The sequence below is a fragment of the Pholcus phalangioides genome, unplaced genomic scaffold (genome assembly GCF_987345545.1).
Source record: "Pholcus phalangioides strain wild (caught in Gottingen) unplaced genomic scaffold, Ppha-v1.0 ptg000010l_1, whole genome shotgun sequence".
NCBI classification, from domain to species: Eukaryota; Metazoa; Arthropoda; class Arachnida; order Araneae; family Pholcidae; genus Pholcus; species Pholcus phalangioides.
This window is the reverse complement of record NW_028301603.1, coordinates 43748725-43892903: the sequence shown is the minus strand read 5'-3', so window position 1 is coordinate 43892903 and position 144179 is coordinate 43748725. Positions and strand designations below refer to the sequence as shown.

Genomic DNA, 144179 nt, shown 5'->3' with positions numbered 1-144179 from the left:
ATCAGACACAGCACTAGATAAGCACTCCCGACTGTTACGTATACACACTTCCGGCACAACTTAGAAAGGTAGTAAATTGCTCACGGCGATAGACCTGAGTTGTGTTCGGTTTGAAAGTACAGGCGTACGCAGAATTTTCTCACACAAGGGGGGGGGGTTCAATTTTTTTTCTTCTAAAGGGGGGGGGTTACGTTTTTCTTGCAAAATAACACTATAATCTCGGCTTGAGGGGGGGTTAGAACCCCAAACCCTTAGAGCTTAATTATATTGACATTATTCCGACCCATGTAGCGCCCGTCGTGGTGGGCGCATTTCATTGAAACATGGCATATACGTTATTTATACCATGGAAAAAAAAGATAACTGTGATGAAATAGCGCCACTTTTTCACATGGTGGTCAAAAATCTAACTATTTTTATTGAATTTTTCTTTCCCCGTGGTCCATATATTCTATACGCAAGTTTCATCAAAATATCTCCATCACAATGGGCGCTACATACGTCCGAGTTGTGTCAGTTTATTTCTAATCACCCTGTACAGTTACTGCAAATTAATCATAAATAGTTATGACTAATTTTGAGAAAATATTGAGAATTTTTAAAAAAAAGTGCTTCTTTTCGAAGAAATTTCCTAACAGTAAAGTGTTATTCCATGAATTGTCCGGGAGATGCGTCAGTCAATTTTCTTCTAGATGAACTCCCCCTGACGGTGAAGTGTGTGGGAGTCGATGCATTTTCCTGACAGTGAAGTGTAGATCAATGAATTTTCCTGCCGGTGAACCGTGAGTCGATGAATTTTCCTGGTGGTAAAGTGTAAGTCGCTAAATTTTATTGACGGTAGAGTCAGGCCCGTAGTTTAGGGGGGGGGGGGTGTTGCCCCCCCCCCCAAATGACGGGCTTTTGAAAATACACTAAAAATTGTATATATACATTTATATATATAATATTATATATCGAACCCCACAGTGGTGGTCGGCTGAAGTTGGTTTTCTGCGGTTCCCAACTTCAAGGCGCAAATGTGAGCCGATCTCCCCGTTAAAAGTCTCGCCACAGAGAGCAACAGTCCTACAACAATAAATCATTCAATCATAACACTTCACTCATAGTTAGAAAAACTGGTGGCAAATGGCAGCACTACACATAACAAGCATTACAGAGAAACAAAAAAAACTTCACGTCAGGTTTCACTACACGTACACGCACATTCCCTCATGTACCGATTCGTTGGGGGGTTCCGCGGGGGGGTGTGTGGGCGGGGTGCATGTGTGGTGTAGCAGTAGTAGGTAGGGCCTCCAAAAAATGGCTCGGGGATCCATGATGTTCTTAAGTCAGCCACCTCGTTGGGCAGTTTGCCTGTTGTGGCGTTGTATTTGTATATATATACAAATATATATACATACATTGAGTACATGTGCTTTGCCCCCCCCCCCCGGAAAAAGTTGAAATGACGGGCTTGGGTAGAGTGGGAGTCGACTTTTGACGTAAGGTGTGGGCCGATGAATTCGTTCATCGATGAAGTGCGAGTGGATGAATTTTCTCTTTGATGACTTTCCCTGTCGGCGAAGTGAGACTAGATGAACTTTCCCCTGACAGTAATCAGAATATCACTTAAATTCGTAAATTTTACGGACGGTGGTGTGAGAGTCGATGAAGTTTTCCAACGATCAAGTGAGGTCGATGAATTTTCATTAAGATAAATTTCCCTGACGATAGAGTGCCAGTCGATAAATTTCCCCCTCACGATGAAGTCGGTGCCGTCTTAACGCATGGGCCCACCCGGCCACGACACGGGGGCCTCACAAAAATGAGATCTGGTTGAAATTTTAGAAAAAATGCCAGGTAGAGCCTCAGAAAAATCACTTGGCCCGGGAGCCCATGATGCTGTTAAGTCGGCCCAAGGTGAGTCGATGAATTTTCTTTCCAATGAATTTCTCTACCGGTGAATTGTGAGTCGAGTGGATGAATTGCCCGAACGTTGATGCGCGAGTAGATGAATTTCGCCCTGATCAATTCATATCTATGCATTTTTTGTAAACCATGAAATGACCATGTAGAAGTTTATTAAATTGAACTTAAAAACCTAAACACTATAAAAAGGTTTGAACCCTAATGAAATAATTAATAGCCATAGATAATCGATAAAGCTTTGTCTCAGAATCCATCTATTGTCTTCTTGCCGTGTCACCTCTCGGGTAGTAATTTCAAGATTCCTTCAATTTGCCAAACGGTGAAAGGCGATGGACCGAGGCTCTGTGAGCAGTTCTATCTCTCAACATCTGTACCGAGAGATGGCCGAAGTTATTCCATACGTTAATCGTCGAAGTTTTTCACGAGCAAGATTAGAAAAGATCCCGGAACCCAGCAAAGCATGAAACTGTGGAATTGCCGGCATCGTAAATTCGTACATTTGCTGGGCATTGTTGATATCTATAATGGGCGAAATCACAATAGTGAATTTGAGAACATCGTCTGGACCCAGTTACCCACTTCCAAAAACGACCCCAAATGTTCATCCTTCCAGAAGAGCTGCATCTTTGTTTCAAAATCATGATTATTCATGTTGAGCACAAGCTTAAAAATGCATTTATACGTGAAAAGGGATTAACAAAATCATTTTTAAAAAAAGACTGAATTAGTGCTGTCGGCGTAATTAAGTAGGTTAGAGAAACACCGAAAATATACCAGTACATTGGGGCTTGCGTAATAGTGTTATGTAAATTTTAAAAACGGAGATAGTCATCATACACCGCTTGAGCACCCTATCGGAACCCTATTTATCACTGATGATAGCGTGACTTTAATTAATTATTTCCTTTTTCGGAGGACTTCGTGCTCAAGGGAAAAATGGATTGTGAAATGATTTCAGAGCTTTTGGAAGTAATAATTTCACAATTTTTAGAAATAAGTTTCAGAATTTTTTGGAAATAATTTCGGAATTTTTGAAAGAAATAATTAATAGGTGTACTGATAAAAAAAAATTCCACAATTTCTATAAAGAAATAATTTCAGATTTTTTGAAAGGAATTATTTCAGAATTGTGTAAAGGAATAATTTTTTTCAGAATTAGTAAAAAAAATTATTTCCAGAATGGAAGGAAGAAATAATTTCAGAATTTTTAGAAGTAATTTCGGAATTTCTGAAAGAAATACTTAATAGATGTACTGATAAAAAAATTCCACACAATTTCTGGAAAGAAATAATTTCAGATTTTTTGAAAGGAATTATTTCAGAATTGTTTAAAGGAATAATTTCAGAATTAGTGAAAAACATTATTTCCAGAATTATTGAAAGAAATAATTTCAGAATTGTTTAAAGGAATAATTTCAGAATTATTGAAAACATTATTTCCAGAATAGAAGGAAGAAATAATTTCAGAATTTTTAGAAGTAATTTCAGAATTTTTGAAAGAAATAATTAATAGGTGTACCGATAGAAAAAATTCCACAATTTCTGGAAAGAAATAATTTCAGATTTTTCGATAGGAACTATTGAAAGAAACAATTTCAGAATTGTTTAAAGGAATAATTTCAGAATTAGAGAAAAAAATTACTTCCAGAATGGAAGGAAGAACTAATTTCAGAACATTTAGAAGAAATAATTTCAGAACATTTAGAAGAAATAATTTCAGAACATTTAAAAGAAATAATTTCAAAACATTTAGAAGAAATAATTTCAGATTTATTGAGAGAATTTTCAGAAAGAAATAATTTAAAAATTTTTGAAGGAAAGAATTTCCGAGTCATTGAAAGAAACAATTTCAGAACTGTGCCTTCAGTCACTCAAGTGATCTAGAACTGCGCCACAATGATCTGTAAATATGCCGCGAATCACTTAGGTGATCCGGAGCTATAGCATGGATCACTAAAGTGATCTAGAACTGTGCAACGGGTCACGTAAGTGATCTGGAAATGTGCTGAGGGCCACTTAAGTGATTTGGAAATGTGCAACTTAGTTCATTTCTGCAAATTTCGGTTTGAGGTTGCGGGCCATATCAGATGACTCAAGGGACCACATTTAGCCCAATGGTCTAATTGAGCATGTATGCAGTACGCTAATTGAACTTAAGTTACAGCTAGTTTTAGAATTCGCTTTTACGATATTGCCCTTAATTCAGTAAGATGAAACCACGAATTTTATTCATGCCAAATATCACAATTTTTCACTTGATATCACCAATTATCGCTGAATACTGCCGATTTATGGCCGATAGTTCAGCCAAATTATACGAGGAACAGTAAAAAAAAATGAATGATTCTATTACTCACAAACTCTATCAGTTACAATGCGTTCTATATATGGTTTGATTTAATCCTCATTTCTCGCTTAAACCAGCAATTTTTATTTCACCCAGGGTGACCATATGACCCGTATTTTCTGGGACATTCCCGTATTATGAAATAAATCTGAAAATACAATGCTTCCCATAACTTAAGAGAAAATCACAAAAATGGGGATGAGCGATAATGTGGATTTTTACGGAAATTTGTACAACGCATTGTGAGGTGTAGACAGACCTCAAAACAAAGTTCGTATCGCTTTCAATCAAATTTCGTACTTCAGAGAATCATATTTTTCTTGATGAAATATGACCACACTAACAATCGCGAAAAATAATAATCACATTTTCGTATTTAATAGCATCTAGTTTTGTTTTTCATGTTTAAAATGCGTTGGGAAATCTCCACCGCAGTTGTGGCGACACCTGGGTTTCAACGACGAAATTTCTCGGAATCTTCGATGTCGTTATAATCCAGCTTGTGACTGTGCTTCCACCGCAAAAGTCACGTGACTAATCTGAAATTTCGTAAGTGATTTGTTATCTTCGATTTTTATCATATATGGGATTTTCCCCCGAGGAAATTCGGTCCATTGCGGAAATCTCTTTTAGGAAGGAGTCTCATTTCTTACTTGCTTTCTATGTTTGTGCATAAAAATGATGAAGTTGTACAAGATTACGTAATAATAAGGAAAAAAAATCTCTCGTACAAGATTTTGGGATCCAAAATACTATGTAAAACCGAGCGATAAATTTCTTTTTCCCGTCATTATTTGTTCCACTCACGGAATTTCGCATTTGCAATTAAACCGCATTTGACGACGAACGGGTTTCCTCGTCACGAAGGTCACGTGACAAAACGGGACGAGGAAAAATAAAGCCAATTTTCTAAAGATACACCAACAAAATTTATTTTATAGTCCGAGCCTTATTTACTTTTTTATTTGGAATAATTTTGCAGTGAATAAAAGAATGGAGCCAAAGATCGAATAAAATTTGAATGTCAAACTGGAAAAGTCATTCTGACCATATTTCATGGAAGAAAATACGGGAAATTCTGGTTTTCAGTATGTAAAAAAAACTATTTCTTTGTCCTTGGATAAAAGTTATTTCTGCGCTTGCTTGGCCTGAATAATCATGAAAATGACTATTATCTCAAACTTTGTGGTCAATAGATTGGTAGTTGTGAATTAGTCATTCACCATTGGCTGACTGGAATATAAAGTATGACAAAAAAAAACCTTTTCGCAACTGTAAATAGCTTTTAGAATATAAGTCCCGTATCTAGAGGTTTAATAGGAAACAAAATTTTAAAATTAAAAAATTATGAAAAACCTTTCCCATCTCTGTAATTCTCACATACACTTCATATTCATGTTTCAGCTATCAAAAGTAACTTCCATGATATTTACGATGTGTTTGTTCTCCCTTATATACAGAGTGATTATAATTGAAGTTATTTCGTGTGTACTCCGAGTAGTTTTTCTCAAAAGCTACTTTTCCGAATACAGCCAAAATTTTATTTGACTTGATTGGAAATTACATTGAAACTTTTTTTACGTTACAAGGAAAACAGCAGTACTATACAGGGTGATTCAGAAAAGATGGGGGGAAAAACTTTAAGAGGTGATAGTACACACCAATACAAACAATTGTCATCAAAAAATGCATGGTCTAATATGAAACGCGAACGCGTTAGCGCGTTTCGAAACGGCTGCTCCGCTAACGTTAAAACGGCATTCCTGTTGAAATTTATCGGGAGGAAAAAACACCACGCATGTGCCTGGGGAAAAAGAAGAAACCGCGTGCAAATCTTCGTGCCAGTAAATAAAAGGCGCCGACGCCAGCCCTGTGAAGTTATTCCAGAGTGCAACCGTTCTAACAGTTGTAACGTACGGGATAATGGCGCACTTTAATAACACTGAAAAAGCGAGCATACATTTCATTTACGGAGCTGCAAACGGAAGTACCACGGAGGCAGCACGAATGTACGGTGAGCGTTTTCCCCACAGGCGGCTGCTCAATCCGAAAACATTTGCGCGCTTGCATCGGTAGCCGTATGGATCATTTCTTGCTTCCCGGTTTGATGCAGGTCCGCGCCTTTTATTCACTGTTACGCAGATTTGCATATGATTTCTTCTTCCCCAGGTTACATTTGCATGCATGGTGTTCTTTTTCTATCGATAAATTTCAACAGGAATACCATTTTAACGTTTGCGGAGCGACCGTTTCGAAACGCACTAGTGCGTTTGCGTTTCATGTTAGACCATGCATTCTTTGATGATAATTGTTTGTATTAGTGTGTACTATCACCTCTTAAAGTTTTTCCCCCATCTTTTCTGAATCACCCTGTATATATATATACAAGTTGTGTATGTATATATATATTTGTTGAAGGAAGAAACCGGACATAGCCTGCTTCCCACATTTTAAGGAGTATATATATGTGTTACCACCAAGTTTTTCCCCATCTTTTCTGAATCACCCTGTATAGTATTCAAGAGCAAGAGTCATCTGGTGTTCAATTGTAACTATACAATAGCAGCATAAGACATAGTAATTTAAGCTATTGTTTCATTTTTAGAAACATCCATAAATTCTTTTATATTTCCAAAACTGCAAATATCATCATTAAAGAAAGTTATTTTGATAGTTGACTGTATTTTACATGAAATTTATATGAAAATTTTGAAATTTCTTTTTAGTTCTTCAGGATGAATTACAGGTATTACATTCTGCAGCCTCGTGCTCCCACGTAAGAGGTTTTATCGTTGATACACTAATAAGGAGGTTGCTGGGAATACATAGTATACATATTACGAAATACTCTACATTCTCTTGCTCCTGAAGAAAGTAGTGAATTGAGGGCCTGGGCTGGAGAATTTACGGAGGTCTCTAGGCCCACAGAGAAATGAATGCTTCGCCGGCAGGGAGGTAAGCACTCATTTTGTCGCTCCCCCCTAGTTGCGGCCCTGCCCCAGTCGATATTGGAATGGGGAGCACTCCCCCGTTTATTCTTGCCAAAAAATTGACACAATCTGTCGTTGAGCGTTTGGATAATAAACGTCGTGTAAATGCAAAAGTCGTAAGGTTTGCTTCGAATCGTACTTCCCCCATCAACGGACACTCCCTGTTAGCGGACAAAAAGTTTTGGCCCCCATGCTTGTCCGTTATCGAGAGAATGTACTATAAAACCTCTTTTGCGGACACCGACGGGGGAAAAAAAATTTGTCCGTAAAAGAGGAGTGACCGTTAATCAGGGGGTTTGAAACGCATATTTTTAGTATAGAACGGGAAATTATTATTTGGCCGTAAAAGAGGTGTGACCGCATCTGAGAGGTGTCTGTTAAAAGAGGGGTTTTACTATATTTAATTTTTTTTCCAGCGAGATGCATTTTTATGGCAACATTACAACAAAATGGAAAGAATTTTCTTTTTATTACTTCAGTACAATCAAACAAGCTAAACTTTATGATTTTTTAAACGTTCGATATATAACGAGCTTCCAATATAACGTCCGTTTTCCGTGCAACGGAGGGGGGGGGTCGTTATAAGGAGCGTCGATTGTATTGTATTAATTTGAGTGCAGAAAAACAAAGAAATGAAACCGATGTCAGAGTAATAGCTGAAAAGGTCAAGTGGAAAAAGTAATTACGGCTTCAAAATGTTCAGAATTGCAAAAAAATAGAAAACATGCCAATTAATGGCATTAAAATTAAATTTAAAATTGCCAGATGTTATTACTATTCATTCATGCTTTTCATGGGTGTGTGTGTGTTTTCAATGTGAATTAAAAATGAATTTTTAAAAAAAAATAAGCACGAGTTTTTGGAAGAAAAATTGTTTACAGCTAAATTCCCCATGCGGTTGACGGAACCGTGCTTCTGAACACGTCCAGACTACGTAGCCCAAGGGTGCTCAACCTTTAAAAGAGTGCGGGCCACATTTGGCCCGTAAGCCATGAAATGAGCATGTATGACGTAGTTGAAACTTGCTCGTTGGAGCAAATGTTTTCTTTCATTTCGACGGGGAGCAAGAAACCGCTATTGTTGTTGCTCGCAACATCCTGAAAAATTTCCGCAACAAGCCAGCAACAAATCTTGAGCTGTTGCGAAACATTCGTCTAGTCTGGACGTGGCTTAATGGTTAATGTTTGGAGGCTCTAATCCACCAATCAGAGAACATTATTAAACATCACCAAGAATATCAATGTGACGATTTTTCCTTTCACTCTTCTCAAACGCACGGGACCGACAAACATGGGCTCGACTATACCGTAGCCCTGGAATTACGTTATGGCACTTCAGAATGCTGGTGCCCTGGCATCATGTAGGGTGCCGTAAGATACTTAACATTCTAATGCAGTTTCCCAAACTTTTTGTTCCATCTCGCCCCCTTCAAAAATTTTTCCTTCTCATCGCCCCCCAACTCAAGCCTACCCGTAGGATCCTATACTAAATCCAAAGTGTGGCAGAAGTGGGAAAGCCCCCCCCCCCCCTCCAGGAGACGATATTGCCCACTTTGGGAAACAGTCATTCCCGAGTATGCCACGAATACGATTAATTCATGAATCCCTGCTCTGATAAGACTCAGAGAAGCTTTCTGACCTTGAAGCCTCTTTCACCGTAGATTCATCAGCCCTTGCACAAACCATACATTTCATTCACTTTCTACACAAACAACCATGGTCACGTGCAAAAATTACAAGAGGCTTTCGAGCACAAATAACCCGTATATAGACCCCATCAACAACGAAAAACATTCAGCCTTATACTCGTCCGGGCTGTATACAGCCAGGTTTGTTCCAGATCTGTTCTAGTTGTGGTTAGTATACTACTGCATGACCCTGCCTAAATCGCTGTATTACAAAACTGTCCCTCACGGGATAGTACACAAAAGAGAACATTTCCCTTATGAACGGAGGAAATGAGACAACTAAATAGAAACTTGTTTGTGGGGCGGGGGGGGGGGGAAGCCTATTTTATCTTTAAAACAGCGCCTGTTTTGTGTTCATTTTCTATTTGGACTTCCTTTTTTAATTAGTTTGCGAACGATACGAATTCAACGACGTCCCTTTCGCAGACCATTTCCGCGTAACTTACATATTTTGCCAACCGTGAAAAAATCATTTTCTTTCCCAAATGTTGTACCTCATATGAAGGAATGGCCATGCGAATGGATGGAGAGGAAACAAAAAAAAAATTAAATCGGTTACACAACTGACCAAAAAAAAAAAAATGTATACAGTATACTGTATCAGTGGAAAACAGAAATGGCGAACTCATAAAACCGGCGGACCATGCGCGCTTCTTCGTCCAATCCCCGCAGTCAAACGAAGCGGTTATTCGCATTATTTTTAGAGCAACAACCACAGGGCCGTGACCGAAAAAAAAAAATTGAAAGAAAAAAGTAAATCTTCCTCTTATTTCGAGACAACGACCTCATTTAAACGAGATTTATTTAAAATAGTGAAGGGGAATAGTAGTAGTAATAATAAAATTCGATTTCGTTTGACGTTTATTAAAAGCGAATACTGAGATTGACGTTTGTATTGGGAACAATCGGCCTTATTTTTTGCATCGTAATTGGGGGTGATGACCATAATCTCGTATTTCCCGGCCGTCCCGACTTTTCCGGTGTTTGTCCCGGTTTTTTCTCGTTTTTTAGTTTTCCTTAATTTTCATCAAAAACGTTGAAAAAACACGGGTAATTTTCATAACTCAGCAACTTCAGTTGTCGAGAAAGTTGACATTTTTATTTGCAGGGACGGGCTCGAGTATTTTGAGGCCCTCTAAAACGAGGATTCCCAATGAGGCTTTTTGGATCACATATCTCACTCTTTCTTTGAGACACATACATATTGTATCCAGGGTAACCAATATGGCGACTTCTGGCGCAACATGAGAGAAATAAAATCTAGATTAAAAAAAAGGAAAAAAAAATTTTTTTTTTTTTTTTGATGGGCGCTAGATATTTTAAAAATTTTCTTGAAGTTATCGATCTGCTTGTTTTTGCCTCAAAAAATGCTTAATCAAAGCTGTGGAATATTTCTAATGCACTTTACTGACCCATATTTAATTTTAAAACATCCTAAACTATATGGATTTATGCAGTTGGATACTAAAAGACAATACAGACATTTTCATTTTCAAGCTTGAGAAGATATAAATAAAAAGTTGCAATCAATGTTATTGCATGGATATCCCACTCAAAAGTCCGCCTGGCTAAAATTACTTTACATCTAATTTTCTGGTCTCCTTATATATGTATATATCTCTAAGCAAATTCAATATTTCGAAAACCGAGAATTCAATTTAATTTATAAAATTATTGATGTGGTGGGAAAAACCCTACTAAATTTCTGCATTTCTACAGTAAAATTACCAATTTTAACATTGATTTTTATTTTTTCACCTGGTGGGCGAAAGTTTTTAATTTCATAAATCTCTCTCCCGTGGTCTCAATAACATATCAAAAATTTGGCTATATTTGGATCAGTTTCAAGGAAAAACTACTCAGAGTACAGGAACTTCAATTATAATCACCCTGTATATGTGATAGGCCTCAGATTTTGGTGCAAAAACTTGATAATATACGGCAGAAAATCATTAAAATTTTGTAATGATACAATCAATAAATTTTTAGAAATCATGCTTCAAACCGGTAAAATGTCAAAAATAGTTATTTGTATAAGGCGTTCAAAGTTTTTGTTCTCACCGATAACTTGATGTGACAACCCAACACTGAAGTGGGTGTCACTTCAGTTCTAAGCACCATATAAGCAAAACAAGGCCTATTTTGGAATCAAGAAATGGGTCTTTCATTAAAAAATTAAATCAATGTTTTCTTCCAAAATCACATTTTTGAACAAAATCAGATACATTAAACAGTCAAGGAGAGAAAATTTGGAATTTCGCAAACAGACTTGATACAATAACAAAAAAGTATCATTTATTATCTAGAAGATCAAAAATATAATCAACTGAGAATCCATAGATACGTGTCATGCAATCGAAATAATTATCAGATACTCAACACCCAATATCAATCAATTAAAACAAAATAATCATTCAATAACATAAAGATATGTAAATTGACATGTAAGGATTCCACTAGTCGCAAACAAGCAATGCCACATTACTGCATAGATTCAATAACGTAATACTGATTATTACACTATAATGAAGTGGACAAATAAATTTGGAAAATTATGCAAAGATCACGTGGAAAGATAATTCAACAATTCAAAATAATTTTTCTTTAGTAACTTATATAATGAAGTTTTTGCGCCAGGGTGTCCTTCAACCTGTGCCAGTTTGCAGACTTATTCTTTTTTTTTTTTTAATAATTTTAATTTTTCAAACAAGTTATTAATTGACGAAGAAACAGAAATTTAATAGAAGTTAATGCACCCATTCATCTACCAGGAAACAATGATTCCGCTACATACTTATGTAAATATTATTTCTTGAATTTTTTTTTAAATTTTTAATAACGTGATCCTCACGTATTCCCAAGGGATCAGCATAATCTGTCCAGGGAATTTGTTAGTGTTTGTAGACATCCATGCCTGAACCAAAATTTTAATCCAGGCCTGCACAGTGAGAGGTTAGCTCCCTAACCACTCGACTGCCAGGCGGCAATTTCAGAAATATATCTATATTATTTTTTCTCATCTGGCTGCAACACCAGCCCCACAGGTGTAAAAAAAGTTGAAGAACACTGTTTTGCACAAATGTTGGAAGCTTACAACTGAAGATATGCCATTCAGCTTTCTCAACAATAAATACACATGAAAACAGAATTTGTTTTGTTTTTTTAATTTCATAATGCAAATGTGTTTGAACATGTTTCACTGTCAACAGTTTTTTTTAATCATGTCCAAAACACAAATGGTAAATGCAACAGACTTTATTTCTCGAGATAGAAAAACGATAAACAAAAAATGGCACCATTAAATAATGAGTTTTTGAACGTTTTACCGAATAAAGGTCTTTTGCCAGAATCTGTTGGACAGATGAAAGTCAAATTAAATGCCATTCATTCAATTTAAGGCTACAATAAAACTACGCTAATTCTAAAGATACATATCTGAGCTTGCAGTGAATGAATTGGACACCAGAACTCTGCCGCTGAACTTATTAGTTGCCGAGATCTCTTCCAGGCCAGCTTGGTGGCAGAGTCTGGAATAAATATCAACCTCTACAGTTATTAATACATGTTTCCTCAAACTAGACATCACAAAATACATATTCCAATAATAAACGCCTGATAAATATGAAATCCAAAAAAAAAATCAAAACACTCCAAAAATCAAACTAAGAAAATTCTATATATTCATAACAAATTCTTCCTTAATAAAAAAAAAGCAAGAAAATAACCACTACAAATTCATATGGCTTTGTTCGATGAGAAATCGGAATGAGAAAATAATGAAATTATGCTCATGGAGGGAATTTATTAACATACAAGTACGTGACCAACTGGAGGTTAATTGCCACTCTAAGAGTGGCTTTCAATGCCTTGATGATGGCACAAATTACATCAGCTTAATACAACATAGGAAACAATTTATTTAACATACCAATACTCGGTTTTATGAGAAAGCTCAAATCTAGATGAATAAATGTTTGTAGATCTCTCTGAAACAACTTTTAATGCCCGCTAAATAAGCCTATAATGATTAGTACCATATTTTCCTGCGTGTAATCCACTGTGGCACATAATCTGCATGCAAAACTTGAAGAACTAAAAAAAACCCATGTCTAATCCGCAGGATTTTAAAAAATAAAAACTTACCTGGTGTTTCAATAATCAATCTATTGATATGCTAATTAATAAAACTTATTTATGAAACAATAGCATTATTTACAAACAAAACATAATTTACAGTTCAATCAAAAACCTCAAAATTCAGACTCATCAAGCTGATAGCATCTTCTGCAAATTGTCCGCAATGGTAGATAATCCACATTTTTTAATGTTTAACCACTTTTTTTAACAGATAATCAACAGATTATACAGAGGAAAATACAGTAATTGGCATCTTCTTGACTTTAACCTAGTGTAGCTCAGGAAAATGCTCGATGCCTGCCCCCTTACCTTTTAAGATGTCTTGGCCCAAAGTAAGCAGCAAACTGTTAATTTTTTAGTTGTGATAAACATCAGACAATGCAAATATGCAGTCTCTTTAAGAGTCTTTATCATGTACTACTCATATTGCAAGAACTGTTGTTCAGCAATTAGTGTTGACTCTCAAGTAGGGTTACCAGACATCCTCTTTTTTGATGTCATTTCAAGCATCCTCTAACGTTTTGGAAAATTTACCCTTTCCTTTTTTTTTTTTTGCAGGTTTCTAGAATTTTTTTTTTTCCTCTGGGGAAAATTTTTTCCACATTGAAACATATTTCTTTTCATTGACGTGGAAATTCACTTTTTTTTTTTGTTTCCACAGGTACACATGCTTTGACCGATTGCCGTTGAAATTTCCTGAATAACAGAATCCAAGTTCTTTCCAAGCAGGGCAGATGCTATTCTAACCAAGCGCCCAGCTTGCTCCAGAATAATATGAAAAAGCCAGTCTGAAAAACAACCCTGAAAAAAACCCATGACATCTATTTAAGAATACCTTTGTTTACTCACCAACAACTAAAGCCTTATTCTGAAGTAGGGAGAGAGGGTAGTGCCATCTTAATGCATGTGACCACCAGCGCATGGCTCAAGAGTTTTAAGTGTAAAAAAAGCTCATGAAAATGAAATCTGGTCAAATTTTTGACAGTGAGTATGTAAATTGGGTAGCAGGTATTTTTGGATAGGTGGGGTGGCCTAGAAAAATCACTTTGCCCGGGAAGGGGGAGGGGTAGTCAGATGATGTTAAGACACCTTTGAGGGAGCGAAATGTTACTTCTTCCATTCAGAAATATAGAAACAGTATTCTATAAAGTTGTTTCTTATTAAAGATTTTTTTTTTGTCACTAGAGTGGCGCCATCTGTTGTAAAAGGTAGGAAAAATGATGTCACTGAGCGGGTGCAGGCATCCTCCTTTTTCAGTTTCCGAATCTGGTAACCCTACTCTCTCAAGGCATCACTGCATGGAAACTAGAATATCAGTATACAAACCTAAATAGACCCTTTTCAAAGAATAGAATGATGACACATGGAGGAATATTTAACATTGATTATAAAAAAATATTTTGCTTTTCATAAACAATGATAAATTCAGAATCAGATACAGAGTATTTCAAATAAAAGGCAAGACTCGACGCTCGAAGCACAATAACAATCATAACTCTGATTACAAATAAAAAGGGAAAAAAATATGATTCTCACAAAACAAAAAAATATCTCACAAAAATTTTCCACACTCGCTCTAATTTTATAACATAAATCATGAAATGGATGCTCATTTCCAGAATGAGTAAATGAAATAACCATCCTGTCAAGACTAATTAATGATATCTCTTGCTATTCTATTGGAAAATCAGCATCGTATCCATTACAAAAATATCAAATAAATCTTCTCTTACCGACCGTTTTTCTCTCTATAATTGATACAATTTGCTTAATCTATCTGTACAATATCTCTGTAAAAATTGATGAAGACAGTCTCTATCACATTCGACAACATCTTGAACCAAACTATAAATTACAGATAGAATATGAATGCATCCTTTTCGAAGTCATGGGATGAGAGGGGGTGAAAAACAACTGGCCACTATAGACGGAACAACTGCAAAAAAATTCAAATTTTTTTTAACAAACATGACACAATATTTAACAAGCCGACATGTAAAAAATATACTAAAAAAATCAAGCACCACAAAATTTTGCATAATATCTGGCCTTTAATTGGCCCATCGAGGCTCAATCACACTGGGCTAGTTCACTGGCTACTTGCTCTTACTAAAGTCATTTGGTACAAGGCTGGGTTTTGACATGACAAGAGTCAAAAACTAGTTTAAACCATCAAAACCTAAATGAATGCATTTGGATGATGTTTTGAACAGGATAGATATAACATAATAGGTAAGTTCCTCATCATGATAACATGATGAGAAACTTACTTTTTTTTCATATTAGTTTTATTTTAAACCCTAACTTATTACAATAATTAAGACAAAATAATTATAATTTGGAATTTTTTGACATACAAAGAGTCTAGAACAGCTACTATATAATTTTATGGTTTATTATATCAAAACTACTGATTATCTGTGTTCAATTTACTAAGCGAAATACAGGGCTCCCACTCGAAAAAGTAGGAAAACGCAGGACCAAAAAGTAAGATGGGGGAGGGTAACCCCCTTAGACAACATAATCATAGCATAATGGAAAAAATCTCTAAAAATTTTCAAATAATTTAAAAAAAAAATTAATTTTGAATTAACTTTTTTTCTTTCATAGCACTATTTCAGTTTCCTATAAGATTGACTCAAGCCAAAGCAAAATGATAAATGACTTGGTTACAAACCAATTTTTGGCCAAAACAGTGCACTAGCAACCACAGATAATTCTTTACTGTCTCTCCTCATATATATTACATTCTTTTTTGGAGTCTTCTAAAGTGCAGAGCTTGTCAACTCTCTTCGACAATGCACAGCAAATTTTGAAGACATACTTTTTTTTAAGAATGACGCTCCTTCGAGACCAATTTCAAAAGCACAGTGCAAAATGTGTAGATTACAAGATCCGATGTAAATAAGGCAAGATGAACCAGAGTGCAGGGTTGGTAAAAAACCGGTTTTTTTGAAAAAAACTAAAAAACCGGGTTTTTTTGGTTTAAACCAGGTTTTTTGGTTTAAACCGGTTTTTTTGTTTTAAATAGTATTAACATTAAAAACAAGAAAATTTCTGAAAAATCATTCAAACTTCTAATAATTAACTAAAATAAAATGTTTATTAATGTAATTAACACTATTCCCATGCTAATTAATCAATAAATATTTATTATATTTTAACAAAAACCACCTTTTCAAATTTAATTATTTTTTGCTTAACTCAATGGATTACTGTGTGTTTGAAAATTCTTTTAATGTTATTACTAATCATATAATATATATATAAAGGTTTTTCTCCAGTTACTTTCAGTATACTTAATTATGAAGCTATTTTGCAAAAAGTAATAAAAATTAGGTGAATATAATGTATTTAATGAAGCATAAATAATGCAGATTAATCAGCAATGATTTACGATATACAGGGTGATTATAACTAAGGTTCTGATTTCAAAACACTGTAAAAAAAGAACAATTGTCAGAATGACTTGAAAATTGACATGAATATTCCTGAAAAAATTTAATTTTATTTGATAAAGGGGAAAAAATACTTAAAAATTTAAAATTAATGACATCATCCAACATGTGGGAAATTTGCTCGCAGAATGGAAACGATAGGCAGTCATAGCAGAATGATACCTTAATTATAGCATTTCACGATTTCATAATTCATGGAAACATCACAAAAAACGAAGTAATTGATCAAATAACTACAACTTACTTAAGAAATGTTAAATCTGTTGTCCACCGCGTGTTCTGGCTATGAGGTTGAAAGCACAAAAATTCTTGTTCAACAACAGAATCGAAGTATGCCATGGTCATAATGTGGATGTGCTTGCAATTCAGCTTTATTAAACCAAACGTGCCCCCCCCCCCCGTTAATATTCCTGAGGAACTTCTAACATATAGGGAATATGCTGGAGATTGCAATTCACCAAAGTTTGCAATCTGACCACTGTTTATAACATTTTGAGGTACCCCCACAGCCAAAAGTTGCAAGGGTTAAGGTGCATCCTGTCAAAATGGGTCTTCAGCAGCCGCTTTGCTGGTATTGCAATGTGCATCTTGATAGAAGTTCTATCCACACACTGATGCTGTGGAAGTGCCGAAATGATGTGGTTGCACAAAATAGATTATACTTCTGGCCAAGTACAGCATCATCTACTTGCACATTTTGCACTTTTTTCTTTTGCGAAAGAAACTTCCATTGCTTCAGGAGTATCCATGCAAATTTTCAAGTCATTCTGATCCGTACTTATTGTATAGTTTTGGAGAATCAAAACTTAAATTATAATCACCCTGTATATAGCTGATTATTTTTCATAAATCTGTTACTACTATAGGGTAGAACCTTGATTAACTGGGCTTAACAGTGTGTGTGTGGAAGTATAAAAAAAAACAACTATTGAATATTAAGACTGGGAGATATACAGTAGGAGATGTGCTACTCCTTATGGGAAAGAAAATGAAAATGTAAGTGAGGTAGTGTAACTACTAGTACACTAGTCTTTGTCCTTTAAGGGCAGCTGGTGTCTTTATTGGATTATAGGACCACCTGCCCCTAGCATGATGGTGTCACTACTGTAGCTGCTTCTTTGTGAAGGGAAAAAGAAACCCTGTGAGATGACACACACCACTACATTTAGATGTGTGATGCAATCCTTATTCATGAATTTGCTAAAGATAGAGCATCAGAATGTAGCCAAAGGTTGGAAAATGTTGTAAGAATGAGAAATTTTGGCTTTTATATATAACTTTAAATAACTAAGATACTTCATATGAAAAATATATATATATATTCTGGCCACTTTTTGAAAAAAACCACTTATAAAATCTTATGTCATTTAAAGATATACCATCAGAATGTACAACAAGGATATAAAATGTGGTAAAAATGAAACATTTTGGCTAATAATGAACCAATATGATATTTTTCAAGGAAAAAAATTATATTTAGGCAACTTTTATTTGATTTTTTGAAAAAAACCACTTGGTTAAAACCAACGTGGTTTAAACCAAACAACCCTGCCAGATAGTTTTACTGCGTTGTTCATCATTTTTTAAATTTTACTGTTTTGTTCACATTTTACTGTTCAATGCCAGTGTAATCATTTTTGACAAATGAATCACTTCTACACTGCTCAAAACAATTAGGGGAGCAAGCAAAAAAGTGAAGAAAACTGTGCGAGACAGCCACGTATTGGCATACAATGGATAGTACACGCGTATCAATGCGCAATACAGAAAAAAGACGTAAAAAAATTTGGAATTAAGCTTTAATTCTTTGAAAATATGGAAAAAACATGAAAAGATGATTTAGGGCAACAATTTGGTTACATGTAAACGATAAAAAAAAGTACTTTTTTGACATGATGCATGAGTTTTAATAGGGCGTGTGGTCTCCTCGAACAGCTAAGACTGCTGCACACCTGTTTGCCATGGATGCGATGAGGTTATCGATCAGACTTTGGGGAATACTGTTCCACTCTTCAAGAAGTGCAATCTGCAAGTCTCGAACAGTAACAGGCGGCCTTGGTCGCACAGCAATGCGTCATCCGAGCATGTCCCAAACATGTTCGATTGGATTCAGGTCAGGAGAGCACGCTGGCCATTCCATACGCTGTATTGTTTCAGCTTCAAGCATGTTCTCCACCAGACGAGCTCTATGCGGTCGGGTATTATCATCCTGGAAAACAAAGGAATCTCCAATGACTCCATTAAGTAATGTAAGGGATGACATGAAGTCGCAGTATCTCGTCTGCATACCTTCGGGCCGTCAAAGTCCCATTCCGAATGATATGCAGGTCCGTACGTCCGCCTATGCTGATTCGACCCCATACCATCGAACCAGCTCGTCTGTATTGTGACCTTTCACGAACGAATGCAGGGTTATTTCGAGTGCCCCTGTCCCTCCATACCAGAACACGTCGGGTGTCACACTCCAGACTGAATCGAGACTCGTCTGTAAACAGCACTTGGCTCCAATCATGTTGCTCCCAATCTCGATGTTCAGCAGCCCATCTTCTTCGGGCCGCATGGTGGCATGGGGTCAACGGAATGCAGACCATTGGCCTACGTGCATAGAGCCCTCCCTCATGAAGCCGATTACGTACTGTTTGGCTGGACACCCTTCGTCCTGTTACCAAGAGCAACCGTCTTTGAAGCTGCGTAGCATTCTCTGTTCTGTTTCGACGGACTGTTAACCGTATATACCGGTCATCAATTGCTGTAGTGGCGCATGGCCGACCTTGCCCTGGTCGACGTCTAACATTTCCTGTTTCTTGGAATGGATTCCACAGCCTTGCAACACCACTTCTGGTAACTCCAACAGCGTCGGCGACACTACGTTGTGTTTGCCCGGATTCCAGTCTGCCTATAACACGCCACGCCATGGATTCCGGTAAATCACGTTGTTGAGACATCCTCAAGTCACCTTGTCTCAAAAAAAAAATACTGCGCAATCGAATTTCACAGTTACGGCAGTAAAACAGCCGTTTCTGCAACATCCCGATTTCTGCCCTTATCTCCTTTTTGTGGTTTTTGACGTCATGAACTTTGATTTGCATATGAAGTTTTCTTCTTCTGTTTCCTGCTAGGCTTTAAATTATGGATGATTCATTTTATGTTACTTATCGGTATACATCTTTGCGTAATTTTGTTAAAACCATGTGCTCCCCTAATTGTTTTGAGCAGTATATTTCTAGCTCTTTGCTGAGCACATTGCAAATATCGTTTATGCCTCTTCATGCCTTAAAAATACAGAAGACAACTGAATGCTATTGGGTAGCAGCAAAATCACCAAACCTAGAATAGGCCTATGTATCCAACTGCTTTGAAATGCAAACTGTTGTTTCACCTATTTTCACTATAATTTTGAATGATGAATGTTAGTTACTGACCAAGACCATGAAGTAATAAATACAAAATTATTTTTCCATCCAGACAGAAGTTTTTAATGACTAACCTACTTGTTGAACCCTCAAACTAAGCAAATGAAAAATTAATCAACCAAATGGTCCACATACGCCCCCCCCCCCCCAAAATAACCTTAAAAATTATACAATTTCTGCTTTAGCAAAATCATTAATTGCATTCTCCAACATTTGTAATATTTGACAATATATCAATGATTTCCTGCTCAACAATTAAAATCAATTACGCAAATTTTGTTGATAGGATTTGGTAAAAAAGTAGGAAAATTAGGACAAAAACTAGAAAGTAGGACAATTTACCAAAAAGTAGGAAAAGTAGGACGAGTGGGAGCCCTGGAAATACAACTGCTTATTCAAAATATGTGTGACAGGAGATCTCAAGGTTACATTTTTGACCTCACAAACTAACTCGGTAATAAAAAAGTCAAAAACTTATTGTCAACATTGTCAAAGTTTTTCATATTTTGAATTATAATATTACACCGAGCATAAAATATCTTTATTATGATATTTTCTGATCTGCCTAAAATTTTATTCCATATTAGAAATTCTCCTGCAGCATCTGTTAATGCACTAATTAAACTCACTTATTCTAACTTAAAAATTTCTTAGCTTCCTTTTTTTCTTAAATTTTCTTCTTTTGGTTGTATAAATCTAGAAGAGCATTTTCAATCAGAGAAAAGTTGGCAGGATTTCATATCCAAAGCATTGTTTTGTACGTTTAGATACAGCTTCAATTGAAAAACCATAGCATTGTAAATGCTAGTAAATATACAACATATTGTAGTGAAACTTAGTCATTCTTACTTTTGCGCTAAAAATAAGGTGTAGGAGTTTCTTAAGCATCATATATGAGCCATCACTGCTAAATTAAAGGACTTTACAGCATCCTACAATTCACTACTTTGATTGCCAGATTTATTCTAGCGTTATGCACCAAATAAGGGTATAGTTTTAAGTATAAGTAATTATCTAGATCAGTAATTCCCAAAGTGGGTGTTAATGCCCCCGGGGAGATGGAATTTTCCAGGGGGACAGTAGAAGCTACAGGTTTAACATAGGATCCTATGGGTTAGATTGCATTGGGGGATGATGGGAGAAAAGAATTTCTGAAGAAGGGGCCGATGGAACAAAAAAAGGTTGGGAAACTATGATCTAGATCAGTTTTCCAAACTGTTCCATTGCCCCCTTCATCAGAAATTTCTTTCTCTCACTGCCCCCCAACTCAAGTGTGAACCCATAGGATCCTATGTTAAGTACATAGCTTCAATCGTCCCCTCGATCATTCCATCTCCACAGGAGGCGATATTGCCCATTTTGGGAAACACTGATCTAGATGATTTAATAATAATAGAAATCAACATTACATATGTAGTGTAAAAGAACTTTCTAAATACCTATTGTTATGAACAACTTGTCACAACCGGGATCTAAATGAGTATCATGAAGCAATCCATCGTAATAAGAGTCAAGATTATGAACTCAAAATAATTTACTTTTAATGTAATAAAATTTACTAAAATTTACAGATTGAGATTTAACAAAATGAAATTTATCACCAAACATCATGTTGAACTATGATCTGTAAATTCACACATCCAATCTATGGAAAGTACTGTCTGGTCCTTGCTCCAGACGTCCTATCTGAGCACTCTGAAACAAGTCAAAACTCTTCCTTTACATCCATACATAAAAAAGTGCCACTCGTAGATTCAGGAACGTATCAACATTAGAACTAATCCATAGTTTGGAAGCACTGACTCCACAAGCGGAGTCGGAATTCGTCTAGAAGATCAACTGAGATGGCATAATCAGGAAAAAGAAAGCAAATTGACTATCTCATCATTATGTTATATAGTAGCAGCTATAGAAGAGGCGACCAATCAGCACCAATCTAGTCAGATTCACATATCTTGCAAATTGCTTTTCTTCATTTTGGAAGGATGATGTGGCAACAGTAATGGCAATGCCATGTTGATTTAGTGTAAGCAATCAGATGGGCATTTCCAGAAGACGATAAAACATTTTCATACCAATGGGAATTTACCTTGATCGAAACAGTGTTATATGTGTTCACTGGTTATGTATGTAAGGCTAAAGCAGTTCTACCTTAACAATATGGGCAGACAAAAAAAAGAATGTTTAATAGAAATCGATGGTCAAAGCTGAAGATGGCGTATATTGTATTATTTCGATACCAATGCAGGTTTTCTCATACCAAGCACAATTAAGTGTGAATTTGCTTAGACAGTACAAGAAAATGTGTGGACATATCAAAAGAAACATTCTATTGTGGAAATTTTTATCCTTGACCATGAATTTTATGCATCACGACACTGAATTGATAAGTCTCCAGCATAGATCTGGATTCGACCTCAACCATGAATTCCATTGTCGCTGTTGTCAAACGATAATACAAGATATCAGCATGATAAAACTTGCCTACTCTTATGTCGCCCAGTTTTCTGTCTGGGCACCTCATACATGATTCTTAAGTTGAAATTCAAAGCCTTCTCATTCGAATCTCATTAAAAGCGCATAAAAGGAAGGCAAACACTCACAAACTATGGCTGAAGTTCTTTTTCATCAGGGAACTCCAAAATGTCACCGCTGTTGAAGTTCCACAGCTTTGGCTAAAAGGCAATGGATATCTACCGCTGGAAAATTCTGAAACAAATAAAAGAGTGAAAGGTAAGACTTAATTGGATGGGTTGAAGTTACAGTAGTGTAAGTCAATAATCCTCATTTTGAGAAAAAGATTTAATACAATTGTTGTCATAGGTTCCCATGTTAAAATTTTTTGATTTCACAATTTAGAGGCAAACTATTAAAGCTGTGACTTAGTTCACATTTTTTCTTTCAAAAGTTTAATATTTTTTTTCTTGCAAAAGTTCTAGATTGCATTTCTGGACTTGGTGAAAATTGTTGAAAATGTGACACACCACTGTAACTTTAACCCATCTAATTACAAAGGGAGGTCACAAAATTTTTATTACTTGAACTGAGCTACGTTTATTTTCATCAGGTTTTTGAACACTTGTAATTGAGTAACAAAGAATCAACTACAGTGGATCGAGCTTGTAATATGCCCACTTAGAACGTTTTCCTGCTTAGCACAACTCATTTTCTTGTGTAGTCCCACATCTCTTACTAACACATAACAAGATTTCTTGTTTAAAGCTTTTTTCTGCTTACAACATTTTTCCATGATATATTTTTTTTATGAAAAACATAAGCGGAATCCACTATAATTTGATTTCACATAGATATTGATTGAAATAAAAGTTATCGCTAACCTGTAGGAGCTTTACATTTGCACAAAAATCTCCAGTCAATAATTTATCAGACAACCACCTGGAAAAAAAACCAATTAGAAACTTTAAAAGAAAATTTAATAATGTTCAACATACATATATTTTAGACACACAAACATTGTATACAAAAAAAAGTCTGAAAATTCCAACAAAAGATCATATTATTGGTTACCAGTGAAATCGCTGAAAGAATAAAAATCCAAATAACACTGTTCAGCATGTTATTTTGAAATTCGAATGAATACGAGACAAACTTGTATTGGTGGAAAATATAAACACAAATCTATAACTATTCTATAGCTATATCTATTCATATTGCACCAGAATTGCGACTGACAAAGACAAGGGACAGACAGCCAAAGGAAGTGTACTGATTGGCCTCCTCCCTCTCTGGAAAGAGAGTAAAAAATCAAGACAGTATACCCAAATGGTTGTAGAAATCATTTGGCAAATAATATTCTAATTATCCTCAAATTCACAGTAAAAAAAATCAAGTCTGCCATATTTATCCCAACAAAGGGCAAAAAACATCCTATGAGAAAATAAAATATTTAAAATATCCTAATTAGAATTGTAAAATTTTTAACATCATAAGTTTGCAAATCATAAATTGGTTTAGAAATGCTCACACTTTCTTGGGGTATTGTGAAAGGACCTTAGCAATATTTAGCGATAATTCCAATAACTTGGAAATGTATAAAATCAGTATGAATAAATTAAAATTACAACATCGTTGAATCAGTTGCCATAACTGCAAACTCAGGAAAGTCAAGAACCAGATGTGGCCCATTCTCTGGCCTGCAAGGGATATAAGCCATTTACTCTGTTGAGTTGGGCCATGCTGGGGAGTGTCAAAGGTGTCTGACAGAGGAGACTCTCAAGGGCACCCCACTCTAGCACCCTCCAACCCTCATGCTTATTATTTCTTGCCCCAGACATGTCATTTGGGGGTCGGTGGCTGGCAGAAAAAGTAGAAACATCTTAACAACTTCCCCTCCCCCAGCTCAAGCCAGGTTCACCAGGTTTGGTGCTCTTGCAACCCTCCCCGATGACTGGGACAAAACTCTGGAAAGTGAGAATTAAGGAGATTTTTACAGAATTATAAAAATTTTATGCGAAAACCTGCACAGAGATACAGTCGGTGCTCGTTATAATGACCCCACCTTACAGCGACCATTCCATTATAGCAACTAATAGGATAAATCTCAGTTTTCATACGATAACTTTCTTATACGTTTTTAATTTCAATTACTAGGGCTCGGATTTCTATGTCTTTGCATTTTTTTTTTTGGCATACTTTGCTATTTTTACAATTTTAAAGCATATTTTGCATATTTCATAATTTTCGATAAAAGGTAAATTTTTTTCCTCACTAGTGTGGACTAGTGTCGTTAAAAAACGACACTTGGGTGTGACTGTAAATAGATTGATCATCTGAATCGGTGTCTGTGATTCTGTTATGGTAACTCCTGGGAAAATTTGGTAAATGGGAGAATTTTTTAGTATTTGTGGGAAATTTTCAGAGTTTTTATCAAATAAAAATATTTATTTATTCATCCCTTTAAGACCGAGCTATATCGATCGTGCAGGTGAAATACTTAACAAACATTAATGTTTTCAAAAATTTTCAGGTCTTAAAAGGGGTCTGGTTCAGGTCTTCTTATTCTCTTTTAATTTTGTGTGATGCTTTTCTAAAGCTAAATACATACTTGGCTAGATAGTAGCACATTAATCACATTAATTCTGAATTCGTAGAGAAAAACTTACTCAAAAGGGAAATTTTGACTGGATGAGATTAGTTAGTGAAACAAAGAATTTTTGTTCGTATAATAAGTAATGGTTTAAAATAATTTAGACTTCATTCAACATTTCTCATATTGTTTTTCTAAAACAAATGTATTTGAGATAGGAATGAAAAATTTTTTAGAACATTTTTCATTTTATATATATTTATCGTTTATGAGTTTACCGCATATATTTACCGTTTTTTAAGAGCATAAATGCATTTTTTTATCCAGCATGTTTTAGAAGTTATAATTTTAGAGCATAAAAATCCTAGCCCAAGTAATGACTATGTGATATACCACTGGTTTTTGACAGAACATTTGGGGTCGTTACACCGAGCATCGACTATGTGAGGGATTTTCAATGAATAAAGGTAAAATAGTAAATACTTTTTCCCCACTATCATCTTGTGAAGTAACAGAAAATTCTGATGATCTAAAGCTATATCCAAGAAAATACTGAAAAACACAAAATTACTGCTAAAATAGGGCTAAAAGATGAGCTTAATCAACTGCTGGTAATTGGTAAAAAAAATTCAGATAATTTGTTGCTGATCACTAAACAAACAAAAATCATGCCAGCCATCCCTAATTATCCTCCAGGAGTAGGTGAAGGTATCCATGATTATCACTATACATCATCATGTCCAAAAACGGAATGTATGATCATCCAGCATACAAGTCACCTCGCCCATCTGACGCAGCTTTTTGGAGAGTTTCATCTTTTCATCACTAAACTGAAACATTTTGTTGGAATTTCATGCAATTTTGGGGAGAAAGAAATTAAAGCCAATGTATTTTGGGATAATCCCGTGAAAATAAATTTGTTGCCCCCTCCCAAAAATCAGGAAAAAGTAAGGACATTTTGCAGTTATGGTAAAAATCCAGGAGATATATACAAATTTCTATGGAGTACTGGAGATGTAGAAACTCACACCTTTCAAGAAACTTGTGAAACTTGGCAGCTATATCATAAATATATTTGAAGCAAAAAAAAGCAATGGAAAAGGTGCGCTGCAGCAAGAAGTCATGGAAAAATTCATACACGTTTCACCCATACAAATTTATTAAGGATGATGTAAAACACTTACAAGAGCATAGCGCAACAGACACATATCAGGAATGAAAACCTCTTCTTGTCAGCCAACAGCGAATCCCAAACCCTTATGACATCTGGAAATATTTCAAGAATGATTTTCCCCCTTACAATAAACAAAAAGTACAATGAACGAGATATGTCGGCAGGTGAAATTGTGTGCGAAAATATGGTTATCTGGAGTTATTACCTGGCAGTGGAAATTCTTGAGATAAAAGCAATGTTATCCACCTAAAACTATAGTACTGAGGCTTCAGGTCCTGCTTCTGAAGATGCTGCCACAAAGAGAAATGTTGCGAGTAGAGGAGAGCAAGAACCTTATTCATCATCGCTCCAATGCCAGTCGCTGAATCATCTAGAGTCTTGATGAAGAAGTCTCTAATTTCTGACATCAGGTTCGTGAAGCAGAAAAAGGAGTCAGCTTCAGCATATTCTGTAGAGTATTCAAAAAACAGCATAAATAAATAAGTTGCCAAAAATGTCAGGTAAAAAATATCCACAGCAAAACCTCACTATAACGATAGATTTCTGTACGTAATTTTTTGAATCTTGTTCAAGAAACAATACTTATAATCTAATGTTAAACTTCTCTCCATTCAATGATATCCTTCACTAAGATAAATCCGTCCATAACAATATTTTTGAAGAGATTTTAAAACTGCTATAACAAAACAAAGTGAAACCTGTATGAAATGAAACGTCAATAGACTGAAATAATATTCTGTTTTAGACAGATTTCCGTTTTATAAAGATGCAAGTAAAAGCACTAATCATTGAAAAGACTATATTTTGATTCTGTTTAAGACTGGTTTTCGCTTCATACAGGTTTCAGCTTGTATATATTTTTTGTATCTTGTAAACTTTAACATCTTGATAGTTTCTGTTAGAGACAATGGTATATTCAGCACCACCCGACTTCCAAAAGTGTTAATCAATTTGCTGTTGTAGCTGCCTTCTGTGCATGACACAAAAATGTGATGCTATTAACTTCTCCACAGGATGATGCCTTGACATAGGCGTAAACTTCTATATGGCCCATGGGCCCGAGCCCCCCCAACATTTTTGAAGACGCGGCTCAGCCCCCCCAAAAATTCGTATGAATATGGCTTATTCATTTTCCAATGATGAAAAATTTTTTTTAACCAAAAGTTGTCCTAATTATGAATTAGTTAATTGAAACAATCTGCTCAAAATTTTAGTTCTTTTAAAAAATCTGGATGGTCTTTGGCTTTCTTGTTCCATGACAATACGTTTATCTCATTTCTTCCCTGCCGTTCAATTCCCAATTGCACCCTCCATCGGTTCCAATCCTTACTGCCAGAAGGCACGGCTGAGAGGAAGATTCTTTGAGGTGTTGAGGGGGCTCTTTCTTCTTTGCCTGTGGCAAAAACTGAGTGTCTCTTCTTTTGTTCACTGCGACCGGAGGACGGCCATGGCGCCGACATGAAAATAAGCCCAAAGATGCATGGAGGGGGGAGGTTGAAAATTGGGAAGCAATGATATTGAAACCGAAATAAATTACACTTTATAAAGAATAGGTGCCAGAACCTAGAGGCTGAGGCCATTTGAGCCCCCCGCCGCAATAAATTTTGTAAGGGGACTGAGCCTCCCCAGTAATTACTGAAAAAAACCATTGTGCAATGCATTCTCCCTCTCCTTCGTACACGCTTGAGTCCCGTATATGTGGGAGGACCAATAACTTTTAGCCCCCCCCCCCCAATGTTTTTTTGAAAAATATTGGGGAAAAAAGCACATTCTAAATGCCCATTCATAACAGATCTTGAGGACCGATGCCGAAACATTTTTCAAGTCCCTTTACAACAAAATTTGGGTGGGGGTAGAACATAGAATCAAATAAACAAGTGAATATAATATTGATATAATATTGATTTTAAAAAGGAAATGAAAAATAAATGATAATTTTTCAAAGGTCCAAGTCCAACCCCTCGACCGGGATTTATTGGCCCATTCGTTAAGTCACCACTACATTTTAACAATTAATACAAAATATTATCTTTATAACTATGGGATTCCTGAACTATTTACGTTCGCAGCACTCATGGAAATTTTAAATGTTGCCCAACACCTCAGCCAACGTCTTCCTAAAGAGTGTAGTCAACACCATAACCCTTGTTTTGTGGAACAGATTTGCACCCTCCACTAATATAATTTTACTGGCTCTTCGTTTTCGTAAGAATGCTCATTTAGGAAAGAAAATTAGAATTTTTTTTTGAATTTTTGAGTAGGAAAACTGAACATCCTAATCTAAATTGTGCATGTGTATCAATAAAAATTGTACAAACTGTATAATTTTTATTGATGAGGTGACTGAAAAGGCAGTGACAGCAACGCCAATGCGGTATGTGATATCCCTGTCCCCCCAACGTTTTCTCCCCATCTGGTTGGGAATTTCGAAGATGAGAAACGAAACTAAAACTAATTCAATAAAAAGTTATCAATTAGGTCATTGCAAAGATGGCCTACTACACATTATCGGTGAGGGGGGGGGAGGGAGATAGCCTACAAGTTTGCTACAAGACTCATTCATTCATAATAAAAATATCGCTCACAAATTGAAAAGAATTTCTTCAATTTAAGAAGTAAAAATTAATCTTCAATTACCTAAGGAAGCAGGTTGGCCACCCCTTTATAAATAGTGAAATGCATGCACAATATCGGTATGTAAGTGCCGCAAAATGTATGTATTTAAAATTCAATAAATCATAAATAGTCAGTCCTCGGTATAACGTCACTCGGGGACCAAATAAAAATGACCGGAAGCTGCGATAACTTGATAACGAGTAATCCCATTTCACTAATTTTGTTGGCAAGGACTATAAAAGAGATGTTATAGGCATCCCCTATCCTGCATCAGGGCCTCAGGCTGGGGCCTTTGGTGGATATAGTGAATTTTTCGTGTGGAAAACAAAAAATGATAGGGGGGGGGGAATCGTCCCCCCGCACTAGAGCCCTGTTAGTCCAATACCTTCTAAAGCATCTTGCTCTAGAAGGTGTTGGTTAGTCCCACCGTTGAGCGGGGGGGGGCATGTTTATAGTGCAATGTATGTCTGATGATAATAGTTATGACTTTACAACGAGATCTTTGGTCGAGAGATCTTTTCAAGCCTCTCTCTCGGTCATCCGTTTATAAGATTTCAAATTGAAAATTAATTCAACAAAGAAAAAATTATAGGTTTTCTTTCCATGTTTAGCGAGAAAATTCTTTTTCTATGAACACAGGACCTGCCTTTTCAGGGCCCCCAGGGCACACTTTTTCTGGGGGCCCTTGGAAAGGATTATTATTATGCAAAATAAATGTACATTATTTTGTGGCGCCCAATTAGACATGTGGCCCTGGTGCAATGCCCCGGTTGCCCCAGCCTAGTTAGGGGGCCTGTATGACCATATAGTAGTTATTCCAGACAACCAGCTTTCGTGGGTAGATAGGACAAGGCAAATCGCTTTGGGACAAGATCAAAGAAAAGCGTTGGGTCGCAATCAGGATTAACCATTGAGGACAACAAAGCACGTACTTCTGACATGGGCATCAGAAAAGAGCAATCACTAATTTATTTTTTCTTAGCTGACGATTGTTTACTGTCTCTGTAGATCGGCTGGCGACAGAAGTAGAAAATGCCATCAGTGAATCCTCTTGAATGCACTTCTGTACTATGCCTGTGACAGATACCCATTATGAGTTTAAAGAAAAAAAAAGGAGAAAACTGTTCAACAGTTCACTTGTTAACTTGGGAACTGGTTGACGGGTCTATATCGCTTCCTGTACGATCTCCTTCCTCATTGTTTGTACACCCCTCTGGAGGTAGCAATGTATTATATGATAGCAATAATGAGATGGATGTTGTAGTTTTCCTGTCAGTGGTGCTTTGACTATTTTTGTTCCACTGTAGAAATTTAGTAGCCTTTCTAGAATACAACTGCCCTGAAGCGAGGCGGAGCATACACAAACACACACATATATATAGGCGAATTCCGAACAAAGACGCACACGAATGGGCAGCCAGATGTATTGGAAATTTTTCCCTGAGGAAGCGTGAGAAATTTCCCGAAATTTTCAGTCATGGATACCACCATCTCACTGAATCATGTGTTTATAGGTGTTTAAGTAACACACATCTATGTGTCCCTCCTTCAGGAACCTAGCACAGTGTTACATTTTTATGTTGTCCAGATGTACTAACCATGAGAAAAAAACGAAGAATAAAAGACATCCGAAATGTTCACAAAAGATGAATTCGGCTGGTCAAATCACCATTTGACCAGCAGAATTATAGTAGTTACAAAAGGTAATTGCCGACAAATGGTTGCGCACGAAGACGTGAGAAATTTTTCTGTACAGAGTTGACGATACTGAAAACAGGATTGTCATATTAACTATAGCATATAAGAAGAGGAAGAAACATCCAGTTGTTTTTGAATACAAGTGTCATCGTTGAGTGTTCATGTTACAAATTTTCAAGTCAACACTGATCGATCGTTGCATCCTTACTCATCCTTCATGATGAAGGAATCATCATCAAAGCCCAATTTGCAGCAGAGCAACAATAATCTTGGTAAGTACAACCTCATTAGCAGTTTCTCTAATTTTTTGGGAATTTTGCGATTGCATAAAATGTTTATACAGATATTCTTGAGGCCAAAAGCTTTTACGACAAACATTGTTTGGAACAAGATTGCTAAAGAAATTGAAAGTACAGTAGAACCTCGATTATCCGAGAGTGGATTATCCGGAGTTCAGAAATTACAAAACTACGAAAGGTAAAAGAAAACCGACCATGAAATTATTGATCAGACAACACAAGAGATTTTGGTAATAATATTCGGTGATAGTGATTAGAAGAATAGGAACGGAGATTGTTATTGAAGTTATGATCAGTTAGATCAGAGTATCCTATAATGGGCAATATCGCCCCTTGGGGGCATGGAAAGGTCCGGGGGGGGGGGATGAGAAAAAAACAAATTCTGAAGAGGAGGACGATGAAACAAAAAGTTTGGAAAACTGCGAGTTGGATTATTCAAATTTGTTTTGCTTAAACAGTGGTCTCTAATAACAAGGAACAAAATAAGTCAAAAATAATTTTGGACCTTTGACTTGAAGTGCCCCTAGAAAAAAGTGGACAATTATAACCCTGCATAAATAGGGTCAAAGATGTTTAGTTTATTAGCGAATAGAGTAAATACTGTGCTGTTTAAATTAAATGGGCCACTTCATGCAGAAATTAGGACCGGTTCAGAAACTATATAATTGTATAACTAGGTTCTTGTGTGTATTTTTTGTGTAAATTTAAATGTGAGTATTTGACATGAACAACATGAGGATACAATAAATATTTATTTTAAATCAACGAAATGTATAAATATGCGTTTCATTCGAACTGTTTGCTATTGCTGCTATGTTTGGTTATTCCTGGTGATTTAAACTGTGGTTTTCGATAGGCCGTAGTCAGCATTACATGATTGAAAATTTTTATATCGTTAGATTATTAAGTTATTTTTGTTAAAATTAATTTTTAGGATAAAATATGAATGGCATATCTATCACGTGGGTGTTTATGGTCAAAACTGATACCAATTGATTTATTGAAAATGATTGTAAATAAGATAATGCTTGACCAAAAATAATTACCGGTCCTGCAGGTCCTTCAACGTTGAAATTTTTTACATACATCAGCAGTATATGAGCAAAAAACACTATACATTGAATATAAGTGTTATACAAATACTAAAATTTCGGTTAATAAGCACTCGCTCAGACGTATGTTATATGTAAACAAAGATTTTCCCCCTTCTGATTTATGAATTTAAAAAAAAGTATTTATACTTTTTACTGATATCAATATGACTTCAGTATTAGTATAATACTGAAGTGTTTGTTAACAAAAATAAGCGAGCTGCTATGCCAATGAATTTTTAAACGTTTGCTATCTGCGGCACCTTAATATTAATAGCAACTGATCACCTATGTTGGCCAAATAAAATCGAAACCAATGTTTTTATACCCTCTATAGTTCTCCATAAAACGTATTGAAAATTGTTTTTTTTCCAGAAACCGATGTAAATTGGCGCTGTTAGCATATTTTTAACTGAAACAATACATCACAGCAATTTAATTAATTATACTGGATTTAACTAGCTAAAATAATTAATTAAGGGTAAAATATAGTCTGCCTTAATTTTAATGTTATCTATAAACAGATAGAATTTTGCTCAGCAAAGTTGAATAGTTTCGTCCTTGAATTTTATTTCCATTTCCCTCAATTTGGTGCTATAATATAAATCTCTGAGCACGTAAAATTGGGACAGCTCTCAAATATGACACCAATAAGGAATCAGCTTTTTCTAGATAGATAAAAATTATTGTACTTATATAGCTGTACCTTGTACTGAAATGACATTAAAGGATGTACTTTCTGAAATACCAAAAAACCTGTTTGTGTTTTTTGACCATTTACCATGTCTATTCAAAAATCAACGGGACTATATAGGGTTAATGCGCAAAAAAGTTGCTCTTCCTTCACATTTTTTTAATTGATGCAATAAAATTATTGCATCATTGATTTCATAATGAGATTATCACCATATCAGATATTATCTACACCAAACTTTTGTCATTAATTACGCAATAATAATTTTCTCATTATTAATACGTGAAAGAGCTCAGTATGGTGTTGCATTTTTCCTCTCTTTAAACACTGTACTCACTCAGACATTTTAATATTTTTGTTTTGTTTGTTTATATTGAATTTTTTGCAAATCAAATACGGTGCTCCTGTATTATATTGAAATGCACATTATTGAACACAAATGAAACGAAATTAAGTATTTCTGCTCGAAGAAATGCCGACCAACAAAAAACCAAAATATCAAATCGTAATATTTTCAGTGATTTTGTCCTCTTTCCCCCCCCCCACCTCTAAAGAGAAAAGGAAATGAACATGAAGTAAAATCATTTGTCAAACATTTTATAGGATAGCGGCTCTGGCTGCATAAGCCTATATGACCATGCTTTTTGAATTTTTCATCGAGTATAAATTTCAATACTGTTTTAAAACATTGAATGATTCCTGTTTTGATGTCATTTGAATATAGCCGATCTTGACAAATCAAAAACTATGTAGGAAACAGCCATATTCCTGAAGAGCCAAGCATGGTTTTTGCTGAAGAAAAACGGTCCAAAATGATGTTTTTTAGATTTTTTCAGGACTTACGGAGACCCCCCCCCCTCCCATGTTGAAAGCCACACTGTTTTCGTCATCCTATGATTCCACTCTAGCAAATCACATGCATGCAGAGAATGTTTGGTGCCGATACCGATTTTCTAGTCGCCATGGTGACCCGGAGCCCCAAATTTGTCAAGCCCTGATATATAGGGACAGGGTTCGTACCCTCCTTGAAAATCCTTGGAGAAAAAGTTCATTTTCAAATCTTTAAAAGTCCTTGAAAAAAATTATAATCATTTTCAAAGTGTTCCTGCGGATGTGACCACGGAATGGAGGTGGCTTCAACAATATCTGTTGCAAGTTCCGAAATGAACTGACTGCTAACGGAGGTTGATTGTTGACCGTAGATGCACGCAAAAACAGTTCTTTAAAACAGAACTGGTTTTTTTCAAAAGAGCTGAACTCGATGCTTTATTGACTTTTTTCTTGAATATAGAAATCGAACAACACAGATGAATTTTTTTGTTTAAGTTTATAAATAACGCATTTTTGTATTTCAAATCTTAAAAGGAACATCACAAGAGTGCTTGAGGTTTATGAAACAGCAATGTTATGTCAATCTTAGTGCTGTATTTCGAGTAATTTTTTTTTGTAATATAATTTTTTCTTGATTTCAATTTCATGAAATATGGTTTTGAATTACAATAATTTTTAGTTTTCTTAGGGAAATTTTTGCAAAAGAGTAAGGTAGAGATAACGTTTCAGTTATACGATTTTTGCATTTATACGACGCTTTGACCCGACTGTTCGGCGACGTGCTTAAAACCTCGTTCATACGACGCGACGAATAAACGAGGTTCCATTGTATGGGGCTTGAGCCCCCCCAACATTTTCAATAACTTTACGCCCTTGTGCCTTGATATAAAAAACCGTCCTGCCACAAAGTTTTTTTTTGGCACATAGAATATCAGTATACTGAGATTTCACTGCATTATGAAAAATATATAGATGAGGCATAAGCCTTAAAACAGTCCCATAATAAAAATATAAAATAAAATTGGATTACTAGTTCTTACTTCTCCATTCAGGATCTGGATCAGACGCAAAAACATAATAAATTGGCCCTATGATCTCATTCATACCCTGCAAAGAACAAATTTATAAATACAGTAGAGTCAGGATATCATACTTCATACACATCATACTAACTGCATTTAGATTGTCCTGTATTTTCAAAGAGCTTATTGACATACAGGATGATTCTTATAGAACCAGTCCCATGGATATGCTAATAATTCTATTGAGAATGCATGTAATAGCTTAAAATTTAGATATATTAAGCTGTAGGCTTTGTTGAGTCTATACTCAAGAAATAATTTTTGGATGGCAAGTCTTGTGTGGCATGTCAAAGGGTCTCAAAGAAAGCGAGGATTGTTTTGTAAAAGGTAAAAGATCACATTTCCGCTGCAATCAGTTCAATCACCAAAGGTACACTGCAAGACGTCGTCAAAGAGAAAAAGAAACATTGAGTGGCCATGTGCCTTCAAGAAAATGGCACCCACTTTAAACAACTGCTCTAATCATAACTAATGCCACTCGAACATGCAGCACACAAGCCACAATGAGTTATGTTTATGAAATACATAACTATATGACATTTTTCGTAATATGCCTCATTTTGTGGGGCCGGGTCTATATCAATCTCCAGGTTGTGACGCCACAGAGAATTTTTCTCTAACAGATTTGTGAACAGATGCAAGATTTTACCCTCTGGTGTTGTGAGTTCTACCATAGTTGACAGGCTTAAAAAATATATGATACCAATATAGGGATAAATCTCTCTCTTGATAGTCTATCTATACTTAGATGAAGACAACCATAATTGCTTATGGTATTCCGTTTTCCTCATAGTTATTTGAATGAAAATTTCATTTTTTGGGTTGCTGAATCTTTTTTTTTACATCCATATTTTCGTGAGTATTTTTTGTTTTTTTCTGTCACCTCGATGGGCAGTTTGCCTGTTGTGGCATTTGTATCATAGCCTATACTAAATACACCATTCCTCAGTATTACTAGAAATACGAAATGTGCATATATGTAAAACATTTCTGTGGAATAGCCTTCACATACTTGTGTATTGCTTTCACCAAGAAAAATAGACTTGATTTATTCATCAGCTTTTTTTTATATGACCCTCAACTTTGGTGCATAGGCAGAGATTGACTTGGAAGTCTAGGGGGTAAGGTCATTATTGCTGGGGGTGGGGGCATGATGATGATGTCAATTCATCTATACATATATACATTAGATCAGTCGACTCCACAATGTATCTCCGCCCATGCTTTGGTGGGTTAAAACTTGAGCTGCTTTGGAAACAGATTTCCTTAGCACTTTAATGTGCTAATCAGCAGTTTGATTATTCCAGATCACTGCTTTTCACTGATTTTTACTGTTTTTCAATTCATAAGCAAAATTAAGCTTTTTATCATATTTTAGCTGATATTAGATTCATTTAAAATATCTTCCAAATGGTTGTATCTTCAATCACAAAGATTATATTTTACACTTTCTCAAACTATCCATCTTTTCAGGACAGTGTATTAGGATTCTAAAAACTTACCAACAACAATGCACCGAAAGAAAAATTCATTGAAAGTAAAGTTCACAGACCGAAATGCACCATAGGAGAGATAGTGAGTGAGTAAGCAAGTCCAGGGTCTGTTCAGACATCTTTTGCAAGGTTCTGCGAATTCTCATTTTTGTAAAAAAAATTCATTAATTTTGGAAAAAGCAAAATAATCTAGTTAATTTATCACAAAAGAAATTAAATGTCAAATTTATGATTACATTAATGTGTACTTTGTGAATGGCCAATATTTCAGATCCAGAATTTTGTAAATTGCTCATTTACTCAATTACTTATTTTCTCAGTCACTTGCTCGCTCACCCATTCTCAAACTCTTGCTTACTGACGCTAACACTCAATCTCTCAATGATGAACGGTTGTCTGTGAATAATTGGCAGTGAATTTTCTGCAGACACAGTACGCAATTATAAAAGGAGTGTTTCACCAAAACCATCGAAAAGGAATTTCAATCGCTGATATCTCAGCAAATTTTCATTCAGTTGTAAAGGCAAATTTCTCGTTACAATAGAGAGAGGTGTAAATTCTACTGATTGACAAATATTTTATTGAGAATGTATAAAATTACAAATTTTCATATTTTTCCTAGTAATCATTTTCGGAGATCAAACCATCACAGTAAAACTCCCCTCTTTTAAAAATGGTTATTTTTCAAATTTTACTAGAATTTTAAAATGAACTGTGGAATTTTTACTCCTTTTAGATATTTTTGGAGAAATACCCAATGTATCAAAAGTAGTCAGTTGTCACTAGATTGCATGGGAGATTAAAAATATGCATATATAGCTGCTAAAGGTGACTACACATGTAATTGCAAGTACATTCAACTTTTTTGTGCAAGCATTCACAATTTCCTTTTGACACCTCACAGTACAAGTATTGCTTGTATAAGAACCAGTTTGTACTTGAAACATGTATAGCTTGAGCAATGATGTTTTTGCTTTGGCTACTTTTATCCTTACATAAGGAAGAAAAACAGCAACAAAAAATACTAGCACCAAGCAGAGCTCACTGGAATATGAAGACTGTTACTTGCTTTTACAAACTACCCACATGGTACACACCTTTTGTTTCGCTTGAGCATGCTTGGCTTACACAAGCACACATAATTAAAATTGTTCAATCTTCAAGCCTCTTTTACAATCAAAATGCTTGTGCAAAATTTCCCCTACAGATGCTCGATTATGCTTATGAAAAAAATTGAATGTGCAGGCTTGTCAAGCTTGCGGTCATGTGTGTAGCTGCCTTAAGCTTGTAACCAAAAATCACACAGAAAATTAATTATTTTACTTGAACATAGCTTTGTCCTGGATTCAATTTGGCATAAATGAATAATATCCTTTGGACTACTTCCCAATGAGCCTCTTGTCCATTTGGCAAATGCTCGTATTCTTCTTGAGCACGCTTCTTGAACAGAGAAATCTGAAAATTTGAAAAAAAATTCAGATTAGCATGAATGTTACTTTTTCATTCTTTACAAAAAAAAAATTTTAAACAATTTCTCAATGATGTTGATATTTTATGACCAGTGTCCAAAGTCCAGCCAATTGGCAAAGTGGCTATTCATTTCTTAAACCTTGCAGACTTGATATTGACTGTAACACACACAGAAATATACAAGTATTTTCCATACAGGTGATCAAAATTTAATATGCATAAACATATGAAATATTGTTTTTACAAGTATCAACACAAACATGTAACTCATTTAGCTCGTACAAGCAAGTGTTAGCTGTTGCCTCTTACATTTGTTGTACCCCTCCAGTTGCGAGTAACTGTCGCTGACCTCAGCACAGTCTGTTCGATTCTGTTCCTCAATGATTCTACATCTTTCCTGCAGACAACTGCTTCACATGGATAATCTGTGGGCTGCTGGAAGAAGGATATGTCTGGACACAATCGCCTGAAAAATCCAACGAAAAAAATGCTTTAAAATAATGACTTGGAGATTAATATAGATCTCTGACAACAAGATTTGGCTTTACAAACTCCCCCCCCCCCCCCTCCTGGAAAGAGGATCCATTTTGTCCACGTGAAAAATGAAAGGGTACTCTCTGGAGTTGCCGAAGCACCTTTGAGAATGAGAATTTCATGATTTTTTGCACAGATTAAAATTTCATAATTAAAAATCGTAGATTATAAAAGGGATTTTCGAAAGAAAAAGTAGGGATTTTTTATATTGAACTTATAAGAATCTAGGCAAAATAGGCACCAGGGTGTCCTCAAGAATCATAAGAAAAAAAAAAATGTTTCGTCAGTAAAACAAACAAATATCACAAATTTGAGGGCCCTGGGAAATTTTACCCATGCAAAAATCAGGCCCAGGTAGCATCTCCAGCGTTTTTCCTGCCTAGACACTAAAATCAAACTTAATAGGATGCTGACGGTGTTAAACAAGACAGATTTGTCCATTTGTTAACTTCATTCTTCAGAACATTTTATCTAAAAAACAGAAAAACAGTCCGATGTCCTTTCTTGTCCTGGAAAGACTATAATTGTTTTATCGAAAAGAATTAAATGATCAACTCCTTAACATAAAGATATATACATGAGGATATATACTCACCGCACATCTTTATTGATTTGCAAAAGTACTTCATTATCTTTGAAAAAAGTCATCCATTTTCCATCAGGATTAGGATTAAGTGGCTACCAAAAGAAAACGTAAAACACTTTGAGAAACTGAGACTTTCAGAAATTCTAGTTGTTCAGTCCGAGGTAAAAAAAATGAGAAAGACAACATAAAAAAAAGTTATCAAGCAAAACTGAAAACAGTAATCAATCGGCACAACAAAAATCTCTTACGTGGTCTTCTAATGTAACATCGATACGAGTCCCAGATTTATTCTGACTGCCCGGTATGATGACCATTTCTTCGATGAAACGACAATATAGATTCCTAAGAAGCATAGGGAATTTCAGATTCAAATTCGAATAATTCTAATTTGTTGATTTGAACATTTTATTTTGATATTATAGCCAAACGTTTTCACCTTTGTTTGTTGAGGAAATCCTGCCATTCTGCTTTCTTAGAAGGCAAATAATACAATAAAAGCTGCAATAAACAAATAAATGTCCTATAAATATGTTATAATTAAAATTTTAAACCCATAACAGACATTCCAATGTTTGAAATAAGACAACACATTCAGACCTATATGATACTTAAAATTAACTCATCTTTCCAATTCTTTTTTCAATCTCTTACTGTAAGAGGGGAAGGGGGCTTATAGCCAGTTCTATGGGGTTTTTGTGGTCCTCTTTGCACCATTCTTGTAGTACCTGTTGTCAGGAAAGATCCTGATAAGGACTATCAAACTCACAACATTTCTGAGCATCCTTTGGTTATGTAGGTGTCTTAACTGCTAACCTGTGTTATTTTGACAGCTTATAACAAATTCATAGTTTGGGTGACTAAGCCCATAGCATTTTCAAAAAACCTAACATTTTTTTTCTCCTCTTGTTCTGATAAGCAAATGTATTATGGCTATTGATAATACTCCCCATTTATTTCCCGAAAGACATCTGGCTTCTCAAAACTGGTTTTTTACTTGCAAATCTTTCTTGGTATTGTTATACGCAAACCCGAATTGAATATCAAATGTAATTTATCAAATTTCTATATACATTCTTTCTCATTTACCTTCATTCCCAATACTGTTAATCACCCCATTTACCAAGCAGACAGATTTACAGAGCTCAAATACTAAACACACATTCAAAATAAAAGGCAACAAAGGAAATATTTCATCAAACAGACATTACCTTCCAGCATATTGATCTGTATCCTAAACTATCTGGTATACCTGCAAATGAAATATACAATATCAGATATGCTATAAAAGATACTAACGGTTATAACTCAAATTTTCAATATCTTGAAGCCATAATTTGCCCCCTATAATCCACAGATCGGAGTGCACAATCTCAGGCCCACCAGGGGTTCCACATGGCCTATTAAAAGTGTTCACAGTAGAAAAGTATAGCTGACCATATTTCCTTCATAAAAATGCTATAAATCGGAATCAATATGACATTGCCAATTAAAGCCAAAATAAAAATTGTCAGCGGTAAGTAAAGTTGTCCATTATAACCAAAAAAATTGACAAGGGTTAATGTAATTGCCAACTATCGCTAAAATTTCTGAAACATTGCCAATGACAGGAAGTAGAGGGCTACTGAAAGTCTCAATAGATCAAAGTGTAATTCATTAAAAAAATTGCATGTTAGACAAATATGCTGGATGACAAAATTATGATAATTAGGGTCGCAATTATCAAATCATAATGTAGCCTATAAGCAAACAAGAAAAAATCAAGTAAACTCCTTCGTTGGGGAAAGAATGGGACATTTAGGACTGACATAGGAATTGTCAGGACAATGAAAAGTATGAGAATGTCCTATAAAATATAGTCACCCAATATATTGTTTCTGGCTCACAAGCGACAGAAATATCGCACATCTGGCCTGCAGACTGAAAAGGTTATGCACCCCTACTATAGATTATATGTATAAACTATGATAATAAGGATTTTGCTAAAAAGACATGGAGATTTTCTACTCGATATAGGTGGGGGGGATGTACTGGGTGTAACTTTAAGGAATATTGCTATTATAATGAGTTATATTAAAAATGAATGCAACTTATATGACAGTGGAGTTGATATTGAGGGGATAACCATACCATTGAAGCAAAGCTCCTGAAGTTCATCTAAAGGAATAACTTCTCTCGAGAAGAATTCTTCATAAACCTTAAGCCTAGTAGAATAAAAGAGAGAATCTCAAGATTTTTCACAAATTCATAGACAAACAATTTCTAAGTAAGAATTAAATCAACATAAAAGAGAGGCGACCATAAGAAAAGTGGCTTTTGCAGTGATGTTCAGTTATCACAAGATACACTGGATAACTGGCTATATGTAGAGATGCTGATTTTTTGGAAAGAAAAATTCATCTCTGCCTCCATGGGACTCAAACTCTAGTCCCGCGTGTGTCAGACAAGTACTCTACCACTAACCTATAAAAGCAGATAGAATATTTCTTCCTTGGGAGAGTATATATGCTGAATGGTGTGTGCGATGGATCACTGTCCACAACAATCACCTAATTGCTAGCAAATGGCATCAGGTGCCACTAGATTTTGACACATATGAAAAGAAAGATGTCACCTCCAACCATTCACCTAGTTATGCCAGAATATATACATCATGCCAATTTTCTGCATAATTCCAAAAACTAATTATTAATTACTTCAATTAATAAATTTGTTTTTCTTGATCATTTTCAAAAACGGCAAAGAAAATGATGAACTCAGCTTCAATGCATGCTAGTCAAAAAAAATTTTAATAAAAAAATATATTTTATTAGCTTCAAACGTCCGAGAAAGAGAAAAGAAGAAATTAATTGACCAGATGACTGATTAATACAAGATAGGCCTATTCGATTATTAAACCCTCAAGTGGCAATTAGAAATCTCTAAACCCATCTTCAAAATGCCAATCTTTTTAATTAAGAAGGCTTTCATCCGATTTTCAGCAGTTGTAAACTAAGGGGTATAGGGAAAAAATTTCCATTGAATAATAATTTTTACAAAATATCTGGGCTTGTCAATGCTGAAATAAAAGGCTTTTACTGAGGTGAGATATCTCATGATTGCCGCTTAAAGGGTTAATTTGAAGACTAAGATTTTCTCAGCTAAGGCTGTACACATAGTACGGCACATAACAACGGAAACAATTGTATTGTTTTACACTGCACATACTCGAGAAGCAAGGCAAAAAAGAGAAAGAGGCCACTCAACGAGGCGCATGATGTGAACAAACCTGTTCGTTTTCCACCTCAATCTGCTGATTGGTCCATTTCTCCCCATTTATTCTTTCCCTCATCTGAAGGGGGATCATCATCGTCAAATGCTTGCATTTCAGAAACCCTCACGGTCATATATTTTCTCTATCCCCCTTCTGTTTTACTATTCTCAGACATCTCTTCCTCAACCCCTATGTATTTTTTTCTTCCTAGTTGCAATTCTTGTATAACTTGTATCTCTTCGCTCTGCTATGAGAGCAGCCTAAGAGGCCATCATAAATTTTTGAAGTTTCCTCAAACATCTGTTGACACAATCAGGAGACATTAAACTAACTGCAACAAACAGAGCAGAGTCAAAATTTTTATTGCCAGCTTTGAATCGTGGGAAGAAAACATTGTTTCCTAGAATCGGGTAGGCTTGATCGGACTCTACTTATCGGGATTGGTCATTTAACATGTGTCCAGCATAATTTCATTTGTTGGCAGTAATTATCATTTTAATTTTTTACCTCATTCTGATGTTGGCCACAGAATGAAGATTTCTTCCTCAGAAATTTTTATTTGGCTGCAAAACTGGAGGGTGGCCGTTAAGAGAGGTTTTGCAACTTCTAATAAATTTTCTTCTTATTTCAAACTTCCAATGTTGTTGTTTTTTGTTTTTTTTTGCGAACATGCCGTCACAGTAATACGCAATAGTAAAATTATAACTTGAAACTTGCCAAAAGAAAAATAGAGTATTACCTGGCTTTATAATTGGCCATTTTGTTTATTCATCCAAAGAATTCACAACCGTTAACTAGAATAAATCACAAAATATTCATGTAAATATTACAAGCAAATGATATTGTCTTATAAATTTACTTGTAAGCATTATAAAATCTGATATTGGGGGGAAAGAAAACACATTGTGGACTACCAATAAGAAATGAAACTGTTAAAGTAATGACTTGAACATCTGTCTATTGACCTCTTTACAGCTGTCGGTCAAGTGGTTTCCAACATTTTCTCTCACCAAGCCCCACCTAAGCATCTTATAAAAAATCCTGATGCCCACCCCCTCCATCCGTAATCAGGGGTCTATCCAGCCAAAATTTGGGTGCGTTTTCCAGACCCTTCACGAAAATTCTGCAATTGGAAAAGGAACATTTCACATAATTCTGAATCGCAAAAATGGGGTCTTAAAAAAATTCTGATTCTGAAAAATGGATCCTTCAAAAAATTCTGATTCTGAAAAATGGATCCTTCAAAAAATTCTGGATCTGGAAAATAGACATTATGGACATCACCATCTGGGGGCTAATTTTCAATTGGATTGGATTTTGGGTTTATTGGTGCAAGGACCAATAAGGTCAAAATGCATGGGGGGGGGGGGGTAATTTTGTCACCAGCTGTTGCTGAGTTAGGAGGCTGTATATTGCGCAGTCCGTTCAGCACAAAAGAACACAGTGTTCTTAGGAAAGAAAATGTCTATCCTCATCAGCTTGGTACTAGAGCAGCACTAGGGAAGTGTGAAATCAGTGATTCGATTCTTCATATTTGCAGCTGCAAATTGATTGGCCAAGAAAATTTGTGGAATGGGAAAAGGGTGGCAAAATTTGTATAACCCTCAACAAATCTTCCTCTACCCAGAAAGCTAGAGGCTAGGTGCAACTAATAAATTTATCGGTTGCATTTGCTCGAATGTAACCAATAAATTTATTGGTTGCTTTTTGCTAGGTCAGTGAGTGACCAAAAAGTGGGATCAGATCAGTGAGTGACCTAGAGCATGAAACGCATGCGAAGGACCAAAAGAGTGACTTAGAGAGTGTGAATCACTAAAAGAATGATCTAGAGCATGTGCAACTTGTGAATGACTATAAGTCATCATCTGTACCTCGAAGGGTTGATGTGTGTATCACTGCAAGAGGTGGTCCTACTTCCTAATCTGTATATTTGATTCCTGCATCACATTTTGCTTGAAATCAAAATCACTTATTTCTATATGCATTCCCTTTCTATGTGCCTGACAATTTTCATCGCATTCTACTCATTCTTTCATGGTGTTGCATTTTCTCTGTCAGGCAGTGTCTGTCTGTTTTTACTTTTGTTCGCTGTTTCTTTAGTTGCATCCATTTCATTCTTGGCGGCTTTTCGTCCTACCTTCGGAGTTTTGCCAGAAAAAAAATCTTTAAAAATGGATAATACAAAAGTTTTTCCTTTGTACTGTTATAGGTCTGCTGCTCTTTGTGGCAAGACTTTTCAATGGCGAGATTGAATTAGGTTTGCATTCACACCTCAAAGTTGGGTACCAGGGAAAAAATCCTTAACCCAATCACCACTGTACAGCCTGCAGATATCGAAGAATCTTTCAGAGATGCCACTGACATACTATTGACGTGCCATTGAGTGTCAAATACCAGGAATTTTGGAAAAAGATGCATAAAAATTTGTGCAGGTGCACCTGCACAGGACCCACTTGGGGGCCTAAATGTGTCAGAAGGGGCCTAAATTTAAATTCTTGCACAGGGCACAGGAATGGCTAGCTATGGCCCTGACTATTGTATTGATATACACGTGGGTTGTTGAAGATATTTAGTTGCTTTCCTTAATGAGGGGCCATGTACAGAATTTTCAAATATCCGAGTTTTATTCCCCTGCGGAATTTCTCTCCTCTGGTTACATACCAAAAATAATAGTAATTTTGCGACTATCTGCCGGCATTCAAAGACAGCATCTATACAGTGTAAATTTGCCTTGTTCCTACAAGATTGTGAATGTGCATTTTTTGAAAAATCTTGAAGGATTTTGAACACTTGTTCTGTTCAAAGTGTAAAACATTTTCCGCAATCGTTCAAAAAAACTGAAAGTCTACCTTGAATATCCCCAGTTTTCCCATCTAGCTGCTATGTGGTAGTCACCTTTTTGCATAGCAAAAATCATTGGTGTACACAGAATCAGCTTTTAGAGGGCACAAGGATTTCTTCCACAGAAATTGTGGGTCACTAATGCTCAAAAAGAATTTTAAATTAACATAGTATAGAAAAGATTGCATTTTCTCCAATATTTTAATTTTCTACAAAAATATTTTTTATTTTCTTGGGACGGGGCCCCCAATTTTACATTTGGTGAAAATCCGAGTTTGGAACCCGCGATTACGCAGTGATAATATGCTAAAAATATGATTTATACTAAGGTTTTCCAATTTTGAGTTGGCTATTCCTTTGAAAAAAAGCTCTGGTCACCACGAAAATCACAGACCTACAACACAAATAAATATACATTAAATATCAATCCATGTATCACTAATTTGGAGAGATGCAGGGCCGCAACTGTTGCGAAACAACGGGGTGGGTGGACTGGATACATCGGTTAAATGAAATACACTAATCACACAAGGAAACACACGTCCTTCATCATCACACTTTATTTACGGGAGACACTTTATTTATTAAGGATAATTCAGAATCACATGGAAATCAAAATCTAAAGTAAAAATTATCACACACTGTAGAATTATCACACACATCTGCAAGAATGATATGCAAATTTCAGGAAGCCACCAGATGATGCCAATAGTACGTCACAATGACGAGAGTGTAAGGGGGGGTATATAAGGAATGGTGGCAAAGAAGTAAAATTGTTCAGAAAAGTTCTGTAAGGCGCTCAGTGCCATAAACGAATAGTTATGACACAGAGGATGCATGTGGATGATTTTTTACGTGGTAGAATTATTGGCCGCCTGGAATGTGGGCGTACTCAGATGGAAGTATCCGAGGAACTTGGAATTGCCCAAAGTGTGATCTCTAGGCTTTGGCAACGATTCCAAGATAACGGAAATGTCAGTAGACGTTACAGTACAGGTCGCCCCCAAGTTACAACGCCGAATGAAGACCGGTATTTGGCAGTAACTGCCAAAAGAAGCAGACGAAGCACAGCATCCGACCTGTCTCATCAGCTATCAGCAGCCATGGGTACCACAGTTTCAAGGCAAACCGTATACAGACGTTTGGGAGATATTGGTCTATATGCTTGCAGGCCTGTCAGAGGTGTTCTGCTCACAGCAACTCACTGTCGGCAGCGATTAGCCTGGAGTAGAGAACATGCAATGTGGACATCGTCACAGTGGGCTTGTGTGATGTTTTCCGACGAGTCCAAGTTTAGCTTGCAGTCTGATTCACGTCAGACTTTCATATGGAAAACGCCAGGACAACATCATTGAACGACACCGTTACGGTGGTGCAGCATTGCTTGTTTGGGGTGGAATTATACTGGGTTCCAGAACAGATCTGCGTGTTCAAACCGGAACCATGAAAGCCCAAATTTATCGGGACTTTTTTGTAAAGGAGATATTTTTTACAATTGCTCCAGGGAGCAGAAATCGTAGTTTTTATGAATGGCATCATACATACACCGTCGTTTTTGTTCTTTATCTTTTGTTTAATAAATGGGCTTTATGAATAAGTAACGTTTGTTTTGTTTCTGAACCTTTATTTGCCAGAGCTGGCATTATCCTCAATTTATGGACATGAGTGTAATTACAGTGGATCCTGCTTATAACGCTTTTCAAAAAACTGACTGTCATAAAAAAAGTTGTAAGCACAGGAAAACACTTTGAACAGGAAATCTTAATAAGAATTATTTAGAGATGGGACGACGAAAATAAGTTGTACTAAGTGAAAAAATGTTCTAAATATGTTCGTTATAAGCAGGATCGACAATACATTTGTTTTAGATTTATTACATCTGCTAAATTCCACATGTTCAATTCTCAGAGGCTTTTCCTACTAGTAGACAATGAAAACAAATGAATCTTTGGATAGAACATAAAATTATTTGATTCAATACCTATATACCAGGTGTACAAGTATGAAATGCAGATTTCAGAAAACAGATGGTGCACCAATGCAGTTTGTGCTATAAAGATTTGACACTGCGCCATTTTGTTGTGTCATCAACAAGTGTCATACAAGCGCACGAGTGATAAATTGGAAAAGTCTGTGCATAGTGTTGTATTGTTGTGTTCAATATGTCGAAAGTTATACTGAACAAAGAGCATTCGCGAACATCATTCATTTTTTTGTTTTCATTTGAAGAAAACTGCTGCTGAATCATACCGATTACTTCGAGAAGCTTATGGTGAACATACTCCATCGCAAGATACGTGTGAATGATGGTTTCGGTTTTTCAAAAGTGGCGACTTCGATGTTGCAGACAAGGAACATGGAAAACCGCGAAAAAAAAAAGGTGTGGAATTGGAAGCATTGTTGGACGAAAATGATACTACACAGACACAAAAACAACTCGCAGAGCAATTGGGCATTAGTCAACAAGCTGTTTCTAATCGCAATGCCCCATGACAACGTGAAATGCTCGTTGACAATGGTCAATGTGCAATGCTCCATCACATACAGCAAAAGCGGTTCGCTACACGTTGGAAGCACTCAGCTGGAAGTTCTACCCTATGCGGCTTACTCACCAGACTTGGCTCCTTCCGATTACCACTTGTTTGCATTGATGGGTCACGCACTTTCTGAGCAACGCTTTGGTTCGTACAAAGATGTGAAAAAATAGCTCGATGAATGGTTCGCAGCAAAAGGGGAAGATTTTTACTGCCGTGGTATTCACAAATTTCAGGAAAGATGGGAGAAATGTATAACAAGCAATAGAGCATACTTTGAATAAAGCACTTTTTTTATCATTCTTCTGAATTTAACATGTTTTTTTTGAAAAAAAATCAGCATTTCATACTTGTACACCTGGTATATTTGATACCTCCTCCTCATACCCAGAATATGAGCCACCGCTATGTCTCAATGAAGAGATATAAGCAGGTGATAAAAGACCTGGACATGCTGGAAAAAATTCAGAGAGATCAGTGAATTATGGGGGAAAGGGGGAACCATGTTTTTTTTAAGATAATTTTTTTTCTGTTTCTGACATCTGCAAGTGGGATATTTTGTGTCCTTCGTCAACTGGGTTACTGATGTACCTTTTATCACAGTTGCAGGGGAAGGGGGCCGAATTGCTTTGCCCAGAGTCTGGGTTTTTTTTTTGTTTTTTTATTTATAATAAAAAAATAGAAGCAAAAATGCTGGATATGTGCACACACACAGCATTATATGTTTATTCAGTGTACAGCAGAGGACTGTGTAAGGAGGGACTTAAGCTATATGCAATTTTCGTAAGCAACATGAGGGGCTCGCAAATTGCCGATATTATGATAAGGGAGGTCCCGTGGATCACGGATGGGGATCCCCCAGGGGGTGCATCATTGACCTCGGTTAAAATGTGATAAAAGAAATGAAATATAAAATTATAAATGATTTGCAAAAAATGTTATACATAAAAGTACAATCATTTATCTTCATGCCATCTATGGGCCGTTTTACAGCTGTTTACAACCATTTTACGGTTAATAATGCCATGAAATTCTTCAATGTGCAATAGGCTTGGTATTGTAGACCCTGGTCAGGTCTCCAATATTTCCAGTTTGTTTTGTATCGTTAGATTCCATATGAAATTATTTTACAATATTATTTTATGTTGTGTTGTAATGTAAATAATATATTGTCTGTCGAAGTATGTTCATTTTTCAGATTCCATAACCTGATTGGACGGTTTGACAAAGGATCATGGGACGGCTTCACATCAAATACCAACAAAGTATTGAGAACAGGACTACAGAATGACGCTACTCCAAGTATATAACACACCTATATCATCTTAACTACGCACTTTGCCCATAAAGGAGTGTACTGGGTAGCACTTATTCCGTCACCATGTACATTTGTTTTTAACAGCAATCTGCTAATGTCGCTCGGGTCATCAGACCGCTTTATCTGTCTACAGCATTACTACCTGGATTACTAACTGGATCATGCGTTCTCCTGCATCATAGTGAGAGTTTGCCGTTGATGATCTGACCCTGTTGATTTGGAGGTTGGGAGCCCTCGTACTGGATATGTGCCAGAAAAGTATCGATGGGAAATGCTCAACGTGAACGTCTGGAATTGGAAGGAGCCTCGACAATCTAAATTGGCGAGAGCCCTCCATTTTTTGTTGAACATTTGTTGTTAAAGAAACTCTAACATAAAAGAGATTAATACTGTGATAACCAAATTAATGAAATGTTTATATTTTTTGTAAAGATACTTAATTTTAGAAAAATAACTGAATAAATGATTATAAAAAGTTGTCTTTCATTTTTGTAATCCTTGAAATGACTCAATGTTGGTAAACATTAAAGTAAACCGAGTTGTACTGATGAATGGTACAACATCCGAAATGATCATCAATGAACATGCTGAACTAGTATGTGTACTCATTAAAGATAATTTAAATGATATTCAAAAGTTAAGTTAAAACCTACAACAAGCTATAATTAATTACCACACACTGAAGAAATGCACACATGGCATCAAGCCCCATTACACCGAATACTACTACTAGACCATACATGCCCGAATGTGAGTATATCTGAGTATCTGTGACCCCTAACATATTTATGTTGTTCAAGTAGTGTTTGATTTGAGTTCTTGCTCATGTTGCCATCTGATGTCTTACAAACTTTCAATTAAAGATGGTAAATGCTTGAATTTTCATGTCACATAAGTAACATGGGATACTTACCCCGCTATAAAAGATACGATAAACTATTACTACCCATCATACATTGAAAAATGCATCTAGCTTCTTAAAGCCATTAGCCACTATACATCAAAATAACGCATACTGTAAATACATTGCATACTGTGTTTTAAAAAATATGACTAGCTATTATTAACCGCCATACATCCAATAAATGCACCGGATTTGAGCCATTAGCTACAATACAATGAATAAAGGCATGGTGTACTTTGTTACTGAAAGATACGACAAGGTGTCAACCACTGTCCTCTGATTAAACGCATGCCATACTTTATATTTACGAAAGCTGCATGACACCTAAAGAATGCACTGCACTGTGAGCATATTCTCAGCAACACAAAAAATACAGGGTAAATCCCTAGGCCAAAGCCCAACCAGCATCAAAAGGGAGCTTGTAAATTTTATAATAATATTTGAATAATATATCTTCACAACAATGAATAGAAGAAAATTTCATCAAAATAACTGTGAATAGCCTCTGAGCCATTTCTTTGCAACGCAATGCTGTCAACAATTACCTATTCAAATCCTCCATAAACAGCTATTTTCAAAAACTAGCTTACCATGGATTCACATGAATAACCATGTAGCCCATCATGTGCAATCAAACATGTAGAAATGGGTCAAAAATTCAGCGGTTGCATCACATGTAATGTGGGTTCGAGACACATTCAAGATTATATCTATAAGGGGGACTACATTGTAAAATAGGGATTATTATAGTTACCATCAACTAGTACAAGCAATGTAATACACATAATATATGAAATCCAATCGAATATATCAGAGCCATTTAAAAACTATTTCGTGGCATTTAAATAAATATCTAACTACATTGGGATGTTTAAAAGTTGCTACCCATGATAATTATAAAACATGTTGGCTTTTTTTTTTAAATGGCCAAATAATAATTGAATAATTACTGATAATTTCGTTCCGACTTGAAGAAGAAACTGAGAGTAAACAAATAACCTTCTAGTGTTTACCATTTGCAACACGCGCAACGTTTACGCCCCAGCTGGTGGGTCACGGTTTGTTGACCATCAAGAAGTGAAGTGCAGTGTCGAACGGATTGAGTATCAATGAAAAAAATGAATTCGAAAACTCAAAATATTCATTTTTGAAAGAAACTCTTTATCTCTTATTGACAATAAAAACTGAAATTTCATAGAGAAAAAACTCACATTTCGGATGAAAAATTAAGTCGTGACTGACCATATCTGTATATTAAAAAAAAAAAAAGTAACACGTTGAATTGGCACCACTAGATAGTGCTGCCATCTGACATCAATTATCGTAACGCAAGACTTTTTTAAGCCGGGTTTCCTGTGCCGCGCGCAACGTTTGCGCAGCGCGACACGCCGTCCACTCACCAATAAGAAAAGTAGCATGACTGTTTTCCTACAGTGCGCAATACGCCTCACAACAGCGCTTTACGTCGGGCGTGATTGGCCGACTGCTTCTCGAGGAGTCAAATGCGTCGTGCGCCGCGCGTTTTGCCGATGTTCTCTCTGCGCACTCTTGTGTTTTCTTTCCTTTCCCTTCAAACCGGAGCATGCAGACGACAGAGTAGCTGATGCCAAGGCCATATATCTGATGCGCCAAGCTAGGAAAACACAAACGCGTAGCGTGATTATGTAACACGTTTCTGCCGACGCGCAATGGCGCAATCCTGTTCACGCGGCGCAAAAAACCTGCTCCTAGGAAAACCCGACTTTAACGCGAGATCGGCGCGCATTTGCGCTGAGTGAAGTTGAGAAACACAGACAGGGCCACGCAAAAGAAAGTTTTGCAGCCCCTCTAAAAAAATTAATATAACTAAATCCCGACTTACAAACTTTCCGGGTTACGAACAGAAATATTAGATTCTTGTTCCCATGGCCCCCACAAGGCCGGGGCTTACAGGGCTCTAGCCCTGGGGCCCTGGATAATTCTCATAATTTTTTGCGTTTTCACGCTATACATGAACTATAGAAGGGCCCGTGAGAAGTCTGACCAGGGGGCCCGTGAAAGATCCCAGCCTAGGGGCCCCTACTCCTGGATGTGGGGGGCCATGCTCGTGAGATGAACGCACAGTGTTCAGCAAAGAATGGAGGCTATGTTGACAATCATTATGGCCATCACAGTATAATTTATAAATTATAGGTAATGCTTTTATTCGAAATATAAAAAAAAGAAAAGAAAAATCGCGCGCTCTCCTGGGAATTTTCATTCGGTAATAACACTTGTTTGTTTGGAATTGCGAGGCATTTGGTACGCAGATGGTACTCAATATTGCAGACGGGGACGATTTCTTGAGATACTACTGAGAAGACAATCCCTTCTTTACTTCTCAGGTGGGCATGCCATGCCATAGCTGTAGGCGCAACGGTACTGATGGCATGCAATCACAATAAAGAAAAGGATATTGGCAAAATCGGGAAAAACAAACAGAATCTTCTCACAACCTTACATCTCTCTTAATTTTCAAACCCCACACAAATGTATCCACTGCTACTTCCGGTTTCTGGCATGTTACCCAAGGGGTTGTGGGTCAAACTGAAAAACCCCCCGTGCTTATGGGGTCCAAAAAATAATGAATCACCGCAGTGATCTTTTATTTCTTTGATGACAAAAAGCAGGGTGACCCTCTTCTTCTCGGGAAGAGGAAGGGGGGGGGGCGGATAAGAAATAGACCATCGGCGATCCTACTGCATAATGCTCTATACCAGCGGTTCTCAACCGGTGCTCCGTGTGCACTTCCCAGGGGCTCGTGGCCTTGTGGCACCCTTGGAACGATATCCATGACTTTGGGAACTCCCCTACAATCTTAGTACTTTTGTTAGAATCATATTTGTACATCTATGCATCACTATTTCTCGCGGAGACCCTAGTGATGTGTCCTAGAACCCTGGTTGAGAAAAACGCTGATCTAGACCAATGTTTCTCAACTGGGGTTCTCCAAGACATCGCCAGGGATTCCTCGAAAAATGGTATTGAATGAAAGAGGTGAGTAGTTCTAGTTAGAACTGTTTAATGCAGATTATGGAAAGCTATTTGTTTCATCTCTTCCCTACCCCCGCTGGCTTGCGGGCCAGCTGTTGGCCACCAATGTTCTAGATCAGTGGTTCTCAACCGGTGCTCCGCGGAGCCTTTAGGGTTTCGTGTGCACTTCCCAGGGGCTCCGCGGCGACTCAAGGAAAATAAATATGTAAATTTGACAGATGAATAAAAAAAGAAGCCTACGGAGTTCCGCCACAAAAATTATATACAGAAAAGGCTCCTCGAGTCAAATATAGCTCCGATGTAAAAATTATGTACCGGAAAGGGCTCCGCGAGTCAAAAAAGGTTGAGAACCGCTGGTCTAGATCGTAATCGAACACGATCCATTGAGAGGGAATGACATTTAAATTAATTTTACAAAATTCATAAATTATCAATAATAATTAGCACGGGGTCCACCTGCTGACACTTCATCGTGGCTCGAACCATATTGAACAGACATAAATTTTTGTCATACTTTTAAAAGGCGCTTCATAATCTCTTTATCAAATATACGTTGCAATTCGATAACTTTGATAGTTTTTCGAATCTTTTATTGCTATTTTTGTTTAATTAATGTAAATTAATAGAAGTAAAGGAATCAAGTACTAGAATTCCATGACCCCCCCCCCCCCCAAGGGTGGGGCTGACAGGCAGGATCGTCTTAGGAGCATCATGGTCCCCCGAACCAAGGGATTTTTTGGAGGACCTACCTGAAAAATTCTCGAAAAATTCAACGAAGTCTCGTTTTTCTGAGGCACCTCTTCTCTTGAGGCCCTTCGGCATGGCCCGGGGTGGGGGAAGCATGCGTTAAGACGGCACTGCATAAGGTTCGTACCAGGCGTCCTCTTTTTTCAGTTTTGAATCTGGTAACCCTATCTGAAGACCACATAATCCGTATTTTCTCTTATTTGTTCGATCATCCATATTGTTCGAATTTTTTTGTGGAAAGAAATAATTATGTTTTTCTCTCTCTTTTTTCATCATCGCACGAGTTGCCTGAAATTTCGAGATTAGATGGCAGCACCAACAGTATATCAGCCTCCATCGAGGTTATTTATATTACTCGAGAGAGTATGACATCAGCGGTCACCGCCTTGGCAGTGCTGAGAACATGAAAAAATAATTTCAGCTTCGATGAGATAATTCCAAAATTAATGAAAGAGATAATTTCATAATTAATGAAAGAGATATTAGGTTCTATCATAGATCAAGAGATATTAGGTTCTATCATAGATCAAAAGATATTAGGTTCTATCATAGATCAAGAGATATTAGGTAATTTCATCATTAATGAAAGAGATAATTTCATCATTAATGAAAGAGATAATTTCATCATTGATAAAAGTGATAATTCCAAAATTGATAAAAGTGATAATTCCAAAATTGATAAAAGTGATAATTCCAAAATTGATAAAAGTGATAATTCCAAAATTGATAAAAGTGATAATTCCAAAATTGATAAAAGTGATAATTCCAAAATTGATAAAAGTGATAATTCCAAAATTGATAAAAGTGATAATTCCAAAATTGATAAAAGTGATAATTCCAAAATTGATGAAAGAATTAATGAATAATAAAATTTATGAACGATAATTCCAGAATGAAGGAAAGAGATAATTCCAGAATGAAGGAAAGAGATAATTCCAAAATTAATGAAAAAGAGATAATTCCAAAATTAAGGAAAAAGAGATAATTCCAAAATTAAGGAAAAAGAGATAATTCCAAAATTAATGAAAAAGAGATAATTCCAAAATTAAGGAAAAAGAGATGATTCCAAATTTAATGAAAGAGGCAATTCTAGAATTAATGAGATATAATTTCAGAATCAATGAAAGAAATAATTTCAGCATTAATGAAAGAAATAATTTCAGCATTAATGAAAGAAATAATTTCAGCATTAATGAAAGAAATAATTTCAGCATTAATGAAAGAAATAATTTCAGCATTAATGAAATAAATAACTTAATCTTTTTTCACCTTTAGATGAGTTCTTTATCCTTTTTTTTATCTTTAAAACCCAATATTTAGAGACCGAACTGTACATTTCTATGTGCAAATTGCCAGGCGGGAACTTTGTTTTCGCCGAGTCACGCCTCACATTTGATGTCGCTGCAGTCGCGGCGGCTGGAAGCTCCCTCCAGTAACATAAGCTCGATGCAAGCCTCGGAATCTCTGTCGTCTGCTTCTCTCCGGGTTACTTGTTTTGGGCGTCTCCTTGTGTCCTGAAAAAATTACTGAACTGGCAGTTCGAACTTCCAGTTCCGTTTGTGAGCTAAGCTTGTAGGGAGCCGAACAAACCGTCTGTCGTCTGCTCATTCATAGGTTCTTCGTTTTGGACGTCTCCTTATGCTCAAATAAAACAACCGAACTTTCAGTTTGAATTTCCAGTTCAGTTTATGAGCTTTGTTTATAAGGAACTGAGCGGAATAAAGAATATAGTTTTTTATTTAAACTTCATCATCACCACATGAGTTACTTTTAAATTTGACATTAGATGGCAGCACATTACTATAAAGTAGAATGTGGAAAAATTCATTTTTTCCACATTCATCGATCTTACCTAGGGTGACCATACGTCCCGTATTTCCCGGGACAGTCCCGGTATTTTCTCTTTTTTTGGCCGTCCCGACTTTTTGGCAAAAGTGTCCCGGTTTTTCCCGTATTTCACACGAAGCCTACTTGAATTTTTATTCTTTATTAAAGTCGAAGATTGAAATTATTTTTCAACTCAAATTATTTTATGATAGTTACAACTATATATGGGATATTAATCTCCCACATTTGCCTTGGTAAACGTGTTTTTTTTTTCCGTGGAATACATTTTTAATCCACTGCAATTTGCAGTAATGCATCATTTCCCGCCATTGTGATTTTTCCGTAATTTCAACAATATTTGGCAACTTTGTTTGGTTTTGGCGTCGTTTTTGGCGATAATTGTGAAGTCCCGTATTTTCCCGTATTTGGAATCCCGATGTCCCGTATTTCCCTCGAGGAAATATGGTCAGCCTAATCTTACCTGCAGTCGGCTTGTGTGGAGGTCTTTTGTTATTACTAAAAATTACTGAACTGGAAGTTTGATCTTCCAGGTCAGTTTATAAGGAACAAAGCTGAATGAAGAATTTAGTTTTTATACATGAGCTTCGTCATCTCTAGAACAGCGGTTCTCAACCGGTGCTCCGTGTGCACTTCCTAGGGGCTCCGCGGCCACTCGAGAATAATAAAATAAATCAATAAATTCGATAAAGAAACAAAAAAGAGGCCTAAAGGGTACCCCCATATAAATGATATACTAAAAAATGCTCCTTGAGTTAAACAGGGCTCCGCCAGAGAAATTATTCACTGAAAAGGGCTCCGCGAGTCAGAAAAGGTTGAGAACCGCTGCTCCATACATTCCTTCTCTAATTGTACAGTACAACCTCTTGATAACGGACACCCCTGGGACCAAACATTTTGTCCTCTAACGGGAGTGTCCGCAAAGGGGGAGCTGGGGAGCTAAATATACTATAGAACCTCGTTTATACGACTTTCACATTTATACGACGCTTCAGTTCGGTTGCAATTGGTTTCTATACATTGTAATACATTGTAATGTCATTGTTGTGTGTAAAAAAGACCGGTGATTATGTAAAATCGCCAATCATCTCGATAAAGAAAGTTTGATTAAATTCCACATTATTGATCACTTTCGCCGGCAATTATGTATAGTTTGCAAATAAAGTTGGAAAGTTTGATAACTATGGAAAAAATTTATATAATCTTGTCTTCATTAAATCAATTAATTATTTTTACCCGTACATGATACGCGCACTGCACAAATTTTGCTATAAAAATTAAATTAAGTATGAAGAAGCTAGAAACATTCATATATAACAAAATTATCAGTCTTGTAATGTTGGTTTTCGTCACACGTTTCAACAAATAAAACCAACATTACCATTCGAATTCAACATCCTGTATCAAAGCTATAAGTTAATTAATTGATGATTTATCATATTTACTAACACGAGCTTGGAATTAAACATAATCTTAGTAGAATTTGATAAATTATCGGTATATGACCAAAAATTAATATAATAGAGTTTAGAAAAAAATGTATAGTTTGCCTGATTTTACTCTCCGCTAACGGGGAGTGAAATACATTAAAGGTCTATTCCGTGGGATAGGGGATCAGAAAAGTGTCCATAACGTGTAGTGTCCGGTACGGAAGGTTCTACTGTAATAGCTATCAACGCTTTGATACCGGGTGTTTTGAAACTGGAAGCGATTTCTTCTCCCACGAAATGCCTGAAAAATGTTTAAGGGGAAAAAATTAAATTTTCCACAAATATTTCTCATTCCAGAAAATGGTTTCTTTTACGAAAATTTCAGCCCTCTAAATTTGGCGGCCCGGTGCGACCGCACCTGCCTAAGGCAGGTATTACACTATAAAATTTTGATAAAAGTTCCTTTATCAAACTCGAAAAATGCAACCAATAAGCGCATCGGTTACATTCGAGCAAACACAACCAGTAATCTTACTGGCTGCATTTTTCGAGTTTGATAAAAGAACTTTTATCAAAGTTTTATAGTGTAATCCCGGCCTAAGTTCGGGCCTGACCACAGAAAAGCAACTACACAGATGATGCCCACTATAATGAAAGTGGGGTTCAAACCCGCCTTTTTTTTTACTCTGACTTGTTTTACGTCCTTTTGTACCAACCTAGGGTTTCGGAACGGGTAGAAAATAGAAATATACAAAGTTAATGTGTTAGTTTGTTAGTTTTTTAGGGTAGAAAAAAAAATTTCGATACATCAACATATATGGAAAATACCATACATTTAGAACATTGTAAAATAACTAAAATATATATATATATAATATATATATAATATATATATAAAATATATATATATATAACTATACACATTCATTTTGTATATACCCCATATACAAAACCCATACAGGTGCACAGCCTTATCACAAATTGTACAAATATTAAATCAAATTAACAATATATACAGCGCAAGAAATTTTCTCGCATCAAACCAAATAGCTACATACAAGAAAAACAATCATACTTGTATGATCCAACATAATTATTCACAACAAAAATCACAATACATTTAGCAAAAAATAATTCCAAAAAATAAACAAATGTATTATATATAAATATATACAAGAATTACAACGATGTTTGCAAGATATGAGTAGATGTAAAAACAAATCAGTGATATTTACATCAGATTAATCAGGGACTTGGGGGGAAGAAGAAGAGAAAAAAAAAATAACAAACTTGACCATTCAAAAAAGGATGTATATCAAAATTTGAAAAGAAAAAAAAAATATCAGAATCTATTACATTTATAATAGATTATTATATATATATATACTGATTATTTCTTATACCAATACTTTGGAAAAAGGTATTGCGATATTTATTCCAATGTTTGCATATAAAAAAGAAGTGATCATTTGATTCTTGATCATCACAATAGTCACATTTCGCAGAGTCTTTCTGATTAATTCTGCACAGATAACCATTAGTTGGGGCTCTGTTTGACAATAATCTGTAAAATAATGTTTCATATTTTCTCTTCGTAAAGTAAGGTGAATATTTATTCATAGTATTAAAAGAACGTGATGCAAGTGGATAAAGAAACTGATATCTGAAATATTGATCAATGTGGATGTTCCAAGACTTCTCAAGTAAACTCAGCATATGAAAAATCTGGAAAAGTAGGGTTTGCATTATTAGCAGCAGTTCGAGCCAGTTTATTTGCAATTTCATTACAGGAGATATTCTTGTGACCTGGTGACCAGACAATTGAAATGAATTCTGCCCGGCTAGAAGCATCTATTAAAGAGAGATGTGTAGTAAAGATGGCTGAATGTGACTTTGGATTTATGGAGGCTAATGAGGAAATTGCTGATTTGCTTCTGCCCGGGTTTTAGCGATGCGAATCCGTCACTATAACCATTCGACCACCCAAGCGGTATGGTGAAAGACTGAATATCGCCACTTCTTGCCAAGAAAAGATGCTAAAGGTAAGCAAAGTTAATTCTGACTAACAAAGCCGAAAAAGGGTGGGAAATAAACCGCAATCACAAATTGTTGTGAATTTAAATGAATTTTCTCTACCAAAAAATAAATGTAAAAAAGTGAGAAAATGATCATTGATATAATTAATAAGTTGGGAAAATAGTTTTGATAATTTATTTAAATTTCAATGAAGTAATATGCAAATCTTCACTTTCATTACAAATTTTAATGAAAAAGTGTCCCGTTGTTCAAAATTACAAAAAAATACGGTTCTGTCCTAAGGGAAAATGACTATATGGTCACAAAGATATTCTTTTTCTCTGCTGAATCAACCAAAGTCATAAATTTTGGACTGAAAACTAAACTTATAGTCATAGATGTATAAAAATTAGCAATTTTATATTTTGTTTGATTATTTAGTTTTTACACATTTTTTTTTTTCTCAGCTTCAAAAAGTGAGCACATCATAAGCCTTTTCCTCCTCGAGTCGTGATTTTCAGCTGTATCTGATCTTGAAGGATTTGTGTTTTCCTATTGTTTCTTCGGACTCGCCATCGTCTGCTTCTGTACAATTTAATACCCGACAGAAAATGTCTCGTAGTGTGAGTAGGATGCGAGTCACGAGTAGGAAAGAGAAAGGAGAGGTCGTCGCCTACAGCGAGGGTGCCGTCCGGCACAACGCGGCTCTGCTCGAATACTGCCGGACGTCGATGTCAGCTCTGTCCGGAAGTACGGCCGGGATCTTGGGACTGACGGCGGTTTACGGATTCGCCTTCTACTTCGTGAGCGCCGTCGTCCTGTGGCTGGTGCTGCTCGCCAAGGCCGGCACCGAGTGGAAGAAGTATTTCCGCAGCAGATCGGCATTGCTGACCAGCGGCCTCTTCGGTGGACTGATCACCTACATCCTGTTCTGGACGTTCCTCTTCGGCATGGTCCACGTGTATTGACGTATAGCTTACATATTGGAGACACAATATCCACGTGTACTCTCTGACTGTGTTTATATATATTGAAGTAAACATTATTGAATGGTCGTTGTAATAATTATAAGAGGCAAGCTCTGCGTTGTGCCTTCGTTGATTGCAATATTGTGTGTGTTGAAAATTGTATTATCAAGCTCCTTGTGTTTATTGTATTAAACGACTTGACATAATTGCCATCTAGTGAACAATCAGTCGCTTATTATTATGATTATTGTATATGCAACTCATTTCCCAGTGCTTCGATTTATTATTTATTTAAAAAACAAAGCTACAGGTTTAAACTCAATTGCAGCTTGGGAACAGCTTGCAGTAGAGATAAAAATACAGTATAGAAAATACGACTATGATAAAGTACACGAAAGACAAAGGCCCGTTTACACAAGGCAAGTGATTAAGTTGATAACTAAATTTTGAGTTGTCAAGTATTTTATAAAATGCATGCAGATGGTAAGGGGCCATTCAAGTATTACGTAAGCAAATTTTTAGCCATTTTTGATCCCCCCCCCCTCTTGTCAGCACTGCCCTATACCTACTAACATATTGGTGGGATCAGAAATGTATGCGGGAGGAGAGGCATAGGGGGCTCGTGCACCTCCCCCGCAGACGAAAATTTTTTTTAAATGTACAAAAAAGTGAAATTTCAAAAGAAAATACCTTTATATGTGTGTAATTATAGTCGATTTCTGTTAATTTCAATGCTATTTGAACTCGCAATTTCTCTTAAAGAAATTCATTGCGACCCACTCTTTAAGCCACATATGGTATACCTTTGACCCGCGGACCAAATGTGGCCCTGAAGGTTATCTGATGTGGCTTGTCCCCTCAAACCCAATTTTGTAAACTAAGCGGCACATTTTTACAAATCGCTTAAATGACCCGTGGCACAATTCCAGAGCACTTAAGTGGCCTGTGGCACATCAAAAAACGCTTAAGTGACCCGCGACACAGTTCCTGAACACTTAAACAATCCGTGGCACATTTAGAGATCCCTTGAGTGATATGTGGAACAATTTTAGAGCACTTAAGTGATCCCGGCATAATTATGGATCACTTGAGTAGTGTGTTGCACAGTTCCAGAGCACTTAACTCGGAAACATTTCTAGAGCACGTGAAGGATCTGTTAAACATTTAAGAGATCGCTTAAGTGGCTCTGTAAGGGATTTATCATGAAATAGAATGTTAGTTCAGGTGCCCAGAAACTAGCGAAAGATTTTTCTCGTATTTTATGCACCGAGTAAGATGCCATGAAGAATATTTTCATAAAGGGTGGTTGATGATGTAAGCATCATCCAACCCCCCCCCCATCGATGCTGATGTAATACTTGAATGACCCCTAAGTGATTCAGTAAATTAAAAATTATTTTTTCCCGTGAAGTAGGCCTATGTGGGTGCGGTCTGCCACTCTTGGGGGTGGTGTATTTTTATCTCAAGCGTGAACCTGTTTATGCTCGTCATCTCCTACTGTTTTGCTAGAATTCTACAGAAATATAGGATGGTGAAGTGGCCGGAGGATACAACCTCAAGTTTGTTGAAGGATTGTTCATTGAACTATAGAAATTAAAAACTGCCTTAACAAAAAACAAGCTGAAAACTAATCTATGTTGGAAACAGTAGAAGCTATGGAATATTCGGTCGACATGCTGCCATGAGTTGAAAAAATTGAAGATTCAAAAATATATCGGGTGCTGGTGTGGAGGATTTATTATATATTATAAACTGGACGGGGAGTGGAATACTTCCCTCATCCAAAACAAATTCGCTGCCATCTATTGGTAAAAATACATAATCAAATATTTAACATAAAGATAGGATCTTATTAAATTTCAAATTATTTTTATATTTAATGAATTTTTATTTAATTTTTTACCCTTAGAATTTCCTACAAATGCCACGAATCTTCTCCCATAATCTTTTCGGCTTACATAATTCATAATTTTTCTCCTCTTTAACTTCGATTAAAATATCATATAATCGATATTTATGTCAATCTATAATATATATATGTTGTATATTCTTTTCTCCCCTCTTGTATAAGTGTAAGTGAATAAATTTATTCTTTTAAAAAAAAAATGTATATGTAACGTGGCCCTGATCACAATACCTCGTAAGTTCTACCGGATCATCTTCATCCGTTGTTGCAGAAGCTATGAGCTTTAAAAAAACCTGAATGCCGGATAAAAAATTATTACTATTATTCTCCTCCTAAAGCGTGCATGCGTTAATTGCTCTTGGCCTTCATAAAAATGATCCAATTAGCATCTACTTAATCACTTATTGTGTGGACACTTTTAAGAACTATCGGCAACAAAAAATTTAGTTACCAACTTAATCACTTGGACCCTACATGTCAACAGGGGACTGTTTAAGCTGGTGGAGGCTCTGTGATGGTATGGGGCGTGTGCAGTTGGCGTGATATGGGACCCCTGATACGTCTAGATATGACTCTGACAGGTGACAGGTACGTAAGCATCCTTTTTGATCACCTGCACCCATTCATGTCCATTGTGCATTCCGACGGACTTGGACAATTTCAGCAGGACAATGCGACACCCCACACGTCCAGAATTGCTACAAAGTGGCTCCAGAAACACTCTTCTAACTTTAGACACTTCCGCTGTCCACCTAAATCCCCAGACATGAACATTATTGAACATATCTGGGATGCCTTGCAACGTGCTGTTCAGAAGAGATCTCCACCCTCTCTTACTCCTACGGATTTATGGACAGCCCTGCAGGATTCATGGTGTCAATTACCTCCAGCACTACTTCAGACATTAGTCGAGTCCATGCCACGTCGTGTTGCGGCACTTCTGCGGGCTCGCGGGGACCCTACACGATATTAGGCAGGTGTACCAGTTTTTTTGGCTCTTCAGTGTATATAAGAAGGAATACCATTCATATACCGAGAGAAGAGCCTTTAAGTTTATACCATGAACAATATCATCTACATAAACATTATCAACGGTAACAATATTAAAAGCATTAGGGAAAGCCAAATTTGTGAAATAGATATCATTTGTCGACGCGCTGGTAATGTAACTAGACTTGAAAAAATTCTCAAAAATGCAGTTGCAATATCAGTTGTAGCCGACAAAAAATTATTATTAAACTTCATATTTAAAGGAACATTTCTATTTTTGATAGTGCAGAAAGACCAAAATTTTTTCCAGTGGTGATTCAATATGAAAAATATATTGTTTATACTCTTTCATAACTTCAGATTTAATCCTAGCTCTGTAAAGTTTATGCTGCATTAAGTCAAAAATTCTATTGCATTTCAAATATGTATTGCGAAATTTGTTCTTCAGTCTAATACAATGTATAATATGTTTGGAGAATCAAGGAGGATATGTTTAGATGCCAATTTGATGGGGACATAATTGTTGAAGGCAGAGTAGATGCGAGAATAAAACATTTCAACAGCATCATCAACATTATTGCGAACGTTTAAAAAATTCAAATTATAATTTCTAAAAACTGAGTAATAAGCCTATCACATTAGTGCCTTGCGATTTGGGCACTAACACATTACAGAACTAATGTTAAATTGCTAATATACGCCACTTTAAACTTGCCACTCTAAGCGATATCTCACTTCATCTTCCTCTTTCTGCAGATATGTCTCTGTCTCTAAGTCACTCTTTTGGCTGCTCACATGCTTGCAAACATTCTAGATCGTCCTAAAGGCCTGTTTACATGAGTTAAGCGTGATTAAATAGGTAACTAAATTTTATTTTCAAGTGCTCTCAGAAAACTGTCCCAACGTATGTAATCAGGTAGTGAATGCTCATTGGATAATATGAGACCATGCATATAGCCCCTACTTAAATAAAAAAAATTAGATCAGAGACTATATCCTCAAACCACTTACCATAACCAACTGCCCTTAACGTCTGACTGATATAAAAAGCTGTTGACAACTTTTACTCGCTTGAGAACTTAAAATTTAGTTAAATAATAAATTGCTTAACTTCTCGTGTAAATTTCCTCCAGATGGACTTGAAATATTGGGAAAATGTATCATCCTCTATTTTGAATAAAAAACTGGTTTTTGCCATTTTTCTCCCATTATACTCTAATTTTCCTTGACCACGCATTTCTTAAATTTGTGCTCTTGAGAACCAGCAAATTGGCCCAGGCCTTGGTAAATCGGAAAAAAAATTTAGGTGCCAGAAAATTTTCCTAGGAGCCAAAAGCTTGGTTTTTTTCTCAACATTCCTCAATAATGTTTTTCTCAGACTTTGACCTCTTTTCACATTATGAAATCAGAAAGTTTTGTGTCATTCTTAGACTGATTTAGCTATCAAGTACATAAAACTTTATAGGAACTAATACTGATTTTATGGCTGTTGCGGTGATCTGCTGCCCGTGATTTGCCAGACCCCCCATTTAAATACGCCTCTATGCATATGGAGTCCCAAGAAATCATAGTATCTAATTGTAAGGCACTGTTGTATGTTCAAAGATTATGTCACTCTCTAATATTACTATGAAGGCTTCGACAGCTGGCTGATGTGAAGATAAATCCAGGAAAGAAAATTCAACTAGCCTCACAGGAAATCGAATCCACGTCCTCTCACTTGCTGGTTGAGAGACTGCAAAGCCAACAAATCCTCTTTCCTTAGACCTCATGTATGCTGAATGGGGCCGCACATGGGAAAGCCAGACCTAACTCAGTAAAAAGCTCACAATTTCTGATACTGCCACCAGATGGCAGCTTATCCGAAGATTCTTCGCCATTAGTGTGCAGGGAGTGACCTTATATCGGAAAAATTATTTGTTTTTTTGTTTTGATATGGGGGGGGGGGGTTGTGCAGACCTTCAAGTCTATACAAGATGTATAGAAAAACTGGCTAATTGTATAGAAATACTAATTTTGGAAAAATTTCATCTCTACCCCTACCAGTACTCAAACCTGGGTCCCTCGAATGCCAATCGAGTGCAACCAAAATAGTTGGTAGATCACTCCACCCTCATTCGAAGGACCCGGGTTTGAGTCCTGGTAGAGGCAGAGATGCAATTTTTCCAAAAATCAGTATCCCTACAAAATTAACAAATTTCTCTGTATATCTTGTATTAACTAGTAGAGAGTACATCTTTCTCTAAACTCTAGCATCTCATGGATGCTTTCCATGCCAATTACAAAGTTGCAGAACAAGCATGATACTAATAGCTGTGTGTCAAACATAAAAATTAGCAGTCAATACTTGTTCTGCAACTTTATTTTCCATCAGTGCTCATGGCTGCCTTAACAGCATCTTGGGCAGTAGATGAGGGGTGCTAAAGTAATATGGATCTTGCAATTGTAGGATCAAATTTCTTTGTTCCCAATGAAAAACCTAAAAATCATAATATGAAAAAGGATGATTATGATCTCATGAAAGATAAAACCCAAAAGTAATACAAGATATACAACAATAAATCCATGAAACGGCAAAATGCAGAGAATACACATTACTATAAAAAATTATAATTTATTTGCGTTAAAATATCTTTCTTAAAAAAAAGTTGTTTTAAATTTCGATACACACATATGGTTTGATAGCCATCGACTGAATAACTTTGCATTGTGTGAGTAATTGTTGACCAAGACCCAATTAACAATATTGATTCGGGATTAGCATAATTCAAGCAGGAAAAGATACGCTTGTCGATAAAAAAAAATTATACGCTCTCTGAATACGATACAGCATAACATTCTTTGGCAAAAGAGACACTTAAATATCTTGCTAATGCAGCAAGCTGATTTACACTAATTGATTAAGATCATGCTCAAATATAAATATGTGATGCGCACCTTTGCGAAGTACAATATATATTACATTATCAAATAAAAAATCCATCATATTAATATATACATAATTCCTCTAGATAAAAAAATCTGCCTAAAAGCAATAAAACTCTAAAAGGAAGCATGATTTTGAGCCTGAAATTTTACCTTAGAACACTTCACATACCCAAATCATTGGATAATGCATCGATAAACAAAAATTATGAGTAAAATTTCTTGGTTGACAGTTTTATGCAGTAATCATGTCTACAGCATCAGACAAAATCTGTTAGCAGGTAGTAACACACATGAGGACTTTCATGCATATTTCAATCCATATGGGTGATGGAAGCATATTTGCGAGGGGAGGGGGGTCTACGAGGTTTGTTAGCCCAGAGTAGTAAGTTCACATGGGCGGAAAAGTTCAAGATTGCCAGGTCAAGAACAGTAGACTAGAAACGGGAGAAGAGAGGCAAAATCTGTTCAGCTCACTCATGGCCAAACCGTATATCAGCCTCAGGGAATTTGGATACTCCCATTGGCACAAAAAAAAAATTAGGTTCATGCAATGCACACTATTTGATCAACGAGTATCCGGAACACTTGTGAAATTTAATGATCAGTAACTGTGAGGGCCATTTCTCCTGGTATTGACTAAACCCTTTGGTTCCTGTGCATGACACTTCGACCACACCGTAACATTGAAACATCACAGATGACTGCTTCCCACAGTTTGGCGAAGGTTAGTATTTTTAAATCATGATCAGGGGATCAGCCCATATTTCTTGAACTATACACACCAGATTTTATGAAATGGGTGTTCAGGAATTGGCTCACATCTTTGACAAAAATCCCATTGAGCACTTTTGGAATGAGCTGGAATGTCAGCTGCAACCCAGGACCACAACGGTCAGAATCTGTGACGAAACTAACCCTCTCGCAAGAATGGTGTAATCTATACCAGTGTTCTTCAATCTTTTTACAGCTGTGGACAAAATATGAATAAATGGGAGAAATAATTTGTAGACTGAAAAGAAATATAATGAACAGGAGAAATAATCTGCCAGAAAGAAATGAATGAGAAGTAATTAGCGGAGAGCAAGAAATGAATAAACCAATTTGCAGACCAAGGAAAGCAGGAATAAATGGGAGAAATAATTTGCCAGCAAGAAATGAATAAATGGGTGAAAATAATTTTCCGACCAGCAAAAAAACTGAATACAAATGCAAAATTCGAAATCACAACAGGCAAATTGCACAACAAGGTGACTGGAAAAAGAAAATAAAAATAGCACTAAAACAAACATCCATAAAATTATGGTTGTCATAGGCCTAAATATAGCTACCTAAAAACAATAAGGAGGAAAAAAAACGGCTGCTCATTGGAATATATACTCAGTGTGGCCAAAAAATTAGGAACACTCCTCACTAAAACTTTTACTCATCCATGTAACATGTGCACTCACATAATAAACCAGATTTGCTGATAAAAAGCTTTCTCCTAGTCACAAGCACCAGTTAACGCTGCAATTTGCCTATTCGTGGGGAGAAAGAGATTTGAGTGACTTTGATTGCGGCATGATTGTAGGTGCCAGAAGGGGTGGTTCCAGGTCTTTTCTTGAAGACTCAAGATACTGTTGTACAAGGAATGGCAGCTAAGCCAAAAAACTTTGAGCAAAAGCGGAATAGTGGGGAGAAATTGCTTTTGAACGAAAGAAGTGCCAGGTGACTGATACATACATTGTTTGCAGCAACAGAAGAGCTACAACGCAACATATCACAGTGCAATACAACAGGATCATCGCAAAACATATCTGCACACTCTACAAGACAAATCGTAAAACAAACTGGTTTTAATAACCAGCAACCAACAAGAGTGCCTTTGATTTCCCTGAAAAACCAAAGAAAACAGCTTTTGTGGGCTAGAGAACGTCAAAATTGTACACTTGATGAATGGAAGAAGGTTGTCTGGTCTGATGGGTCAAAATTTATTCTCCATTACATTGATAGCAGGATCCGTTGTGTGGTCCAAGCAGCACAAAGCCATGGATCCGGCATGCCACATGATAACTGTTCAAGTGGGTGGCAGTGTAATTATGGTCTGGAGAGAATTTTCCAGGTATATTCTTGGTTGCTTATTTTTATTGGAAACATCCGTCAATGCCAGCGCCTACCTTAACATCATTGCTGATAATGTGCACTCGTATATGGCCATAATTTTTCCTGATGATGATGGCTATTTTGAGTACAACAATGCGCCCTCCCACATTGCTCTGGAATTATCTCATGTTGGTTTGAGGAACATGATTCAGAGTTTCAATTGCTTCAATGCCCCCCCCCCCCCTAGTCAACCAATCTCATCCCAATTGAGCATTTGTGGGACGAGGTTGAAAGGTCTGTTAAAAGCTCTGAAACAATACCTTCTATAATCTCAGGGAATTAAGAGCTGTCATTTTGTTAGCATGGGCTAATATTCTTCCTCAATGGTTTCCAGTAACTTGTAAAGTTCATGCCTAGAAGAGTATCTGCTGTCATCACAGCCAGAGGAGGTCCCACGCGATATTAGTGGTGAGTAGCAGGGTGTTCCCTTTTTTTTTGCCACTGGGCGTAGTTGTGTTTCTTTAAATATGGATAGCTTTTCAACCACTCCCACCCATCTAATATTTTTTCTTGAAGGTGTCTATCATGGAGAAATTCAAGACATCAGAAGATAAGCTATTCCATGCATTTACAACTTCTGTTGGAAAAAAATTCCCTGTAACACAACAACCTGGAATTATCCATAACAAATCAAAACTGGAATAAGGGGAAATAATTTCCAGCAAGAAATGAATAAATAGGAGAAATAATTTGCAGACTGGCAAAGTAAGAATGAGTGGAGTAAAAAAAAAAATTGCTGACTACAAAAATTGAATAATGTGTGTGAGGAAAATAATTTGTAGAAGAACAAAAACTGAATGTATAGGAGAAATAATTTGCCAGCAAGAAGTGAATAAATGGCAAAAATAATTTGCAGACTTGCTGACAAGCTAAGACAAATAAAATCCCATGGTCTACATAATGGGACCAATAAGGCTCCAGTCTGGGAGGCCCACCAAAACCCAGCCTATGAGCAGCAGCTGCAGAATGTGGGGGCCACGTGAAAACCAAATGAATTGATATTTTATTTAACAAATCTACGATTATGAAGTGGTTACATAAACTGGGAAAAATGTTTTGTGTACAGGTAGGAAATTCCTACAGACTGACATCGGTTTGTGGACCAGTGGTTGAATAAATTTCTCTATACCAAACCTTTTGCTATACAGCAGTAATTTTTAGAATGTTTTGAACAAAACATTTTACAAATTAGCAAATTGTATTCCCGAGAGAAAGTGGCAGCTGTGATCGCAGTAAAGAATGGACCCACTCAAAATATTGATGTGTCCAGATACTCGTTACAATGTATATATTCACTAGCTGATTCGAAAATACATAGCAATTCCCAGCTAAAATTGTAATTAAAAAAAGCTGATATTCATATTAGTGATAGAAGTATAAAAGAAAAATATATCTAAAAAACGTGAGCGTAGAAAAATGCGGAAACGATTGTAAAGATAAAGAAATGCCTGCATTATGATAAAGAACCTGTACAATCAGTAATTAGTAATTCTCTCTCTGTACAAATTAATTACACCAGTTTCGGAACCAGGAAGCATCACAATTTGCCTGCCAACAAACAGCATCGAATGCCTTCAGCCAGAGAAGTTACTGAAGTCTGTTTTCAGTTTTATGGTAGGGGCTGATGTGACAGTTCTCGTCTGCTGACCAGTCACAGCAGGATCACCTCTCTGCGGATCGGAACCAGTTCTGTTCGGGCTGGAAGTTGCCTGAGAAGTCCGTATGCAAGCCTCCAGTTTCGACTTCAGCACAGGGTTCCAACTGATTATGACCCTGAATTCTTGAGGGTACTGAGGCCCAATTTTCATGAGTTCTTGAAGCACATAGTTGTGGATCTTGCTTCTGACTGGCGTTGTTGTGCTTTGTGTGCCTGGGTCCACCAATAAATTAACCAGGAGGGGTATGTATAAACCTACGATTGGCAGTTCTGAAAGAGATTAAACAAACTTTAGAAAAAACACATGAACTCAATTAAATTATGACAAATAGACAGTCGAGTGACATTATTGTGAGCACTACCTATTGTGTTGCTACTAAAATAAGGAAAGGAAGAGTCACAAGCTGTCGGTGCAAATACATAAAGCGGTGTGTGAAAAATTCTGATAATGTATCAGTCACTACTGACACATGTCGAAACACTTTTCATGAAATCTGGATGCTCGTTTTTACATTATCTTTCAATATAATAAAATAAGTGCCCCCCCGCCCTAAAAAAGAAGATCCCAACTACCTTATAAATTCATTTATATGCCCATTTGTGTATGGGCGATATATAGTAAGTATATATCTTATGGTAAATGTGATAAATCTGGTGATTATGAATAATTGCCACTATTTTGAAAAGTTTAATAAATTTCCCTAAATGTTCCACCTTTATAGCAATTATGCATAACAATCAAGTATTGTTGGTAAACATGATAAATCATACTAAATTCATCACACTTGGTATGGCTATTATTATGCACAATCGTCATTTCGTATTGGTAAATATGATAAATCAGTCACATTTCCATGATAAGATTTATTATTTTGATGACAGTACTTATGAGCCAGAGTCTCAACCAGATATAATGAACTCTGATTTAACAAATTTTTCTGAGCATCCCTAAAATAACTCCTATTTGAAAAATTCTGAAATCGTATCTTGATAAAAACTCTTATTAAAGGAATTTTACAATCGAACTGGAATGCGTAATTACAATCCCTACATTCTTAGTAACACAAGAGGCATTAGAAGGCGGTGATTGGTTACTACAAGCAAGAAAGATAACAAAACATCAGACTTAAAGATAACAAACATTCACTTTTGGCGAAATTGAATTTTCGAAGTCCATTAATGAAAAATGAAAGCATTTTTAGTGAATCAATAAATTATAGCAGGGCCCAGTTTTGTGAGCTATTATTATTGTAATGTTGATGCACCTGAACTGCATTTGATTAAACCAAAAAAACATTTCAAGTATTTTTAGTGAATCAATAAATGACAGCAAAGATGGAAAAGTATGAGAAAAAAATCTCAGGTGAGTTTGAGAGGGAATCACAAACGTGCTACCTTTGGTATGTGATGTGCCCCCCGTACTCTAACCCTTGCTCCAACTGCGGATGTCAGACTCAAATACAATTAAGTATATGTATTGTTAAACGTCACCTACAAAAATTCCACTGAGTGGCATAATGGTTCATCACTTATTTTGGCCAATCACGATACACAAAATCTCTATAATGTAGCCATTAATGTAGCGTTTGTTCATAAGTTTCCTGGAGGCCTCTCGACACATGAAGGGCAATGTGGGAGCTTAGCTGGCTTTGCATAGCAATTTCCTGCCATAAAGTATTTCCAACTTGCAAGGAAGGCCTCAATGCATTGCTCAATACAGGTGACCTCCACGAGGCAGAAACTGTGGCTATAATCTGGTTGGGAAGAGGAGGTATGCTGTCCATGATGCAGCTAAGGTGGACCTGTTTTTTGTGGGCAGGGTAGAAGCCTCATTTTTTGGCCACATTATGACAACAGGCCAGAATTTCTGCACTCCTGCTACAGAAAGAGGAATTGGCACAGCCTGGGAGGCATCTAGTGATCTGATTTTCAACAGTAAGTATGCATGTTAGGCTGGCACTTCCATTCATGTCTGGGCCTCCAAAATATTGCACTTGCCCAAGGAGGACCATTGTGTTGTTGACACAGCCTAGTAGGGAGGAAGAAAGTGTCAGAGATGGATGTTCACACATACCGAGGTAGAAGAGGGTAACAATAAACAATCTCAAGAATAAAGCTTATGTGATTGAGTCTTAATGAAGAATATAACACTCAGTATGTGCAATGTGGACAAATTTAAAACAGTCCCTAAAAGAAATATACAGCATTTACCCAAGTATAGGAAGAAGTTTATTATGAAATTTCCACAGCTTTAAAAACTTACGTTGTTCCATGTGCATGTGCAAAGGATGTGTTGCGGTTTTTGCAACTTTCTTTTAAAAGATCTAAAGATCGCATGAATAACTGAACATGGACTGGCTTACTGCTCAAGATCGTGAAGAGATCTTAACCACCTGCATCAAACAAGGTAATACTTCATAGCTCGGGTGTCAGTTGCATGGAAAGGTACCTCTAGAGCTGATATCAAAGTCATTCAGGAAATGCTACATTTCAAATGTGCTCTGCAGATTGGAGGATGATTTGTGGAGTGGGAGCGAAAAGGAGGAAAGTTGTAGCGAAGCTTCAGAGGGAGGGTCTGAATAGACTAGAGCTCCTGGAAACCCAAGGCTGGCTCCTCCATCCATATTTATGCGAAGTGAGACATTAATATTATTGCAACTGCTGATAGCTGTTACCAACACCATTTTTCAAATGATTAGACATTGCTTTGAACAGAAAACTGGTTTTGCCACTCTAAGATGGAGAGCAATGAGTCTGCCCACTATATATTACAGGCCACATAGGCTGGTCCTCCACTGGAAGCTATCATGAGAGGAAAACAAGTCACTTACATGCAAAAGACTACTATAACTGTGTCTGTCTTATACATAAAAGCAACTTGTTTTCACTCATAGTTGCTTCCAGTGGACAACTGGCTTCAGACTAGACAAATCATGAATAGTGTTAAGAAAATGTGGTTGTTTTCCTTGATACAGTGTAACCATGATATAACAATACTCTGTGGACCACGAGAAAATATTGTTGCAGAAATAATATCAATAATATCAGAGGCAGCAGTTCAATATTGTACTATAGGCATTTCCAAATAAGACTTGAAAAAATATCATTGCAGACAGATTTATTGTTGTAGTGAGATTACACTGTAAGTTCAATTTGTGCATTGGCTGTGATAAATGAAATAAATAGTTGCATTAATAAATTTAGTTTTCCTAATTTTGATCTCTAAAATCATACCTTGTTCTATGTACGAGAGCATCCTATAATTAGAGTAAATACGGTATATATTAAAAAAAGTGTTTTACTTTTTTCGCCCTCAGCCACACTGACGAGGACCTTCAATGTATCAAGAGTGGCTAACACTACGTTGCACACAGAAACGCTGGACTGATTCAGAAGGGACGAGTTGTTTCCGACGAGGTCCATGAGCTGAGGAGCTAGACCCTGTATGTAAGGGTTTGCAACAACTGCATTGGGTATGGCAAACACTGACTCCAAAGACTTCACTGCAACCAACTGTACCTTTAAAGAGAAAAAAATATTAATTAGTTTTCAGTGTCAAAAAAGAATTAAAAAGAATTTTTTTCCATGAAAATGAGTCTGAATTTACCGTTGATCCATTTTCCTGTAAGCACTGCCTGTAGATGCTTATGCAATGCTTCTGAAGATCAGCAACACGAGAGACTTCGCACGGACATGTAGTGATTATTACTGTCATCGCTTGAAGCATCACTATTCTATCCATATCTGGACTACCTGCCAAATGTAAAAAAAATCACAATCTGTACCCGTGTATAACACTTTCAATTTGGTTAAAGTGAAAATCACTGTGATTTGAAAAAGATAATTCCTGTTACCGATGGACATAATTTATTATCAGGACAAAATGATTACTTCATCAAGTAAATAAAAGGTCAAATTCTGCATTAAAAAAAGTCCATTCGCTAATATTGCTGAAACATACTTCAGCATGACAAACCTTCTCTTCCTAAACAGCTACAATTTTTTTTTCTTTGATTAGCAAAATTGCTATAATCAATAAAAAGGCAATAGAAACTCTGGCTAGAACGAAAATAAAATGCAGCACAATTAAATTGAATACGAGTTAAGAACCAAAATATTATGATAATGAAACAGCCGTGAAATGAGCTCAGCCGCAAGTACAGTTTCAGTTCATTCATCTCATGGCTACATAAAACATGATCAACAATTTTCTGAACTCCTGTTCAAAGATATAAGAAAATAATGTCATTTCTTTTTCATTTATACGATTCATTTTGTGATGTACCTCTCAGTTATGCATAAAAGAAAGTTCCAATTTTTTTTTTCTTTCGAAATAATCTTTTTAGATGCTTTGAAAAAACATTTAAAGAGATTACTAATGAAGAAGCAAAAGTGAAACTACACATTTGTTATATTCTATTCTTTGTTATATTTTATTATTTCCAAAGAACATATTTTATTCTTTTTTTGAACAATATAACTGTTTATCATGGACTGGCTGTCAATCAAAATACCTTCAACCTTTCATACACTGTGGGTCAAATTGAATCTTCCCACGAAGCCCATGGCCCACCAAATCATGTAATTTAGTGCCATCTTAATAAAAGGGGTCAGGGACAGAGGTCAGTTAAACAGGGACAAAAATGATTGAAGACTTACTCTGAAATTATTTCTTTTATCATCAAATTTTATTAATAATGAAATTTTTTTTCACAAATTGTAAAAAAGTTTGATTAATTCTGAGATTAATTAATGATTAAATCAATTAATTCTGAGATTAATCAATGATTAAATTAATTAATTCTGATATATTATCAATTTAATGATTGCCAAAATTTCTCGTAAATACTCTTGGCCTGTTGAAGATTTCCAAGAATGGTAATTCAATATTTTTAACGACATAAAAAACAATCTTAGTTTACATCCTTATCGGCCAGAATTTGAGAAAAAATATTGCGGGAACTTTAAGACGCTCTTTGAAGAGATTACAAACATTCAAGATAAATTTGTTATTACAGTCATTGATAAGGCAGGTAATAACTTTGAGATTATTTGCAAGTTATATTACAAGAACTTACTGCTGAATGAATATAACAATATTTGCGCTTACCCCAAAATAGCAAGACCATTAAAAGAAATAGACTACAGAAATTGTGCTTTTCTCAAAAAACTTAAAATGAATTAAAATGTATAAAACTTAAAATGTATTTCTTGTCTCGTTATCCATATTTGTTTTGTCACTATTATAAATTTCACAAAAAACCTATTAAATTTAGATTTGTCACTTGTGGTGCAAACTATTATAATAGTGACTGTGACAAAACTTTCTTCAATATCTTAAAAAATATTTTGGATAAAATAGAGATGGAAGAAGAGACTTTTATTATAAAGAATAATAAAAAAGTTCTGAATATTTTAAGAAATTCAAAAGTTGATAGAATTGAAATATTCGACTTTGAAAATTTGTTTACATCTTAAATATTTGTGAGAGTTTATATGTGAAATACAAGAACATAATTCACTTTGAAAAAACTTTTGGAACAATTTAGTAAAATTTTACATTTTTAAGAACTACTTGTATAATGGCATCAATGTATTTAAACAGATCAAGGGTATACCCATGGGCACTTGTTTTTATAGTGCTTTCGCGAATATTTTTTTACATTCTATGAAACTAATATTTTCGTTGATAATAAAATCATGGGTTTTAGATATATAGGTGATCTCATTATTTTTAATTTTGAAAATTTTCTGGAATTAAGTGGTGATATTTACCCTACGGACTTGACACTCAAGAGAACCAATCATGACCCCCTTTATGCGGATTTCCTTGATCTTAAAATTTGCTTGTCTAATAACATAGCCTTTATTGGAATCTATATATACAAAATTGATTTTCTGTCTGTGTGTGTGTATGTTCTCTATACAAATCTACAATCTCTATACAATCTATCTTTTCGATCGATCGTCGCCAAATTTTGCATATATACCCAATGGGACCCGACTTGAACGATAGGCTACTTTAAAATTTCGTCAGACCAAGGCAAATGCCCCAAATGGGCAAAAAAATGTCGGGCAACAATGGTTTTTGGACCTCAACAATTACTTTCGGAATGTTTACTTTGGTTACCGTGGTTTCCTAGCAATGCGTTTCAGACGTGTATATGCCTTTATAATGGTTTGCCACATTTTCAATATTCTCAGTAATTATAGCCACTACCAGTAATGAGACTTTTTGAATAGACATCATAATCATCATCAGCACCGCTTTGAGGGTCAGGCAAAGGATGATCCCCATAGAAATCAGTGTTAAAATTGTCGATTTTACTGTAGAAATGCGGAAATTTAGTGGGGTTTTCCACCACATCAATAATTTTAAAAATTTTATTGAATTCTAGATTTTTGAAATATATATTGAGTACGCTTAGAGATACGAAGTCCAGCAAATTAAATATAAAGTAATTAGCTGGACCTACTTTTGAGCTGACTATCCATGCAATATCATTGATTTCAACTTTTTATTTACATCTTATCAAGCATGAAAATGTGTCGGTATTGTCTATTGATATTCAACTGCATAAGTTCATAGTTTAGGATGTTTTAAAATTAATTATGGGGCCCGTACATCAAAGAAATTCCACAGCTTTAACTAAGCATTTTTTTGAAGCAGAAATAGGCAGATGGATAACTTGAAGTTCAGGGGGGGGGGGGGGGAGTCGAAATACCTAGCGACCCTTTATAAAAAGGAAAAAAATGTTCATTTCTACGTTTCTTTACATTTAGATTTGTTTATTTCATGATTCGTGCAGGAAGTCACCATATTGGTTAATTTAGACACGGTTTGTATGTCCCTCAAAGAAATAGGGAGATATCACGTGATCCAAAAAAAGCCTCATTGAAGAAAACCCGGGCAACGCCGAGTATTATAGCTAGTTTCATATTTTACGAGCCCTCAAACAAATTTGAAGTAAATGCATGTCATTTGAAATTTTTTTGTAATTAAAGGGTATGTTTCTCTAAAGAGTCAACGGTTTCAGAGGTATCTACTGAGCAAACAATTTGGGAACTCCTGTACACCATATTGTACAGCAGGGGGGGGGGGGGGGGTGCTAGAAAATTATGGGCATATTTTTCTGAAAAAATCAGTGGTTTTTCTCATGAGCCTGATCACTATTTCGATGATAAACTGAAGAAATAATCTGCTTTGAATTATGTTTCTTCTTACAGCAACATGCGGTTTTTCCTCACAAGTACATCATAATTGAAACATACTGTCCAAAAACTCGGAATATATCTGTACCACGCTTACCAAACGAGAGCATTCTATTTTGGGTCTCTTCTCATGGTTCTGGGAGCCCCAACTTCACCGAATTGCGTTTCTTCAATTACTCAAGAATGTCGGTAATAACCAAATAAAATATTTGCACATCAAAAGTTATCCTAACTATCAAGCAATCCATGATAGTGTCAAAGCGAAACAACAAATTACGTATCCAAACGAAATAACGGCAACATAATACAGTATAATTTTGCACTATACGTTAAATATTAATGATCGGTAACTAAAAGATATCGACACACACAACATCATACAAGTACTTACTTAGATGGAGAGATGGCATGTCAAAACCGAAGACACATGTGCATGCAACAGATTGTCCGTGGCACACACGAATTAATAGCAAGGATGGGGGTTTTTTTCGATGCAATTGTATCAGAATCGCGGTCCCTCCTCGACAAAATCGACAGGATGTTGCGCGTTCGACTTAATTGTTGCATGTTCTCGGCATTAGAGCTGGCTCTTCTTTCTAATAAAGCGACCATGATTCGTGCGGTTATGACATTAGTGTAGTTTCAACGAAAGAATAAAGTTATTAGAGCAAGGACCATGTGTTTTTTGACCTAATACAAATTTGAGTGAAGATATTTTCTCGGTAAATCACGAATTGCCCAAGTCCGTGTACCATCCGGATTTGGTAATACGTTTATGGTTACACCGGGAATTATGGCTAAATTTTTGAATGGGATCTCGATTTTGACGAGATTTTTCAGAGTTCTTGTTTTTGATAAAAGAAAATAATTTAAATTTAAAGTTAATTTTCTTTCTAATTTCAATTCTAATATTAGTATTAGAATTTCAAAAAATATATTTTTTGGATAACTATCAAGAATTAAAAAAACGTGCAATAATGTAAGTGATTTTCGTAAAGCATTTTCTGACCTTTTAAATGTCTTGAGTGGCAACGGTTATCCGTCTTCCTTTATGGGTTTCAAACTTCACTCACATTTTTCAACTTGTTAGTTTACGCCATGTGACTTATTATTTGTGACATCAGCAATAAAAAGTTGAATTTCAGGTAGGTATTGCATTTTTATTTTCTATTTTTCAACTTTTAAACACACTTTTATGGATGTGTCTATTTAATATTGTGCTACTAATATATTTTTAGTGTTTTTCTGCTTTTTTAATTTTTGTATTTTCTCATATTTGCTTTTTGACTTCCAATGCTTGTTTTTCGCAAAAATGTTGGGGGAAACTAATGGTAAATTTATGCCTATTCTTGGCCTACCATCATTAGAAACATTTTTGCTGTTTGGAACAATGTGGGGGTTCCCCCTTGAGAATGACCTTCTCATTGTTCCATTTTATTTCATTTTTTTAGGGATTTTTTGTGTATCTGTCATCTGTGTAAGTTTTCTTGATTGTAAACTTCAAACTAATATCTCAAAAACTTCTGTTCTGTTTTAATGACATCTCACCTACAGACAAAACTCTTGTCTTTTGAATACTGTTATAACTGTGCTTTACTGTATGTGTTCATTGTCCTTGCAGTTGGTTAATGTAATTGAATTATGTATGATTTTTCTAGCGATACAGCCCTGTCTTTTCACATGTATACACCTGCCTTTGGCACTATACTCTGGCTTTTGAACTGTTTCAAATACATTTGCTCTTTAATTCAGTATCTCTTTTAGAATGTAAGTTACATCAAATATGTAAGTTACATCAAATCATATATATATATATATTAGATCAATCAAGTGGGCAATGAAAAGCAGCCCTAGAGTATAGAATGGCCCTGTCCATCTGCCAGTAGTCAGATGTTGGGTAAAGGAACCTCTTTAAGCACTTAACTCAGAAAAATTTGTCACTTGCATACCTTTGCTTCTGACCCTCCTCATATGCTAATGATATTTTTAAGTGGACTTTTCTTGATTTTCACTCTCACTTAAGCATCTTTTTCCCTTGTTCTCTAGCACAAACACACATAAGTGAGGAATAACTGTAGTGACACGTGTACCATACGGTATTGCTTACCTTCTTTTGCAAAGCCTGTAATAGTAGCGAGTCCACTTCTGAGTAAGCTCACAAACTCTTTCTTGCATATGCTATTCTTGACTAAGGGAGATTTACAGATAGACCGCAGACAATCTAGCGTCTTGTTTAGAAGTGAAGCATGTTTCTGAGGAGATATTTCTTTCATGATGCCAAGAATCAGGTAAAGAACAATGGAAGCCACACCTGAGCATGCTGTAATTCGTATATGAAGAAATAAACTCAATTTCAGTAAATAACCATAAACATAAAAATAAAATGTTTCTAATGCAGAACCAATTTTCCTTTTTTTAAAAATTTGTAGAGATTATGCAATCACTAATAATTCATAAACATTCTCACCAGCAAAAGAGCACAAACTCGGAAGTTCAATAAGAACCTGCAGAGCAGCTGCTATCAAAGGAACACTTTCTTCAGTCAATTGCTTTGAACACTTTGCACTCTGAACGATGATGGTCCCAGTGGTTTTGGCCAAGCTGGGACTGATCTGTGGAAGCTGCCGAACAATAAGGCACAGACAATTTTCCAGCACAGAAAAAACGACAGATTTTTCCGGGATGATGTTACCACTTTCACCTCCTTCACCAAGATCTGCCAGTTCATGGTCACCATCTTTTGGTTCTTGGTTGGCTGGGGCAAGCTCTACATGAAGAAAAATTATGTTTGAATTAAAATTTGAAGTAGGTGGAAAGAAAGAAGAATAAAAAAACAGCAGAGAATTGAATAAGAGGCAAGTAGATGTGATTGGCCGTGAAGGCGATCTCATTTGGGAAATTTTGGCAGTCAAAAAGCCCCTCTTTTCCCTAAACCTTATGCAAAATATTGGTGATGGTCATTTCTATGAATTTGAGCGGACTTGAACAATTACTTTATGAAGTCAAAAATTTGCAAATGGGGAAGACGTTCAAAGGAATGCTATATTATTTGCACCCAGAGGACAATAAAAGCTTGTCAGTTCGTAAGTTGGAGGTTCGCGAAATATATCAGCGACTGCACATAAAATTCCATGCACCACCTATTTTATACTGTAATACACTTATACTGTAATACACTTATACTGTAACATCTATAATATTAGCATTTTTACATACAGATAAACACAGCTGACCACCTTCCACTGAGATAGAAATAAGATAACTAAATAAAAATGCATGACAGTAATTTTATCTAAAATACTTTTATAGAACTATATTTTATCTTAATTCACACCTTTCAGTCTTTTCTTTCTGTCGATGTTGATGACACTCTTGTGGGCCTCCACAATAAGATCTGTCAATTCCATAACAGCAAGTTGGCATCTAGGAGATTCTCTGGTGAGCAGCATCCTGAAATGCACACAGGAAATAATTACAGTAATTTCCGGTGTATAACCCGCAGGCTATTCAAGAAAAAAAAAATTATAATTCACTGTGAGCAAGGCAATGATATATATATTTTTTAAAATCCCAAACTCAGCAGAGCATTTGCTGCATTTTCTTGCATATAATCTACGGATTACTTATAGCTTTTTTTTTTTTTTGTGAGAGGTTGTAATAGGAATGAATATTTTTTTGAAATATAACAGCATCTCAATCTGAATAAAACCAAATTCATGCATTTTCAATTATACAATATCATGAAGGACATTGATCACGTATAATCAATGAAAGTGCACTGAAATAATCAATATGAAAGAAATAAATTATCTAGGAATCATTTTTAACAAAAATCTCAAATGGAAGTTTGAAGCTGTTACAATAATAAGTAACAAACTAAAATACATCAATACCAGACAATGCGGAATTTAATATGACATAAGTAAACCAAACAAAACCACAATACAAAAAAAGTTTATATACATAGCACATAGGAAATATAATCGATTGAAAAGATGAAATATAGAATCAGAAAAATCTTTACACAAATTTAAAAACTACTAATTGGCAAAACAAACAAAAACTGAATAAGGATTACACTTATAATTTTATTATTTTACATGTTTTTCTCTTGCTTTATGAATGTGTTGAGAACAATAGTATACCAATGATTGATCTTCGTCAGCCCATAGTATATGTATACACTAATGTGTATAAATTTTATTTTGCCCTGGACAGATTGTTATAATCCCTTGGGCAATCATATGGGTGAATGAATATTTGTATTTTGTGTTCGGGTGCATTGTGTTGCAGTGCATGTTGATGTGTTTGTTTGTGTAAATAACTTTCAATAAACTTTTTGAAGACTTATAGATGGCATGCAGATGCCAATAGAAAAATCAAATTTTTTTTCTTCTAAAAATGTGACCAACAATTGCTTCCATTTCTTTAGATTTCATTGTTGGTGAATAAAATTTGCATATGTGGATTATACATTGAAATTATGATCTCAAAGTAGTGATAATTACATCTGTTAATTATAAGCATGAAATTAAAGTACTAACTAAATATGAAATCATGTTCTTCATAATCATAGAATACAAAATATAATGCAAGCAGGTTTTCTAATTTAGACAGTCTGTGCCAATTAGGGAGTAAAAGCACTCTGAACTTTTAAATGCACCTGCGCATAATTTGGCTGAAAATCTGATAGCAGTGTGCACACCCTCTAGTGTTCTGCCCAGCGCAGGTAAATGAAGCACTGATTGTTGGAATTGGAACACCTGCCTGCACTATGTTCGCACCTTCACTCTAGAAACAGATTTGGGTGAAATGATATACAAATACAATGCCACAACAGGCAAAATGCCCAAAGAGGTGGCTGAGGAAAAAGATACCCATAAAAATATGGATGTCATATTTCAAAAATTACAGCAACCCAATTAAAAAAATGCAATTAACAAAAATTATAAACAATATATATGCATGATAAAATATTGTACGATGCCCATAAAGAATACTTATGGGTGTCTTATTCTAAGTATGGATAGCTTCTCGATTTACCCCAACATGTTTATCCTATGTCTTTTTAAACGTGTCAATTGTGTAACAATTTATTACCTCCAGGAGTAAGCTATTCCATTTATTATATACCAGGGTTCTCAGCCAAATCTGCTTAATCCCTGCCTATTTCAATATACCATTATTTCATTAGGTTTTCCACTTTTCCACCCAAAACTTCCGTGAATTAGGGAAGAAAATGGTCAAAACCTGCAAATGCTAGCAATATAGAATTTTTTTTTAAATTCAGTGTGCATTTTCTCCCTAACCACCAGCACAATGACATAAATTAATATATATGTGATGCGAATTTATTCGAATAAAAGAAACCGAACGTAATCAAAGTTATTTCAATTGATTTTGAACAGATACAAATATATGATATTTAATTACCTGTGTAGGACACTTCCCAATTCCACAGTGAGTTGCACATCTTTGCCGAGAACCTCACGAGGGTGATTGTGTTTCAGGAGCAACTTCAACGAATTTAGGCACACCATCACGCATTCGAGGGTTGCATTTGAGTATGGACTGCAGAGAGCCTCCAAACAGATTCCTGAAAGTAAACACAATGTAGTGCTTTGTGATACTTATTATTCCAGTATTAACATCTTATTCTAGCAGTATAGGCATCATGAGACAGAGATACATGAAGAGGGATGGGGGGAAGGGGCTCATGGGACTTGTGCCCCTCCCCCTCACCAAGCCGACCAAAATTAAAAATATATATATCCTTGTAAAAAAAGTAAACAAAGAAAATACTGTTTATATATTATTTCAAAATATTTCTATTAATTTAACCCTAGAATAATAACTATACATTTCAGATATACAGTCAGAAAGTGAGTAACATACAATTTTTATTTCAGTTAGCAATCTAGGGTTAAATGCTTTTTGAAGCAATTCAACTGCTTTCTAGAAATTCAAAATTTCTCGTATAGAAAATCTTTGTGCCCTCCTTCAAAGCCTTTAATACCCCCCCCCTCCCAAATAAAATTGATTCTGTACACCCCATGTTCTGATACCCGCCAGTTACAATTAAAATTTGATTGAGATCTTGAGCTTTATACTTTTTAAGAAAACAAAATTAATAGTATCTTTAGAAAATTTGTAAAAGTAGGAGGAAAAACTCACCAAAAATCAGATGAAAGTAATCAGTCTTCACGTCATCTGGGCTTCTATTCTGTTGTGTCATGAATGGTTGCAAACCATATGCTGAACTTTGGGCATCTATTTGAGAGGCTTTCTCGAATCCATCATGATACAACCACAATGATGCTGCATGAAGGATGGGTGGCCATGCATCTCTATAATACTTCCTGACTGCATCCATTGTTTCCAATGTGTAAAAAGCTCCACCATCGTGTGGAAGTTGGGAAGAAAATTCTTAAATACATGAGAAAAATTCACTTTAGCAAATCTGCGCTGAATCGCTGAAGCACATTTAAATTCCTTCACACATTTTAACAATTTTTTTTTGTGCCTTAAATTTCAAACACACAAAAATACTATTTCAAAGGAAAAAATTTCCAAATCTATGGTAGAAACATTACCAGGGGGAAGTGATAGTAAGGCATGATCTCTCAGAGATGCCAACCAATAAGTACTCAGTGAAGAGAGTTCGGGTGATACAAGATGTAGCAAGCTCTCATGGGTCGATGCATCTTCTCCATCAGGAGATTTCGCAACTTGTAAATCTTGATGCATTGCAACAACATAAACCTGCACACAAACATTTAAATTCAATAAAAACTGTTTGTGGAAACCAATCTGGAAAATGAGTTAAAAAGACTTTTTCAAGATGAGAATTAAAATAAAATCAGACTCACTTCAGACCAAGCTTTCAGTATTGCCAATTTTTCCAATGTGGAAGCACTTTCATTATAGAGCTGAGTGCCCGTAGCTTTGTGTAGTTTAGCAAGTGAAGACACCAGTAACTGGTGAACTCGACGCAAATCATTCAAGTCTCTAGCCACTCCACATCCGATCCAAGCACTGCAAACCTATCAGACATGTGAAAATGTTCTTTCTATACATAGCAATTAGATTTAATGTTTTAATACGAGAAGCTTGTATTATTATTTTTTTCTTTTTTAATTTTAATAACTCCTATGTGTAGAAAAATTTTTTAAGTGAAGATTTTAGCACATAATGAATACCTCAAGCCTGTAGGGATTTATTGCCAAAAAAATCATACATAATTCAATTACATTAACCAATTGCAGGGACAATGAACACATACAGTCAAGAAAAGTTACAACAGTATTCAAAAGACAAGAATTTTGTCAGTAGGTGAGATGTCATTAGAACTGAGCAGAGGTTTTTTACAATCAAGAAAACTTACACAGTTGACAGATGCATGAATAAATCCCTGAAGCAATAATTGTAATTTGCTACGGATACTGAAGTCGATGCTCATTACAATGACCTCCATCATTCCATTGAAAATTGATGTAATATCAAGTGGTTGTTATATCAAAAGCAAAACATATAGAGCAGTCATTTTACAAAAACTTTTGGGACCTGTCCTACTGGTCATTGCTATAGAGTGGTCGCTATAACATGAGATCGTTATAACAAGCCTCAACTGTATAAAGAACAAAAAAAAAAAAAAAAACCATATTAATAGGGATTCATTGGCTTCTGGAAATCCTATCATCCTCTAATACACAACAAATGAAAACAGTGCACTAATCAGCATTAACATTAATCTGCAAGGGAATCTACTGCGATCAGAGTTTATTGATGTATCCAAAAGGGTGATAGCAGAGTTTGACTGCATTTGTATACAGCAGGGTGCAAAACCTTTACAGTCCATGGGCCAGATATGAGGTATTTCTGCTGCTTGCAGGCCAGACAATGGTATGCAGTGGAATCCCGTTTTAGCAAACACCTTTTTTTAATCCCCCAGATAAGTGTACATAGAAACAATGCTAAAACCTGGAATTCCTTTATAATGAAATTTCATTATAGCCAAGTGATTTCTCCGGTCTCTTGGAGTTTGTTATAATGGGATTCGACTGTGTATATATATATAGGGTGACTATATTTCCCGTATTTTATAGGACATTTTTGTAATTTTGGCCGTACATATTTTCAAAATTATATTTTGTCCCATTTTATACATCAAATTTTTATTCTTTACTGAAATCAAGGATTGAGATTATTTTCATAACTTATAAATCATATGATGGTAATTATTACTAATTATCATAATTATAGTAATATAAATATGTTCACCTCACATAGTTGTCAAACATAGTTTTTTCAGTGATTTACATTTTAATCTATTGCAAGCTGCAATAGCCTCGAATATAGCCCTATTTCCCCGCCATTGACAATCTTTCAGCAATTTTAGTGATAGCTGACTACTTAACTTACCTTTATCATACATTTGACAATACTTTTGGTTATAAGTAGCAGCTTTACTTACCTTTGACACTTTTTTAGGATAATTGGCAGTATCATATATGGATCCCGGTTTCTCATAATTTTATGAAAAAAAATGTGGGTAAATTTTTACTACTGATACCTTTGTATCAGAACACCTTTTGTGGGCTGCATTTATCCTGCTGGCCAGAGGTTGTGCACCACTAGTATACAGTAATACCTTCTGACATACATCCCTCTGTATTTATGTTGTCTTATCTCAATGTTTTTTCAATTAGGCACATTTTGAACAAACCTTAAAGACAGATTTAACATCACATTCTTGAAAGAAAAAATTTTCCACCAAGTGTCACATAAAAAAAAAAGGGGGGGGGGAAATGGATAGGAAAGAATAAACAAAATATAAAAATTACATAAACAAGTAGAAAACTGATAATGTCTTCTAAAAGGGGGTAGACTGACTTACGTTGGTAATCTTGATGCATAAGTTGGGGTAATAACCAGGGTTGCCAAATTTGCTCCCCGGGTAGATACCCATTCCCCCCCTTCCTGGGCCGAGTTTTTTTGGGGGAAAAATGTTTGTTTTCGAAGAAAATGTGTTGCTTTCAGGTTAAAATTTTATTTTAAGGTTAGTTTATGCATTCCAAAAATTGCTGCATAGTGCAGTGTTTAGAATATGTATATTTTGAAGTACTTTTAAAAGATTTTTTTTGGGAGCAAAAATGAGAAATAATTTCCTGGAATCACACACACACACTTTTTTATAATTCTTCTGCCTTTTTTTTATGTAAGCATTCAGGTGTGAGATTCACACATTAAAATATTACAAGAAACCACAAACAGAAAATGTAACCATGAACTTAGATATGTATTATACCTGATATATAATATGTGATAAACATATCCAAAGAAATTATTGATTATTTATAACACACACACACGTCCTTGTATAAATAAATTGTAGCCTCTGTGAAGAAGTAAACCAATGTATGTAAACTGAATTTTCATTAAAAAAATATTTACATGTTTGCATTACATTTTTATGAGTTTTATACAGGTAGAGACAAAAATAGTATTATCTCATAACGAAAAGAAAATAACTTTGTGAGATTCTTGAATTGAACACTAGTGATGACAACCCTCAAGTGACACAGAACAAAAAGTATAGTTTTTCTCTAAAAATAAGACCTAACCAGAAAATAAGCCTTAGCTTGATTTTTCAAGATGCTCATAAGCCCACCCCCCACCTGAAAATTAGCCTGTTAAAATTGTCAGCCAGATGAAGGCATTCTGTTGCTATACATGACAGGTTGTCCTGTATAAAGTAATAATAATATACAATAATGCTGTTGACATTAGTATTGAATGATAATTCAAGTTATTCTGTAGTTTTAAGTTCCCAAAATTGGCTAATTTGGACAGGTGGAAAGCACCTGCAGAGTAATGAATCCTCAGAATGACTGCTTTCTCCTCCTCCTAACCAGATCATTTTTTAATTATTACTGCTCTTTTAAAAATATTTCATAATTTAATTTAATGAAGCAGGGATATTTTTCAACAGTGAGAAATTCAAGAAAAAGAGAAGCACGTGACTTCAGCTCCTGAAAGTTAAAGGTTTTATTTTTGATGGATCAGGACACTTTTGAATACATTTTCTGCAGGGTTTGAAAAATTTGAAGAAAAAAAAATTCAGCCACCATCCCGATTTCTCAGAATTTCCATTATCCAAATTCCTTTGTTTTACCACAAAGAATTTTCTTGCTACAGTTCTGCATACAACTCAAGGTTCAGATACAATTATGCAGAAGTAAATGTGTTTGTGTGTGAAAAATTATTCCCTTGTCGTATGGTCAATTTTATTAATCAAATACATAGTTTAACGTGACCAAAAATGTATATTTAGACATAATATGTGATGTACATACATATTTAAGTAAATACCCAAAAAACCTGGGTCTTTTACAACCCTAGTAATAACTGTATTGTTGCATTGTTGCAGCAAGCAAAAATGAAAAAAAAAATTTGTCAAAGGGTTGTAACATGGGACAGTTTTCAAGTTCCAAAGGGGAAAGAATTTCATCCAGGTTATATGGTGAATCAGAGGCTAAATACAAACAAAATAAACAAACAAAGATTACGGTTGATACAGGATGTATTGTGGTATTTATTACAAACACATTCAGTTAAAGCATCTTGAACTCAAGCAATGAACACATGAACTAAAGTGCACAAGGAATGATCTAATTATACGAGCATACCTGGCAAGCAAAAGCTGTAATATGAGATGGTGTCTCTGCTGAGAAGGCTGGCCTCAATGCAGCACCCACCTACAATAATAAAACACTGTGTTAAAAACGTAAACACATGCATCAAAAATAATCAAAAGCATAAAAAAAAAACTTTGAAATCTTGATTCAAACATCTTACGTTAAAATACAAAGCTAATGATATGTGCAAGCTCTCTAGCTTACCCAAAGTTTTAGAACTAAATGATAGGCCAACAGCCTCCTGGAGGATACCAAAATGGTTTGGGGAAATAAAAAGTAGATAAGATCCACTACATAATGGTAATGAGTTTGCTTAAACTTCTGTTGATCGTATTGTTTCTCTCTCTCTTAAGCACATCATAAACTAGTGCTACATTGTTTTTTTAACAGAATTAAAATGGGGAAAGATATTTTTCACTTACAAAATATTAATGACAGGAAACAGGAAAAGGCATTTTTTCCCCCCTCAAACACTGAAAGGGTATATGTGATTTTTTTGGGGGGGGGGGGAGGCGGAAATTATTCATACCCATGTGTAATAATCCTGCTATAATAAAACAGGATACACTTAAAATGGTTTATATTAATTCAATTACATAATAGGGTGCATGATGATAGATAAGATGCATCTGATTTGATGCATCAAATTTGCTTCTGGGTTTTTTTCAGATATAGTTATCAATTGGTTATTGTTAAGACCCCAAGTCCTGAAATGATCACATTATGCGGTGTGCACTGTATTAACTTTAACTGATAGATTGATGGTCATTAGTCAAAATAGAACTTACTACAAGATATATGGGAAATTATGCGGGAGTTTTTAGTTTTCAAAAGGAAAAACTAGTTAAAAAACTCACTTGGGCTTGATACTGTTCCAATATAACATGACCAGGAAATTCTGGTTCAGGAATTTTAGAAAATCTGTCGATAATCATCTATAAGAAATAGAAAACTTTAGTATGTATAAATAAGCCATAATGCATAAAAAAAAACTCTTTGAATTGGGCATAGTCATTGAATCAAAGTATGACTGCATATGGGATTTTTCACCACATTTTGTGTTCTATTCCTTACATTTACTTTAAATTACATGAAACACTTGAGTAAATTTTTGTTTCAAACATCATAATATCCAAGAAATTGACTGTGTGAACATTAACATTTTATATTCGAATACTGCAAACCTAATTTTTTAATTCAGTAAAATGTATTATACATATTTTTAATCTAAATTCTACTCTAAATCACATGAATAGTTACATAGATTTGCGCTTCATGCTACTAATGCGTGTTATAAGGAATTGAAAATTGTGTCTCTGGTGTATTGGTTAGAGCACTTGCCTGGTATGCAAGGGGGCCCGGGTTCGATTCACAGAGGAGACAAATCACTTTTCTTTCCAAACATCAGTTCCGTAATAACATCCAGAAAATTCAATTTCTCAATTATATAGATTCTTACACTGTATTTTAGAAAAGTTGCTAAACAACACAATATGGTTAGAAAGTGAGTGAAAATTCATTAACTGACTGACTGTTCATAGGTCTGATAAAAATCTAGTAGAAAATGTTTTTTAATGTTCCACAAAACTACTTAAATAAGGGGCATTTTAAAATAGTTCCGGTCATTTTTTTTCTTCACTTTTTGTTGTATATACAGGGTGTTGCCTTGAAGTGGTGACAAACTCAGAGAAATAATATTAAGCATCAAGAGGAACAAAAATTGCTATAGAACATGGTATCACAAACTATGTTTAGTTGGTGAAAATTGTAAAAATACTTATGAAGGGTGTGACGTTGAGCTGTCAAGCAAATGGGGGGGGGGGTTTCCGTACTTATTCATTTTACCTTTTTCTACTTATTTTGTACTTGTTATTGTACTTTATTTTGTACACCACAGGCTATGTTGCAATCATGCTGTCAAATAGATGTTTTTTCTACTTCTTATTGGCCTTTTTGTCCCACTCACACACATAACATCACACCCTTCGTAAATATTTTTTCAATTTTCACTGACTAAACATGGTTTGCGATTTTTGTTATTCTTCATGCCTAATATCACTCCTCTGAGTTTGTTGTAACTTCAAGGCAACACCCTGTATATGCAAGAATGGCACAATATGTTGAAAAATAACACAAACAAACCTGAAGCGTCTTCAACCCTTCAACCCGAAGAGCATCACTGTCTGATGTGGCTGCCATGAAAGCCATTCGAACAAGATCAGAAAGATGTAACACGAGGTAATCTATAACATTGAGAAAAAATAAAAATACAATCACTTTAAATATTTTCAATACAGATGAAAATGAACTTATTAGTTTTTCATGTTAACCCATTTGAAAGATGCCACTTCTCCATATACAAGATGTAGACAATTGACAACTGGCCTGTATCACCATGCACAATAACAAGACTGCACAAACTTTGGCAAATCTTAAAACAAGTTTAAACCAGATTTAGAAAGGAATAAGTTAGCATGTATTGATACATAATTTGAATTAAGTCCATTATCCATGAATTAAATGAAATGAAGAAAAACAAATATATGGCATGTTTTGTAACATATGGTACATAATGTTGAATGAGAAAATACAATTTTGAGATCTTTGAACACATACACTTATTGCCATAAAAATTTGCACACCAAGAAGTAATTGTCTGATCATAACAAAACTTGGCATGAAGATACATGTCTGGCAGATATGCAAATGATTAGATGCACAGTGTGATTGTGCAATGTGTAATGCTACCAGACAGTGTTGAACTTCATTCTCCTTGGCATATAAAAAGGTATGCAGAGAAATTTTGCCTGTGCTAAATCTGTTGCAGAGGAATGCCATTACGCCACCATCAATAACAATATGATCAGCTGCCAGAGTTCAAGAGGGGAAGAATCATCAGGATGATGGAAGCCGGGTGGTCAGTTCAGTGAGTAGCCCACCACTGATCTGACTTTACTGTGAGGAAGTGTAGGGATCAGTGGATGAGAGAGAGGTTGCATGTGTGTGTGCATGGCAGCCAGGCTCAGGACGCCTTCGGCAGACCAATATCCGAGAAGACTGTTACATCACTCGGCAAGCATGCACAGGGCCAACTGCATCATTGTCTGCTATTCAGAAATAGGCAGCAGCTTCACTACAGGCTCATGTCTGTCTGTACTGTAGTGAGGTACCTTGCGGAATAATATTTGGTATTGCAGTGCCAATTATGTGTGCTACCAATGACAACCACACTCTGTTGCCTCCGTTTTAAGTGGTGTCGAGCTCGACAGGATTGGACTGCTTCGAATGGAACCAGGTCTTCCGAGTCAAACTGAGATTCAATTTGGACAGTGATGACAACTGTGTATGTGTGTGGAGCCCCCGTGGTGAATGCCTCAATCTTACCTTCATTATATAGCAGCACATTGCTGGCACAGCTGGTGTGATAGTATGGGGGTGGGGGGGTGCCGCCATACATGGTACTGTGGATATTCATCCATGGTGACATGACATACTTCAGCCACATGTGTTGCCACTCATGGCAGGTTCCAAGGAGGCATTTTTCAACAGGACAATGCTCGACCACACACAGAAAGATTGTCACAGGAATGCCTCTGCCACATTAACACACTTCCTTGGCCTGCCCAATTCCCAGATTTGTCACCAATCGAGCACATCTGGATCACTTGGGACGGAAAGTTGGGCAGCCTAGGAATTTGATTGAACTAGAGGCGCTCTTACAGCAATTGTGGAATGAGATGATGCAGGACTCCATACAGGATCTGTATGCCTCAATGCCCATCAAGGTTAATAAAAAAAAAAGGTTTTTTTAAACTAAAAAACTGGGTTTTTTGATTCAAATATCATTAAAATTAAAAACAATAACATTTCTGAAAAATCAGAATCACTCCTAACAATTAATAAAAATAAAATGTTCCTTAATGTGATTAACATTATTAACATATTAATTAATCTATAAATATCTCTTACATTTTAGTAAAAAACATTTTTTGCAATTAAATTATTATTTTTTTCTTAATGAATTACTTTGTGTTTGAAAATTCTTAATGTTATTATTAACCATATAATTTAAAAGTGTTTTTTCTCCAGCTGCTAAAGTATACTTAATTAGAAAGCTATTTTACAAAAACTGTGATAAAAATTAGGTAAATATAATGCATTTAATGAAGCATAAATAATACAGATTAATTAGCGATGATTTATGTTGTACAGGGTGATTATAACTAAAGTTCCGATTTAAAACACTGTAGAAGAAGAGCCATTGTCAAAATGCTTGAAAATTTACATGAATATTTATGAAGCAATGGAATTTTATATGAAAAAGAGGAAAAAAATACTTGAAGATAGAAAATTAACGACACTGTACTCATCCAACTCAAATTTACTTGCAGAATGGGAACGATGGCCATGGCCATTCAGGGCAAAATGATAACTTAATTAGCATTGCATGACTTCATAATTCATGGAAACATCACAAAAAAATGAAGTAATTAAACAAATAACCACAACTTACTTAAGAAATGTTAAATATATTATCCACCATAAAATGGCAATGAGATGAAAGCACAAAAATGCTTGTTCAACAACAGATCAGACTATGTCGTGGTCACGATGTGGATATGCTTGCAATAATTCACCAAAGTTCGCAATCCGACCTCTGCTCATAACATTGAGATATCCTCCCTCCCCCACAGTCAGAAGTTTCAAGGGTTAAGGTCAGGTGAACTGACAGCTGGCAAGGTGTCGCCATCCTGTTATTGTCAAAATGGTTCTTTTGCAGCTGCTTTGCAATGTGCATCTTGATAAAAGTTGTGCTATCCACACACTGATGCTGCTGAACTGTCAACATGATGTGGTTGCAAAAAATAGATTATACTGCTGGCCAAGTACAGCATCATCTACTTGCACAATTTGAACTATTTTCACTTTTTTTTCTTTTCTTTTGCCAAAGAAATTTCCATTGCTTCAGGAGTACCTATGCAAATTTTCAAATCATTCTCACCAGTAGCTCTTACTGCATAGTTTGGAATCAAAACTTCAAATTATAATCACCCTGTATATAGCTGATTATTTTTTGTAAATCTGTTATTACTATACAGTAGAACCTTGATTAACTGGGCTTAATGATGAAAGTATAAAAAAACTATTGAATATTAAGACTGGGTGATATACAGTACGAGATGTGCTAGTTCTTATGGGAAAAAAAATGGAAATGTCTGTGAGGTAATGTAACTACTAGTACACTGGTATTTGTCCCTTAAGGGCAGCTGGTGTCTGGATTATAAGACTACCTGTGCCTAGCATAATGATGTCACTACTGTTGTTGCTTTGTGAGGGAAAAAAAACAAAAACAACCCTGTGAGATAATACACCAGTACATCAAAATGTGTAATGCAATCCTTATTCCTGAATTTGCTAAAGATGAAGCATCATAATGTTGCCAATAGTTAGAAAATGTGGCAAGAATGAGAAATTTTGGCTTCTATTTATAATTTTAAGCAACCAAGATACTTAATATAAAAAAAATTATATTCAGGTCCCTTTTATGAAAATTAATTGCATTCTCCAACATTTGTAATATTTGGCAATATATCTGATTCCCTGCTCAATAAAAATCAATTACACAAATTTTTTTGATAGGATTTGGTAAAAAAAGTAGGAAAAGTAGGACAAAAACGAGAAAGTAGAACAAAAGTAGGGCATTTTACCGAAAAGTAGAAAAAGTAGGACGAGTGGGAGCCCTGCATCTTACACCATTTAAAGATATACATCAGAATATACCCCAAGAATATAAAATGTAGTAAGAATAAAACATATTGGTCAATAATGAACTAATGATATTTTTTAAGGGAAAAAATTATATTTAGGCCACTTTTATGTGATTTTTTTGAAAAAAAACCAGATTGGTTTTTTAAAAATCACATGGTTAAAACCAACATGGTTTAAACCAAACAACATGATGCCCACCCATATCACATCATGTATTCAAGCTAGAGGTGGCCCTACAGGGTGCTAGAACCTCCATTTATTTGTAGTTTTTCCTGTAACAAATGATTCTTTTGATTTAATTATGTAATAATTTACTTATATCAATGTTGTACTCACATAGATAAAATTTTGTTCTATTTGACAACTGTTTCTTGGTGTGAAAATTTTTATGGCAATGAGTGTACATTCAAGAAGTCAGCCTTCATCATACTGACTAAAGTTGATTTTTGTCCCCAAGTTATAAAATCCACTCACCTTTTTTATGAATTATCTTACTCTCACGAGCAAGAGAGAGATCAAAGTGAGCGGCATTGACAGTGCACACATTTACAATTCTCTGCAAAGACTCTGCAGCAAATACTCGAGTTGACCATCGAGGAGAAACTGCGACTCTTGGAGTCTCATCGGATGCCTTGAATTCAACTTCATCGCCAACATCTACATCATCTCCATCAGCGCCTTCATCTTTAGGTTCCGACTTAGTCAAAGTGAGATCTTTAACAAGCAAATAAGAAATAAATTTGGTGTAAAACAACTAAATATTCTAACCAAGACTGTTGCTGTATTATCATCATGAGATTGTACTTAACTATCTAGTGTACAAGTCATAATTTAACTATTATTTAGAACTGGATAGCTCTTTGTGCATTTAGATTTAGTTTTAGAAAGAACGCCCTTACCAAATATTGGGCTTGATGCAATAATATTAATTAGGAGTTCCCTTGACGATGTGTGAATGGTTTTCTCTACTTCTTTATACAATGGAGCTTCCCATAATAGACATTTCGCACCAATGGACATTTTCTGGAAGACCGTGGAACTTTGATGTGAAGTATTTTTACTTTTAATTAGTTGGTGCTTGACAAATTGGAGAAAAATTGAAGAACCAGCCAAATTTATCCATTTTAAATGGGATAACGGTTCTAAAATCTGTTTTATTGTCAACTTTCCAAAACTTGTAGACTCTTTTAATGTTGATAGATGCACTGATATCAATTATCTCATATAGCCATTCTTCACCAAGCCTGTTCTTTTTTTTGCAGACAAAAATTTTGTCTCACAATTTTATGTTATAAAAAGGTCTTAAATAAGCCTTCACTTCATAGTTGAAAAGGACAGAGTTGGAACTAAGGAAGGAGGGCACACACACACACAAAAATCCCAGTTACGGCGCTGGAAGAGCAGTAAATGAATTGCATTTTACACTAGCTATTATATCCAGCGCTGCCCAGGTTTTCTTCTACATACTGGGAGCATTAAAGAGAAAAACCATTGTAAAAGAGTAAAACATGTCTGAAATGCATTGTTAGGGGGAACCATGGCAACCAAAGTAAACATTCCAAAAGTCATTATTTAACCATTAACACTAGCAGTTTTTTTGTCTATTTTAGACATTTTCGTAGCTCTCACAAACTTTCAAAGTAGCCTATTATTGAAGTCGGGTCCTGTTTGGCATATTTGCAAAATATGGCGATAATCAGTATAAAATTGTAGATATGTATAGAGAACATACACAGAAAATCAAAATTATATACATATGGATATTAATGAAATTCAAAAATCTAACTCTCAAATGCAAATTTCATAACAACCTGCAGCAGTCAATACATCCTTGCAAAGCTGCAGCCAGTGAGCAACATTATCTTCTGCCAGAGCTTGCAGCATGCTTGTGATAGTGTCATGAGTATCGGCAACCAAGTGCACATCGGTCTCGGAATCTAGCATCGCAAACAGCACGCCTTCCAACCCTTTATCGCTCAGGAAAGTCTTGTTTATTCCGGGTGGAAAACTGCTGCACTCCTTCGCCCATGAAAGAGTGTGGATGCAAACTTCTGAGGCTTCCCTTTGCGCGAGCTGACGGAGACATGCGACAGCTGCTCTCCTCAATAGCAAATGAGAGCTATGCACTGCACGCTAAGGGAAGAAGAATGTGAAGAAAATGATGAAACTCACACAAGAAAATCAAAAATGTAAAAAGGCTTCAAGATATCTAATTTACAAACCATAGAAAAATTTATATCAGTTTTCAAAGTTTTGATTCCAGTAAATTATATAATTTGGAGACAAAACAAACAAGAAAAAAAATATTGTGATCTTACACATAATGTTGGAACTAGGCTTGTCAAATTCACATGCCGAGGTGCAAACATGTGCAGCTGCTGCAGACATGATATTGCCTCGGCTTGAACCAGGGGATCCCCATGATCTTGCATGATAGCACATGCTACCAGGAATGATGAACGTGTGGTTGATATCGTGGGAGTGTTGCCTGTGCAGAGAAAATTAAAAATGCAAAAAATATGTATATCTTTCATATTTAACAAATATTCAATGTAGATGTTTCTGAATGTTAGACAACTTTAAAACATGTATCAATTCGTTGGAAGTTCTGCAAAGGAATGTGAACGAGGTGCATGTGTGGTTTAGTAGTAGTCTAGCTTTGTGTGCAGTCTGGAACAGCAAATGCAAGAAAGTACAGAAAATATACTTTACCTTGAAGTTCTGGTCCGACAGTCGTAATTAAGGCAGTCAAACATTTTCCAATACAATGATGAACATCAATATGAGTCGGTGCCATGTGTAACAACAGTTTCAACACAATGGACAATGTTGGCTCAACATAGCTGCGGAACATTGGTCCACCAGAGTCTGCGATCATTGATAATGCATGAAGGGCCCAAAGCTATTTCAAAGATTTGTGAGAAAAAAAATTTCGTAATGAATACTTACTTTTTAAACTGATTTATTTATCAATATTTAACCAGCTAAATTCAGACCGATTTTTATCATAATGTTACGAACTATAGACGATAGATGGCGCAATCCTTTATCGCAATCTTCCATTGGCAACGAGAGTTGATGCCAGTTTTGGTTAAACGGAAAAAGGTCTGATTGGTGGGAATCTTCTAGGAAAAGTCCCATCCCCTCCAGACAGTCCATACGGTGGTGCCGCCGACAAGAAAACTGTAAAATAGAATTTTCTCGAAGTTTCTGCTGGGGTTATAAATAATCTGGCACTCGCAAGATGGCAGGCTCAAAGAGACTCAAATAGAGAGATTCGATGAACAGTCAGTTGTGTTTAAACTTTACGAGAAAGTTGTTAGCTCTCTGGTTAGGTTGTAAATACATGTAAATTGCTGTTCTGTAAATAAATCGGTGTTTGTTCGTCGAACCACTTCTTGTTTTGCAATCTCGAAGTCTTGTGGAAAATTATCTGGAACAATAATTTCTTTATATTTCCCATTCTGATTTTTCTAGTTTAGAAATATGATGCGAGGAACTAACAAAAAAAATTTCAGTATGTTTGCTGAGCTTGATTATGCCCATAGAAACAATATTAAAAATAAAAACAAAAAACAGTTTTTTTCCTATCGGAAATGGGTGGTTTCAGAAAAAAAAATTTATGGCATAAGTGCTGAAATGAATGGAATTTTTGCTTCGAAAATTAAGTTTGGAATCTCACATCCCACATCAAGTGCTTTCATAAAAGAATTTTTTAAATTAATCAAGCCATTCATAATTTATCACCCAGATAATTCTTAATCAGAACTTCATAAAATATTAAAAAAATTACCCACACATAAAGATTCACTGTATTTCTTTCAGCAAAGTGAAAATTTGTTAAATAAATCTTGCACTATTTGTGCAGTTCACAAACTAAGGAGCTTTTTTAAGGTATTTTCATAGTATGTGGTTGTTTTATTCAAACAAGGGGGGGGGGTAAATTAGACAAAAATTAACACACTAGTGCTAATGTTTGATGACTACTAAAAGGTCTTAATGCCCCAGACAGATGTTATCCCACAAAATGAACTGGAGCTTTTGCCTGCTGCATTTTTACCCTGGGTCAGTTCATACCTCCTTAAAAAATCAACCTGGTCATAATGGAACCCCCCCCCCCCAAAAAAAAAAGCAAATCGTATCAAGATCAGGCTTAGTGCAGATGCCCTATTGACATAGCGCCTACTGGAGTTGGACCTTTCAACCTTAACCCTTTATACAGGGCTGTCATTTCAACTTTTTCCGGGGGAGGGGGGGGGGGCAAAGCACATGTACTCGAGGTATGTATGTATATATATATATATATACCATTTTTAGTGTATTTTCAAAAGCAGACCTCCAAATGACGGGTCTGCCTTTATAAACAGCTTTTAAAATTTCATTGATCCCCCATTATAACTGCCACAGTGGGAAAAATCACTAAACCATCTATAAAATGTCGTTTATTTTTTCAGAAAGAATATTTTTTTCAAGTTTTGTGCATCTGATAATGCTCCCCTCTGAACTCCAAGAACACTATCTAAAAAAACAACTGAAGGGAAATACCCCAGCCTTTCTGTTATTTATACTATATGCGTATAGCTATACTACTCTGAAGGGAAAAGGGGGGGGGGACCCATGGTCTTTTTCCTTCTGTTATCAAACTTTGAATAAAAGATGACTTTACTCACTGGCAGTTCATCTAACAGGTTGGCAGAGATGGAAAACACATGTTCTCAGGTGAAGCATCATTAAAAATGTGTTTGGGCTCAGCATTGCCAAAATAAGAGGGTTTTAAGGAGGCGAGATATCTCCGAATTGCCGCTTTAAGGGTTATTAGAAAAAGTAGGAGTACCGCCCCCCAAACCTAACCCAAGACAAAATCTATATACATAAAATTGATTTTGCGACTGTGTGTGTGTGTTCTCTACACACAAATCTATTGTTGTCAAATTTTGCATATATACTAAATGGGATCTGACTCGAACGATAGGCTACTTTAAAAGCTTGTCAGAGTTGGGAAAAAACTGTCGGGCAACAATTGTTTCTCTGCCTCAACAATCACTTTCGGAATGTTTACTCTGGTTACAGTGGTTCCCTAGCAATGTGTTTCAGATGTGCACATGTCTTTACAATGGTTTGTCACTTCTTCAATATTACCAATATTATGTATAGTAGATTATTCCTTTATAATGGTTTGCCACATTATCAATCCTCCCACAGAAATGAAAGAAAACCTGGGCAGCGCAGGGTATTATAACTAGTAATCATATAAAAAGTTTTTTTTTTTCATAGCACTATTTCAGTACCCTATAAGATTGACTCAAGCCAAAGCAAAATGACAGAAATGACTTGGTAACAAAAACAATTTTATGCCAAAACAGCTTACAAGCAACAACAGATGATTCTTTTCTATCTCTCCTCACAATATATATTACATTATTTTTTTAGGAGCCTTCCAAAGTCCAGCCTGTCAACTCCTTTCCTGGATGCAAAGCAAATTAGCAAGACGTAAGTTATTTAAGAATGCAACTCCTGCGAGAAGACTTTCAAATGCACAGAGCAAAATTTGCAAATAATAAGGTCCAATGTAAATAATGTGCTATCCATCTTTTTTACAGGGATTTGTTTTCACTTTACTGTTAAATGTATGTTAGCAAGATAGTTTTTGACAAATGAAGCACTTTCATTTCTAGCTCTTTGCAGAGCTTTATAAACATTGTTCATGCCAACGCATGTCCTAAAAATACAGAAGACAACTGAATGATACTGGGGTAGCATCAGAGTCACAAAATGTAGAACAGGCACAAAATGTACACCATAATTTTGAATGATGAATATTATAACTATATAATGAATAGTCCAAGATCAAATGAAATAGTTAAATACAAAATTATTTTTTTTCTATCTAGATAAGAGTTTTCATTTTAAAAACAAGTTACATGAATTTTGTTGACAAGATTAGGTAAAAAGTAGTAGGACATTTTACCGAAAAAGTAGGACAAGTGGGACCCTGCAAAGCTCTTAAGTTTTTTTTGTGATAAACATGTGCTGCTTAGATTACAGAAATATAAATTTTCAGCCCTTGGGTGGGGGGGGGGGGAAAGCCTAATGGGACTTATTAAATAAGATTAGTGCCCATCAAAGTGTTTTCTCTCAAATAAGAAGAATTTGAATATTTGTCTGTGGTATCAAAACTACACCATGGCTTAACAAAAATTGAAACCAGGAAACTTCCATTTCAATATACTTTAGCTTTAGGCATAAAAATTCATGAAAAATTATGTTAAAATATTTCATAGTCTTTGTCCAGTTTTTTCAGGGGTTTATTTTTATTATCTTATTACAAAACAGTTTGTGAGAGATGGACACCTCTTCCAAAAGACTATAGGAGCATCGTCTCTAGTGAGGAGGAGGAAAAGAAGAAAAGACGTCAGGTAGGGGAGCACGAAATGAGAAGAAAATAGAAAAAGGGGGCATTCTCAGAGGAGAGGCGATAGGCGACGGTCATAGAAAGAAGGGGTCCTTTCATGGCCTCCAGTAGATGCAGACAATCCATACAAAAAATGTAATATAATGTATAAAGTGTATATGGAATATTAAATACCATATTAACCAAGAAACAAATGCTCGGCTCGTCCGTTACACAGTTTATGCATAAAATTGATCATTATTGCAAAAGCAACTGAAATGATTTGTTTTTAATATTTTTATCATATAACATAAATGTGTATTTTTGATTGTTTCATTGACAAATAAATTTAAATTTGTTTGTTCCACTTTGAAAAAATCAAAAAGGGGTTTTTTGTCCATTAGCCCTTACTTTTTTCCATACATTAGGGCCACACATATATTCAAGAACACACATTCTGACATGCACTAATTCGTTAGAAATTCTGCAGAGGAATTTTTACGAGGAGTATGTATGGGTAGTAGCAATATTTCATTGTAAATAGTTGAATAATAAATTCTCAACATAACCAAGACATTTGAAACGAATAGACAAATTCAGTATACCTGAGCAACTGGAGCATTTGTGTCTTGAATGAGAGCAAGTAGAATGCTGACACTGGTGTTCAGATGTTGGCCTGTACCCATTCCACCAACATATCTATGCAAACAGCCCAAGGCAAGAGAATGACCAGTTCGGGATGCAGCATCTCGAGCAGATTTCAATCTAAATTAAATATGTATCTTTTGAGATAGGAGCAGGTTTCAATCTAAATCAAATATGCACCTTTTGAGATATGCATGTGATACATTTCACTTGGGTTTTATACAATTGTGGAGAAAACGACTAAAAGAAAGATCTGAAGAAGTAAATGGTTAAACAAACAAATTCACCTATCAAACATGTGTTGCGCCATTTCAGCAACAAAATGACCATCCCCAATCACTTGAGCCATGCGTCCCAACGCTTCACCAGAAGCACATCTCAAAATTGGATTCGGGTGACTTAGTGAACCCTGAGAAGCAATCAAGTTTCATAAATACCATATACAGTAATAAAGCACAAAAAATTATCTGCAAGTTCCAGAAATCTGTATGCGTTTTGTACAACTTACCAAAGTCAAACGTATAGCTGCTTTTCTAACATCTTCAGATCCTAAACCTGATTTGGTTTCGACTAAAGCCTGAAAATGTACAAAAATAAATCATGAAATAGAAAGAAATTCTTGTTTTGATTGAATAAAAGGTATAGATTACGAATAAACAAAAATGAAGGACATGAAAACTCCCAGACACCAGGTCACCATAGAGACTAAAAAAATTGGTAGAGGCATCTAAAATTTTCTATGAGTGGTTAATGAATAAGGGCATAGGTGAAGATAGACTTCAAAGAATGGGGGAAGGGGCCCATGATGATGTCAATTCATATACAGTCAATGCTGCTTATTAAACTCATGGATAATGTTATCACTTTTCCAAAGAACGGAATGGACCAATATTATAACATGGGAAAATAATAATATCTGAAGCTATAAGAAAATTTTAACTTTTTTAAAACTCTCTCCTTCAGTTCTTGATAAATTGCTTTCACAGTTGACCAGATTCAAATTTTTTTCCCAAAAGACATTCTCAAGGAATCTATGAAACATACTGTACATTAAAAAAGTAATTCATGTGATATACAGTTTCATTCTAACACTTCACAATGGCTGAATAAAAAAAAATGCAGGATTTTAGCTTAAAAGAGGAATAAAGAATTCTTGTTTTAGAATTAGAGAAAAAAAAAGATTAAAAATTTTCCAGCCAATGAGGGCCGAAACTAGTGGGGAGCAGGCAGATCTAGTGCCCCATGCACTTGATCAGAATGGGTGCCAAATTCACCCTTTAACTGCCTCTTCTACATGCAAGGGGCAAAAAAATTCTGGCTTGCTCCAGGTGATGAAGCATCCAGTTAAGGCCCTGCTAATTATGTAGGAAAGAAAAACAGAGTTGCTACATTTCCCCAATATCATTTATCAATCATTCCATTTGGCACACCAATTTCAAACAGGATTTTTTTAGTACAGCCATCAGAAACAGAGAGTCCTGATGTGATAACATAAAGTGGCATAGACTGTATATGGAAAAAATAGCTTAAATTAGACTAGTCGGGTCTGTCATTGATTCTGGGGGATATATTCATACATGAATAGAGGTATGAGTACACCTAACTTTTGGGTACCTGTGCCTACTAGCATGGAAAGGAGGCTCCAACTCCCAGATAATTCCTAAACAGATTATTTTGAACCATTTCTGTCAGAAAAAAATACAGGGCTCTAGGAATTCAGTTTAAATTTTGGACTACAGGCGATTTCAAACAAAGTTTGAGAAAAATATTGTGGCAGAGGGATTTATAGTTACATCAGGTATCATTGTAGCAAGGTTTCACTGCACTCTGAACCAATTCTGACTAGTTGAGAATGTCTAATTGTCTTGAATCTGAATGTTTAATGATTATAAATGTGAACGTAATTTTAAGATAATGCTTAATATCATGTTCATGATAACTTTTGTAGTGTTTTTTACTGTATTTATATATGGCAAGTTTAAAGTACTTGTTTTTCAATTTAAATATCACAGCCAAGTGTCCAATTAATATGGTACACATAAAATATGGTATTATCTACCTTGAGGGCATTCAGTAATGCTGTGAAAATATTAATCTGTACAGCTTCCTGTCTGGTCGCTTTGGCCTGCTTAATGCATTCAGAGAAATGCTCCAACATCTGGAGCCTGTGCTTGAAAGCCACGTATGGGAAGACCAGCCCAAATAAGACCACAGACGTATCAATAACTGCAACGCCGAGAGGAAGAGGATCCGGAACATTTTCACCCTGTGAGTATATCAAACAGTCAATAATTGAAAATAATATTAGAAAGTATATTATACATTTTGGTAAAGGCATGATGCATATATATTATTCATCAAGTAACATCATGGACGACCATTTTACAAATACAATACCTTGGCTAATGAAGATATATCATTTCGGAATCACATTTGTAAACTGAAAGTTCCATTGGAAGAACAGTGGTACAGTATTTGGAATGCGATTCCGAGGTGGCCATAAAGTAATCAGACACAAGTGACAATAATTACAGTGACTACTTCACTGCACACCAACTCTGGTCATATATCGCCATACAACAATTTCCAACCAGTGGAGTTGGGAGGGAAATGAAGGCTCCATCCATCGGTGGTCGCCCCAGGCTCGGTAGGTAAAGAACTTGCTTCTGATGTTCTATGCCCGGATTCAAATCCATGGACCTTGATGGTAACCTTCATAGTGGAAGACGAGCATCTTTACCACTGCGCCACTCAGGCACTAATTACAGTGACCGGCATAAAAGTGCAGCTCACAACATGGTTGGGTGCTATGTTAGTGCATATATCTGCATCCACTAAAACATTCATTAGCTGAGGTTGAAAACAGTGAAAAAATTTTTTTATCAGCCAAACATTTTCAAGTGAAGGTATCACTAGAATAAATTGCTTTCAATAATATATACAGTGCATCCTGCTTGTAATGCTCGACCTTAGAATGCCCCCCCCCCCCGTCCCCTAGTAAGATTTATTTTCAAAGTCTCCTAACATTTACTAATATTCAATAAGATTTCCCATTTAAAGCATTTTCTTGCTTGTAAAGAAAGATTTTTTCATGATGGTTTTCATCAGAGAATTTCATAAGAGGCATCCACTGTATATATATTTTTCAATATATTGATTAGAAAATTTATTAATAGCATCTTACATTCTTCAATGTTCGGTAAAGAGCAGTATGATCATGCTCCAAAGCACCTGAGCCTGATGCACTATTTGGTTGTAGCTATAAATCAAACAAATTGAAAGTCATTATCACGTTACATGATAAAACAGCGGCCACAAAAACAGCTTCAATCAATAAAATACTGAGAGAGCTTCTCAACAGGCATTGAATAAAAACATAATCATAACATAATAACTATGTTTTTTTTTAAATTTAGAAAATGTGATTTATGCATGCTTGTATAAACAAAGATCCAAAATTCAATGCAAAAAAAGTGTGATGAAAACAAAAGACCAGACGAACACACAAATCAAAAGAAATACAAATTAAAATAAAAATTGGTATTTTTGCAGTAACCCGATGCTATCATAAGACAAATGAAAGATGAGAATTAAAAAAAAAAAAAAAAAGAGAAAGAAATGTCTCGGCCATGCTGATTTAGAAAAAAAAATTTGCATGAAGCATTATTTTATTCTGCGAAGTAAGCTCGAATACTCACATTGTCCCTGTCCAACCTTCTATTTGGTTCCATCTAAACACAGCAGAAAACTCAAGTTTTGATATGATGTAAAACGAGGAAATTCTTTTTCATATTATTTCAATTAAAGTGACAAAAACTCATTGAAAAGATAAAAAGTAACGTTATTTCAAATTATATATTCATCTCTATGTCAAATCTACAGATTTTATAAAGTTCATTATGATGAGCAATTTATTTCACTCCCCCTCTGAAGAGAATAATGTTTAACCTTCTTAAGAGATATATCACAAAATACACACTGCAATTTTATGCAAGTGTATTTCAGATGTCCATAACTTCATTTCTGAACTCAAGATTTGAAACTGACCTTTTTTAAATATCAATATGGTAGAAAGTACAGGGTACCCAGAAAAGGTGTTTAATCATTCCCTGACCAAAACTCTAAACAAATTTTGAATTTTGGTTTTTTTAATTTTATTTTTTTCTATTCACAGAACTTTTGCTAACTTTTATCAAATATTTGCATATTTCTCAGACTTTTGCCAAATATTTTATTTTCCCTGATCATTTTTTGTTCCCTCACTTTATAGGTCGCTGGGAACGATGAATTAACATCCATCCAATCACTACCCCAGATAAATTACAGTAGACATTACTGCAGCTTTACGGTCATGTGGACATCATGCTGGACTCTTGTCCTGAGGATCCACATTCTAACCCTGTTGATGGCACAGTGGTGGTCAGCTGAAGTTGGTTTTCTGCAGTTCCCAGCTTCGAGACGCGAATGCCAGCTCATCTTCCATTTAAAAAGTCTCTTCACAGAGAGCAGGCAGACCTACAACACGATACTGACATAACATAAAAAAATTCAAGGATTTCCATCTTTACTTCAGAAAATGTAAGACAGATGGCAGCATGAACATGGAACAAGCGCAACTCTACAACATGGATAGGTACGTCAGGGCCACACATTCACTCAGAACACCCATTCAGGCATGTGCCGATTCGTTAGAAATTCTGTACGAGGTGCATGTACAGTTAAGTAGTAGTAGTAGACATTATCTAGGACAGTGACACATGTGGTAAACCATTTTCTATAATGACAGAACTGATAGCAATAAAATACAGTGCAACTCTTGCTTATCTAGAAGGCAAATTAACTGGAGTGTGAAAATGTTAAAACTTCAGAAGCTGAAGAATTGAGCATGAAATTATTACCCAGATAACATAAAGCTGAGGATGACATTAAGAATACAGAGTAGGGTGAGCCCAAAATTTGTTGCGTTACTTATAGTATGGACTTTCAACTTGAAGGGGCCCTGGAATAAAAGTGGGCATTCACGACCTCCATAAATATGATTAAAAAAATCATTGATTTATAAGCAAACTTTAAATTTAAAAGATAACATTGTAAGATGGAGGCCATGGAAAATGCCCCACTTGTTGGGGTAGGTCCAGAAATCAAGACCCGACTTGAACAGCATCTACACAATTGTACAAATAAGGTCTTACCCTTGTCGTTATCCTTACTTTTGTGATTTTTCAACATGAATAGCACAAGGATAAACACTGAATTTATTTTAAACCAGCAAAATGCATAGATATGTTTTATTCAACCCACTTTGTGAATATTGATGCAACTATTTTTTACTTCAGGAGATTTAACCATGATCCCTCCTCCATTATTATCCCAAATAATCGAGGTACTAATGTACATTAAATAGAATTTTGTCAACTTCACATATGACATCTGTCATGTCAACTGAAACATATGACAACCATATTTTTATGGGCATCTTTTTTATCAGCCACCTCGTTGGGCATTTTGCCTGTTGTGGCGTTGTATTTGTATTTGTATTTGTATATTATGAAAGTTACAGTACATGTAACATAGACAAGACATGAAATTTTCCATTGCTTTTAAGTATTTATTTCCTTTTTAAAATTTAAGTTCAAATAAATGTAAGTTCTTCAGAAAAATTGCGTTGTATGAAACTGATGTCTCGGAAAGAAATCACATGACCACAATATCATATGGTATGAACATTATAAAAAGACACTAATGAAAAATAAAGAGAAGTAATTACTTGATCTTCTATGGCTTTGTGATCAGTTTCTTGCAACCAAAAGCCCAAAATTATGCTATCGTTTCCATGACATAGGCTACGCAATAAGGAGGTGGTTGTATTAGCAGGATTCTCAGTTAGAGTGAATTCGGCAACGAGCAATCTGAGTAGACTGTTATAACTGCCTATTATGAAATATAACAAGATATCAAATTCTATGGTTAAGAAATTATCGTATGGATAAATATATAACAGTTAAAATATTTGCCTAACATATACATTAGTCTCTCATCTATTGTAGCCTATTGGAGTAAACTAGCAGTCAAAAGTCTTAAGTAATATTGAAAAGTCCAACCAGTCAGAGACTTAAAACATTCCCCATGATGCAATTCAATCATATCCGATTATAGTGCCCCCCCCCTCCCCCCGGATTTAATGTCAACACAGCTTAAAGGCGGAAACTTTGTTTTTTCAAATCTTCCATTTGTAGAGATTACACAGGTTCAACACAGTGGTTTGATATGATGCCACACACATTGTATCACTAGAAGTCTACAAAATAAATGGTTGCAGTAAATCAGTGTTTCACTGTGCATTTAAATTTTGGTTCTCAACATCACTTGAATATCATCATATATTTTTATAAAGTTACTATATAATGGGTACATATACAACATAATATATGAGGGCTATAAGCAGATACAGGCTCTTTGAACAGAAAAGGAGAAAGCAAATCACTAAGGGTATGTAGTGACCAGGAGGTGTGACTGCCTCCTCCCGTAACTGCAATTGGTGCAAGTACGATACCTTCAAATGACTGTGGTGGTAGCAAAGATAACACTTCATACAGCCGCATTCTCACAATGGCAGCACAGGCTTTCAGATGTTGACCGTAAGACTTGAAAACTTGACCAAGACTATGGATGAAGAAAAAACCCCAATAATACCAAATCTTAGAAACTAAAACAAAATTCAGTCAATTTTAAAATATAAAATGGGGAAAAAGAGCAAGCTATGCATATCAGATGCTATAAGCAGATACAGTTGACACTTATTGTTAAACTATGAAATGTGTAAAAATGCATAAAATACTAACTTAACAAGCATCATTAATGCAGATTCAACGGGAGAAAGGAGTCTTCTCACAGCATCATCAGTTGAAAGCTCTTTACAAAATGTCAGAAAACTTGCCATTGCTAACAAAATGATTTAAAAAATAAAAGACTAAATAAGAACAAATTCAAATTATATATTAATAGTGTTAAAAAAACTTTTACAATTGAATTTACTATGCAAAACACATTCATATATTTTAATGTATAATTTATTTACATCTATTCAAGGAATTTCAATAAAAATATTTATGAAGCAGAAAACCTTAAAATTCTAATGAAAATACTAAAGATATACAGAATTTGCTTATTACAGTTATTATTACATGTTTATTACAGTTATTATTACATGTTTATTACAGTTATTATTACATGTTTATTACAGTTATTATTACATGTTTATTACAGTTATTATTACATGTTTATTACAGTTATTATTACATGTTTATTACAGTTATTATTACATGTTTATTACAGTTATTATTACATGTTTATTACAGTTATTATTACATGTTTATTACAGTTATTATTACATGTTTATTACAGTTATTATTACATGTTTATTACAGTTATTATTACATGTTTATTACAGTTATTATTACATGTTTATTACAGTTAATATTTATTTATTACAGAATACCAAGTAATTTAGATATATCCTTAACACATAACATGATCCGTATTTCCTCAGATTACACATTAAAAACAACAGAATTTGCTATTGGTGGTAATATATCACTGCATATTATCTGCAGCTTCTCCCCTGCCAAGGATTGGAATAGAAATAAATATTTAAAATATTTTGAGAAATTTAAAAAAAATTTAATTTTTAATTTAAAAATAGAAATATTTTTAAAATAAATACAATCTTTATGCTAACTAGATGTTAGCATGAGAATTGACATTTCTTCCAGAAAAATGAAAGACAAATAACTCCTACCATTCCTTGAGATTTCATTATTGCTGAATGAGAAATTTTGATATGCAAATTATATAATAGCACTTTTCTCCACGTAAGAATTTTTTTTTTATTAATTATCTGTGAATTATATGCAGGAATTTTAGGTAATGTAACATAAAAGAAGAATCTATGATAATTGAGATATAAATAAAACTTCTCAGTTTTTCTTCACTCATACCTGCTAATGCTCCGGCTCGACCTTCTAATGTAACCTGCCATGTGAATGCATCTCCTCTGTGTTTTTCTTGTTCGAGTTCCTTACTAGACCTTGGAAATGAGTTTTTCCACAGTAGCATCATTCTTGGAAGCAAACCTTTCACAACAGAAGGTCCTGTTTTGAAGAATTTTCAGAGATTAACTATGATAAAAAATAAGGATAAAAAAATTCAAATTAAATAGCAATAATTCAGACCTAAAGTCATAACTGCACCAATCATTAGCCAACCAGCTTGTGTTCGCTGCAATGATAGTCTGCTGTTCTGAGATGCACTGCGTAACAGACCTTCAGCAACATTGAATATCATCTATCAAAACAAAAAGTGGTAATTTCACTTTAGAGCAAGTTAGCAAATATTAGAAAGTACAGTAAAACCTCTCCTTTGAGGACACCAGTGGGAGACAAAAAAATTTGTCAGTGAAAGAGGGGTGACTGTTAATCAGGGAATTGAAATGCATACTTATATTATACAAGGGGAAGTTATTTGGTCATAAAAGAGAGGTGACTGCATCTCAGGGGTGTCCGGTAAGAGGGGTTTTACTGTACATAATAACAAAGAAATTATGAGAGTATACTCAAAACCAAACCCTTTTTAGTTACACAAGAATAATTTTAAGGCAGATAAAATTTGCACATTAAAAAAAAATGTTATTATGTAATTTGTTTAATGATGCATATTGCTCACTTTAAAAAAAAATTACATTAATTAGTAATAAAAATCAATTTATTTTGCGATAAAGCCACATAAAATTAGTCAAACAAATAGCAATGAAAAATATTATGAAATGCTATGAAAGCCACTAATGAAAGATAAAAAATATATATTTATCAGATCAATTGTTAATTTATGAGAGACAAATCAACAATTAATTTGATAAATGAATTTTTTTTGGGCCGCAAGGCTATTGTAGGTTGGGCTTAGCGCTTGAAATTTCCCTTGACTTCAGTGGTTGGCATCATTGGCAGGTGTTTACAGATTTGGAAATGCAGGATATCTGAGATTGAATGAGATCTTTTTGAGATATCTCAGCCCAAATTTATCCATAGTTTCAACTTGGATGGAGCTGCCCTGCCGTGGTTGTTTTTTGCTCATGGAATGAGATTTGCAAATAGAACTCCCTGGAGTTGGAAGAATGTTGTGTGCAAACTCAACCTTTGATGATCTTTTAGCCAGGAAAATTTTTTTATTTATCAGGCAATGGACACAAAACTCGATCAGATATTAATAACTGTTCCTTTATTGACACTTTCATTATTGCCTTGAAAGATAAGCCAATGAGGGAAGACGTGGTCCAGAACCTGGCCTGGCCACGGAGGAGGGCTCACCCGAGGCAACAAGCCAATGAGGAAAGATGTGTGTTCCAGGACTTGGCCTGGCCACGGCCGAGGCTCACCCGAGCCAACAAGCCAATGAGGGAAAACAAGGTTCAGGACCTGGTGCTTGGCCACAGAGAAAAACAAAGGGCTCAAGCACAATAGAGCTAAAAAGATATCAGAAGAGCTCATCAGAATAAATTGTATATTATATTATAGAAATATTTAAAAATCTGTATATACTTTTTTTTTTAATAATGTGCTTTTATATTCATGTTCATGTATTTTATGTGCATAATAAAGCACCTGACACAGCCCAGCCCCCCTCATCCGGGGCAATGGCTAAAATTGGCAATGGTCGATAGAGCTTGGGCAGTGCATGGTATGAAATAAAATGAAATGCCTTGAAAGATGTTCATAGATCTAACATTGCTCAATGCTGATTTTTTTTTCAAAGATTTTACAAACATTTTAAACAAATCTAAACACACAAATCAGTGCTAACCTTTCCTCTGTTGTGAGGTATACCAAGTGGAGTGTATCTAGTAGCACCTAATAAGGCCGCAGTTGCTGCAGAGTAGCCAGCTATGGCTTCAGGAGAGGCCTTCAGGACATCAAGGCGATCAGTGCAATGCTCAAGAAGAGGTGTTAGCTGAGATGGTACTGCACATGTGACTGATCTCAAGCACCAAGATGCAGCAAGGCGGGCTGCAGAACTTGAATGTGCCAAAACTGAGGCTACAGTTTCTATCAGACCTGCAATAAAACAAGGATAGTTGAAAAGCTTCTGATATTTTATGCAACAAAATACATCCATTCAAATTCCATGGAAAAAGTGCAAAAGAAACTAGATTACACGAATTACATGGCCAGATCAAGGTCAACAGTTCACGCCGGGTTCCCCCTGTCATTTTATCAATTTGGCTAATCAGATGAAAAAAGTTGTAGACAAATATTATGCATCATGAAATGAGATTTTCAAAACAACTGTATGAAATGGCCGATTTGACCATAAGGAGGCCAAATGGACTCTCGATATTTGGCAAATTATATAATCTTTTATTTATATGCCAAATGAAATATTTTATCGCGATTTGGCACAATGGCAATCGGCATCGCGAACCTTCAGTTCACGTCTTTTCACTAGGTCAGTGTGGTGCATGTGAAGTCAATTGCTCCTATTAAAAAGTTCATAATATGAAAATAACTTTTAATGCGGGGGGGGGGGGGGGGGCTATTGCTGTTGTTAAGAGGGGCTGCAATGTCTCTACTTAGTGTGTCATATTACTGTGCTTGTCCAGACCACAAGAAGATTAGGGTTCAATTTCTGGCAGAGGCTATGAATTTTTTATCAATGTTTGCCTTGGCATTAATATCCAGAAAAATCTCTTGATAAAAAGTGTTACATAGAAACTTTACTGTATTACGTTTTTGTTAATAATCATACAGACCTGATAATCATCTACAGACTGTTCCTTTCCTTGAACAACAACCGATTAGAACAACCTCCCAATCAATATTATTGATAGTCCTAAGATGTTTGATTTTATCTTTGATATCAACCATCACCTGAGTCAAATTTCACTATGTCTCTTGTAGAGGCCTCGGACAAGTAATAATGTATAAATGAATAAATAAATAATGAAACTATATTCTCAAAAAAAAATTAGTTAATACATTCTCACTAGTTTTACAGGAGAAAGTCTTCCTTTCAAACGGAGCACAACTCTGGTCTTTCACTATGGGCAATTTACTACTGAATGAGGTGTGCTTGTGTATCTAACAGTTTGAGTGCTGCCATCTATTTTTTAAACTATGAGTGAAGGATATTGATTAGATATTTGTACCATTGTTGGTTTGTTGCTCTATGTGAAGAGTAAATACGAGCTGACCTTTCTGCTACAAGCCGAAAGGTCAGCTCATATTTACTCCTTGAAATTGGGAACCACAGAAAACCAACTTCAGCTAACCACAGACTATGCCACCAGTGGAATATGAACCCCAAAGGAGAAACACTTAAAAACACACATAGGAAAAAAATGAGACAAGGAGAAAAGTAAGACTTGCCAACAGAGTTATCACAAATCACAGTGGATGCTGTGGTCCCAAGAACCCCGATCAATGTTCCCAATTGTTGAAGAGAACAAACAAGTACATGTTGACTGAGAGCTAGTTCTTGGACACTATCTTTACTTGAGGCTTCTAGACAACTATCTGTGAAAAGGCAAAATAATAATAACTTCTTCAAACTGCATAGAAAAATAAATGAAAAAAGAACACGCATTCATTGCTCATCAAATATCAAAATCAATGATGATTACAGATTCAATGTTCATAAACTTTATGTCTAGAGACAAAGTTTAAATGTGTTTCTTATCTAGAAATACAGATATGCTCAAAATAAGACAAATTTAAAGGAATATCAGACATAATGGAACCAAAATCAAAATTATTTCTCAAAGTAGAAGTATAATAACAGAAAAACTATCTATTTGGGACCAAAAATGTATAATACTTTAGATGCACATATAGAAAATAGGCTAAAAGACACGTAAAAAAATTATTGCATATAGTGTAACGGGTGTAATGCATGGCAAAAATTGCATAGTAAAATATCATGGATTTACCTTGGATGGAAGTAGAGTTCCTTGGGAGATCACAATCTTTAATTCATGTTTATGTGCTGTTCAGTGTTATTGTATTGATTATTTGAATCAGTGGTTCTCAAACTTTGCTGAACTTTAGCTCCCCAGAAAAGTTTGGTAGATATTTTACGCGAGAAAAGAACCACCTTAAAGCATAAATAAGCAAACTAATCAATATCTCTAGCTCGCCTGACACCCCTGACACAGATTGGCACACTCCTAGAAGCCCCGACATGCACTTTGACAAACACTAGTTTAAATTTCTTTCATTCATTGAAGTTTTCTGATTATGTGTGTGTGTGTGTAATAATCATGATAATCCAAATTACAGGAAACTTCAAATGAGAGATTTGACATAATTCTACCCAACAACAAATAAATTTCCACCATCATACCACATTTATTTTCCTTCAAAGTAAAATAATTCCGGTCAATTCCAATCATTCTTATCTATAACTTAAAATATTTCTTCAACTTTACCTTCTACAGAAATCCAGAGTTCCCTAATGCATGAAACGTGAAAGAGTTAAAAAATCTCTAGCTCTTAATCATTGAGTCCAGATTAATCATTTGAGACAAGTTTTCAAATAAACAGATGAAAGAAAAAAATTCTGTTCAGTCAAGTAAGCGCACTTAAACTTACCTTCATTAACATGCTTTAGAATTATACGAGACAACTCCTTGCAAGCGGAAGCTTGAGCTTTCTCCCCAAGAAGTCGGCCAAGAACTGATTGGAGTATGAAGTTGATGCATTTTCTGCTGTAAACTGCATCAACGTGAGTTGGCACTGCTTTGGGATTGGCAACGAGTTCTAACAAGTGAGTCAAAATCACATTCATATTCGCTTCCAGCCAACTTCCACCAAGCTTTTGTATGAATACCACATATGCCTATCAAAAGATGCAGATGAAAAAAAAAAATTGATGTGGTGGTAGGTAACAACTTTAGTCTGCTGATGCATACCATTCCCATTATTCACATGATATTTTTCTTCATCGAAAGTGAAAATTTTATCACAATAGTACAGAGTGTGCAGATCAAATGTCCTTATTTATAATTAGTTCCTACACTTTACAAGAAGTTGGAAAATAAGTATATACCTTTCTTAGTATTGAAGCACTTTCTGAGTGTTGCTTTTGATTTGTGTAAAGGGTGTCCTGTAAGTGCTAATGCAGCCTTTACCTCATCAACCATATGTCGTAGAGGTATGGTTAAAAAATGCTCAAAATGTGTTTGAAAATTACCCTGTACTAGTTTTGAGAGGGAAATGCAGTGTGTAACAAGATAAAATAAAAAAAAAATTAATTTTTATGTTTACTCCCTGTTCTCTAACTTCCAATTAGAAAGTTGTTGCCCTAGCTTGTGAGTTCAACAAAAGCAATCTTATGTTCTCAATTGCAATATTCACTGAGATATTCGAATTCAAAGATTGGAGGAAAGTTGGGGAAGGACAGCATTAAATGCAGAAAATGAGAGTTGTTTGTTAGTCTTTGCTATTTCTCAACTTTTCTCCAATTTCTGAATTAAAATATCTCGGTAAACATTGCAATTAAAAACATGGGAATTTTTTTTGTTGAGTTAAGAAAAGACAGGGCAACAACTTTCTAATTGGAAGTTAAAAGACAAGACTGTATAACAAAAATTTAGATTTTCTATTTTGTGACACTGTATTTTCACTCTAAAAACTGGTACAGGGTAATTTTTTAATGCCTTTTGAGCATTTTTTAAATTGGAATATAATAACTTTACAACAGATGTTTGATTAGATAAAAGCTGTATTAGCACTTACAGGACACCCTGCATATGTGATAGAACTACATTTTTAAGTGCTCAGAATCAATTCATTGAAGATATCTGCATATATAAGACAGCTTAAGATCAACACTCACATGAGTGACGCCAACTCTTATCTCCCTGCTTACAGACGAACCACCTTTGATCATTTCACCAGCACCACTCTTCAAGAAACCTATCCCTCCTTTCAAAAAACCTGATGCCATCAGACTAAGGACTTCATCTAATGGAGGAAGTCTGTTTTTTCCAACTGTGAATAGATAAATTTAACACAGATGAAACGAAACAAATTTTAGTACAGACAAAAACTTGAACAATCACAGATGGTAATAATAAAGGGACCATTTAGAAAAAATATGTTTCAATTTGAAATGTTTACTACAGACTTCGGCTATAAATTTCCTTAACAAAAATTGTAATTTTTGATGGACAAATAACCACTGGCAAATAAAAATCAAGTTTAAAAATAGCAAATTAATTTTTTTGAGACATGGATGGCTTTTCTCAGCCCAAGATATCAAAGAAACATTTTATTTTCTTGATATTATGCTGATGTGAACTCGGAAAGAAAAGTAATCTTGTCTACGCTGGGACTCGAACCCAGGTCCTCTTGCATATCGGGCAAGCATGCTACCATCTACACCACTGGAGATACGACCCTGCCTTCCTTATTTCACACACTGTGGCATGAGGCACTGAAGTAGAGACATTAGTAGTCTCTCTTAACTTCAGGAAATGGCCCCCAGGTGGGACGGTTTAGAGATAGATGGCTTTTTCTCAGCCCAAGATATCAAAGAAACATTTTATACAAATACAAATACAACGCCACAACAGGCAAATTGCCCAACGAGGTGGCTGAATCTCGAGCCATTTTTTGGAAGCCCTACCTACTACTGCTACACCACATATGCAACCCCCCCCACCCGCGGAACCCCCAACGAATCGGTACATGCGGGAATGTGCGTGTACGTGTAGTGAAACCTGACGTGAAGTTTTTTTGTTGTTTTCTCTGTAATGCTTGTTATGTGTAGTGCTGCCATCTGCCACTAGATTTTTTAACTATGAGTGAAGTGTTATGATTGAATGATTTATCGTTGTAGGACTGTTGCTCTCTGTGGCGAGACTTTTTAACGTGGGAACCACAGAAAACCAACTTCAGCCAACCCCCACTGTGGGGTTCGATATTTTCCGGATATTATGCCAAGGTGAACCTGGAAAGAAAAGTCATCTTGTCTCTGCCGGGACTCGAACCCAGGCCCTCTTGCATACCGGCAAGCATGCTACCATCTACACCACTGGAGACACGACCCTGCCTTCTTTATTTCACGCACTATGGCATGAGGCACTGAAGTAGAGACATTAGTAGCCTCTCTTAACTTCAGGAATGGCCTCATTTCCTGAAAGAGGGCCCCGGCGGAGACAAGATGACTTTTCTTTCCGAGTTCACCTTGGCATAATATCCAGAAAATAAAATGTTTCTTTGATAATTTTTTTGGGTAAAAACTGTTTCCAGTAATGTTACCATTCATAATTATGTGAAGTAAATGATTATACAGCAACATAAATTTCCCAAATGGAAAAAAAAACTAAATTTACCAGTTGGATGGGAAGACAGTTGGGTAGTGGCCACCAAAATGCCCAATACTTCCGAAACAGCGCATCTCACTTCATAATTGGAACCTTCAAAAGCACGGAAGCACAGAGAGGCAACAGAGTCCAAGTCAGTTGTATATAGAAATGGTGAATATTTTATCATCTCCTGCAAGCACTATTTAAAAAAAATTAAGCATGCCATAATGTAGCATCAAATGCTTTGTAAATACCATAGCGACTAAACAGAATATCTAATTAATGGCAACATGAAAACATCAATCAATTTACTTTAGCTGCTGCACATCTGACAGTCATCACACGGTCCGTCATGGAATGTCTGATAGCTTTGAAGATATCTTTATGAATGGAAGTCGCAGCAACTCCGAGACCTGCTACCATTTTCTCCATGGTGATCATGACTTCACATCTTGTCTGAGACTGAAATTCAGTAACATTTATTGATCATGAGTTTTAAGCAGAGAATAAAATAAGTATAACAATTTATTACATATAAAGAACTTGAACTTAGCATACAAATCGCTGGAAACTAAACAGACATTTCTTGCTGATGAAGAAACAAAAAATATATATTTAAATGTTTATTTAGGAATTCAAATGTTTAAAGCAGTTATACATTAAAATTTTTTTGCACCAAAAGATTACAATCACTAATAAAAATTACTTTACAATCGCTGGAAAAGATTGCCTAAAGCTAGCTAAAAGATTACCTAACATTGAAAGTAAAATCAATTTGCAGTATAACCTCAATTATTCTGGGATAAATAGGTCCAGAATCACCATAGGTAATAGAGATCTCTGAAAGAGTGAAAAGTAACACCCTGCCAATCATGGATATATTTATTTTTCTGATGATAGTTTCTCTTTACCTATATAATCTCATGTCACTTCTTAGATATGTTAAGTCAATCTTGCTATGCTGTGAACAACTTGCCAATGGCCAGTTTTTATCCTTCTCCAAAATCTTGCCAAGATTTTTGCCTTCTCCTTATGAATGGAGATACAGGCACCTAGCCCCCCAGTGTCAATGAGGGAACCGACTGATCTAATATCATATGCATATATGAATTGGCATCACCCCCCCCCCTTTCCTCCAGCCTCTAAATAGTTGCCAACTCTGGAGAATGAGGGAGGCTTTCACAAGAATTCAAATTCAGTACAAAAATAAATATTAACGGGATTTTCAAAAACAACGTAGGGATTTTTTCCCTTTGCAAAAACATGATTTTGCGCAGGACACCACCAACCAGTAGGTCAAATTACCTGTCATTACTAGTATCAAATAAAATTATGCCAACAAAATCACCACTGCACCTGAAACAGGGCATACAGACAACAGGATACATGGTCAAAGCCGATACAAGTCATCTTGCCAACTTTGGACACCGAAAGACCAGTGTGATTTTGTCTTTTCAGCCCCGAAAATGAAATATTTTTTATTTGCGGCATTTTGCATTACACTTGAAACATCATTTCTGGGATTGAAAATGAAAGCAACAGTCTTTTTTCTTGGGTGAATTCTTTAGGAATAATTTTTTTCCCAAAAGAAGTAGGGATTTCGTAAAAATCACAGTCAAAATGTGGGAGATATAAGAATTTTTTGTTTTGGTAGTCTGGGAGATGGAGCAGAAATTCTGAATCCTACCAGAAAATCTGGGACAATTTGCAGCTATGCTTTTATATCATCATCATCTTCCCCCCCCCCCCAGTCATTCAAGTCTATCTCTTTCTATGCTTCTATTGCAAAAGGACTCCACAGAGACAAACTCCTTGGGCTTGTTGTTGCCTGAACCAAACAAAACAAAACCCATTTCATCAAGCTCATCAAATCTGACTCTTTCAACATGAATTGTTTTAGACAATTTGAACACGAAGAATCCTTGATTTCTGCTTGGTGTAATTTCCAGTATCTGACTGTATTTTCCCCAATAACTATGCTATTCTTTAAATTGATTCCCATTAACCAGGGAATGACAAATTCCAGGTGCCAGGTCACCATAGCAACAATAAAATCTGTATTAGCATCTAACATTCTCGGCATGTTATTGCTAAATTGGAGTCTATGAACTTCAAGAAATTTTCTGATTTCCTGACAGTGCCTCTCCTAACACAAGAAGGAGATATAAAGTACCGGGAAAAGTTGAAAAACATTTAGGACCATTTTTCTTGAGAATGAAATCATGGCTCCTAAGAAATTTAGCTGGCACCTAAATCATTTTCTGATTTGTTAAGCCCTGCCATTGACACCAGAATTCACTTCAATTTGTTACTGGAATTCCCAGAACCGCAACAGTGGAAGAAATACATGATCTGCCAACCATGGTTTGGCCACATACTTCAGCTAATATAGGCTCAGTTAATCAAGGTTCTACTGTATCTTAAAGTTGAAATCTACGTATAACAAAATACCTCTGCATTTTTTAGCGACTTCAACAATATGTAAACCGTTTCTTCATATGATCTTCCTGTCATCCTGCCAAGCTGTTGATACATCGTTCCAAGACATGTTATGGCAGCTCTAAAGAGAACGTTTTCATTTATATATTAATAATTTTACGCTCTTGATTTACTCTTTCATTGAACCAAGACCCAAAGAAAGAACAAAATAAAACTTACAATTTCACTGGCAGAAAACTAGGAGAGTCATCCTTGTTCTTCAGGATGTCATTACATTTGTTGATACTGTCAAATAACAGGGAAGTGTCGCCGACATTGAACAGAGTTGCCAAGCAATGACCAATAAGTTTTCGCGTTGGTGGCCCTGGAGACTCAGATATTTGCTTAATAAGCTGCTCAACCAGCTTCTTCTGGCAACCTTTGATATCAGACTATGAAAGGAATGAGAAATTGCATACCAGATAAGCATTTCATATCCAACAAAGAAAGAAGTATTTTTTGAAAAATCATTTCGGCCTACAAGCAAAAATTGAACTTAAGGCAAGAATCAACCAAATTCGCAAAATCAGTATTTTGAAAGATTGTTACCTTTTGAGCTGCAGAAAGCACTTTATCCAAAAACCTCAGCCATTCGAAGACAAAAACTGGTCTCTTTGGCTCGGGAATCTGCTTCAATGCTTCCTCATTCAGAGTAAGGCTATGCGATAATTCCATCATATTGAATTGTTCACCTGATGATAGTAGAAATACATAAAATATCATTTTCAGTCATATTTTGAGTTATTTACTTCTTAAAACTCAAGAGATACAATGACATTAAATTAATTAATAACTGTACCATGTACAAAGTGAAAAATATGAAAGAGGGTTAATTTTGCGATCTTTTTGGCCATCGTCAAATGAGTTACAAGTTAAGGCACCTAGATAGGAGAGTGGAATGGTCATCCTACACATTTGAACAAAAGACTGGTTTTGCCACTCCAAGTGTCAGGTAATTGTTTAAAAAAAAACCCCAAAAAATCAAGATAGAAAACATTGATTGACTATAGTAATAATGCTGCTATCAGTACTCAGTAATTTTTCAGCCTTCGTGGTGGTAGATGAGAATCTTGTCATCCAAAAAATGAATGCTTCTCTGTTTTCGGCACAAATAATCATAGTGTATGGGTGAGAAATTCCCTTGGTCAACAGCACAATATAACCCCACTATCAAATATGACTAATTTAGAATCATTAGGTTAGGTTCTGTGTAACCTAATTGATTGAAGACGCCGTTGGCGGTTGGCATCTACTTTGAAAAAAGTTTCATCACAATGAGCAGAACATGACATATGAATTGAAATTTATTAAACAGAAACACATCACAGTTAACACAGATACAAAACACATCACAGTTAATACAGATACAAAACACATATTATATTCTAAATATTACGCCCAAGGGATTGCATGATCTGTCTACGGTTCCATGATTTGTATACACTTGGCAACGCACCATTTTTTCATATTTGACATAAATCAAGTTATAATCATGAAATATACATACATTGGTTTCTGTTCTTTTACTCAACAGATCCTGGTTTAGCTGCATTCAGCTATAAATACAGAGCCCCCCCCCAACCAATAGGTAACTTGCCCAATGAGGTGGCAGGAAGAAATGCCCATAACAAACTTAATGCATAATTTGTGGGTTTGAAATGACAATAAAGTGAAAACATATACTAAAAACTATTATTATTGGCAAAAATTAATATCGCCAATAGAAACAGTCTGTCAATAAGGAAGTCTGCTGTTGAAACCTATAGTTGAAATGATGATCTGAAAATCAATTTAATACACAGTATTTTTGCCTAGTTGCCCCCCCCCCTCCCCCTGCACAAAATCACAGCAAAGGTTGTTGGCCACCCCTGCTCTAGATCTTTTTTGTCCCTCGCTCACTCTTTTGCACACACACCCTCAAGTCCACTCGTTCGGTCGCTAACTAATTAGGTTTCTTGCTTTCTAGGTCACTTCCATGCTCACACGCTCTATAGGTGACACACTGACCTGGGTCCCTAACACTCTCTGTAGCTCATTGCCTGGCACTCTACTCTACAGGTCACTCACATGCTTTAACACTCTACAGGTCACAATAATGGTTGCTCACATGCTTGCAAACTCTGTGTTATGCTTTTGGTTGTTTACCGACCTGTCCCTCACTCTCTGGGCAAAGGCAGATTTACTGTTTCCCGGCCCTTTTTTTCCATTCTTTTCTAATTTTCTGCCTCTCCGAATTCCCCACCCTGGGCTTTCAGAGCTTAGCCCTCCACGAAGGAATAACCTCATTAGCCCTCCTATCAATATACCTCTGATGTCCATCACACTTGCAGTTTTGGAACAGCTATAGTATATAATCTATTTTTTTCTCTGGCGATTTCCTTTCTAGCTTGCTGGCACTTTTCTTTATAGTCGACACTGGTCAGCTATTTCCTTACATTGGTATTTTTTTTCTCTCTCTGTGTCTGCTACTATTATTTACGTATACTTCTAGGTAAATAAGTAAAATAAAATGTAAAAAAAAGTGCAATAAAATGCTCAACACTTAATCACGAAGAAATATATATATAATACAACACGCTCCTAAAAAGTATGAAGATACAAAATATAATTTATGGTCACTTTCAGAGGTCACCAGTAATAATAGGCTTTTGTATAGAGCACAGCATCCGAACTAATCAAGTCTGTTAGCATTTTGGAGCTTATTTTTTTGTTGTCTATACCATTTTTCCAGTTGATACATTGTTTTTTTTTGTTGGAGTATTTCATTTGGATACTCTCTGGTTGTACATTTAATATTTCCATTTTCATCAAATTTTTACATACTAAACATTATAGTTTTAATTTTGTAATCCTATATTTATTGATCAAATCCAGAGATTTTTTTCAGCCCCAACTGCAGGGCCATCTTAAGAGCATCATGGGCCCCGGGCCAAGTGATTTTTCTCAGGTCTTACCTGGCAAATTCTCGAAAATTTCAACCAGATCACATTTTTAAGGTACCTGGGTGGGCCTATGCATTAAGACAGCACTGTTTGACTATTGTATTATTTAAAAGAGAATCATGGTTTTTCGTTTGATCCTATGTCTGCTCTAAGGAGATGCTGTAGTTTTAATCTCGATAACTTCTTTAGCCAAAGAATGTTGCTTTGTTTTTGCAGTTCGTTGTTTATTGTAATTTTTTCATTTCAACTGCCATAGTGTAATCAATTTTTTGTTATGTGTTGCCAATTTTTTTCTTTGGCAAGAAAAATATCTGAAAGCATGACTTCGTTTCACTCTTGGTGACTTCTCATCATGCTTTTGGACGTTTCATCAAAAAAAAAAAAAATCAATAACACATCAAAAAAGATTATACCCACGGCTTTTCCTGGGATGTTATTATGTTTTCAATTGTTATCCCGTACATTATGTGTAGGATTGTAATTATACAGCAATCTGAAGAATTGGTGGCAAGTTGGCAACACGATAAAGGGGCACAAACTTCTTTTCCACCATTCAAAAACAACATGTTCACAAATTAAATATCTATGTGTGGTGTCACTATTATAGCAGTTTATCGACTAATACAGGGGTTCTCAAACTGTGCGCCTCCAACCTTTGTCAGAGTCACCGCTCTGCGGCGTCCCTGAGAAAAGTTTTTCGAAAATATTCTTTGTTAAACAGCTGTGGGGAGCCAGCGGAGCTCGCGAAATAGGGGGAAAGGAGCGCCACGGGCGGAGAAAGTTTGAGAATCCTGCACTAATGTTTCACAAATGAAACCATGCAAATAAATCAATCCCGTCTCAGACTTGCTGTTTCAAATTACTTGAACTTAAATATAATGTGTTTAAAAATTAATAATCACTGTATTTATCTATTCGATTTAAGAAATAGATAACCATCCAAATGAATCCACAAAATTTATAACGAAATGACACATCCTGTATTGCTTTCTTTGTGACCGGGTTTCAACACCTCACCTATACACATAGTTAATAAACAATGTTTTTAGTGAATAATTGAAGCTTTTATTTACCTGTTAATGTCCGTAATGTTTATATTGACCCATACATTACACAGATTCCGCAACTCTCCATTAATTAGAGGGATTAGCCCAGTGAAAGGAAATATTAAAAGGAGGTTGACCAGTTCAAGTCGTTGCCCCAAACAACAAGGACCGCTAATAAACAAAGCTTCATGCATAAGGTAAGGGGTGGGGCAAATTCAATTAAATATAATAATCACTTCTAAAGCAAAGATTAAATTCATGTAAATTTATTTTGTGAATTATTACAGATAAATCCATCATAATTTATATTTATTATATTTCATATGACTAATGAATGATCCTACTGTCAGCCCATACTCCTTGTAATGATTGCCCTCAAACTGAGCTGAGTCTTGTGATCGACGGTCGGCCCATATTTCGTGCTTACTCTGTAGAGTTTGTTATAAGTTGCAATTGTTTGATAAGCATTGGTTTAAAATTTAAACATGTTTCACAGATTAATTTTATTGTTTTGTTGTTTAGTACCATCAATTATTGCTGATCAATATGGTAAAGTCCCCGTTATCTCTTGGAATATTAAAGGGTGAGGTCAAGATTTGTTTTTAATTTCATTAAAGATATTGATTATAATTTCCTTCCAATAATGCAGAATTTGAATCGTCGTTATAGAGGTTATGTTTGATTTGAAATTTATGATTTCATGTCTAATAAGATTATTTTGTATTCAAGCACAGACAGTGCTACTTGTAGGAATTTTTTGTTGAAATATGCAATAAAAAAACAGCATGTTATGAATTGATTTGCATAGATTTTGTCTATCTATTAACAAAAGCAGTTATTGCCAAGTCCTTAGTTTGTTAAAATGAGATGTTTATACACATATAACTAATTCAGATTGCAGTGTGATGATCATGATCCTTATTCAAATGCGTCTCGCTGATTGAGTTCTAGCTATGGGAATGACACTAGATATAATGGTAATCCCTCTACAATGATAGTTTTTCTTGGTTCGCAGAGTATATATATCTCGGTTCAGTTAGGATGTATATATAACTTACAGTGATGGAGACGTATTTACGGGGGACGGACCTAAATGCACTATAGCCCAAGACGGCAAATTTGAGGAATGAGTGGTGGAGAATTTGATTAGAATGTGAGAAGAGTGGCAGAACCATAAAAATTTGACTCTACCTAGAGTCAGAAGAGCAGGTTAGTGAGTGACCTAGAGAGTATGCAAGCATGTGAGCAACCACAACAGTGACCTAAAGAGTGTAAAAGCATACTAGTGGCCAAAACAGTGTGCAAGCATGTTGATTTATCAAAAGAGTGACCTAAAGAGCAAGGTGCACGGTCAAAGGGTGACTTAGAAAGTGAAACCAGGTGAGTGAATGATCAAAAGAGTGACCTAGAGAGTATGTGTAATGGGGGGGGGGCTGAGGTTACCTAGAGTGTGTGTAAGTATGAGAGTGAGCAATTATATTAGTGAACCATCAAAAGAGTGACATTGAGAGTATGTAAGCATGGGTATGACCAAAACAGTGAGCTAGGAATCAGGACTGGTCTTAGTTTTGAGTGCTCTTGACCTCCCTACAATTAAAAAAAAAGAACCTATTTTGATGCATTCAAAGGAACAGCAAGATTTTATGTCATATTGAAATTTTTATTTTTTGTCCTTTTACCTTAGATTTGACACCCCCTCCAAGTGAACAGAAATCATTTCCTTAATTTTTTTGGTTCCTCGTTCCTCTCAGATTTGGTGTCCTGCCTGGAGAGTGGACACAGAAATAATTTTTACTTTTCTTTTCTGCCCTTTCACCTCAGATTTGACTCGCCTTCTAGAGCGCGCCCAGTGTGACTGAGCTGGCTTTGGTTGCACTAGTCCTACTAGGAAAGTCTGGAGAGCCAGGAGGGACCAGAGTTCTGGGGTGCCAAAGTGCTTGGAACACTGAGGATGTGTGAATGAGAATGGGGCGATGGAGGAAGCTTTCCTCCATTCTTCGCAGACAAAAAAAAAAAAGTTGTCCAATGTCTCGTGGGCAAAAGAAAAGAATCCAAGTGTGTGCATTTTTATTTTGACTGCATTGGTTACTGTACGTACAGTGTATAGGTGCACTGATCATAGATTCTTTTCCTAAAAGATCAACTATAGGCCTATATTCTCAAACTTTCAATTTTTTTTTCATCTCAATCATTTTTCTTGTATATTTTGTACCGTGATTTTTTTAAACTACCTTAAAGATTATTTTCTAGTAATGTATTTCTAACTTTATCAACTTGTTTTGGTGCCCTGTGCAATTGCACAGGTTGCAAGATCGCCACTGCTAGGAACAAAAACAGTGGTCTGGAGATGAGAAAATTTTTGAGATGGATTTTTTTTTGTGACGTTTTGTTTTTAAATTGCTTAAAGTAGGATCCACTATATTTACTTTAATTTCGACTTCTTTCAGTGTGTAATTTAATTAATATCGACATCTTGCTTAACATATATATATTTGCAATATTTTATTTTTAGGTCTCCACTACAAATGCATTCAGTGTCCGCTTTTGAAACTGAAGTGAGTGAGTCGACATTGAAAGATATTCTGGAAGAAAAACCTTTAGGGGATTCAGTTGCTGTCGTTGCATTCATAGTCGATAAGGTAAGCAGGTTTGTTTTATCTTCTCTAGTAAAACTGACTGAACCATGTAATTCATATGTTAAATTAATTGCTGAAACTATAGAATACTTATATATTTTATTATATAGAATTTATTGCATGTCAAAACTTTTGTGCTGCACTGCACTTGGGAACTATAACTAATTGAGGTGATATAGTGGTTAGACAAGGTGTGTTCAGAAAGTAAAGATACAATGGCTAGTATTTTTCACTACATTTTTGTCTGACAAAACATCTCCAAATCAATCATTCACCTATTCCTGCATTGTTTCTCGTTATTTTTCCCGGAGCTTCTCAGATATGAGGATACCCAGATGCCAGGGCGACTAGAAAATCGGTTTGCGCACCTAAAATTTTATACGCATTATTACTAAAATGAAGTGTAAGTGTGGCAATTCTTTTTTTTTTGCTTTTTGTACGTGTGACATAATTTTTGTTTTGCTTTTTGTACGTGTGACACAATTTTTTTTTTGCTTTTGTAATAATGTGTCTCCCAATATGGAAGTGGGTCTAAAGCCCTGGAAAAGTAAAAAAACTTTACTCAGGAATGAACTTACTCAGGGGGCGGGGAAAATATGCTTCGCTCTTAACAAATTTGGCTAGCACCTAAATTTTTTTTTTTGATTTGTCCAGCCCTGGTAGATGGCACAACTTTTATCAAGATACACATTGCAGCACCAGCACAGCAGCTGCTAAAGAACCATTTTGACAATTACAACATGGCATGACACCTGGCTGCCATGTTCACCTGACAGGTGAACGTTACTATATTCAGGGTTGAGTACTGATTTTTCAGAAATTTTATTGTTTTTAATGTAAATGTTATTAAAACCCAAAAAACCCGGTTTTTTAGTTTTTTTACCAACCCTGGTTTTCTTTAATTGTGATAGACACATTCATTCTTCGATGTACAGTAGAAGTCTGTTATAACGACAGCTCACAATCACTGTAAAAATGGTCGTTATAACAGACTTCTCATTATGAGCTGATGTTTTATGTAACATTAATTCTTTAACAATCACCTGCAAATCACTCATTATATTGAGATTGTCGTTATAAGCCATGCTCGTTATAACAGATTCTTACTGTATCATTTTCAGTTGAGTATGGAGGATCTTGCTTCGGCTAATGAAAAAAACAAGGACACTAATCTTAAAAATTTGGAGGTAAGGCTGACATACTTCTTGCAAAAAAACATTTTCTTTTCATTTAATTTGCTTAAATTAATTAAATTCTTCAAATAAATTCAGAAATCAATCTTTTCTGTTTGAACCATGGTCTAATTCTAAAATTTTGACTATTTTCATGATATTGCTTTTAGCTGCTTTCTTGAGCATTCAGACTACATAGCGTTCTGACAGATCTTGCCCTTAGCAATTAAAGAATTTACAGGCTATTATCTCTCTTGAATCATCTTATTGTTGTGCATGCGATTCAGGATATGTACACTCACATGATTTATATAGAATGCTTGGTTCCTATTGTCTTTACTTTCTAGGTTTTTCTCGACAAACAACCACATGTTTTGTATCCCTCTGTTGATGAACCCTTGAAGCATATTCGGCAGTCCAATTGCGGTATTCACAATATTCATATAGCAGATGAAAAAGAATCCATGTTGCAAAAGTCTATAGCAAAGGCTCTTGAAAGTTCTTGTGTTGTTTTTGTTCATCTTCCTGATGAAAGAATCCTCAGCGGTAAGTGACTTTCATACGTAGTCTACTTCAACCGTTTTAGCAGCAAAGTAGAAATCACTAAACCCTTCTCCAAAATGTCACATATTTTTTTATAAAGTAGGCTTTCTTCTGATTTTTATCTGCAAAGATAAGGGTATAGACTGGGATTACACTATAAAATTAAAAAAAAAAAATCCTTTTTTTATAAAACTTTGAAAATTCAACCAATAAGCATACCGGTTGTATTTGCTTGAATGTAAGCAAGAGACTTATTGGTTTTCTTCAAGTTTTGTAAAAGATATCTTTTCAAACTTTTATAGTGTAATCATAGCCATAGAAAAGTGTACCATTGAGAAATCAATTTTACAAAACTTCCGGGATTTTCAATGCTGAAATAAGAGACCTTCAAAGAGGCAAGATATCTTGTCAATGCCGCTTAAAAGGTTAAAACTCTTTCATAATCAGTGACAAATAATTGAATGGTTGAATTCATGATCAACGAATGGTAGGGGATATGGTTTAGTGACTGTTTATTTGTTCGGCCTATCATGTTTGATTCATGTTTTTTATCCTCCCTCCAAGTTTATATATGTAACCCACTTTTCATCTCCAGTTACTTACAATGCTAAAAAAGCTTCATGTTCCATAGGTGGCAATACTTCTGATTTACCCGGAACCATTCTGGTTTTTAAATCTATTAAAATCTTCCAATTGGAAATTAAATTCTTCTGATTTTTCATAAGTTTGTTGAGAAGTTCCTGAAAATTCTCAAATTGTGTTTTGTGAAATGAAAAATCCTTAAAGAAAATCTGTCAGTCCTTACAATCGCAGGCTGACCATGTTTCCTTATCATATAGAAGGAAATCTGTGATAAGTCTGTTGTTTTAAGCTTGATAAAAAATTGTGTAATTTTTGAAGGTTTTTTGTATGGTATCAATAAAGTGATCATTTCTTCTTTAAACTGTAGGCAATTTCTACCTTCCTTCAGTGAAGGGGAACCAAAAAGATATTATTGGATTGTTCACTGGTCGTCGAAGCTCATGGGTTTGTTGATACTTTATCAGATAAACTTCCAGAATGATTGTTTCACAATGAAAATCATATATAACGATTCCCTCTATAATTATTATTGTCTATACTAAGATATGTTTCTCTGGTCCCTTGAGTATTGTTATATAGGCACTGTATTATCAATATTCACACTTATCATCAAATGCTCTATCTCTGCGACAAGCGAGAAAGGCTATGCCTCGCTTGTTGCACAGACCTTCGCATGTTTAATCTTTGAAGATGCCTGCTACAGATGTGTGTGAAATTTCAGGAATAGAATTTCTTAAACCATGGTCTAACTACCTGGAAACTATGTAATTAAATTTTTTTAGCTAATTTTTAAAAATTCTTAAATAAAACAATCAAATTCCTATTGAACAACTTTGATTTGTATGGATAAATGAACATAAATTCTGTTGTGCGGATAAAGCTGTAATGCCTGTTAAAACTGAAATTTTCTATTAAATCTTTACTTGTGAAGATGTCATTTTGTCAAAAATGATGTGTCAACTTTGATGAGTAACTTTTTTCAAATATGTTTGCCAGGGGTGTTAATCGGACATGAATTTTGCATGATTTGTAGGTTATCGAAGAGCCAAAAAAGCGTCTAACTAGGAGTCTCTTAGCTGTAGATACTCCAGAAGATGACCACTTCATTAATCTGACGGGCTGTCTTTTCATGTATGTTGAAAATGTAACTCTCCAGATCGGTGGTTCTGACAATGAAACTAGATCATTGAGTTTCCCTCCAGAGATTAGTGGCACATGCAGTAAGGGCAACTCTTCTGATGAAACAAAGTGAGATTTACTTATTTTTGTATGATAAGAAATACGAGCATTTTAAAGAGTAGTAAACAGTAGAACTGCAATTATCGGGTTCATTTAAGGCAAGTTTACATCAGAAAATTTGAATGTTATAGATAATTGAATAAAATCAATTATGGTCCAGTAATCACCTACACAAATTGCAATAAAATATTTGTATTGTGCATTCAACATATATTGACAATTTGGTCGTCCTTTGCTTTGCAAATGTAGCAAGGAAGTCGTTTTAGCAACATTATTTCTGATGAATGTTTTTCTTATTTCTCCAACCAAACGATGCCTTTGAATAAACATCCTAAAGCAGTTGTGCATAACCCTTTCAGTCCACGAGCCAGACCCTTGCAGGCCAGAAACTGTCCCATGGCCCATATTTTACACAACATTTCAGTAATTTTGGCCATCCCAACATTTTTATTAAAAAAAGTTTCCTGTATTTTTCAAAGCTTTCAAGTACTTGAATTTTTTATTCATTACTGAAATCAAGGATTAAGATTTTCATAACTTATGAATTATATTACAGTAATTATGACTATAGTTATCATAATTGACTTTATGATCATATCAATATTTATCTTGCATATTTGTTAAACTAAAAGTTTTTTCATCAATTGCATTTTAATCTGTCATTTTCATTCAGTAGCACTTCATTTCCCTTCATTGGTGATTTTTCAGAAATTTCAGTGATGACAACAGGCTTTGACAACTTTTTAGGCAATGATTGGTGATGCCTCATATTTTCCTATAGGGATCCTCATTTGCCATTTTTTTTTAAATTGATGAAATACAGTCAGCCTAGATATACAGGATCTCTTCTCTTATCGTTGTCTAAAGGCTATTTCCAGAAACGTTAGTTTTAGAGACAACTTTCAAAAGAAAAAAAAAGAAAAAAATGTTTCAAATATGATGCTGCCCATCATCTTAAATGCTGTTCAAATGAAAAAAAAAAAAAATTAATTAAAAAATTAGAAAATTTAAATTTGCATACGATCCCCCTGTCCTCTAACTTCTTCCAAATATAGAGTTGTTCCCCTGTTTCACCTAAGGCCAAGTTTCCAAGTACAATATTCTGCGGTAGAATTCAAAAATCAGAGGGAAAAAACAGGGAAGAACAGCAAAAACTAATTGATGGTACTTTTTCCCCTCATTTATGCTGTTCTTTTCCCCTTTTTCCCTCTGATTTTTGAATTCAAATACCTCTGTGAACATTGAATTTTTTTGTTGGTCTCAGGAGAGATAGAGCATATATATATATATATATATGCTATATACGATATCATATTAGAAATTTTTTTGTCTAACTGTGAAAATTGTCCCAAAAAAAAACCAACGGTTCAGGAAATAGCCATTGGACAACAATAAGAGTGGAGATCCTGTATATAGTGCAGTGTGTGTATTGATACTTTTCTACCGGAACACCTTTTGTGGGGCTGGATTTAATCTCTTTGGTAGATTGCATTTGCCATCTGTGGGCTGGAGGTTATGCACCCCTCAATCTAAAGCTGTGTTTCCCAACCTGTGGATCTCTAGAGTTCATGGAACCATTTTCATTTACTATTGCATGAATGGCAATTTTTGTGTCTTGAAATTTCAACTAATTACATAAATTTTTTTATATGCAAATTATAGTAACAATACCTCTTTGTCCCATGCAAGAATTGTGAAAAGGGATACATTGGCCAAACTAGGGGAAATCTAAATATTCAAGTTGGATTCAAGATCTTGTTCCTAAGGATGTCGAAAAGGGACAAATTTAATAGTTCAGCTATTGCCCAACATTTGCATAATTTTGATTTTGAGAAAAATCAAAAGTATGTTTTCAAAAAAAAAAAAAAGCAACACATAATTCTGAATTGAATTTTCTTGAGGGGTACTTCATCAGAACTTGCCAAGATTTTCTCATTAATGATGGAAGGAACAGACCACCTATATCGTCAGCTTGGGCAGACTTTAGACTTCTGTAGAGACAGGGTTTTTCAACACTTTGCAACAGGTGGCACTTCAATTAGCATTCAAAGACCACTCAGGCTCAGCAAAGACAAAGATGCACGCTCCAAATGACCACAAGTAAATCTCACCCCCCAACAGTTTTACTTGTGTGTGGTTTCCAGTGATGGTAACTCGTGGAAAATTTCCCATATTTGTGGGAAATATTGGTCCATGTGGGAAATTTTGAGAGTTCAACAAACAAGAATTTTTTTGGAAAAAATATAAATAAATGCAATTCAATACTTCCTAGTGTAAAATACTTGACTACGTGTTTCCACCCATAGATAGCAGCATATTTTTTGGAATGTGTGGGAAAAAATTTAGTAAAAAGGAAAATTTGTAAAGAGGAATTTTTGCTTGACAAAGTTACCATTATTGGTGGTTTCTAACAATGAGGTTCTGATGACAGCTCACCGTTATAGAGCCAAAATGCGTAAACCAGTGAACAGAAAAAGTTCATTTGTCTTAAAAACGTGTTGAAAATTTTTTGTGAATACCTCTTTTATTTTAGGGAAGTCAGCTTTGAAATTAACCCTCTGGGGGCTGCAGAGCATTAGCCATCACTACAGGGGGTCTGCGACATCTCAAAAAGGTTGGGAAACATTGATTTAAAGCATTGGTGTCAATTATTTGTGATGTCCCAAGTGGCGTGGGGGTAAGATGCTCATCAACCATCTTGAAGGTTGCTGTCACGGTCCCAGGTTCAAACCCTGGGGGAAAATATAGATAAGATATTTTCTTTAACTAGTTTGAGGTGACCACCGATAGATGGTACCTTCATTTCCAACCCAACTCATTAATGGCAGTAAATGGCAATATAGTAATATGGCCAGAGTTGGTGTTTGGTGAAGTAGTTATTTGTTATGGCAAATTATTCATTTTCATGTGTAGAAGAATTTGGTTATAATTTCATCTACTTCACTCTAAGGAAAATTTTTTCACTGAGGAAATAAGACATTGGGTAACAGAGTTCAAGATGATTGTAGTTTTATTGTATGGATATTTTTGTACTTTTTTTTAAGAGAGAGAAAAGAATTATAATGTTAATGATTTTCTTGTAGTTTGGAGTTGACATTTTCTGGTGAAGATGACATATCCAAAGTTGTTATCAAGTGAGTTATTTATTGTTATCCATTATTTCTTCTTTGTTTGGGATAGGACTTGAAGATAAGACTTCTACTAATTGTTACAGTCAAACTTTGTTTGGTCAAATTCGATAAATGCAGTAAACACTGTTTATTGGAATCACTCGTGATGTTATCATTCAGGACTTTTGCAAAGTACGAATCAGGCCTATGTCCTAACATGGGGATAATTTAATTTATAGTTATTAGGATTCTGGGTTATGTTATCAATTTGTTTTCATAAGAAGTTTTTCTTGCACATTTTGAAACTGAAGTTGTGCCTGACTTTCTTTTTGTGTATGAGATAGCTTAATCGGGCCATTTTGGGATTTAACCTCCTCCCGTGTTGACTATAATACTCCATTCACACATTCCTCATCGAGCTAGAGTAGCCACTATGATCCATGTAAGTGTGGTGCTGTTCTTGTAATAGATTTTCTATAGTAGAGGCAAATAAAATGTAATAAGGTCCTGTAGTTCTCGATCAGATTCTTCCACTCGCCCAGTTTCACAATTCATCTTAATGGTTGAAATAAAAAAGACACAATCGTACTAGCATTAAGTTACTACTCTCCTCCCCCATCCCAGCTTTTTTCATATCATTTTAAATAATTGTTCTACTGTGTCTATTCAAAAATCATTTTTTCCCCTCTTTTTATTTTCTTTTAAATATTGTAAAATTTATAATTTAATTGTTAACTTTATAACTTGTATAATCTTATTTTAATGACTGGGGACAAATAAATTATATTATGTTGCCTTAAAAGAGAAGAAAATATTTTAGAACAGTATCAGTTTCTGGAAATCATCAGTATAGTATTATCAGTATAGTTTCTGGAAATGAGTTACCAGACTGCAGCAGCATGATTGAACATTTCACAGCCATCATTAATTCTCGGGAAGTAATGGCATAATTTTCAAAATTATACATAATTTTTTTCAATCTTCAAAGGCCTCACAATAGTATCAATTAATTTGTGGTGTTTCAAATTAAGTGTAAGTTCAAAAGAAAATCTGTGCTCTGTTTTAGTGTGAAAAACAGCATATCTTATTAACATGTATTTTCTTTTTCGGATATAGTTATCAATCGATTATTGTTTTCAAAACCCCAGGTTCTGATGTGATCGATGTGATCAACATTTTTACTGCTTAACATAAATTAAAAACTTTTCATGTTGAACCTAATCAAATTGCTATTTTATCATTAATTGTGAAATCTGGAGAGTTCCAAATATTTTCTGTTCTTAGACTTTGTATTAGCGAGGTTAGACTGTATTATCTTTCTTGGCCTATCCTCTGTAACACCTCTAAAGTTAACTAAAAAATAAATAAATTTTTGAAATAAAATTTATAAGGCACACATTGTTGCAACACTAAATTTAATTTTTGCTCTAAAAAAAATCCATAATATTTCCATATAATTGTGATATTTGTTTTGTCCTAGAAGATTGGCTTATGTAAAAAGATTTGGTAATAACTTCTACTAATTGTTGTGTGGTATGATAATTTCATTTGTCTTGTTAAAGATTTTTTTGGACTGTTTATATTAATTTCAAAAATGTTTTATTTCCAAAGCATGATATTCATTCAAAAATACGGCTCATGGTTATTGTCCAATGAAAGTTTGTTGAGCGTGGATGGAGGACCTTTGCCAGGGCAGTGGCCACTTGATGTGCGTCCCATCGAAGCACCTCTTGGTTTCTCGTTCAGTTGCGGCGATTTACGGTTGAGGCCACAGAAGAGAGACATCTCTGTTGTTCTGATAATGACTCGTTTCCAGGTAATTTTTTTTTTTTTTTTTTGACATTACATAACCTTACTGTGTTTATAACTGTACAGAATTCATGGGGTAGTCCTTTTGACCAGAAGTTATTTGCAAACAGAAAGAGAGAGTTACACATAGACTGAGATAGACTTAAAGCTTGGGGGGGGGGGCAACAATGATTCCAATAGTTACATATATCATAGTTGCCAGTCTCCCAGATACTATACTCCACTTCCCAGGCTACTGTGAAGTTTTTATCTCTCTCAAATTTTGACCATGATTGTAAAATATTCTTACATTTGGGGAAAAAAATTATTTCCAAATAATTTACCTGGAATGACGTCACAAGCGTAATATAAACTTCCCCCATTGCATCAAAAAATAAAAAAATAATTTCATTTGTGGAGGAAAAAGACAAAATTTGTCAAACAGCCAACATCAACTCAATTTTTGGTCATCTGGAAATGGTGAGATAACTTGTATCTGCTTTGACCACATGTCCCGTTAAGTCTGTATGCTCCTGTTTCAAGCTCGTTGGAAATTTTTTTTGGCATAATTTGATTTGAGAGTAGTAATGACAGGTAATTTAACCTACTGGTTGATGATGAATGGCAGCTTCATGCTGATCGCAATGGCACTCCACAATGTCATGTTTTTGCGCAGGGAAAGATCCCTACAGTGTTTTTCAAAAATCTTTTTTATGTATTTTTGTATATGATTTAGATCCATGCAAAAACTCCAAAAAATTTAAGACCAATTTCCACTCCTCTCCAAAATTTTAAGGGATAGTTTTGTAAAGGGCTGGGGAGGGAGTATTTTTTTCTATGAAAAACATAAATTGCTACAGTAAAATCCCTCTTAACTGACACCCCCCCCCCCTCCTGATGCATTCTCTCCTCTTTTACGACCAAATATTAATTTCCCCCTTGTACAATAAAAGCATGCATTTCAAGCCCCTCATTAATGATCACCAGGATTGGGTTTTTACTGGTAAAAACTATGTAAAAACCTTGTACCAGTAAAAATGGTAAAAACCTTGTACGTACAATCAGCCTCTTAGTGTTGATAATTAATATACAGAGTAACCATTTTTCTGTTAACTGATGATTAATAGTTGTTTAAATAATAATTTAATTTAAAAAATTCGAATAAACTTGAGCCTTAATTAAAAAAGAAAAATAGGAATTGTAGAAACAGAACTGTTGTAACACGACCAATGTTCAGGTCTCCATCAGCAGCACACTTTGAATTAGGTTGATGCAAAAACCTGTTTTTTTTTTCTTTTGCTACCTCTTTGTATGTATAAACTCTAATAACTTGCATTTTGTTCAATTTATAACTTAAACATACTACAGTGAAAAGCCTATATAATGATAACCAAAGGGACCAGAGAAACATATTGTTCTAAGGGAGTTATTGTAAATAGAGTATATCAGCACTATGAATCAGGACCAGAGAGTAATGTTGATATGGAGGAAATCATTATATAAGATTATTGTACAATGAAAAATCGTTAAAACGATAAATTCCTTTACAGCAATATTTTTCTTGGTCAGCAGAGTATTGCTATATCAAGGTTTCACGGGGCGCGGTAGCTCAGGTCGATAAGATACTCGCCTAAAGTACCAAAGGATGTTTAGAGGTGTCGTGAGTTCGATACCCGGTTCGTCCTTGTCAGAAAACTTTCCTGACACAGGGGTACAAAAAAAAAATGGCGACTTGACCACAGCAGGGAGAGGTTAGCGCACCAACCTCTTGATGAGTATAAAAAACAAGCCTGCCATTCGGAATCGGCAATAAATTGTAGGTCCCGGTCCAATTAGCCCTCGTGTGCAGAAAAAGACTGTGGTGCGACAAAAATGATCAAGGTTTCACTGCATATTACTTGTAGTATAGATAGGGAAAGGCTATTGCCTACTATTTCTATACTATAAAAATTATTAATGATTAATGCGAGAGTCAATTTTTTTTACAAACCAATTTTAATTATGATAAATAATGTAATCAATATTTTGGTTCTTTTCCAACTTTTCATTATCACTAAGTGCTCATACAATTATTTTTTAAGTGACTATTTATCAGAGGCGTCATTTATGTAGGAAGGGGGCCTTCTAAGCAGTCTGTAGTGCAGGGGGGAATTTTTTTCCCCTGTAAATTTCACATGTTTGGCTAGACTAGACCAGAATTAGAGCTTTCTGTTGGTTTCTTTCCTCTTATGGGAGAACTGCCAACTTAAGGGATGCTTGTATGAGCCTATGAAGTCGAAAAAAGACAAGACTGTGCATGTATAACTGTGTAATGTACTTATGTGTTGGAGAAAAACATTGTGATTAAATTGGGATTTAGACGAAAACTCAACATGCCTGTGTGAGACGTCATCATCTATATTGAAAGAAAACAAGTAATTTGGAAAATACACTATTTGACAGACACTCAGGTAATCGGAATAGGCCTTTTCCCATGACCATTTCTGGCATGTCTTTCATCAGCAATGCTGTAGTCCCATCATCCGCAGTTGGCATTTGATCAAAAGCAACTAACCACTTACAACAATAAAATTTTCTAAAATCTACTACCTACCATTCTCTGGGCCAATAAAACTCAGCTAAAATGCCTTGTCAATTTATGAAAAAATTAAAAGTTAAAAACAACAAAAAGGATAAGAAATAACCTTCTATCTTACAATTTCCTTATCCCGCCCTAAGGGCATTCGTAAAAAATTCTTTTGTTATACATTTTTCCATAAAAATCTTAATTTTCTCTCTGCGCTCGTTTTAAATCTCATTTCCATATAAGACTACTTACCATTACGTGAAACATTTCTTTTATTGGAATCACGATGTCCTCATCTTTTATTTCTGAGATTTTCTCCACTATATTATTTATTTCACTTATTTCACTACAACTGGCCAAACCCGACCCCACCACAGTCATGGCACTCTGTTCCAATTCTTTAATAGCAGGTCTTGAATTATTCCCATTCTAATTTAATTTTGAAATTTTTTTTTCCCTCTATTCCTTAATCTACTATTTTCAAATAACTATGCCTTCAATTCTCCCACTTGAATTTACCTCGTCTGTTTCAATGACCAAGGAATCCTCTTACTCAACCTATCCCTGGACCCATACATTCTATTTTTGCGAAGCTCTATTACCTCCACCTTTTGACACTGTCCATAGTTTGCCATGTGGGAGCCTCCATAATTTATCTGTTTTGCTGGGTCTCTTCCTTTCAGTTCCACATTCAGCAGACTGAAACCATGTTTGGCTATGATAGCATTGTATGTAGAGGTGCCAGGTTCATATGGACTAGCCCCACCTAGTCAGGGTTCAAATTTGAGTTGCACTGTAGACTTCATATTTGTGCCCGAGTGGTGCAGTAGTAAGATGCTCATCTACCACCATGAGGGCTACCGTCTGGTTTGATCATAGATATCAAGTTCTTTCCCACCAAACCTGAGGCGACCGCCTATAGATGACCACCTTCAATTTCCAACCCAATTCAATCTTATCCCAATACAGTAAATTGCTGTATGGGTATAAGACTAGTAGGTGTGGTAAATTAGTAGTAGTAGATTTTTTGTTAAGATATAGCTGAGCAACAAAGATTTTTTGAGATACCAATAATTTAAATTCTGGATTTTTTTTTTGTTACTTTTTACAAAAAGTTTCGGCATTCTTTTTAAAAATTTAAAAATAGTAAAAATTAAGAATTTTAACTACACACATAGCTCCTGATTCCCTGTTTGGCGCTGACTCTTTTCAATGGCATTCACAAGATATCTCACCTACTTAAAAGCCTCTATTTTAGCCTTGACAAGCCCAGATATTTTGTAAAGTTTATTTTTCTCAATGGAACACTTTTACTCACACTTAGTTTTCACCAGCCGAAAATCGGAAGAAAGCCTGCTTCATTAAAAAAGATGTGACATTTTAAAGGGTGTTTAGAGATTTCTGCTAAGAGTTAATGAAAGGATTGGGGTGGATTGTGTAAGATGTATTACTTGAGTTTATATGTGGTGATATATATGTATAACTGAGGCCTCGTTCACTTACAGATTCAGCCTTACCGTGTGAATGGGAAATTTGCTGAAAGTTTCGACTGCACTCCGTTTTTCACTCTGCCGATATGGATGGGGATCTTCGTTGGTTTGCTCTTCATAGCCATACTGAACACAGGAATCTATGCCCTGTTCAGTATAAAAACCATGGACCGATTCGATGATCCAAAGGGCAAAACTATAGCTGTGCCAAATTAAGCAAGAATAATAAACTATAGTTGTATGTATTTAAAAATTTTGTTGTAATTATAGAATCATTCCATGTATGTCGATTGAATGTTACTCCGGACACAATGCATCGCAACAGAGTGAATCATATATATATTGGGAGCTGTTTTATTGCGTGTCAAAAAATACAAATATAGTGTAGACTAGCAATACGTGAGTGTGTATGTATTGTTAACTATTTATTCAAGAAGTACGTCACTTGTTTATGGAAACGAAAAACCAAGAAAACTCTTGTTGTGATCATATAGTAAAAATTGAGTTTTGAAATTCTGCTTTGTTCATTTTAAGGTAACTAATTTGTTTTTTGTGTTCTAGTCTTTGTGAGTAGACTGTATATATGTTTATGTACATTTGTGAAGTTTCAAAAATATATTTATTGAGGAATTATACTTTGAGATGTGATTTTTCTCTTCTGTGCATTGCTGCATGAAATATTCAAGTAGATGATCCTTTATTGTAACTGATGCACCGTAATCTTTAGTATCATACAGAGTATCTGAAAACTGTACAAACATGTATATACTTTAAGTGAAAATAATAGAACTCTGATATGAACCATATTCACTAAGGAAAGCACAGAGCCACCCTAAGGAGTCTGCGACAAATGTGGCCGCATTAGACCCCTCCACTCATAGAAATTTTAAAAGAAGTATATCTTTTCTTTTCATAATGAAACAAGGTGGCTACTTTTTGGCAATGTTTACAAAAAACCAATAAAGGTCTGGATAGCACAAATGAAACCCCTTGATTACATGAACTTGTGGAGCTGAAAATTTTGTCCGAAAAGCAGATTGGTCAGCAGATAGAAAGTCTATCCATTAAAGTCCTAGGATTTCTGAAGGCTTCCTGTATAATGATTGGTGAAAAAATTATACTTTTGTTCCCGTTCCCTAGGCAATGGAAACAGAAGTATGCATAACATTTGCAATGCTCCCCTCCCCTAACCTGTATAATGAAAAACATAGTGAAAGGGCCCATTAATAACTCTTGCACTGGGCTCATGTTTGGTGAAGGAGTGGTCCTGAGAAAGTATGGCCTGAAGCAAAAAAAAAACAGAGAACCTGGACGTAAACACCCAGCAAGAACACAATGTAGGAAGCTGTGCAAGAAGCTTAATTAGGCAAAGTTTAACAATACACCAATTGGTAGGCACAGAATAGGGTTTCATTTGAGGTATTGAATGTTTTGTAATTTGAGATGGATGTGTGACCACAGACAAGTGCACAAACATTTAACAATGTAGAATTGAATATCTGGTTGGGTTTTTTACTGCTTGGGTACTATATACATTTGTACAGCAGCTTGTTCATTATAGCTAACCCATGCACAAGGTGCTTGTCCACCAATGCAGTGTTCATAAAATGATACTTGCTTTCTGTACGATATCACAAGCTTCAATGAGGAAGCTCCAGGGAATTACCTGGAGCATTTCCATATCATATAACATATCTATTTCTGGTTATGCTTTCCTGTGTAAATATTGTTCAAACTACAATTCTTTACTTTCCCTCAAAGTTTATACATTGAGTTGTGAGTCACCCTACGTATATTTTTAAGGTGTAGAATCTGAATATGTGATCCATATCATTGAAAAAAACCTTCAAATATGTGAGGTTGAATATTTGCTGTTTTGCCTTCTTTCTATTAATTAATGAACGTTGAATCATGTTTTTCTCAAAATCAATTTTCATGCAATAACAGGGTTTTTCTCCAGTACCCTTGATATATTGAAGATACTGGAATCTTAATGAGAACCTTTATTCTTCCAGCATGGATCCTATTAATCTTGGAGAGCATCAGAATTGATGGCATAATATTAAGAAAAATAACATATGCAGTGTTGTCATAAGTAGGGATGCTACACATTTAAATTGTCAAAATAAGCTCCAATCTGATCATAATAAGGCCCCCCCCCCCCATGCATCTCGATTAATTTTGTTAGTTATTTAAATTATAAGCACCTTCCATATTCTTAATGAAACCCTGTCAGTGGTCGTGTTTGGCCTAGAAGCTGGAGATTGTGCAACCTCGGTTTGAATCACTCTTTATTTACTACCATACATTCTTTTGGATGTTGATTAAGCAACTCAACATCTCTTTTTAAATGTACTATGGAACTTTGAGATACTGATATGTTTAATAATCGAGCAACTATAACTTAAATTGATTTTTTTCCTCACTGGTTCTTTACCGAATTCGCCTGCATTACCTTAAAAAGCCATTCTTTTCATTTGAATAAATTTTATATCTTTGGGTTGTATTTCTGCGTTTATTTTTTCTCTGCACATAAACTCAATCACTTATTTAATTGTTGTACTTATTCCTCAAACAGAGTTTTCTTTTTTTTAAGCATTCGCTTATTTTTATTTGGAGAAATATACCAACTGCATCACTGTAATTTTCTGCATATAATTTTACTTGTGTCTTTGAAAAATTTGTTCAAGATCACTTCTGTACCCACATTTTAGAAAGAGCACTCTAGGCCAGGATCTCTAGTGAGTTTCCAGGTAAAAAGTTTTGATGGGTCTGTGTTTTCGTGTGAATTTACAATTCAAATCGTTTACAGCCAAACTTTATCACTAGAGAGGAAATTTGTCATTTTGCTTCTGCAGAGGTGGTTGTATTGGAACATTAATTGTGGAATCTAAGAGCGGCTCTAGCTTACTTGTCGACTGGGTTCAAAGCTTCATATGCCATCCCTAAAAATGAATGACCCTGACGAAAGACTGACAGGGTTGACTCTGTGATAAACCTGTTTTTTTTTTTAGTATAAAGCCACACACAATCGTTTACCCAGCAAAATGTATGTGACCATGCATCCTGCTTTTCATTCCAGTATTATTCTGCCGTTCTTAGTTATGCCAGATAACTCAAATTGCCACATTATGAGTCTCATCCTTACTTAGTTATCCTGTAAAAGGGGAGTATAACGAGGCAACTTTTATTGAGAAATTTATTTCAAATTCAGTTCTCTGGTGCTCCAAGAACTGGACAAGTGAGAAGACAGGCTTTTAATTTGAATTCATTTGACCATTCCAGAAAAATTACTGGATGGAGGCACCAAAATGCACACTTGGCCCTTGTGATAAGAGTAGAATAGGGTATTACGGTCCCGGGCAACGTCTGTTCCCTCAAGTTTTCTCAAAATTATTGTCGTCAAGGTATGGCTCAAAAGCGTGATGTCATGTGAACTTTAACTCTATTGGATTTTTTTTTTCAAATTTTTGTGTCTGTCTAAAGCTTAATGAGCCGCCGCACCTTACCACCTGTCACCCGAGTGCACCGCACACCTACCTACACCCTTACTTAAGCCACCACTGGTGGAACCCAACTGTGCATTTATATAATTTTCATGCATGCAAGTGTTAAAGTGTGAGCGCCAGCCACCCTTAAAAGAAGTGGGGCTCAGTGCGTCTCGACTCCGAGCACCAAAAATGTTTAGGACCCTCTTTGGCTAATTATAAATTTTGTGTGGGGAGGGGAATCGGCATCTATTATTTCAGAATAAAATACAGGAACGCTGAGGAATATTCACACAATAAATTTCAAACACAATTTAATGTAAATTAACACACAAATTAATGCAAATTCAGCACCGAAGGCAATGCTAAATTAATGAGCGAGATAATTCCTGAAATTAATGAAAGTTTTAGAGTGGGTGTGCTATTAAGATGTATAGCGAAGATTTTTTTCCGAAGAGGAAGAACGGTTCGAAATTTGGAAAAACCAGCTTCCAGCCAACCAACATATTGTGCCACCTGCTGAGATCGAACCCGGGATTTCGTAGTGCGAGTGCCCATACTACAGCACAGAAGTTTAATGAAAGATAGCAAATAATAAGATCACTAAAACGGGCCCTAGGACTGGATCCCTGTCAGCCTAACTGAAGTAGAGGAGGTCCACAAAGCGGAATATCAAAAACTGTGACCGCACGTCGCAGAACAATTAATGCAAGAATTTCAGGAAAAAATAAGGAAAAGCCACACTTTCATATTTTCTCGACTAATTATGGGAATTTTTATCCCTAAAATATTTTCCAGGCCGCTGAGGGCTCGTTGCAGAACAGTATTCCGCTTTGGGGGAAGAGGTAATGGTTTTAGTCTTACACCGGTGTTTCATTTACACCTGTTGGCTGAAAGAATGATGATTAGCAGAAATATCTGTCGTCCTCTAGTCAATGATAGTCCATATCAGGTCACAAAATGTTCTTTTAGCTCTCAGAGGTCCTCAACCTTTTTTCCAATCGCGCGAGTACTGCCTTTTACCCATCATCAAAAGAAGACCACGCTTACGTCAAGTTTAACATACGAATGCATGAAATGACAATGATTTCAATTCTTGAATGCAATTCCTCCACAGTGTTTAATTGGAACGTTGATCAAGTGATCGCGAGCACGAAATCGGACACGAGCATCGAGCACTCTGGGTAATTCAGGGAGCACCAGGGTGCTCTCGAGCAACGGGTTGAAGCAGTGGCGTCGGAGCCGGGGGTGCTGTGGGTGCTCGAGCACCCACGGAAGTTTGTAGAACGGGTTCGAGCACCCACAGAATTGATTCAAAAATCGAAATTTCGTGCATGAATCTCAAGACGGGCACCCACAGGTTCGAAACACTTCCGACGCCCCTGGGTTGAAGATGTCTTTTTTAGCTGAAGAGTATTTGAACTGAGTTGTGAATCAGTTTCGCACTTGATGAGAGCGCATGGAGGGAAGGGAATACGGGATGCAAGGTGCACTATATCCCCCACCCCAACGTCAATGATAGAGCCTACTGCTCTAATTTTACGCGTATACATGAATTGATATCATCACATAATCTCTAGCCTTTACATCACCATGGTCTCTACCCAGCCCAGGCACGTAGCCAAAAATTTCATTCATAGGGGGAACGGGACCAAAGTGATAGAACAATAGATTTGACCATATTTTCCGCTTTTTTCGGTCATTTTCTGACATTTCGGTGGGGGGGGGGGATCCCCCCCTCTCGCTACGGCCCAGCCCAGGTCCATCTTCACCTTTATGTTGCACACTTTCAGGGTTACTCTTTTGGTTATTCACTGACCTGATCCCTCTTTATATGTCTCTTTTTTTTAGTCGCTCCCATGATTGCATACCATGGGCAGAAATACAGGAGGCATAGGGGAAATAGTGCCCCTTCCTCCGAGCATCAATGACGGGGCTAACTGATCTAATGTTATGCGTATATATATGTATTGGAATAATCATCATCGCCAGCCTTTACATCAAGGGTGCTCAACTTTTCGGAGGGGTTGCGGGTCACTTCATTAATTTGAAAACGTGTCACGGACCACTTAAGTGAAGTGAGAATGTGACGCGGGCCACAAGTTGTCTGAAAATGTACCGCAGACCGTTCAAGTGATCTTTTACTGATCTTTAACTGGGTCACTTAAGTGATCTGGAACAGCCCCGCAAATCACCTAAATCAGTGCTTCTCAAAATGGGCAATATCGCCCACTGGAATGATCCAAGGGGGCGATAGAACCAACTGATTTAACATGGGATCCTATGGGTTTACTTGGGTTGGGGGGCAATGTGAGGGAAAAATTTCTGATGAAGGGGGCGATGGAACAAAAAGTTTGGGAGACTATGACCTAAATGAACCAGGAATGTGCGGCGTGTTATCTAAGTCAAGTGAGAATGTGTCGGGCCATTTAAGCGATCTGGAACAGCACTTTATGATCACTTAAGTGATCTGTAAATGTGCCGCGGGCCAATTAAATGATCTAGGTGTGTGCCGCAGACCACTTAAGTGATATGAAACTGCACTGAGGGTCACTTAAGTGATCTGTTAATATGTGTCACTTAGTTCATTTTTACAAAATTAGGTCTGAGGTCGTGGACCACATCAGATGACTCAGAGGGCCACATTTGTCCCTCTGGCCGTCAGTTTAGTATGTATGCTTTACAGCATCATCATGTGGCCCTTACCCCTAGCCTTTCAAGTCCATCTCCGCCTTTGTTAGAGCTATATATATATATATACCAGAGTTGTGCTCGGTTTGAAAGAAAGAACGTTTTCATGAAAGTGCTAGACTTGAACCCACCAGTGTTATCCGAAAAAAATAATTTTGAAGAGCAATTATTCGCTCCTCTCCAATATTTTAAGGGGCAGTTTTGTTAAAAAGATGAGGATTTTTAAATGAAAAAACAGGGAAAAATAACTATTTAAAAAAAAAATTCCTGAATATTTTTACTCTTGAAAGAAATTCGGGGGGGGTGCGAAATTGAATTTTGATACGTGAAGGACGCATCTAGATGCGCATTGGTGAACACTGAACTCACTGATGAGGTATCATAATTCTTTTTCTAGGTATGAGCAATGCATTTATAAAGATCTGGCTACATTTTTTTACCTGGAATGTTTTTGATGGGATAAACTATTCTGGAAAAGTGAATAGATTATTTTGTAATCGACATGCTTCATTTTTAATCCGAGCTTCCCGAAACTAAACCTTTAACGGATTGTAAACAGAACCCTTAACAAAAAACCCTTAAACCAAAAAAACCAGATTATATAGCAATAACAACGCTATATATTATATAACCTCTTAAAAAACGATTTCTTAATATCATTGCACTTAAACCATTTGAAAGTATTCTTTCTTCGTGAAATGAATATTGATAGGTTTCTTTATCATCGCAAATTGGTTTCTCTGAAAACAAAACAAGAACCAGATTTGGAATCTAGGAATCGGATATTGTTTGGTACAAAACTTTGAAAGGAATAAATCACATTTATCTCAATCTTTTGTCGTATAGGACAAGGTGTGCCACACGATACATAACCTTGTCAAAATAAAAAGAAAAACAATGTATATCTGCCCAGGGACATTTACTTTCTTTCGTACATTGATTGGTCCACTCAAGCGAAGAAGGAGGAAAAAGAACGCGTCGAGTTTTCTTAGAAACCATTTTGACGCCTGAATTGTGCTCAAGGGGGTTTGGGACATGCCTCTGTGTAGTATTATTATTATGTAACAGATTCGAGAAGATTAAAAAATGAGAGGAAAGAGTGTATTGTACCATGAACTAGCATTGAAAGGTCTCGGAAGGTCGGTTCACTTGAGAGGGTTGGTTGTCCATACCAAGTGATGGTGGTGGTGGTGTTCGATAAATTGTAGCCCTTCCAGCCCTTTTGATAATTATTTTGTTACTTTTTTTTTAACCTTTTTCCGTACGTCTCGTGAATTCTGAAGAACTTGCGGT

At 35.6% G+C, this 144179-nt stretch overlaps 4 protein-coding genes across 6 annotated transcripts; 2 read left to right on the top strand and 2 right to left on the bottom strand.

The window, feature by feature from the left end:
* Positions 1-11205: 11205 nt before the first annotated feature.
* On the bottom strand, positions 11206-50481 carry LOC149081557 (TBC1 domain family member 13). 2 transcript variants are annotated; one of them, XM_089238498.1, is made up of 15 exons: positions 50416-50481; positions 42545-42599; positions 40683-40756; positions 39764-39804; positions 38992-39053; positions 38804-38897; positions 38565-38647; positions 37745-37901; positions 37289-37420; positions 34431-34497; positions 26367-26609; positions 26172-26253; positions 23279-23336; positions 22544-22649; positions 11206-15005 (listed from the first exon to the last, which is right to left on the bottom strand). In XM_089238498.1, the coding sequence occupies exons 2-14, from the start codon at positions 42562-42564 to the stop codon at positions 22587-22589; spliced, it is 1176 nt and encodes a 391-aa protein (XP_089094624.1). In that variant the 5' UTR covers positions 42565-42599; positions 50416-50481; the 3' UTR covers positions 11206-15005; positions 22544-22586. The 2 variants fall into 2 exon arrangements, with proteins under 2 accessions (XP_089094624.1, XP_089094623.1); XM_089238497.1 differs by having other exon boundaries at positions 50353-50441.
* Positions 50482-58959: 8478 nt separating this feature from the next.
* EMC6 (ER membrane protein complex subunit 6) lies at positions 58960-59630 on the top strand. Its single transcript, XM_089238496.1, has one exon. It carries the CDS (start codon positions 59064-59066, stop codon positions 59418-59420), a length of 357 nt encoding a protein of 118 aa, XP_089094622.1. The 5' UTR covers positions 58960-59063; the 3' UTR covers positions 59421-59630.
* Positions 59631-64910: 5280 nt separating this feature from the next.
* On the bottom strand, positions 64911-121726 carry LOC149081555 (HEAT repeat-containing protein 5B). Of its 2 annotated transcripts, XM_089238493.1 has the most exons (38): positions 121609-121726; positions 118143-118285; positions 117774-117985; positions 117567-117675; positions 115428-115577; positions 115143-115314; positions 113642-113796; positions 112396-112642; positions 111175-111321; positions 109613-109863; positions 107989-108100; positions 107755-107907; positions 106600-106699; positions 106311-106420; positions 105525-105688; positions 103456-103488; positions 102942-103016; positions 101817-102023; positions 100266-100334; positions 100045-100166; positions 99718-99877; positions 95434-95623; positions 95040-95209; positions 94533-94854; positions 93196-93435; positions 89095-89195; positions 87810-87887; positions 86944-87012; positions 83125-83298; positions 82849-83017; positions 82430-82681; positions 81689-81851; positions 79590-79705; positions 78723-79022; positions 78363-78575; positions 72651-72796; positions 72346-72562; positions 64911-69313 (listed from the first exon to the last, which is right to left on the bottom strand). In XM_089238493.1, exons 2-38 carry the CDS (start codon positions 118269-118271, stop codon positions 68961-68963), a joined length of 6150 nt encoding a protein of 2049 aa, XP_089094619.1. In that variant the 5' UTR covers positions 118272-118285; positions 121609-121726; the 3' UTR covers positions 64911-68960. The 2 variants fall into 2 exon arrangements, with proteins under 2 accessions (XP_089094619.1, XP_089094620.1); XM_089238494.1 differs by lacking the exon at positions 103456-103488.
* Positions 121727-121958: 232 nt separating this feature from the next.
* LOC149081554 (V-type proton ATPase subunit S1-like) lies at positions 121959-139213 on the top strand. The gene is made up of 9 exons (XM_089238492.1): positions 121959-122164; positions 124094-124220; positions 125339-125404; positions 125737-125935; positions 126882-126958; positions 127548-127762; positions 130837-130887; positions 132475-132679; positions 136723-139213. The coding sequence occupies exons 1-9, from the start codon at positions 122067-122069 to the stop codon at positions 136921-136923; spliced, it is 1239 nt and encodes a 412-aa protein (XP_089094618.1). The 5' UTR covers positions 121959-122066; the 3' UTR covers positions 136924-139213.
* Positions 139214-144179: the final 4966 nt, after the last annotated feature.

Bases quoted from the DNA above. Each gene is read 5' to 3' on its own strand.
- LOC149081557 (XM_089238498.1), bottom strand. From the start codon at position 42,564: ATGGCCAATTATAAAGCCAG. The intron at 38,898-38,991 runs GTGAAAACGTTT...TATGCTTCTTAG, and splicing joins GATTTCCTCAACAAACAAAG to GAATCTATATTGTCGTTTCA. The intron at 37,421-37,744 runs GTAAGAGGCAAC...TCAAATTTTCAG, and splicing joins ACTGGAGGGGTACAACAAAT to ATTTCTCTGTTCAAGAAGCG.
- LOC149081555 (XM_089238493.1), bottom strand. From the start codon at position 118,271: ATGATGGAATTATCGCATAGCCTTACTCTGAATGAGGAAGCATTGAAG. The intron at 103,017-103,455 runs GTGAGTATTCGA...TTTGATTTATAG, and splicing joins GAAGGTTGGACAGGGACAAT to CTACAACCAAATAGTGCATC. The intron at 72,797-78,362 runs GTAAGCAATACC...TACATTTGGCAG, and splicing joins TACAGGCTTTGCAAAAGAAG to GTAGTCCAGATATGGATAGA.
- EMC6 (XM_089238496.1), top strand. From the start codon at position 59,064: ATGTCTCGTAGTGTGAGTAGGATGCGAGTCACGAGTAGGAAAGAGAAA.
- LOC149081554 (XM_089238492.1), top strand. From the start codon at position 122,067: ATGTTTCACAGATTAATTTTATTGTTTTGTTGTTTAGTACCATCAATT. The intron at 124,221-125,338 runs GTAAGCAGGTTT...TATCATTTTCAG, and splicing joins TTGCATTCATAGTCGATAAG to TTGAGTATGGAGGATCTTGC. The intron at 130,888-132,474 runs GTGAGTTATTTA...TTATTTCCAAAG, and splicing joins ATATCCAAAGTTGTTATCAA to CATGATATTCATTCAAAAAT.